A 113,585-nucleotide genomic window follows, 5' to 3' on the forward strand; every position below is an offset into this window, starting at 1 on the left:
CCAATGCCAATCTAAACTAATTACATCTGGCTGCACAATGTCCAGGTCCCTCATTTCCCTCATATTCATGAGTCTTCTAAATGCTTCTTAAATATCACTATTGTGTCTGCATTTACCACTTTACCTGGCAGTGTGTTCTGGGCACCAACCATACTCTGTGTAAAAATGTTGGATTAGCGTAAATGGATGGTTGACAGAGGATGCAGACTTGGGGAGAGAACCCGTTACCATGTTGTATTTCTCTATGACTCTGTGACCAGCTTTAAGGGGGTGTTGATGGAGAAGTTTTGATGAGCTGCTGCAGTGCATCTTGTAGATAGACACTGCGGGACGGGACGGGCAGCATCTGTGGATAGAAGGAATGGGTGACGTTTTGGGTCAAGACCCTTCTCCAGCATTTTGTGTCCATCTTCGGTTTAAAGCAGCATCTGCAGTTCCCTCCTACACATTGTACATGGTAGACACAGCCAGGGTGTCCAAGTGATCAAGAGATGGAGAGGAAAAGCTGGTAAATAGGATTAAAGTTAGATTTAGGGTTAAGGGTTTTCAAGTGGGATGAGTGTATATAGGTTTGTCCCTTACTTCATTGTGGGTGGCACAGTGGCGCAGCAGTAGAGTTGCTGCCTTACAGCGCCAGAGACCCGGGTTTGTTCCGTTTGTAGGGAGTTTGTACGTTCTCCCTGTGACCACGTGGGTTTTCTCTGGGTGCTCCGGTTTCCTTCCACACTCCAAAGATGTGCTGGTTTGTAGGTTAATTGGCTTCTGTTAATTGTCCCTTGTTCTAGGATAGAACTGGTGCATAGGTGATCACTGGTCAGTACAGACTCGATGGGCCAAAGGGCCTGTTTTCTTGTTGTATCCCTAAATTGAACTAACCTAAACTAAACTAAACTAAATAGTCTCCCAGGGCCCATAGCCTTTGTCCCACTGAGTCCACTCCAGACAACAACCCATATATTCTATCTCATTTTTCATTCTTCCCACTTCTCCAACAATTCCCGTTTTAATTTTGCTAAGTTGGCATTTACAGCAATTAGTTTTCCAATACGCATAGTAGGAAGAAACCGGAACAGGGGGAGCGTAAAACTCCGTACAGACAGCACCCGAGGTCAGGATTGAACCTGGGTCACTGCCGCTGTCAGGCAGTGGCTCTACCGGCTGTGCCACTGCACCACCCATGCAAGATCAATATAATTTCCCCACCTACATAGGCGGTGCACATAGGTTGAGATCCAGATCGAAGAAACGGATTGGCTTTGAATACTGACTGTCTCCTCACTGATGGCAAAAACAAATTAAAACTCACTAGGTATTGATTCTGATGACGAGGATCCTGGAATAACTGTAGAAACCTGTGCGGATAGTCTGAATCCCAAGGATTCAGCAGCAAGCCGAACCCATGACTGATGATCAGGCAGCATCTGTGGAGGAAATATTCAGAACCCTTCCGAAGCTCGCCGTCTGACTGAGAGCTGGCTCGATTGGGGCAATGTCCTTGGGGCAGTCAGAGATACAATCAATCCACAGGAGAGGTAGGATGGAGGCTAAGGAGAAGTTGGGAGACCACGTGCCAGTGATGGATCGGAAAAATATAACTTGGGTGTTAACATCTCGGGTGATGTCCTGGGACAGAGACACAGTAATCATGAAAAAGTCATCACTATTTTCTTGGAAGCTTAAAGAGATTTGATGAGTCACCATATACTTACCAAAGAGATGCATGGCAGAAAGTACCTTGGGCCATGATATAACCAGTCAGGATATTTTCTACAATAAGTTCATAAATTCATTCGTTCTAGGGGTAGAATGAAGCCATTTGGCACTTCAAGTCTACTCCTCCATTCAATCATGGCTGATATATATTTGCCTCTCAACCCCATTCACCTGCCTCCTCCTCTCTGCCTTAAAAATATCCATTGATGTCCTCCACAGCCTTGTGTGACAAAGAATTCCATAGATTCACCACTCTCTGACTAAAGAAATTCCTTCCATCTCCCCCCTGGTCCTAGACTCTCCAACTAGTGGAAACATCCTCTCCACATGCACTCTATCCAATGAAAATAGAGGTGATGCCATGCCTTCCTCGTGATGTGATTGGACCAGGTCTAGTGATGGAGAGATGACAACGCTGGCAGCCATCAAAACTGACTGGCGTGAGGTGGGCTTTACTGGGCCCTCCAAAACCCATTTATCAGTGCTCTTATTTCCTCATATCGAGACAGAAATTTCCAGTGGGCTTTTGCTTTAAGGAAGTTGTTATGTATAAGAGCTGTATGACTGATCTGAGCAAGGGAGCTGTGATTAGGGGCTTCCCGTCAGCTGGGGTAAAGCCCCTTCTCGCCAGTATTCAATGATGGAGCTTCATGTGGTGATTGAGTGTGAGCACACTGCACACTGACAGGGGAAGCTCTGTGGGATGTATCACTTCAATGTCCCACCGACCCATACAGGCTGCTGGGCCCTAGGATCGACGGGCAACTTAATAGCTAATTCCATTCCGCGCTGAGGTCATTAACAACACATGCCCGTTTCCTGCTCGTCTTTCTCTACGTAAAGTGAGCCATCCTTGCACACATCTCTGCCTTGGGGAGGGGCAGAATGCTTGATCTAAAGACAGACCCTTGATCTCATTCCAACTTCTTACCCCTACAGTAGACACAAGGGACTGCAAAGAGACGGTAAGATCTTGAGCAAAGAACAAACTGCTGGAGGAACTCAGCAGGTGAGATGCTGCACGACCTATTGAGTTCCTCCGGCAGTTATAATCATAGAGTGATACAGTGTGGAAACAGGCCCTTCAGCCCAACTTGCCCACACTAGCCAACATGTCCCAGCTGCACTAGTCCCACCTGCCTGCGTATGGTCCGTAACCCTCCAAACCTGTCCTATCCATAAGGTTGTTTTTTTTTGTCTCCTACAACCCTTCGACAGTGCAAGCACAAGGTTTGCTGTTGACAGTGGTTCAGTCAGTACCTTTACGGCTGGAAGGCAGCTACTCTACCACTGAGCCACTGTGTTGTCCCGACCCCTGGTTCCACTCGGGTACTTGCTTGGTCAGACAGCATAATAGGTTTCCATTCATCTGTTACATTGTGGAATAACTGTATTGCGGTCGCCACTGTTTGGGGGTACACATGGAACACCGTGCACAGTTCTGGTCACCACGCTAGAGGAAGGATGTGCTGGAGACAGTGCACAAGAGATGGTGCCTGGATCTGAGGACTTTAGTTATGGGGAGAGATTAGATAGGTCTGACTTGTGAAGAACTTTGAAGATTGACCTAATAGAAGTAGATGAGATTATGTAAGGCACAGATAGAGGAAATATCAACATCTTTTCCCCATGGTAAAGAAATCAAAAACTTGAGAGTATAGGTTTAAGGAAATTTTCATAGGATCTGAGGGGATAAGTTTTTTCACTCAGAGAGTGGTTGATATCTGGAACACACTGCCATTGGAGATGGTGGAATCCGATACAAGTGCAGGTACTGGTTTAAGAGGCATTTAGACAGGCACTAAAATAGGCAAAGCACAGAAGGATATGGTCCTCATTGGTCATGGATGCTTGATGAGGCAGGCAGGTGGGATTAGTGTAGAAGGGCATAAAGGTTGGCATGATCATATTGGTCAGCCATGATCATATTGAATGGCGGTGCAGGCTCGAAGGGCCGAATGGCCTACTCCTGCACCTAATTTCTATGTTTCTATGTTTCTATGAACATGGTGGGCCGAATGGACTGTACTGTACTGTACAGCTCTATAACTCAGTGACTCTCTGAGCAAGCAGCTGTATGTGGGAGCTTCGATAGAATTTGTGATGTTCAGGATTCCCAGAGAAGGACACATTGTGATCAATTTTACTAGATCTCAATTCAGTCTAGATCCCTCCCACGGCATAAACTGACAGAGATCCTTTCAAGTTGCTTTGCCCTATTGTTGAAAGTGAGCAGGAAGCTAAATGTAAGCCCATACTTGGTAATGATTAGCAGCAATTATAATGGAAAGACTTAGTTCTGACTCAGTGTTTCGCCAGTCAGGCCATTACGTAACAAAAGAGCAAAAATAAAGAATGACACACACATGCAACAAGTAGTGACGGAGGTACTGCTACTGGTGCTGCCTTGCTTGTGTAGGGTGTTACAGTAAGGTCTCACCTACCCTACGCTGTCAGGTGCTGGTACATACCAGCTGGAAGAGAACGGTGGTTTATCTCTCAAGTCATATCACTAAGCAATTTATCCAGCTGCTGTTTGTGAGGCTTTTCTGTGTATAAGTTGGCAATTTAATTTCCCATGTTATAGAAGAAACCATGTTTTGGTAATGGTATTGGCTTATTTGATTGATTGATTGTAAATACAGCATGGAAACAGCCCCTTCAGCCCACAGTCCATGCTGAACCTGGGGCAATTCACAGTGGCTAATTAACCTACCAAAGTCTTTCTTGATTAGTACAGCTATCAGAGGTTATGGAGAGAAGGCAGGAGAATGGGGTTGGGAGGGAGAGATAGATCAGCCATGATTGAATGGTGGAGTAGACTTGATGGGCCGAATGGCCTATTTGTACTCCTATCCCTTATGACATAACACGGCATCGGTAAGTGGGAGGAAACCGGAGCAAAACACACAGGGGCAGGGAGAACGCGCAAACTCCACACAGACAGCATCAGAGGGACGGAGCACAACTGGGTTTCTGGAACTCTGATGCAGCAGCTCTACCAGCTGCCTCTATAGAATGTTATAGTAGTCTTCAGGCCCTTATGTTCTAAAAGTATCTCCTCGTCTACACATTATCATCACTCACTCGGCAGGTAGGATCTGAGCTTCCGAACTGAAAAATTAGTCAAGGGTTAGTGAGTGGTGGGGAGAAGGAGAAGAAAGGGAAGAAGGTTTACACCAACAACATCCCTTGATTCAGGGAAGGCATCTGAAGACTGGAAAATTGTTCAAATGTGGGTTTGTAGTATCCTAGCCTGTTCAGTTGTGGTGATGGTGTATGTCCTAACCAGAACAAACCTAAATTGATTAGTATGGATTTCCTGGAGGTAAGTCATGTACTGTCTGAAGAAGGGTTTCGGCCCAATACGTTGCCTATTTCCTTCGCTCCATAGATGCTGCTGCACCCGCTGAGTTTCTCCAGCATTTTTGTGTACCTTCAATTTTCCAGCATCTTCAGTTCCTTCTTAAATACTGTATAACTAAATTGATTTTGAGTCTGAAAATACAGAGAATCAAAAGGGAAATGTAGCTGATATATACATGAACTTCCAAAGAGTATTTGATAGTCTCAATGAACAGGCTTGTCATCAAAAATCAAAATCAAAAACTGCAGATGGTGGAATATGCAAACGAAAGTACAAAATGCTGGAAACACTCAGCAGGTCAGGCAGCATCTGTGGGAGAGAGGATCAGTTAATGTTTTGGGTCTGGGACCCTCCTTCAGAATTTGATGGAGTAGCATGGATACAGAATTGGCAAAATGTCTGGAGACTGATTGATGAAAGATTGTGTATTGGATTGGGGGGAAACGGACAATGGCATTCCCAGGGTCAGTGTGAGGCCTGCAACTGCTCTCAGTTTGACTTGATGTGCAAATGGCACAGATCTTGAAGGTGTTGTGAACTGTGAGAAGGATTGTAATAGACCATAAGAACATAAAGCCTTCAAGGAGATATAAGCAGGTTGGCCGAATGGGCAAGTAGATGGGAGGTGAGCGTAAATGCTGAGACTATGAAGAATGAAAACAGGCAACAAGGACATAGTTCCAATTGAGGTACAAGGATAGAGAGATCTGGGGAGGAATGTGCATGGTTCATTGAAAGAGGCAGGGCTGGTTGAGAGCATGGTTGTTAAAGCGTACAGAGTCCAGAATTGTATAGAGGCATAGAACCTGCACATCTTTGCAGTGTGGGAGGAAACCGGAGCACACGGAGAAAAACCACACGGTCACAGGGAGAACGTACTGACAGCACCTGTAGTCAGGATCGAATCCGGCGAATCCGATTCCCCACATCCCTCACTGTGATGGAAGGTAATAAAGTCTAATCTTCTTCCCTCATTTTTCTCCCGCGGCCAGGGCGATCCAAGCTCCTGCGTTGGGGCGGTCGAAGTTCCTGTGGCTTGGAGTTCCCGAAGTCGTTCTCTGACTCACCTCAAAGCTCCGTGATGTTAAAGTCGGCAGGCTCCCGCAGTAGAGCTCAGAGGTCGATCCCCTGGCGAAGGGATTGCGAACTCCATGATGGTAAGTCCACAGGCTTCCTCGGTGGAGCTCTCGAAATCAGTCTCCAACAAAGGTCGTCAACTCCTCGATGTTAGGCCGCAGTGTGGAAAAAAATCGCATCCCCTAAACCCCTCCCCCACCTCCACATAAAACAAGCTAAAGAACACTAAAAGCGTACATTTAATACATACTAAAAAAACAACTAAAAAGAAAAGGACAGACAGACCGCTGGCGGGGCAGCCATTGCTGGTGTCACCCGGTGGTGAAAGTCCACCATGTGGCGATCCAAAATCATCTGAAATACCATATTGTTTCTGCCTCCACCACTATCTCTGGCAGCACGTTCCACACCCCACACATCTCTTTTATACTTCCCCTATCAGGTCTTATGGGGAAAGTTACACGCTCAAGTCTTTGACATTTCCATCCTGGGAGAGAGATTTTCACCATCTACCATATCCATATGTCTCATAATTTTTTATACCTCTAGCTGGTCTCAACCCGGCCTCCAACCCTCCAGAAGAAACAATACAAATCTGTCCAATCTATCCTTATATCTAAGACCTTCTAATTTAGGCAGCATTCTGTTTAATGAGAGAACAGCTGAAAGTGTGTAAAAGGTTTCTTGCCGGCAAACATCATAACACAAAACAGAACAGGAAGTACATCACTCTGAAAGCTGTGTACTATGCCTGACTTTCAAGTTCCCCTCGCCTTATGGGTTACTGTTTTTACGTTCAAAGAATTGTGCATGAAATGTTGATTTGAGGGAGATAGCTACTGGCAGTCTTCGCTGTTTAGTTTAATTTAGTTTAGTTTATTGTCATGTGTACCAAGGTACAGTGAAAAGCATTTTTATTGCGTGCTATCCAATCAGCGAAACACACTCTGTATATGATTACAACCAAGCCCTTCACAGTGTACAGATGCAGGATAAAAGGGAATAACGTTTAGTGTAAGAAAAAGTCCAGTAAAGTCCAATTAAAGATAGTAAGAGGGTCTCCAGTGAGGTGAGACGTCGTGTCAGGAACCGCTCTCTAGAGGGTGATACGATTGCTCAGTTGCCAGATAACAGTTGGGAAGAAACTGTCCCCAAAGACTGAGGTTTGTCCATCTTGAGTGTGGAGACATGACATCATGGAGCTGAAAGGTCACAAGTTGTGAAATTGAGAGGGTGAACTGGTGAATCATTCCCCTTCCCAGAACGGGTGTATGATTGTGTCTTGTTACTCATAAGTCCCAGAAAATGCTTTATAGAAAATCTGATTTCCACGTTGACACTTCACTCGTGATCGATCCTCCCTCTGACCTTGGATTGTAGAAGGTCCCCTACAGTCATCTCATGACATTTCATGTGCAAATGCTAGCTGTCCAGGGTGAGATAGTACTTCTATCCCTCTGCTTAGTGAATGTCCTCACAAGAGGACAGGTCAGTGTAGTCAATAACTTCCCCCTTCTCAGGATCTTCTCTCTCTCTCTCTCTCTCTCTCTCTCTCTCTCTCTATTTCTCTCTCTCTCTCTGTACTCTCCTTCTCTCATACACACATATACACATTTCATAATACATTCCTCTCTCTCTTTTACACTCTGACACAGACACAGACAGTACCTTATCTTGCACAGGTAGCCACACAAACATACCCACACACACAAACACACACACTAGTGTAGTCCCTTTAGAAGAAATATAGAAACATAGAAAATAGGTGCAGGTGGAGGCCATTCGACCCTTCGAGCCAGCACCGCCATTCATTGTGATCATGGCTGATCGTCCCCAATCAATAACCCGTGCCTGCCTTCTCCCCATTTCCCTTGATTCCACTAGCCCCTAGAGCTCTATCTAACTCTCTCTTAAATCCATCCAGTGACTTGGCCTCCCCTGCCCTCTGTGGCAGGGAATTCCACAAATTCACAACTCTCTGGGTGAAAACGTTTTTTCTAACCTCAGTCTTAAATGGCTTCCCCTCTATTCTAAGACTGTGGCCCCTGGTTCTGGACTCGCCCTTTCTCTCACACGCACACATTCTTTCACCATCACATGCGATTATTCCTTCTATCTCTCACATTCCTGCTATCTCTCAGGGACAGACACCTTCCCTCTTTCTCCCTTCCTTACACAAGCATGTCCTCTCTCTTTCACGCCCAATCATGCGTTCCTTGTTTCTCTCTCACTCAGACACACACATATTCTCTTTGAGACACTTACACTCATAATCACACATTTTATTTCTCACACCCACCCAAACGCACAAACACTTCCCTTTTCTCTCTCATGCGCACACGTTTTTTTCCCCTTTTACACTTTCACATTTCCTCTCTGTTTCTGTCAGCCTGCCACTCTCTTTCTCTCACCCACTCATATTCTCTCAGTTAGTCTGTCTGTCTAAACCACTCTCTCTCTCTCTCTCTCACACACACACATATATACACACATGTTCTCACTTTGTTTCTTTTTATCTATCTGTCCTTCTCTGTCTCTCTCACATGAACATACACATGCACATGCAGACAAAGACATACATGCACACACACACACACAATACACTTCCTCATTCTTTTGACCTTATTCCTTCTTCTGGCTTCACAATTTGTGCCTTTTCCGTCCATATCTCACAGCTTTTGACTTCATTTCTGGCTTTGTCCTAACATCTGCCACTCAAAAAAAAAACCTTGCCTGTATCCATCTACTGTATCACTTGCTAGACTGTGTCCTGCTCCCACCTCTCTTCCAGCTTTATTCTCCTTCCACAATCAGCCTGGGGAAGGGTCCCGACATAAAACAACACCCAGCTTTGCTTGCCAGAGATGCCGCCTGACCCGTTGGCTTCCTCCAGAACTTTGTGTCTTTTTTTTGTCAACCAGCATCTGCAGTTCCTGGTATCCACTGTAGAGGGACGGATCTTGAACAACAGCAAGACACAGTGCAGGAAGGAGATAGAAAGCTTAATACCAAGGTGCAAAGACACCAACCCATCTCGCAATGACAACTGATGCTTCTACTTCCTTGGAAGACTCAGGAAGTTTGGCATATCTCCAATTGTTCTTACCAACCTCTACAGATCCTCTGTAAAAAGCATCCTGTGGGGACGCTGCATCACAGCTTGGTTTGACAACAGCTCTGCCCAAGTCGGCAAGATATTGCTGAGAATTGTGCACTTTGCCCTATCCGTCACACTAACCAGCCTTTGCCCCTCATCAACTCCATCTACACTTCATGCAGTCAACATATTCAAGGACCAGTTACACCCCAGTCATTCCCTCCTCTTCCCTCTCCCATCAGACAGAAGATACAAAGAAGCTTGAAACCACATCCCACCAGATTCAGCATCAACTTCTTCCCTGCAAGTGTATGGTTCTCTCATAAGCTAAGGTGTAGTCCCGACATCCCAGCCTACTTCATTACAGTCCTTGCCCTTTTCTTATCTGCACTTTCTCTGTAATTCTAATGCTATAAAGCTATAACACTGTATTCTGCACTCTGGTTGTGCACACTGTCCACTACCTGTTGTACTTGTATATGGTTTGATTGTACTCATGTATAATGTGATTTGACTGGAGAGCATGAAAACAAGGTTTTTCACTGCATCTGGGTACATGTGACAATAATAAACCAATCCCAATACCTGGCGGCACAGTGGCGGAGTTGCTACCTTACAACATCAGTCACCTGCTTTTGATACTGACTACGGGTCCTGTTTTTACGAAGTTTGTATGTTCTCTCTACAACCGTGTGGGCTTTCTCAGTGTACATTTTCTTCCCACACTTCAAAGACGAACAGATTTGTAGATTGATTGGCTTCCGTAAAATTGTAAATTGTCCCTGGTGTGTGTAGGATAGTGCTAGTGCACAGGGTGAGTGCTGGTCGGCACGGACATGGTGGGCTGAAGGGCCTGTTTCTGTGCTGTATCTCTAAAGTCTAAAGTCATTGTGTGCACGAGCATAGAAATGATGACAAGCCTTATATAACAGAGTTTCTGCCTTGCTTCAAGAAAGGCATAAAGATTTGAGATATACAGACCAGGTTTACTAAATGATTCTGGGGTTGAGGGACACCAGTTGTGTGGATAGATCGAGCCAAAGAAGGTTGCAATCAAAGATCCTATAGCAGAACAAGATAGACCACTCCTGCTAAATGCAATGGGCTGATGTGTAGTACGCAATGGAACGGAATGTAGGCCTTTTTTTCATCCATTTCCGTAACCGGACCCGACCCGACTCGCAGTGTAATCAACGTTGCGGGGGAACAGTTTGTGTTAATAAATTAAAATTCTGAAAATGAGGAGAAGATTTTTCCCAAATAACTTTTATTTTTACGAGGATGTTTCCGTAATCGGCTTCCGTCTCCGTACTATTATCCTACGGGATCTTTGGTGCGGAGATGGAAACCGGTTACGGAAATGGGGCCTTAAATTACCCATGAATCTGCCCATGACCGTACTACGTCTTTTTCGCCAAGTGGACTATCTTGCTCGCTATAGGATCTTTGGTTGCAATTAGTTCATAAGAGCTTTGACAGTCTAGATAGCAAGAACCTGCTCCAAAATGTCCCAAACTCTGGGACTGGACATCCACCAACAACTGGAAGATCTTCACAGAAACATTGAAGCAATTCCCCATGTAGTTAACACCAGCAACAGCAGGCGGAAATATACTTTACAGCTGCTTCCGTTACACATGGCGTGTTTGTTTGTACTGAATGCCACCTTAGGTATCACTATTTGTACTGCAGTTGATGTTTCTTGTCTGAAACCTTCCTGGTGGTTATTTTCTGTAGAACAAATGTCTAGTTTTTGTTCTTACAAATAAAATTTAAATGGACATTTACATTTGTAGGGACTGGTTCGCTGGCTTCAGCACAGTCAATAAGTAAGAGTTGATATCCCTGGAAACCCTTGTGAATTCAATGTGTGGAACTCGTGTCTATAACAAAAAGTTGAAGAATAATATAATAGATGTATTTCAGATCAAGAAAAGGCTTACAATACAGAAAGAGAACATTTTGACCTATCAGGTGCTTGGTCTCCCAGAAGACCAATTCAATCAGCTCTATTTCCTTTTTTATTTCCCCGCCCACACCCTGTAATGTATTTTTACACATGAGTAAAAACCACCTTTTGAGTACTTGCCATGTACCTACACAAAAGGATAATTTAGCTTATTCAATTAACCCACCAACATATCTATGACATTTAAAGGTTCACTCTGATGGGCAGTAATATATCCATTTGAGATGTATGAAAACGTAGGAATAAATTGTGAACGAGTCCATTAGCAAAGTGTGAAACTTCTTCATGCAAAGAATGATGAAAAATCTCACTAACAGATGGAGAGGTGGAGGCGGTTACTATAAATGGATGTAAAGGGTGCATTTTAAAGACGGGACAAACACAACGGAGACACAATATGCTGAAACAATTCTGCAGGACAGGCAGCATCTCTGGAGAGAAGGAATGGGTGATGTTTTGGGTCGAGACCCTTCTTCAGGCTGATGTCAGGGAAGAGGGATGTACATAGATAAGGAAGTGTATAGATAAGGGAATGTAAGGTGTGAAAACAGGACAAAGGGAATGGAGATCAAGGAAACCCTTGCTTTCACTCTCTCCATCTCTCCCCTTCCCAGTTCTCAAACTTGTCTTATTGTCTCCAACGACATTTTATCTCTGTTTGCTTTGTTGTTACTTTCTCCCAACTAACAATGATATATTCTACATTTTCCTTGATTCCCTTTGTCCTGTTTTCACACCTTACACTTCCTTACCTATACACTCCCTTATCTGTGTATCTCCCTCTCCTCTGACATCAGTCTGAAGAAGGGTCTCGACCCAAAACGTCACCCATTCCTTCTCTCCAGAGATGCTGCCTCTCCCGCTGAGTTGCTCCAGCATGTTGTGTCTATCTTCGATCTGCTGTTCCTTCCTATACAAACTTAAGGGACTTAAGAATAAAAGGAGTATTCATGATGTGGGATAAGGAAGGGGGAAAGGATTCTGTAGCTCACAAATGCTGAGATAGACTGTGACTGGCCTAATATTTATGTATTTATGTAAATCTCTGCTTCTTCTTGCCTTTTTAAAATGTTCTGTAAAATCTTCCTCTATGGCCAGATTTTGGGATTTCTTCTAAAATCTACTTTTGAACTCAATTTTAATTTTGGTATCTGAGGGAGTTCCTATGTGGTCAATGGGATTTTGACGGATATGTTGAAAAATTTATCTAAATGTAAATTGGGTGAAAAAATACGCTATAACTGGCCTCCACTGGACAAACCGGTACCCACAACAAATCTTAAAACCAACCCCAGATCCATCAACATTCACTCCAACCAGTCAACATCCAATCACAACCAACACCCACCCCAATCCACCCTGGGTCTCCTACACCCACTCCTTATCCTTCAAAACCCACTTGGATCCATCAACACCCCACCCCAATCGTTCCACTTCCAACCCAACACATCAACACCTTCCCCCAATCCTTCAACACCCAATCCCCAATCCTTCAATACCTAACCCAAACCATGAACGCCCACCCCCAATCCTACAACGCCCACCCAAGCCCATTAACACCCACCCCAAATACATCAACACCTGCTCCAACCACTCAACACCCAGCCCAACCCATCAATGCCCACCTCAACCCATCAACAGCCAAACCCAGCCCATCAACACCCAAGTTCAGCCACACACAGGCCAATCCATCAAACCCAAACATTTAACACCCATATCCAAATCTTCAACATGCCTCCAATCCATTACATCCATTGCTCTACCCCTCAAACCATTCCTCTGCACACGAATATGCGCCCTAACCTATTAATTCACCTCCCCTTCCCACCAAAACCCACAAAAACCCACCATAACCCATCAACATCCACCGCAGATAGACACTAAATGCTGTAGTAGCTCAGAGAGCCAGGCAGCATCTCTGGAGAGATGAAATGGGTGACATTGTAGGTCACGACCCTTCTTCAGACATCCACTGCAACCCATCAACAGCCCCTCCAAACCATCAACACCTATCATCAATTTTTTCCACACCCATTCCAACCCATGAACATCCATCCTATTCCATCAATACCGCCCCAGCTCAATGATACCATCCCAACCATAAAACCCATTCCTCTACCCACTAAGACCATCCTCTCTTCCCTTCAACAATCACTCCTCTACACACAACCCCCCACCTGTAATCCATTCATCCATCCCAAATTTCACTGTGACTTGTCGCACGTGACAATAAAGTATTCATTCATTCATCCAAAAACCAAAGCAATTACCAAACGACAAGCAGGAAGGGTGGTCCTGAAGCAGTTTTCAGCTGACAGGCTCAGCATGTCCTTTTGCAAATGGCACCATCAATTATAACAACAAAGGAAACAATCTGTGAAGCAACACATAGCCGGCCCTGGCCCACAGCCGTTCGGAGATGGTCATCTTGGAATGGTATCTTGTTGACGGATTGGGCCGTGCGGCTCGCAGTCAGAACACTTCAGCATCCGACGACGAGGCTGCAGATGGACCAGCCACCCTTCTCCAGTTTGCACCAATGGTCGTAGAGCCATCCCTCGGCGCAGTTGTTGGAGCAGTAGCTGCCGGTGTAATCCACTTGTGAGATGGGAGAGCAGTAGTCCCAGTTCGATAGGTCCCCTCCATGCTTGTAGCACCAGTAGAACTCCAGCTCCTGCTTAGCACACCTGGTGGTGCAGACGCCCCCCGTGTACGTGAAGGTCAACACACCGCCCACTCCGTACACACGAATGGTCAGGCACGTGGTCAACAGCAGCAGCAACAGCCACGGAGCCATCTTGCATGCGATGGCACCGGCTTCGTATTGGCAATCACCTGTGTGGGGCAGGGATGGAGAGGTGGTGGTGGGGGGGGGGGGCGAGGTAGAGGAGAAGAAATAGCTATGAGAATAATGGATTCTTCCTGCACAGAAAGAGGTCATTCATCTTGTCAAGTTGGAAAGGCATGTTGTCAAGTTGGAAACGGTACAGAGAAGATTTACGAGGATGTTGCCAGGACTCGAGGGTCTGAGGTATAGGGAGAGGTTGAGCGAGCTGGGACTCTATTCCTTGGAGCGCAGGATGATGAGGGGTGATCTTATACACGTGTATAAAATCGTGAGAGGAATAGATTGGGTAAACTCACAGTCTCGTACCCAGAGTAGGGGAATTGAGAACCAGAGGACATAGGTTTAAGGTTAAACGGGAAAGATTTAATAGGAATCTGAGAGGTAACCTTTTCACACAAAGGGTGGTGAGTGTATGGAAGATGCCATTTGAGGCAGGGACTATTGGGACTTTTAAGAAACAATTACACAGGTACATGGATAGGACAGGTTTAGAGGTATATGAACTAAACACAGGAAAATGGGACTAGTGTAAATGGCTAGTGAAATATGTTGGTTGGTGTAGGCAAGTTGGGCTGAAGAACCTGTTTCCACGCTGGTTGACTATGATTCTTATTGTGTTTGCTCTTTGAAAATCGTTCTTCCACTTTTCTCGTTCCCTTTGGGTTTACATTTCTCTCTTCCTCGCTCTGTATCTGATACCCTTTTGTCGCCCTTCCATCTCTAACCTTTGTCACACACTCCACCCATTTGCAAATCGAACCCTCGCACCTGTATCCACCTATCACTTGCCAGTCTTTCTCTTAACCCAATCTCACTTTTCCAGCTTTCTCCCTCTACTAAAGTCAGCCTGAAGAAGGGTCCCGATCCAAAACGTTGCCTATCCATTCCCACCACAGATGCTGCATGACCCGTTGAGTTACACTGGCTGTATTTTGCTCAGGATTCCACCATCTGCAGTTCCTTGTGTGTCAATATGATCCCATTGCTTTGCAGTTTCTATTCCCCGGCAATACTTCTTGAATTCTATTTCTGAAAGTTATTTCTGAATCTCTGTCGAATACCCTTCCGGGTGAAGTAGCCATTTATTTATTGTTCTTCTAATGTAGTACAATGCATTCACTGCTCAGAAACTAATCGCCGACTTTGGAAAGGGGAAGTCGGGAAACCACTTGCAAATTTCCATTGAGCAAACTACAACATGCTGAAGGGAAACACACAGATAGACACAAAATGCTGGAGTAACTCAGCGGGACAGGCAGCATCTCTGGAGAGAAGGAATGGGTGACGTTTCGGGTCGAGATCCTTCTTCAGGCTGATGGGGTCGGGGTGAGGAGAGCTGGAAAAGAGAGGTGGGGGTGGGACATATCCTGGCAAATGATAGGTGGTTACAGATGAGGGGGGTGATTGTCAGATGGATGGAATAAGTGAAAAAGGCCAGAGATGAAAGGGAGACGCAGGCAGGTGGGACTAGTGTGATGGTCGGCATGGGCAAGTTTGGCTGAAAGGACTGTTTCCACGCTGTATGACTCTATGAATCTAAAGGGACAAAATGTTGTCAGATAAGTAAATAGGAAGAAGAGTGGAATGTAAAGCCGGTTGAAGGGGCATGGGTTGAAAGGGATAAGTAGGGGGATAAGGGAAGATACATGGTTAACTTATATGGTAAATGGGGAATTGGGGATGGGAGGAGTAGGAGATGACTGTACGAAGGAGGGGAATAGAGCTAATGTGGTCACCCCCACACACATAATGTGGTCAGCACACACATTTCTCCCACCATCTAGCGCCACCCCATATGGAAGTTGTGGCCTCAGCTCAATCCATCACAGGCACAGCCTTCCCCACCACTGCAAGCATTTACTTGCGCTCCAAGCTTTAAGATTACACCATTTGGATTATAATACTTCTCATCCTTACTCCTGAAAGATTATCACTTGCCAGCACTAACATTCACTTGCTGTTCACCAGCTTCCACCTCTTTCTCTGGGTAAAGAATTCCCGAGATTCACCATCTTCCGAGAGAAGAAATTTCTACGTGACCACAGCTATCTGCCAATGTCTCGATGTCTACCCTGTCATATTTCCTGAGGAGGCATTGTAATGGTCGAAGAAAGGAGAGAAGGAGATCAGAGAGGGCAGGATAGACTGGTGGAGAACAGAAACGACAGGAAACACCAGTGTGTTTCAAAAGAGCCATGGATATCCACCTGAGGTAGGTATAGAAGTGTGGTCTCTGTATGGAACACTACTGCAAGAGTTCAGTGTTTAAGATGGAACTGCACTGCTGCAATCGAAGGTTCAGCTGTTGAAATGGGGCAAGCTGTGATGCAAAGGTTCATCCTGGGCCGAAACCCTTCTTGACTCCTCCTGGTGGGGACTGAAAAAAGAGACAGAAGGCTGATGAAGCAGGGGGGCTGAGGAAGGGGAGGAGACAGCAGACTGCTGGAATTCGATGTTCATGCCCCCGGGGTGCAAGGTCCCCAAACGGAATAAATGCTGGAGATACTCAGCGGGTGCTGTCGCTGTGGCCATGGAGGAGACCCAGGACAGAGAGGTGACGGAGTTTGAAGTCTGAGCCACCGGGAGGTCAGCTTGGTTTGCGGACCTGCGGAGGTGTTCGGCGAAACGATCGCCCAACCTCCGCTTGGTCTCACCGATATAGATCTGCTGACATCTAGAGCAGCGGACGCAATAGATGAGGTTGGAAGAGATGCAGGTAAACCTCTGTCGCACCTGGAACGATTGCTTGGGTCCTTGAACGGAGTCGAGGGGGAGGTAAAGGGACTCACACCGACCAACACGTTCCCTTCCCTCTCGGTCCTAGTCCGGGCACTTTCCCTTGCAAACCGCAAGAGATGCAACCTTGTCCCTTTACCTCCCCCCTCGACTCCGTTCAATGGACCCAAGCAATCGTTCCAGGTGCGACAGAGGTTTACCTGCATCTCTTCCAACCTCATCTAGACAGGTCCACTGCTCTAGATGTCAGCAGATCTATATCGGTGAGACCAAGCGGAGGTTGGGCGATCGTTTCGCCGAACACCTCCGCTCGGTCCGCAATAACCAAGCTGACCTCCCGGTGGCTCAGCACTTCAACTCCCCCTCCCACTCCGTCTCCGACCTCTCTGTCCTGGGTCTCCTCCATGGCCACAGCGAGCAGCACCGGAAATTGGAGGAACAGCACCTCATATTCCGTTTGGGGAGTCTGCACCCTGGGGGCATGAACATCGAATTCTCCCAATTTTGTTAGTCCTTGCTGTCTCCTCCCCTTCCTCAGCCCCCCCTGCTGTCTCCTCCCATCCCCCAGCCTTCTGGCTACTCCTCCTTTTTCCTTGTCCCCGCCCCCGATCAGTCTGAAGCCCCCGATCAGTCTGAAGAAGCAAAGATCCTCTAGGATCTTTGTGAAGAAGGGTTTCGGCCCGAAACGTCGCCTATTTCCTTCGCTCCATAGATGCTGCTGCACCCGCTGATTTCTCCAGCTTTTTTTGTGTAACCTGCAAGAGTTCAGTGTTGAATGGGGAAGCTGTGATGCAGGTTCATCCTGTGCTCTCTGGCTCCTCCTGCTGGCTGAAAAGGACAAGCTGATGAAGCCTTTAAGAAAGAACTGCAGATGCTGGATAAATCGAAGGTAGACAAAAATGCTGGAGATACTCAGCGGGTGAGTCAGCATCAATGGAGCGAAGGAATAGGTGACGTTTCGGGTCGAGACCCTTCTTCAGCCTGCTAACTTTGAGCATGGCGCTTGGCTAATCTCTTTTATACAACAGTGAACAACAAACTGAGATCGTGTAAGTGAGCACGGAAACAGGCCCTTCAGCCCAATTTGCTCACACCGACCAACACGTCCCATCTACACTAGTCCCAACTGCCTGAATTTGGCCTATATCCCTCCAAACCTGTCCTATCCATGTACCTATCTCAATGTTTCTCAGCGAGACAGGCAGCATCTCTGGATAGAAGGAATGGGTGACGTTTCGGAACGAGACCCTGTTTCTTAAATGTCACAATAGTACCTGCCTCAACCACTCCTGCAGCAGCTTGTTCCATACACCCACCATCTTTTGAGTAAAAAAGTTATTCCTTAGGTTCATATTAAATCTTTCCCCCCTCACCTTAAACCTATGTCCTCTGGTTCTTGATTCCCCTACAGTGGGCTGGAGAGTCTGTGCATTAACCCGATCCATTCCTCTCATGATTTTGTACACCTCTATAAGATCACTCCTCATCCTCCTGCGCTCCAATGAATGAAACATCTCCCTATAGTTCAGGCCTTTGAGTCCTGGCAACATCATTGTAAACCTTCTCTGCACCCTTGGCAATATCTTTCCTGTAATATGGTGCAAAACTGAACACAATACTCTAGATGTGGGCTCACAAACGTCTTGTATAACTGCAACATTACCTCCCAATTTGTATACTCTGTACTTTGACTGATGACGGCCAATGTGCAGAAAGATGTGGCAGAGATCAACCAGTGGTGAATTGCGAAGTTCCGGAGGACGGTAGCTGAGAGCTATCCCAGACGCCAGTCCCTACAGCACTTTAAAGATGCCCACCCCCCCACACGCCCCCCCCCCCCCCCCCCCCCCCCCCCTCCCCCTCCCCAGACCCACTCACCCGGGCAAAGGGGCCACAGTGCTCAATCCCCCACCCTGAACCCTGACCTGACCCCAGCGTGAGGGGCACCTGCAGCCCCTTCGCCACCTGTTGGGCCGGAGGAGACAGGGCACCAGTGGCGTCTCTGGATCCCCATTCGCAGCTCGGCACATCCCACCTGCCTGAGATCAATGCAGATCCAGCCTCTCTGCATGACAGAGAACATTATCACCCTAACCTGCCCCTCCTGTTCCCCAGTACCTTAGACAATAGACAATAGGTGCAGGAGTAGGCCATTCGACCGTTCAAGCCAGCACCGCCATTCAATGTGAACATGGCTGATCATCCCAATACCCCATTCCTGCCTCCTCCCCATATCAACCTGGCTCCGCTATCTTCAAGGGCCCTATCTAGCTCTCTCTTAAAGGTATCCAGAGAACCGGCCTACACCGCCCTCTGAGACAGCGAATTCCACAGATTCATAACTCTCTGTGTGAAAATGTGTTTCTTCATCGCTGTTCTAAATGGCTTACCCCTTATTCTTAAACTGTGTCCCCCTGGTTCCGGACTCCCCCAAAATCGGGAACATGTTTCCTGCCTCTAGCGTGTCCAAACCCTTAATAATCTTATATGGTTCAATAAGATGACCTCTCATCCTTCTAAACTCCAGAGTATACAAGCCCAGCCGCTCCATTCTCTCAGCATATGACAGTCCCGCCATCCTGGGAATTTTCCTTGTAAACCAATGCTGCACTCCCTCAATAGCATGAATGTCCTTCCTCAAATTAGGGGAGCAAAACTGCACACAATACTTCCTCATCCCAACCCACCAAGCTCCATAAGTCCTTTCCCATTCCACTTATTCCCCCTGTGTTCTGCCCACCCCAATCCCACAAATAGGATCAACGTAGGATTAGTGTGTAAGTGGCTGATTAACTGGCCGAAGGGGCTGTTTTCATACCATATGAATCTGTGAACCTGTGAAGCCATTCAACTTATCGATTTACTTCAGCTCAGAGTTATCCCCTTCCCCACGAGGATGGCGCAGTAGCGTGGCACGGCATGGCACGGAGTTGCTGCCTTACAGCGCCAGAGACCCGGGTTCGATCCTGACTACTGGTGCTGTCCCACGTGTACAGAGTTTGTACATTCTCCCCGTGACCGCGTGGGTTTCCCCCAGGTGCTCCTGCATCCTCACACACTCCAAAGACGTACAGGTTTGTAGGTTAACTGGCTTCGGTAAAAATTATATATATTGTCCTGAGTGTGTAGGATGGTGCTAGTGTTCAGGGTGATCGCTGGTTGGCACAAACTCAGTGGCCTTGTTTCCGGGCTGCATCTCTAAACTAAACTAAACTCCCGCAAAATGATTCTCCCCACGCGCTCAACAACTCTTCCCAGATTTTACCACTGCACCTCCAAGCTAGGGAATAATTGACAGTGGCCACCAACCCACACGTCCTTGGGATGTGGGAGTAAACTGGAGCACTCGGAGGAAACACACGAGGTCACAGGGAGAACATGTGAAGTCCATCATCCATGGTGAGAATCAAACCCAGGTCTGAGGAGCTGTGTGGTAGCGGCTCTGCCAGCTGTGCCACCGTGCTACCAACATGTTGCTGGGATACAAAGCTAAATATCGAACTTGTGGACCCAAAGTCTCAAGCTGTCTTTTAATCAGAGTTCCTATGTCTCTACAATATGCTCCCTGCACCTGCAAGACCACATGGCTGGGAATTTTGAGTGGTGTCTCTGCTTCCCTCCAAACATCTGGCAAAGTTTGTATGTCAGAAAAATCCTCGAACAGATTGCCGCGGGACTCTTTCCCTGGACTGCATTGAGAGGACACATATGAATTGACAGCCCGCTCCGAGAAGCAACAATACGGTGAACAGTTCAAAGGCACTTTTATTTCCATAAAATATTTTCAGCAATATTACCAAAGGTGCATAAGGGAGAGTGTGACACACAACAAATAGAAGGCCGAGAGAGTGTCAAACCAGGAGTCACAGGTACACATATAATGTGTATGTGTTAGGCCCGAAGCCTGTTTCCAAGCTGTGTTACTCTAATTCATAACAAATAAGTCACTCTGGATTATTATTTAATAAAAATCAGTATTAAATGTAATAATTGTACAAAAGCTAGACCTATAATGGGTTTGGTGCCATCACTGTTTTTTGTGCTGTATGGTCCAGTTTCATGTATTTGAACAGGAAGGAGATGAAAGATACAGACTATGGGCGGATGGATGGATGGATGGGATTAGTATAAATTGGCATCATGGCCGGCGCAGATATTATGGGCTGAAGGGCCTATTCCTGTGCTGGATGTCTCATGATAAAACAAACCTAACTGAGCATTGGGTTGCACAATGTTTGTAACCATGGTCCCACTGGGGACCCGGGTCATGCCTAGTGGTCACCAACGGTGTATAACACACATTGATGGCCTCTTCCAAGACTATCAATGTCACCTGGTGTCCCACACTGTATATGGGCCAGAGCCAAACCCTGCACAAGGGACCCGTCAGGGCAGATGTCAGGCAAGTTGTGATAAATGATTTGGTGGGTTGTCTATGAGGACATCTTCCATTCACCATCCGCCAGTCCCCAGGAACCCAAACTCACAACCTTCATCTGCCCCACCCTCCCTCTCCCACCGATGTGCTGACCCCTCATCCTTCCCCCTGCATCCGCCAATGCACGAAACGCGCACAAGACCTCACCATGACACAGATGGCCAGTCCTGCCCTGCTGATCCTTCACTATCCCCATGATCCCGCCAGTCGCCTACTATCTCTATCCCTCTCCTGATCTATCAACCCTTAATCTCAGCTCCCTCTTCCCATCCTTGGGATTCTTACCCGGGTGGCTCCCAGACCTGAGCTTGTTTCCTTCTCATCATCATCATCATCGTTGAAAACATCAACGGGCACGGTGCCTTACAATGCCGTGTACGACAGTGATCGCAACTTCTACTGAAGTGTAGATGGCCGTTGGCACGCTAGAAGCTCATCCGCCCTTTGGCAGGTCTTGTTTTTGGTCCTGCTGGGGGTCCACAGCCCTCTCCTCACCTGGCAAACCGGGTGTGGGAGACGGTTTAGTTGCCGACCATGGAGGAAGTAGCACGGGATTACATGGTACCCGTGGCGGGGGGAACTCCCCCCGACCTTTCCTTCTGCACTGGCGCATACCCCAATGGAAAGGCTGTTCCTCGTGCAATACCATTTTAGTTGCCTGAAGCACCTTGGGGCACGAGCACTAGCGATCCTCCAAGAGGCAGTCCCTCCAATGACCCTTGGTGAGCCATCGAGGGGCTTGCTTCATGTGCAAGTGGCCAATACTACTGACCAATATTTAATACACACCCTTAATTACCCTCAACAAGGTGCTGGTGAACAAGTGAAGCCTTTATGCCCCTGTCCCACTTAGGAAACCTGAACGGAAATCTCTGGAGACTTTGTGTCCCGCCCAAGGTTTCCGTGCGGTTCCCGGAGGTTGCAGGTGGTTGCTGGAGGTTGCAGGTAGTGGAAGCAGGTAGGGAGACTGACAAAAACCTCCGGGAACCACACGGAAACCTTGGGTGGGGCGTAAAGTCTCCAGAGGTATCTGTTCAGGTTTCCTAAGTGGGACAGGGGCATTACTGTGTTGCTGCGCTCCAGGCACCTGTATTGAAGGTGCTCCAACTATTGTTTGTGGCAATATTGTGATCTGGAATTAGTGCTGATAAAGAGCCAGTTTATCAGTTTTGAACTGATAAAAGTTGGTGGGGAATTGGTAGTGTCTGCCCGATGAGTCATTCAGCACATGGAGGCAGCGGAGGAGAGGTGGTGCAGCAAGTAAGAGTGCAGTCATGGTCAGGAACTCTGATCAAGAGGCCTACAATGAACATACCCTGTCCCAATGTTAAGCCAGGCTTGTTCAATAGTCCAACTTCAGCACATAGGATCAAAGCAGTTTGTGTCCCCCAGCTCTTCTGTATTACCCTGAGAAAACCGTGAATATATGCGCCGCCTTACTGTGCCTGGATATTCATTCACTGCCACTTATCCCAGTGGAAAATTCTGCTCTGGATCTGGATAATCCACAGTCCCAACACTGACAGCACCCAGACTGATGTCCCCCATGTCTCAGCTCTGGTGGGATGTGACACAGCAACTGGACTTCTGACATAAGAGAATAATCAGTCAGTATAACATGAGGTTGTCGCATTGTAGGGAGGATGGTTTGGTGGTGGGGGGGGGGGGGGGTTGTGGTAGCGCACTGAAATGAGACATTCAAATGGTCAGAGTGGGATGGGACAGTGGGGCAAAGATTGAGTCAGCCGTGTGGTGGAAAAGTCATTCATTCATTTATCATCGTTGAAAACATTAGCGACGCAGTCGTGCTGGTTTCCAACGGGAACGGTGACGGACGCACCACACGTCTCTGTCCTCCAGTTCCTGTGGACCTCCGCCGCTGGAAGTACGGGATTTTGGTGTGTGTGAGTGCTTTATCATCATTCCTTACGATGCTATGTTCGACAGCGATCGCAACTTCTACTGAAGTGTGGATGGCCGTTGGCTTGCAAGAAGCTCATGCTCCCTTTGACAGGTCTTGTTTTTGGGTCCCGCTGGGGGTCCACAGCCCCCTCCTCACCTGGCAAAGCAGGTGTGTGGAAAAGTGAGGTGGAACAATGTTGTGAGACGGGGTGGCCAGACAGAGTTCCAGTACAGAATGACAGGACAGGGTGGTGGGATGCAGTTACAGGGCGGAGTGATTGGGCAGGATAGTGAGATGGACTTACAGGACAAGTGCCGGGACAGGGTGGTAGGGCAGAGTGCAGCGTTGGAGTGATGGGATAGTGTGAAGGGATTTACTGAATAGTGAAAGGCCTGGATAGAGTGGGTGTGGAGAGGATGTTTCCACTAGTTGGAGAGTCCAGGACCAGAGGCCATAGCCTCAGAATAAAAAGACGTACCTTTAGAAAGGAGATGAGGAGGAATTTCTTTAGTCAGACGGTGATCAATCTGTGGATTTCCAGACTGTGGAGGCCAAGCCAATGGATATTTTAAAGGCGGTGATTTACAGATTCTTGATCAGTACGGGTGTCCGGGGTTATGAGGTAAAAGTAGGAGAATGGGGTTGGGAGGGAAAGATAGATCAGCCATGATTGAATGGTGGAGTAGACTTGATGGACTAAATGGCCTAATTCTGCTCCTATAACATGAACTTATGAACGTATGGTGGGACAGATTGAAGAGATGGTATGAAGGGAGAAAGTGATGGGTCAGATCTGGCAGGAAAGTGCCATAAGTCACAGTAGAGGAAGGGTGAGGTGTGGGGGCATCTCAGGACTGCAGCCCATACCACTGCTAAGTGGTTGTGACTAGACTATGAGCAACATATGATGAGCGGGACTGACATATGATGAAGGAATGTGTCGACTGGGCTTGTACTCGCTGGAATTTAGAAGGATGAGAGGGTATCTTATAGAAACATATAAAATTCTTAGAGGATTGGACAGGATAGATGCAGGAAAAAAGTTCTCGATGTTGGGGGAGTCCAGAACCCGGGGTCACAGTTTAAGAATAAGGGGAAGGCCACTTGGGACTGTGATGAGGAAAAACTTTTTCACCCAGAGAGTTCGTGAATCTGTGGATGTTTTTGCCACAGAAGGCAGTGGAGGCCAATTCACTGGATGTTTTCAAGAGAGAGTTAGATTTAGCTCTTAGGGCAAAAGGAATCAAGGGATACGGGAAAAAGCGGGAACAGGGTACTGATTTTGGATCAGCCATGATCATATTGAATGGCGATGCTGGCTCGAAGGGCCGAATGGCCTACTCCTGCACCTATTTTCCATGTTTTCTAACAACACCGCTTCTCTGCCGGCTTCTTCACCAATTCCACCGTCTTCCCTTGAATCCTCTCTTCCTGCTGCTTCAGCGATCTGTGAAGACATCCATAGAGCCTTAGAGAGATACAGTATGGAGACAGGTCCTTTGGCCCATCACGTCCGTGCTAACCATCACCCACCATCTTACACTTAGATTCCCATCAACACTCCCGCATCCTATCACTGGCCAGCACGCTGGGCGGCCAAGCAACTTATCAATCCTGCGCATCTTTGGGACATGGGAGGCACCCAATGAAAACCGACACAGTCAAAAGGAGAACATGTAACCTCCACAATGGTAATAGTGGAGGTCAGGATTAAACTCTGGCGTTGTGAGGCAGTGGCTCTACCAGCTGTGCCACTGTGCCATCCAGAGATAAGTGACTGGTGCATCGTACAGAAAGCCCTGGACCCCATCCACCTTCACTTACTTTGAGAGATGCACTATGCAGTCAATGATGTTCTGACCAGTGTGGGCACTGCATTCGTAGAACAAGATGTTGTAGTTCTGAAGCAAGAAAGGGTGAGCATATCACACAAGGCAAGGTTTTAGTTTTTACTAGCTTTAGAGATACAGCACGGGAACAGGTCCTTTGGTCCACGCCGACCAGCGATCCCCACACATTAACACTATTCTACCCACACTTGGAACAATTTTACAGTTATACCAAGCCAATTAACCTACAAACCTGTACGTCTTTGGAGCGTGGGAGGAAACCGAACATCCTGGCGAAAACCCATGCAGGTCACGTACAAACTCCGTACAGACAAGCACCCATAGTCAGGATTGAACCAGGGTCCCTCGCGCTGTAAGGCAGCAATTCTACCGCTGTGCCACCGTTCCACCCCAATTGGTCCTTTGGTTTTTGGGTGGCAGTGGAGATACAAATTTCAACCAACCTGAGCAAGTTGTTCTGCCTCAGCTTTGGAGACTTGACGGTGGGCAGTGTCATCCATTTTGTTTCCCAGCAGAAGAATGCAGACATCATCAGATGTTGTTTCCTGAAGAGTGAGAAAGACAGATCTGCATAAGAGACAGAGAAAAATGGAAGTCGAGAACAACAGAAGGGAAGAGAGAGAGAACAGGGGCAGAGCGGACAGATATGCAAAGGAGGAGAGAGAGAGAGAGAGAGAGGAGAAGAGAGGGCAGGGAGAGAGGGGGAGAGGGGAGGATAGAGGGAGAGAGGGAGAGCAGGGAAGAGAGGAGAGGAGAGAGAGAGAGAGAGGGGAGAGAGAGAGAGAGAGAGAGAGAGAGAGAGAGAGAGAGAGAGAGAGAGGGAGAGAGAGAGAGAGAGAGAGAGGGAGAGAGAGAGAGAGAGAGAGAGAGAGAGAGAGGGAGAGAGAGAGAGAGAGAGAGAGAGAGAGGAGAGAGGGAGATAGGGAGAGAGAGAGAAATTGAATGAGAGACAGGGAGAGAGAGAGGAGAGATCTGAGTAGATGTTTTTGAGAGAGAGAGAGAGAATCCTCGAGAGAGAGATTCTTTATGGAGAAGAGAAATTGAATAACATTTCCCCAACATCTGAGTAATGTTTTTGGATGTCACTCGTGAAGATTCTTTGTGGACTTCCACACCTACAACATCACTAAATAGTTTCCATGTCACAAGGAATATCATGGAACCCACTCCTTGAGCAGGTGATGGAGGCAGATGTTCTCACAACATTTAAGAAGATCTACACAAGCACGTGAATCCAAGGCAGTGGACAAATGGGATTAGCATTGATGGTTCCTTGATGGTCATGATGATTTGAAGGACCTGGCACTGTACTGCACACGTCTATGACTCCATCCTATGTGGTTTTTATGAACATAAGGAGAACCTATCCCTCCTCCTTCTTCTCAGTCTATCTGCTATCTTCGTAAGTGTTGACCACACTAACCTCTTTCAACACCTTGCGGCATTAAGTTGCATGGGCCAACACTCTCATAGAGGCATACAACATGGAAACAGGCCCTGTGGCCTAACTTGCCCAGGCCGACCAACATGCCTCTACAGAAGAGGTTGGACTGGTATAGAAGTCCCACCTGCCTGCATTTGGCCCATATCCCTCTAAACCTATCCTATTCATGTACCTGGCTAATTGCTTAAATGTTGCAATAGTACCTGCCTCAACTACCTCTTCAGGCTGTTCGTTCCATACACTCACCACCCTTTGTGTATAAAAGTTACCCCCCCGGTTCCTATAAAATCTCCCGATTACTTTGACAAAACGTTTAGCATCCTGCCCTCACATCATCTCATGTGATCTTGCATTAAACTTTGCTTGATATTCAATATTCCATATAAATAGAGGTTGCAGAACTACTCATGGCTTTGAATGCTTAAAATCTCCCTCAGCCATAGCTGCAATAACATTCTGACTTACCGCAGTTAGCAGAGGAGGACAGCAGGTATATGTCCCATCCTACTTCAGGAACCTGTCCTCAGCTCCGCTATCTAATCCAAAATATTTCCAAGACCAGAGAAAGGTTAAAGCCAACGTTTCTTACCTTGATACAGGCCAACCAATAGTGCACCTTACTGAACGAGGTGGAGGAAGCAATGTCGTACATCACAATCACTGCGTCTGCCTTCCTAAAGTACTGTTTGGTCACACAGTGGTACCTGTGAGGTGACAGGAAAATGGCATCAAAAACTGGAGACTGCCCAAAGACTAACAGGGAAGATCACATTAAGTGAATTGCCCTATACATCATGGATACCTCTATACCCCTTGCACAATCACCAACATGCCAAGAAACACTTAAAGAGTCGGAACAACTTCATGGAACTAGAGCCAACCATGCCAGGCACCAACACTAAACAACAGATGACACCAGGAAACCACCTGCCTTATACTAGGAATGTTACAACATTTTGAGATTTTAGAAATCAAGCCTGTAATTTATCCCATCAGGTAAAACTTAAAAGAACTTTAATTTGATACCTAATTCACTTTCATATCTTCAGTATTAAAAAAGTTATGGTCATTTTCATACTTGGAAATGACCCTATTGCTTTAGAAATTAAGAGAATCAAATGAAATTTTCAGTTATTATAGATTTAAGCATTCTGAAACAAATATGATACATCTTACTTGGATGGCCTGAAATTAAAGTATATAATTAGTTAATTACCTATTTAAGTAGCTAAATACAAAATTAACCGTTGTGACGGAAATAGTGATACAACTGTTGTGACGGAAACACCCAGACTGCCTTGAAAATTCAAAAATGTGATATTCTCAAGATCAGAACTTTATTATTATTGTAACGTTAAAACGAATAGTAAATACTCAACAAAACATCATATTCATCAGTGTCATCAAATCAATTAAATTAATCTAAATTCAATTACTAGATCTAAACATCTATCCCATTCTTAAGAAAAGGCTAAAAATAATGTTTTAAATAGCTAAAGTATCCAATTAACAAACTGATCCCATTCACACAAGTATTCACAATATCACATAATTTTTAAATCTCACTTTGTCATGAATTTCTATGCCAAATGAAATGAATTGAATGTTTAATTCCCATAAATGTTGTTCTTTCTCACTGCAGCAGACAAGGGCCGTTTAACATATGCATTTGTTCAAAATCCAGAAATATCCACTCAAGATAATCAAAATCATTATTTTTTGCAGAATCATGTCATCAGAACATCTAAATTATCTATATTTTGTGTTATTGTCTACCGCGATCAATATTTTTATACTAAACATCTCACTAAAACTTTACTGTGGAAGTTTTCAGATATTTAGTATGAAAATATTGATCATTGCTGAACACCTCCGATCAGTCCGTCTTAACCTACCAGATCTCCCAGTGGCTCAGCCATTGAACTGGTTAGGTTATATCACTTCAAGTATTCATCCCGATGGCTTTAACGTGACAAGGTTTCTGCCTTTCGACATACACAACCATGCTGTCCATTGAGTCCACGCCAGCTCACCTCCCATTAATTTTCCTTGTAAACATTTCTCCCCACACTATCATCAGTCCTACCATCCAATATATCGGGGGAAGTTTACAGTGGTCAATTGACCCACCAACTTGCATATTATTGGGATGTGGGAGGAAACCGGAGCACCTGAGGGAAACCCACACAGTCACAGGGAGAACGTGCAAACACCACATGTTCAGCACGCGAGATCAGGAATGAACTCTTGAGCTGTGAGGCAGCGGCACTACTGACTGCATCTCTGTGTTGGCCTTTCAGGAGGTTCATCTAGACACCGCGACCTTTTCGACAAAAAATAATTCCATAATCCTCCTCCACACCTTCCATCAAATAAATCAAATTTACATCCACTGCCGTTTGATCGCTCTGCTAAGGGGAATAGGAACTTTCTCCTCATTCCTCCAAGGATCAGTGAATTGCCCTCATTCCTTAGGAATCAACCCCACCTTCTTCAGAAAAAGACACAATGAGCTGGAATAACTCAGCCATCAAGCAGCATCTCTGGAGAACATGGACAAGTGTCGTTTTGGTTCAGTCTGAAGAAGGGTCCCGATCCAAAACATCACATCTCCAGAGATGCTGCCTGACCTGCTGTTTGTGTCTTTTCCAGCTTTTGTCTCTTTTTTTTGGTATAACTCGGCATCTACTGTTCCTTGTATCTCCCATCTTCTTCGGTCTCTCTTCAGAATTATATTCTCCAGTTTTGATAACACCTTCATAAATCTCCTCTGCACCCTTTCCAGTGCAGTCCATCTGTAGCCTCACCAGTGTTGCATACGTTCCAGGGTGACCTCTCCTTGCAGAGGTACCACACTCTTTGTGCAGTGCTCAGACTGGAACTGTACCGTCACTTCTGTTGTATGTAGATCTGACCTGCCCTGGCTGGACTCAATGACCAATAACGGCCTCTAAACCATCTTCTTTCTTAACCTGTCCTGATACCTTCATGTTTCTGTGAAGATATACCAACAGCTGTACGTCCTCCCTCCACACTTTTCAATATCCTGCCATTCACCGTGTATTCTCGTGCCTTGTTTTCCCATCTTAAATATATTACCGACATGAATTCATTGATAACATTCTGCAGGCTACAACCTTCTTTCTCACTACTCACCCTTTCACTAAATACTGGGCCCTTTATTGATGTATCCCATGACTCTAGTCAATGGTCGCCAGTCTTTCTGGGCCCATCCTTGCAGTTATTTCTACCAGCATCCAAAATCTACAATTCATCTCTCCCTCCCTCCTTCCCTCCCTCCATTCAAATCTCTCTGAGGCATTGATGTGCAACGACTGCGCACACACACACGCACACGCACGTACACGCACCACTCTCTCTGTCACACACAGATGCATACATTTTATCTCTCTCTCTCTCAAACACACACATTATTTCTCTCTCTCTCTCTCTTCCTCTCTCTCACTCAGCTTCAACCTTCCCTGATGTAAAAATGATGAATCTTTAGCTCTGTGCCATGACTTAGTAACTAGACAGCCAGAGGCATCTGCCACCACTTACCGCTCCTGACCTGCAGTGTCCCACAGTTGGAGGGCAACGTGCCTGTCCCCCACCATCAGGGTCTTCACTCGATAATCGATCCCTGCAGTAAAGACAGAGTGGATTAACACCACCTAGACTGAAGAAACATTTCTTCAACAGCTGGATCTTGGAGTTGCTCTCAGATTCCATTGCCATGGATTCATTGTAGCTCAGTGGTCCACTCTTACCTCCGGGTCAGAAGATATTGGATTTGGTTATGGTTATCTGCTTAAAACTATGGACAAAATCTTGACTCATTAAAGAGCTCTTGACCCCCAATGTAAACATTCACAAGAACGTCCATGCTGTGTTTGGGCTGTCAATGCCACTCTGGTGTGTGCAGCGGTTGGTGTGAATTACAACCCTGGTGTGTGCACGGATAGGTGTGAGCACCCTGGTGTGTGCAGGAACTGGTGTTAACTTCACCCTGGGGACTGGTATACACCCCAGTGTGTACAGGTACTAGTGTGAATACACTGGTTTGTGCAGGGGCTAGTGTGAACACCATGGTGTGTGCAAGGATTAGTGTGAGCACACTGGTGTGTGCAGGGACTGGTGTGAACTCAGGTTGGGGAGAAGTGACAATGTAACTGTAACTCACTGTGCTCTAGATTATGATTACTTTCTCTCCTCACTCTTTGCTTTAGTGTGTGGTTCTCTTTGTGTGACTTCAAAGAGTTTCAGAGGAGAAATGAATGCTCAATATTCACTTTTCCTTTGAAACTCTTTGAGTTAATAGTACCGAGACTGCACGTCTGTCCCTTTAACCAGAAAAGTCTTGTTTTGCTGAAAAGCCTAAAAAAGAATTGAAATTAGATTCCCAACCAAGATGATTACTATACAGGGCATGAGTAACCTCTGCACACGTTGAGTTATAAAATACTGCAATCTACTTCCTTGGCTGTTAGTTCATGCAGTGAGAATGAAAAGGAACTGCAGATGCTGGTTTATACCGAAGATACACACAAAATGCTGGAGTATCTCAGTGGGTCAGGCAGCATCTCTGGAGAAAAAGAAGAGGTGGTGTTTCAGTTCAGAACCCTTCTTCATTCTATGCAGTTAGTCTGCCAACAATTGGGATATGATAGAATGGATGAATGAGGATAAAGTGGAGAACAAGCAAGGTAAATATGTTTAAAACAATGTTCACTTAATATGAACAGGCTATCGGTATAACTGGGGTTCTAGTACTTGAACCTGATTAAGTAGATGTGGAACTATTCAGGGCTATCCGACAGAGGTTCTCTCCAGAAACTGTGGCTAGACCACATAAACCTCCCTTTAAATCATCCACTTTGAGCGACATTACCGTACCTACGGTGGAAGCTGTTTCCGGCTGGATATTACCATCACAGAAATGCTGGATGAAGGATGTTTTCCCACAATTGGAATTCCCCACGAACATGATGTTGTAGACTTGGTCGGGATCCTTGGAGCCCGCCATCTGTGGGAGGGAGGGGGAAAGCATTGGTCGATGGGGAACATGCATCCAATTCATTCAAAGTCACTGCAACATCAGGGGAGCTGTGGGGGTGAAAGGTGACAGCTACAACACTTCCACAGCTGGGACTTGACTTGACACTCAATGATATCTGGAGACGAGTCGGCTCTCTCTCACTCATGTGCCAGGGAACATTAACGCTGATGCCATTGAGAGGCAATGTAGTCTATCAAACCAAGAGATTGAACCAAGCAGAGTGGCATGTTAGAGTCACAGATCCACACAGCAATGGAAACTGGCCGCTCGGCCCATCACATCTACACTGGCCGGCGGATGCCCATTCACAATTAATCCCATTTTACAGCATTTGGCCTGTAGCCTTAGTGACTGAAGTGCGTAACTAGACACCACCTAAATGCTGTCAGCAACTTTGTTGCACCATTCTCCTCGGGTAGTGCGTTGATGATAGTTACCACTTTCTGGGTGAAAACGGTCTCCCTAACCTAACTTCTAACTTTGGACCTGTTTTCTATTGAAAGGGAAAAAAAACAATTTGCTGTTTGGCAAAGGATTTGTATATTTGTTTAGGGGCGGCATGGTGGAGTAGCGGTAGAGTTGCTGCCTGCCTTGCAGTGCCACAGACCCGGGTTCGATCCTGACTACGGGTGTTATATGTACAGAGTTTATACATTCTCCCCGTGACCAGCGTGGGTTTTCTCCAGGATCCCTGGTTTCCTCCCACACTTCAATAACTTACAGGTTTGTAGGTTCATTGGCTTGGTATAATTGTAAATTGCCACTAGTGTGTGTAGGATAGCGTTAGTGTGTAGAGATCGCTGGTCAGCGCTGAATCGGTGGGCCGAAGGGTCTGTTTCCACGCTGTATCTTTAATCTAGAAATAATCTAATCTAAACCCTAAACCTCAGCCTTTACCCTAAACCTGTCCCCCAGTTTTGCCCTCCTCTGATACGAGGAGCAGTTTCCTGCAATCGACACTATCTATACCCTTCGTAATTTTATATTCCTCTATCATGTTCGCTCTTGACTCCTCATCTCCAATAAAAACTGATGAAAGTCTCCGATAACTAAAGTGCTCATCCCAGCGGACATCCTGGTGATGCCAGGCCTGTCGCTGGAACTCAATGGCATTCTGTCGCTAGAGTTCATAAGTTCTAGGAGCAGAATTAGGCCATTCGTCCCGTCAAGTCTACTCCGCCATTCAATCATGGCTGATCTATCGTTCCCTCTTATCCCCATTCTCCTGCCTTCTCCCCATAACCCTTAACACCCTTCCTAATCAAGAATCTGATACTCTGCCTTAAAATATCCATTGACTTGGCCTCCACAGCCGTCTGTGGCAATGACTTCCACAGATTTACCACCCTCTGACTAAAGAAATTGCTCCGCGCCATTTTTAAACAGTCTCAAATCCTTTCAACTGGATTCCAGTTTGTCAAAGAATTGATTTCAAAATATTACTGTTGGTTTATAAAGCACTGAATGGTCTCGGGGCCAAAATACATTTCTGATCTCCTGCTACTTTATGAACCATCCAGACATCTGAGGTCATCTAGGACAGGTCTGCTTTCTGTCCCCAGAGTCAGAACTAAACATGGAGAAGCAGCGTTTAGTTTTTATGCAACACAGATATAGAACAAACTTCCAGTAACATGCAGGTCTGCTCCAACTCTCAGTTGTTTTAAATCAGGGCTGAAAACTTTTCTGTTTGACGCTGCTTTTAATTACTTTTCATTTTAATTAAATTAAATAATTATTCATTTCTAACACTGCACTGTAATTTATATTCGTGTATTTTATACTTGTCTTATTCTAATTTAGCATGTTTCTATTTTCTATTCTTTTTAATGACTGTCTTTGATTGCTTTTGATTGCTGTTTAATGCTTTGTGTACAGTACTTTGAATTGCCTTGTTGCTGGAATGTGCTATATAAATAAACTTGCTTGCTTGCTTACTCAACCACAGACCAACACGGCCCATGTTCGCTGGATGAGGCTGGTCTAACTGTGGAAGGATCTGATCCTCAGCCCCAGCTACCTTTTTGGTTCTCTCTTCTGCTCCATCTCCTGCTGAAGCTGCTGCTGTTTCCTCATCGTCTCCGATTCCCAGGGTCACTTCCATGACCTTTGACCTGCAGGTGGGGGTCGTGGGTGACACGGCGTCGGATGGAGTGAGTTCTCTGGAGTCTGTGGAGCGGACATTACAGAGAGAAAGGACATCATTAGCCTGAGAACAACAGCGAAGGAAACAACAGAATACATTGAGAAGTACAATGCTTTCCCCACTAACAGTGACCACAATGTTGGTGAAAAGAACCCACCCTATACATTTATATCCTTCAGGAAAACAACCTTGACATCCTTGACTATTTTAATGGAAAAGTGACTCCACACACTTGCTGGGCATATTGTTGAAAGAGGCTTTTGGTGTTATGTACATGGAATGTATTGGTTTCACAGCATAATGAATGATAACACGATGAATGTAAATAAACTCATGCACTGATAATACAGGCAATCCCCCTGAATCAGTTTGAAGAAGAGTTTCGCCCCGAAATGTCAGCTATTCCTTTTCTCCAGAGATGTAGCCTGACCTGCTGAGTTACTCCAACCTTTCGTGTCTATCCCCTGGATAACAATGTGTTTGTCAATTTGTGTATCATAAAGAATAAAATAATATAGCATAGGCACAGGCTCTGTGGAAGCTGTAGTAGTATGACAATGGTTAAGATACTGTTCAGCACAAAGACCTTTCAGTTTTCTTTGACATGCAGCACAAGAGACATCCTAACCTGTAACCGTACAGCACAAGGTCCTTGAGAGCTATCTTTACTAAGATTAAATGTGAAGATTAAGAGGATTGAATAGAATGTAGTTTTTATTATACAGTATATTAGTGCTTTTAAGAATGTATGGTTTTTGATGATAAGGAATTAGAGAGTACGCAAGATTTAAATTTATCAAAATCAGTATAAAAGTTGATACATCCGGGGCATAATTTCACAGTTCAGTAACTGTGACTGTGCTGCTTTCCTTGTGCACAAATAAATAAAGTGTGTCTGGAAAACAAAAGCAAATTGTCTGAGCCCAATTGATCAGCGCCGACAACCCTTGGGTCCACAATGTCTGTACCGAACATGATGCCAAGTTAAACTAATTCCTCTGCCTGTGCGTGATCCATAACCCTCCATTCCCTTTAAATCCATGTGCTCTAAAAGCCTCTTAAATGCCACTAGTCAAGAGGATTTAATTATCATATGCGCCAAAAATGGAACAGTTAAATTCTTACTTGCAGCAGCATAACAGGCCTGCAAACACGCAATGAACCAAAAAAGTTCAATAAATTAAAAAAAATCTCAATACTAGTACAAAATAGCCCATAGTCCTTAATGCAACCAATATAGTTTGAAGGTCAAGGTTTCAAGGTCAGTTTATTGTCACATGTACCGATTAAGGTACAGTGAAATGTGAGTTACCTTACAGCCATAATAAGTGAAAAGCAACAAGTCACACAGCGATATGAAATAAAAGTTAACATAAACATCCTCCACAGCGGCTCCCCACATTCCTCACTGTGATGGGAGGTGTTACTTGCTGTTTATGATGTTCAAGAGCCTGATAGTTATTGGGAAAAAGCTGTTCCTGAAATTAGAGCTTCTTCCCGATTGCAGGAGTGTAATGAGAGCGTGGCTATGGTGCCGCGATGATGCCAGCTGCCCTTTTCCAGCCAGTGTCTCCTATAGATCCCTTCGATGGTGGGGAAGTCAGTACCCGTGATGGACTGGGCGGCTTCACATTACTTTTTGTATTCTCCTTCATTCATGGGAGCTCGGGACATATGACAATGAAACACACTCGACCCTTGACTCTTGAATCAAAAGCATTTGGGAGAACCTTCAGCAGAAGAACTATGGTGGTTCAAGACGATGGCTGGCATGATCCTGTCTGATTAGAGATAGTGCTGACTATAAATGTTGGCCTGGCCATGACATGCACTTCCAGCATAAAAATAACAAGCTACACAGCGTGCACACAGCATGATATATCTCTGTAGTCCACAGGATGCCTGTGCCTTGAGTGGGATTTGTATGCGGTGCCATGGTGTGTGGAGTATGGAGAGTGTGAAGGATATCGGGTTTGCTTTAGAGACACAGCATAGAAATAAGTCCATCTGCCCACCAAGTCCAGGCCGGCCACCGATCACCATTCACAATAAATCTACGTTATTCCACGTTCTCATTCAGTCCCTGTACACTAGGGGCAATTTACTGGGGTCAAGTTGCCAAGTCCCCACCAACCAGCGATCCCATACACTAACACTATCCTACACACTAGGGACAATTTACATTCGTATTGAAGCCAATTAACTTACAAACCTGTACGTCTTTGGGATGTGAGAGGAAATAGGAGCACCCGGAGGAAACCCACATGGTCACAGTGAGAACATGTAAACTCCACACAGACAGCTCCCGAGGTCAGGATCTAGCTCAGCCTGCAGTGAGGAATGGAGTTTCCAATGCATAAGACATGGCTTCAGCATGGGGTCTGGACTTTAGAACCAGGTGAGTGTCCAGTATGTGGGATAGGAATGAGGACAGGAACACTCTCACTCACCCTTCTCCTGCCTCTCGGTGAGTTACTTCCTCCTGGAGGATCACCAGCTGATTCCGAGCCTCCTGCAGCTCCTTGTCGATCCCCACCAGCCGTGCTTCCAGCTCCTGGTTGATCAAAGTGAGCGCCTGGTTCTCAGTGCTGGTCTCGTCCTGTTTACTGCGCAGGGACTCGAGCTCCGCCTGCAACTGGAAGGGGGGAACACACAGAGGGACTGTGTCATTGGAGAAATCACCATGAAAATGGATTTCTCTCTGTATCTCCCACCTCTCCCAGTCCTCAATGGTTCAATGGTTCTTTATTGTAACGTATGCACTTCACAGTAAAATTATTTTTGCATATCTCATACATGCACAGTCGCCATATCTCGAAACTAAACTAAACCATATTTTGACACCGAAAAAAAGTCCAAAGTCCAGTCGATGTACTGGATGTATGGAGCGTCCCCGATCCAGACAAGCCCAGGTAAGTGAGCCCCAGGCTGCTGCATGGCCTCCTCCATCACCTATACTGGCTCGGCCCACAACCCAACATCCCTCTCCGCGCCCGACCGCCTGAACTGGTGGGGGCACCTCCTGCAGCTGACCAAGGGGCTGCAGACAATAACCCGGTCCCTCTCCCATCAGCCCACTCCTCTCATCCGCCATCGACAGCCTCATTCTGTCTAACTCCCTCCTTTACTCATCCTCTCACTCCATCTATCTATCTCACCATCCCACAATCGTCAGACTTCAATCATAGCAGCCACGTGGAGTTCTGGAATTCCCGCATCTCCTTATATCCCTCAATAATTCCCAACCATTGCTCTGGGAATGCCCAGAGACATTTGACAGCCAGGTTTCTAGCCATTCTCTCAGTCACTTCCACCGTGACCCTTCAGTCAAGATGTAACCTAAACCAACCAAAGGCATGAACCAGGTAACAGCCGGACTCTGGTTCCGAGTGGCTCCGAGCGTATCTGGGAACTGACTGGAGTCTCCCTGTGGGGACAATGCGGGAGGAGGGAGGGCATTTGCTGCAGGATGTGACCATGGACGGATCTGAACCCCGGCCACAGCTACCTCTTTCATCGTCTCCGCTGTGCCGTCGCTTGACGAGACCACTGCTGTTTCCTCGCGTGCTCCGTCCCCACCTTCTCCCGGGGCCACTTCCTGACCTCCGTCTCCAAGAGCGTCCGGTTTGTTTGAAGTGGCGTGGGTGCCCCGGCGTCGGATGGAGCGTGTTCTCTGGAGTCTGCGGAGCAGAGGTCACAGAGGGAGGACATCGTTATCCTGTGTTCGCCGATAGCGCGGGAGCTACTGGCTGGGGAGGGTGATCGCATGAATAAAGGGAGCTCAGTCCTACAGAGGGCGGTATGAAGACAAGAGAGAGGGTAGAGAGCAGATTCATGGGGAGGCTGCTTGCTGTGGCGAAATATTAATGCACAGAAAGTCTTGGAAATGGATTAGAACATTTCCAGAGATTAATGTCCAAGGAAGAAGCAGTTGTAGAGAGGACAACGAGGCAGCTGGAGGCAACAAAGCCTATTCTTGCGCTTCACTGAGGAGGTTGCAACTGAGATCCACTGCAGTGCCTTGCCACAGTCCCAGCTCAAGGCCACTTTGCTTGAGGCTCTGAAGCTTGTGGTTCTTATTTGGGTGGCATTTCTAGGCTGGAACTGGTAACACTTGCAGCCCGTCACACTACACTTGAGGAAGGTGCACGAGTTTCTCGGGCTGAGGAGAGGAAATTCCTTCCCTCATTCTGAGGCACAACGCCAACTAACATGCAGTTCTGGTCGCCCTATTGCAGGAAAGATGTGGATGCTTTGGAGTGGCTTCATCTATAGTTGAGTTGAGTTTAGTTTAGTTTATTGTCATGTGTACCGAGGCACAGTGAAAAGCTTATGTTACGTGCTACCCAGACAGTGGAGAGACAATACATGATTACAATCGAGCCATCCACAGCGTACAGATATATGATAAATGGGATAATCTTCAATGCAAGTTAATGTCCAGTAAAGTCTGATTAAAAAGAGTCTGAGGGTCTCCAATGAGGTAGATTGTAGCTCAGGACTGCTCTCTAGTTCTTGGTAGGATGTTTCAATTCAGAGGAGGTTTACCAGAATGCTGCCCTGCCTGGATTAGAGGGTTTCAGCTGCCGCAAAAGGTTGGATAGAATTGGATAGTTTTCTCTGGAACATTGAAGGTTGAGGGAAGGCTTGATTCAAGTATATTAGGCTGTGGGCCGAGGAGCTTTATTCCAGTGTTTCGTGACCCAAGTCACAGAACTACATTAAATTTTCACATAATGTGTAAAAGAAATTATATAAATCACCCCTGAAACTCGTCATGAACAAGACTTGCACATTTTTATTAAATTAGAGAAAAACCGGAAAAAAGTTCGGGTATTTTTAGTCCTATCAAAACACGTTTAACATTGAGTTGTCTGCCAGTTGGCCAATCACGCGCTTTGTTTCAAGCTAGCACACATCATAGCTGAGAGGGCTTCACTGATGCCTGTTTTACTGGAGATTCAGATGAAGGTTCTTTGTCGTGGAAACTTGCAGCAGGGTAATTGAATTTAGTGAGAAAAGCATTAAGAAGTCTGAAAAATGTGCAGCTAAGTGGATAGAAGTGGAAGAAAGTCTTGAAAGCCAAGTCTCTGCTGAGATGCTGCAACACAAAGTTGTGAAACTTTGTGAATCAACTCAAACTGAAAGGTAAGATCTAAAGTCTGAATTTATGAAAATTAATCTGTATGGACTTTAATTAAATTAATTGCACCCTTTATAATGTGAAAAAATTAGATTTGGAGGCTGTACATTCACTCATTCATTCATTCACTCATACATTCACTCATTAATTCACAAACTCATTCATGCATTGACTTATTCACTTAGTCATTCATTCATGAAGTTGAGGGCCTAAACTACATGTATCAATAACAAGGTAAATTAAACATTTTCACTAATGCCAGCTTGTTGTAGAGTAATAAGTCTTAATCATCTAATCTCGGAGCTGCCTGCGATAATTTACCGGGAAAAGGTGCCCCGATCGCGGTGCCTATGTATTTAACATAGTGAAGCCGCAGTCTCAATTAAAAAGCGGCCGATTCGATTCGCGAAGGTGGAGCCGCGGATCTTCCCCGCGGGGGGGGGGGGGGGGGGGGGGGGGGTGCATAGCGCCGTCCGTAGTGGCCGTTTCCAGGAAAAGGGAGGAATATATCTATCTGGTATATATATAGGTATAATAATATATTTTATTTTTGTATTATTATATTATTATACCTATATTACTATCTGGAATATATATAGGTATAATAATATATAATATAATATACTCTCCCGATATCATTTTCTAATTAGTTTAATTAATTAATGTGCAACTTTCGGCAATGAATAGTTATGACTTCCTTCTCAATTATATTTCATCTAAATCTGTGGAAAAGTTCATGTAGTTTGGTGACTTGCGTCACGAAAACTGATTTCTAGACACATTTTTGATGCTCGGCCCACAGCCTATATACAATGATGAGAAGCATAGTTCGGGTAGAGAGTCAGAAACTATTTCCCGGAGTGGAGATGTCGAACACTCGAGAGCACAGCTACAAGGGCTACAATGAGAGGGGAAAGGGTTTAATGGAGATGTGCGAGGCAAGTGTTTTACACAGGGGATGGTGGGGTCCTGGAACGCATTGCCAGGGGTGGGTGGTGGAGGTAGGTATGGTGGTGGCGTTTAAGGGGTGTTTAGATTGGAAGCGCTGGGAACAGAAGGATATGGATCATCCACACGCAGATGACATCAGTTTAACTAGACAACATGTTCGGCACAAACAGCGTGGGCTGAAGGGCCTGTTCTTGTGCTGTACTGTTCTATGTTCTTTGCGGCATGGAAAGACGTTCTGCAACTCTGCAGGAAGTGCAGGGAAGGGGTGATCATGTCCATGGAGTCATTGTGGCTCCAGCACTTCATTCCTGCAACTGGCCAGCGATCTTCTGGAGCAGACATTAATGAGAAATGGTAGTTAGGAGTTGAGATCAGGAAATGCCTGCCTTTGGTGCGGGACAACTGTTACCATCCATCTACCAACAACTTTGTTCCAACGGAAATAATGCTTAGGGGTCAGGGTTAAGCTTCTACTTCCAAAATATTGTTGGATTAACCCAGGAATTCAATAAAGGCAGAAGAGCTAGAAGGCTCACAAGAAATGATGGAGAAACTCAGCGGGTGCAGCAGCATCTATGGATCGAAGGAAATAGGCAACGTTTCGTGCCGAAACCCTTCTTCAGACTGATTGGGGGTGGGGGGGGGGGCGGGGAGAAGAAAGGAAAAAGGAGGAGGAGGAGCCCGAGGGCTGAGCGAGAGATAGGAAGGGGAGGAGACAGCAAGGGCTAACAAAATTGGGAGAATTCAATGTTCATGCCTATTTCCTTCGCTCCATAGATGCTGCTGCACCTGCTGAGTTTCTCCAGCATTTTTGTGTACCTTCGATTTTCCAGCATCTGCAGTTCCTTCTTAAACATTAAGAGCTAGAAGGCTATCAGGTTTGGGTTTATGTTTATTACTGTCGCATGTACAGTGAAAAGTTTTTTTGTTGCATGTTATCCAAACAGATCAGGTATACCATACAAGCAAGTCAAACTCAAGAGCAAAGAGGGGGATACAGAGTGCAGAAATAGGTCTCAGCATTGTAGTGCATCAGTTCCACACACAGAGTCCAATGTCCTCACTGAGAAAGATGTGAATTGGACAGTACCCTAGCTTATGGTGGGACCATTCAGAAGCCTCTGTTTTTCCGAGACATCGTGAGTTGTAGATTTTAGTCAAAGGTGGGAAGTCTATTCTGTGTGATGGACTGGGACACATCTACAACTCTGCAATTTCTTGTGTAAAACTGAAGGGAGAAGATTAAGGACTTTCATCATTAGTTCTGAATGTGGAACAGTGAACAGCATGTCCACGGGTGTTTGGAGGACACTGGGAAGGGCAAAGATGGTCAGATGCTCCGTGTTGTACGACACATGCTGGGAATCACTCACCCTTCTCCCTCCTCTCGGTGAGTTGCTTCCTCCTGGAGGATCATCGGCCGATCTCGAGCCTCCTGCAGCTCCTGTTGGATCTGTTCTAATTGTGTCTTCAGTTCCTGGTTGGTGAGATGCAGCTCCTGGTTCTGAGTGCTGGTCTCATCCAGTTTACTGCGCAGGGACGCGAGCTCCGCCTGTAACTGGAGGGGGAAACACACAGAGGGAACCCGTCAAAGGCAAGTCAGCGCAAAAACAGATCCAGATTCATTATTCTGTACCTCGCTCCTTCCCTAATCCTACCTCTTTTCACCTCTCTTTCCGCATCGACCATTGTACCTACTTATATAACGTCATTCGCTTTGATAGGGTCCCAGGCCTTCTATGTCTTAACTGTGCAAGTGCTTATCCAGAAACATCTTAAATGCTCTAATTGGATCTACCTCCACCACCTTTCTTGCAGCACTTTTCAGATATCAACCATTCTCGTTGTAAAAAAAATTCCCTCTGATTCTCCCTAAGCCTCCTCCCTCTCATTTTAGACACCCCAACCATGGGGAAAATAACCTTCCTGCATCTAGCCTGTCCAACCCCTTAAGAATTTTGTAAGTTTCTATAAGATCCCCCCTCAATCTCCTAAATTCTAGCGAGGACAAGCCGAGTCAGGATATTGCCTGAACCACTGAATTCCTCCAGCAATTGTTATTAGTCATAATCATACAGCATGGAAACAGGCCATTCGGCCCAACTTGCCCGCGACAACCAACAGGCCCCATCTACACGTCCCACCTGCCTGTGTTTGGCCCATATCCCTCTAAACCTGTCTTATCCATGTATGTTTCTAAATGCTTCTTAAACACTATTTTACCACTATAGACAGTACCTATTATAATCCAAAAGGTTTGCCACTTGACCAATCAACATCTGTTTGCAGCCTCCTCCTCACAACTCACCTCCCTCTCTATCTTTACCACCAGTGCAGGAGGGGCTGAGAAGCCCCACCTCAACTGTGATTCATTGTGATTCAAGCACCAGCCATCAATCGCTGCCCACAGGCTGAGCTCTGTGATTCTGTGTGAGTCCCCACTGTGTATGTGGAGATATTTATTGGACATTTCCCAAGACACCGCAGAAGACGTACATGAGCTGTGACTGAAATCCCTCTCTTTTCCTGCCTCATTACCTGCAGGACAACTTCATCAGAATCTGCTCTTCCACTGCCAGACAGTTGATCCTCGCCTCTGTAATAAAAGGAAGATATCGATTAGGCACAGGGAGAATGTGTAAGAAGGAACTGCAGATGCGGGTTTACACTGAAGATAGACACAAAATGCTGGAGTAACTCAGCGGGTCAGGCAGCGTCTCTGGAGAAAAGGAATAGGAGACGTTTCGGGTCGAGACCCTTAGGCAGAGATGCTGCCTGACCCACTGAGTTACTCCAGCTTTTTGTGTCTGTCTTAGGCAAAGGGAAAACATTGGCAATAGTGTGAGAGGGGAGAGGGAGAGGGAGAGGGAGAGGGAGAGAGAGAGAGAGAGAGAGGGAGAGAAAGAAAGAGAGAGAAAGAGAAAAGAGAAAGAGAAAGAGAGAGAGAGAGAGAAAGAGAAAGAGAAGAGAGAGAGAGAGAGAGAGAGCGAGAGAGACAGATTCAGAGAGATGTAATAGTGATTATTGGATTTCCTCATCTGCCAGGTTCTGAATCCTCCCTGAATCTGCAACTCCCATGACTTTGAAACTGTGTCTACTCCCTGCATAACACCGATACTGAATGTGCCGGTGAACATTGTGCTTGTACAGTCAGCCAGATTTATGAGAATTGTGCAAAGTTTGCATAGTGTACACAACGTGCGGAGCACATGTTGTATGTGTGTTTGTGAGTATGCAGTAGAGATGTGCGATCTGTACAGAACAGCTGTGCACCAGTTGTCCGGTTTGCGGTGCTTGTACTTAATATTCGGAGTGCGTGCAGTCTGTGTGACATGTCTAAGTTGAGCTAACACAGTGTATATTATGCGTGGGGTATGTGTGCAGAATGCATAGGGTGTGTTTGCACTGTGGTTATGCATTGTGTAGTGTGTAGACTGCGATGTTTACTGGATAGATTTGGGACATGTGCAATGCGCTCTCAATGTGCAAGCAGGGAATACATTTCACGGTGTCTGTACCAGGATACACACTGTGGAGGTTACGTATAAAGTGTTCACTTTGTGTGCAAATGGGTATAGGATAGAAGGTAGCGTGTGTACATGGAATGTGTAGGATGCAGAGAGAGTGTGTAGTAGAGGTTGTGAATGTAAAGGGTAGCACGTTTAACAGTGGGGGGGAGGGGTGCATAGCGCTATCCGTAGTGGCCGTTTCCAGGAAAAGGGAGGAATATATCTATCTGGTATATATATAGGTATAATAATATATTTTATTATTGTATTATTATATTATTATACCTATATTACTATCTGGAATAGATATAGTTATAATAATATATAATATAATATACTCTCCCGATCTCATTTTCTAATTAGTTTAATTAATTAATGTGCAACTTTCGGCAATGACGAGTTATGACTTCCTTCTCAATTATATTTCATCCAAATCTGTGGAAACTTTCATGTAGTTTGGTGACTTGGGTCACGAAAACTGATTTCTAGACACATTTTTGATGCTCGGCCCACAGCCTATATACAATGATGAGAAGCATAGTTCGGGTAGAGAGTCAGAAACTTTTTCCCGGAGTGGAGATGTCCAACACTCGAGAGCACAGCTACAAGGGCTACAATGAGAGGGGAAAGGGTTTAATGGAGATGTGCAAGGCAAGTGTTTTACACAGGGGATGGTGGGGTCCTGGAACGCATTGCCAGGGGTGGGTGGTGGAGGTAGATACGGTGGTGGCGTTTAAGGGGTGTTTAGATTGGAAGCGCTGGGAACAGAGGGATATGGATCATCCACACGCAGATGACATCAGTTTAACTAGACAACATGTTCGGCACAAACAGCGTGGGCTGAAGGGCCTGTTCTTGTGATGTACTGTTCTATGTTCTTTGCAGCATGGAAAGACGTTCTGCGACTCTGCAGGAAGTGCAGGGAAGGGGTGACCATGTCCATGGAGTCATTGTGGCTCCAGCACTTCATTCCTGCAACTGGCCAGTGATCTTCTGGAGCAGACATTAATGAGAAATGGTAGTTAGGAGTTGAGATCAGGAAATGCCTGCCTTTGGTGCGGGACAACTGTTACCATCCATCTACCAACAACTTTGTTCCAACGGAAATAATGCTTAGGGGTCAGGGTTAAGCTTCTACTTCCAAAATATTGTTAGATTAAGCCAGGAATTCAATAAAGGCAGAAGAGCTAGAAGGCTCACAAAAATGCTGGAGAAGCTCAGCGGGTGCAGCAGCATCTACGGAGCGAAGGAAATAGGCAACGTTTCGGGCCAAAACCATTCTTCAGACTGATGGTGGGGGGTGGGGGCGGGGAGAAGAAAGGAAAAAGGAGGAGGAGGAGCCCGAGGGCTGAGCGAGAGATAGGAAGGGGAGGAGACAGCAAGAGCTAACAAAATTGGGAGATTTCAATGTTCATGCCTATTTCCTTCGCTCCATAGATGCTGCTGCACCTGCTGAGTTTCTCCAGCATTTTTGTGTACCTTCGATTTTCCAGCATCTGCAGTTCCTTCTTAAACATTAAGAGCTAGAAGGCTATCAGGTTTGGGTTTATGTTTATTATTGTCGCATGTACAGTGAAAAGTTTTTTTGTTGCATGTTATCCAAACAGATCAGGTATACCATACAAGCAAGTCAAACTCTAGTGCAATAGATAGAGCAAAGAGGGAGATACAGAGTGCAGAAATAGGTCTCAGCATTGTAGTGCATCAGTTCCACACACAGAGTCCAATGTCCTCACTGAGAAAGATGTGAATTGGACAGTACCCTAGCTTATGGTGGGACCATTCAGAAGCCTCTGTTTTTCCGAGACATCGTGAGTTGTAGATTTTAGTCAAAGGTGGGAAGTCTATTCTGTGTGATGGACTGGGACACATCTACAACTCTGCAATTTCTTGTGTAAAACTGAAGGGAGAAGATTAAGGACTTTCATCATTAGTTCTGAATGTGGAACAGTGAACAGCATGTCCACGGGTGTTTGGAGGACACTGGGAAGGGCAAAGATGGTCAGATGCTCCGTGTTGTACGACACATGCTGGGAATCACTCACCCTTCTCCCTCCTCTCGGTGAGTTGCTTCCTCCTGGAGGATCATCGGCCGATCTCGAGCCTCCTGCAGCTCCTGTTGGATCTGCTCTAATTGTGTCTTCAGTTCCTGGTTGGTGAGATGCAGCTCCTGGTTCTCAGTGCTGGTCTCATCCAGTTTACTGAGCAGGGACACGAGCTCCGCCTGTAACTGGAGGGGGAAACACACAGAGGGAACCCGTCAAAGGCAAGTCAGCACAAAAATAGATCCAGATTCATTATTCTGTACCTCGCTCCTTCCCTAATCCTACCTCTTTTCACCTCTCTTTCCGCATCGACCATTGTACCTACTTATATAACGTCATTCGCTTTGATAGGGTCCCAGGCCTTCTATGTCTTAACTGTGCAAGTGCTTATCCAGAAGCATCTTAAATGCTCTAATTGTATCTACCTCCACCACCTTTCTTGCAGCACTTTCCAGATATCAACCATTCTCGTAAAAATAATTCCCTCTGATTCTCCCTAAGCCTCCTCCCTCTCATTTTAGACACCTCAACCATGGGGAAAATAACCTTCTTGTTTGATGCCCTTAATGACTTTCTAAACCACTGTCAGGTTTCCTGCCTCAGCCTCCTTCACTCCAGGGAAAATCAGCCCAGTCTAACCTTTCCCTGCAACTATAGTCCTCCTAATCCAAGTAACATCTTAGTGAGTCTCCACAGAACCCACACCATCTGAATCACATCCTTCCTGCAGTGTAGTGGCCAGAACTGCATGCAGTCCCAGTGTGGCCGAATGTTTGTAAAGTTGCAACACGCTGTCCTAACTCTTATGTTCAATATGAAGGTAAACATATGTCTATTGTCTATTGTCATACCATATACTTCCTTCATCACCATCTCCACCTCTGTTGCCACTTTCAGAGAACTATGGACTTATGCCCCAAGATCCCTCTGTACTTTGGACCCTACAATTTACTGTCTATGTCCTAACTGTATTGAAAGCTTCCAGGATGCATCACCACAATATGACAAGATTAAACTCCATCTGCCAATCCTTTGCCCAATCCTTCTGCTCATCGATATCACGGCCAAGCTTCGGACAACCTTCTTTGCCACCTCCAACCATAGCAACGTCCGTCATCTGCAGGTTTCCTCATCTGACCATTACCTTCAGGTCCAAATCCCTGTGTTACATCACTGGCTGCAAACTTCCAACCAGTAAAGAATCCTTGTACCACCACCTTTTACCTCCTGTTTTTGCCCTGTTTTGTCCTCGGATTCCTCTGACTTTTGGCCACTTTTTCAGTTAGTCCTCCTGCATTAGTCTTTCACTTGAAGGTAGAGCCCTAATCAACCGTAGACATGAATCAGGTGACAGCCTGAATGGTTCCAAGCATTCCTGGGGCTCCATAATATAGTCTATTATCTATTGTCTATTGTCCCACTCTCTGGTCTGTTAATTGAATTGAGTCTGTCTGTGGGGAGATTACTGGGAGAGCCAGTTCCTGCAGCACAAGGACTTCTTGCTGCTCGAACCATGGAGGGGGTCTAACCCCCTGGGCCCAGATACCTCTTTAGTTGTCTCTGTCGTTCCATCTCCTGCCGAGGCCGCTGCTGTTTCCTCGTGATCTCCGTCTCCATCTACTCTCAGGGTCGCTTCCTGACCTTCGACCCTCAGGTGGGGGTCCTCTCCAGGGGTGTCCGGTTTGCCCGACGTATCGCGGGCAACACGGCGTCGGATGGAGCGGGTTCTCTGGAGCCTGTGGAGGTTACAGAGTAGGTACAGGATCGCTCAGAGTTCACAGGCAGTGAGGGAGCTATAGGGTGAGAGGGTGTTCGCTATGGAGATAGGGAGCTCTCTCCTTCACAGGGGATATGAAGTCAACAGAGAAGATAGCTCAAAGGTCCACTAAGAAGTGGAAATTAAAACAGAAAATGTGGAAAGTCAGTCAGTACCCATGGAGTGGGAAATGGTGTTAATATTTCACAGTGAAGACCCTTCGCAAGATTGTGGATTAAATTTGTTTTCAATTAACCCTAGCAGAATATTTTATTTTAATTCACTGGGATGTGGACTCCCGTGGAAATCGTTTACTGTCTCTGTTCCTTTCACACCCAGCCCATTCTGAATGCCAGCATTAAATAAGCTCCTTTTCTATTCTCCCTCCCTCAACTTTTCTCACATCATCCTCCATTTAATGTCACGTTGGCCGCTCACTTCATCTTTCTCTTTAGGTTAAATAGTCAAAGAACATAGAGAAGTACTGCAAAGAAAAAGGCCCTGTCAGCCCACAGTCTGTACTAAATGATGCCAAGTTAAACTAATCTCCTTTCTTCAGCCCCATTATATGTCTGAAGAAGGATCTCGAGCCGAAATGCCGCCTATTCCTTTTCTCCAGAGATGCTGCCTGACATTTTGAATTATTCCGGCATTTTGTGTCAATCCTAAGTGAAACAGTGCTGAGCTCAAGTACTTATCGAGTTCTCTCTATAGTGCTCTCCCTGCAGACTAGAAAAGCTGGAAAGGGTTGGGATGAAGATAAAGAAAAATAAAGTAGAAGGTAGATCAATCAAATCATAAAATGATAATAAATTATAATGGGAGGAATGTGGGCCCATTAGAGACGGGTACAGTGTAGTGAAAGTGACAGGAAGGAAACAGAAATGAAAAAAGATGATTAGATAAATGTGGACGTGGCTTTCCCTATAAATGGAGCAGCAGTGGGACAAGGGAAGCTAAGAATAAGTCAAGTCTCAGAGCTTTTTGGATGAAGCCATGAATCTAATAAATGGATGATTAAGTTCCAGGTGCTGCATCACTGACCTCAGTCACTACATGGATCTATTGGGAGAAGGTACAGGACCACTAACTTCCCATCAGGTGAAACCTCTGCCCCATGCTGTTGGGCATCAGAAAGAGTGAAGGGCAATGGCGTGAATAACGTGTCTGGTAATCCTGGAAGGAAGAGCTGGGAACACCGGGATTGGGGAACGTGGGATTAAATGCGTCATGTATCACAGCTCTTCCTGAAAATCACTCACCCTTCTCCCTCGTCTCGGTGAGCTGCTTCCTCCTTGAGGCCCACCAGCCGATCCCGAGCCTCCTGTAGCTCCTGTCGGATCCCCTCCAGCCGAGCTTCCAGCTCCTGGTTGGTGAGATGCAGCTCCTGGTTCTCAGTGCTGATTTTGTCCTGTTTACTGCGCAGGGACTCGAGCTCCGCCTGCAACTGGAGGGGGGGGAACGACACATCGAGGGGCAGTGTCTAGTCAGTAGTCAGGTGCAAATCCTCTCAGAATGCATTCATATCCAGTTCCCTTTCCCAAACTCTGCAGAGAGCACAAGACCACATGTGGCAGCTTGCTGCTGTGTAAATGCCCCTGTCCCACTTAGGAAACCTGAACGGAAACCTCTGGAGACTTTGCGCCCCACCCAAGGTTTCCATGTGGTTCCCGGAGGTTGCAGGTGGTTGCCGGAGGTTGCAGGCAGTGGAAGCAGGTAGGGAGACTGACAAAAACCTCCGGGAACCGCACGGAAACCTTGGGTGGGGCGCAAAGTCTCCAGAGGTTACCGTTCAGATTTCCTAAGTGGGACAGGGGCATTAGGGTAACAATTAAAGAGGGGATCGTGTTCTCACTGGTTGGAGACACAAAAAACTGCAAATGCTGAAATCCTGAGAAAAGAGCAAACTGCTGGAGGGACGAAATGGATCAGCCAGCATCTCTTTCAAGTCGAGTTTAGTTTAGCTTAGTTTATTATTTTCATTCATATTCCTGAGACACGGCAGAAGCTTGTTCTACGTGCTACATGCAAATCGCACTATACTCGAGTACAATTGATCCTTTTCTGGGATAGCACGCAGAATGCCACCATGTTCCGGCGTTATCTTGCAACTTCCAAGTCTCTGAAAAGTCCGGCCTTGCCAGAAGTACGAAGCAAACCATGGAGTCATGGAGTGAATTTCTCTGCGGGAAGCAGAAATGGGGGGGGAGGGGAAGATGTGACTGGTGGTGGGATCACATTGAAGCTGGCGAAAATACAAGAGCATGAGTGTTGGATACGGAGGCTGGTGGGGTGAAAGATGAGGACCAGGATAACTCTATCCTTACTCTGTCTGGGGCGAGGGCCATGAGAACAGATTGCCCACACTTACGTAACATTTCATATGTCAACGACCATGGAATTGTCTTGGACAGAACCAGCTCATTGTGGATGATTAATGCACTCTAATTTTGGAGGCACGGGATCGGCTGGTGATTCCCGCAGGAGGTGATCCCCCCAGGAGGAAACAGGCCCTTCAGCTCACCGAGTCCATGACGACTAGCAAACCCCGTACACTAGCACTACACACACACACTAGGGACAATTTACAATTTTTACCGAAGACATTTAACCTACAAATCTGGACACCTTTGGAGAGTGGGAGGAAACCGCAGCACCCGGAGAAAACCCGTGTGAAAAATGTCCTATTTATTAGTTGTCCTGCCAAAATAGACAATTTAGCATTATTCCAAATTTACAAGCATTAGAGGCACAAGAGACAGTAGAAGCTGGAATATGAAGCAAAATAACAAACCACTGGGGGAACTCGGCAGGTCGAACAGCATCCGTGGAGACTGAAGAATGGTCAGTGTTTTGGGTCGCGATGTAGAGTCTCACCCCATAATGCCTCCACGGATAGAATCATAGAATCATAGCAAATAGGTGCAGGAGTAGGCCATTCGGCCCTTCGAGCCTGCACCGCCATTCAATATGACCATGGCTGAGCATCCAACTCAGTATCCTGTACTTGCCTTCTCTCCATACCCCCTGATCCCTTTAGCCACAAGGGCCACATCTAACCGTCTTAAATATAGCCAATGAACTGGCCTCAACTACCTTCTGTGGCAGAGAATTCCGTGAGATTCACCACTCTATGTGTGAAAAATGCTTTTCTCATCTCGGTCCCAAAGGATTTCCCTTTTATCCTTAAACTGCGACCCCTTGTCCTGGACTTCCCTAACATCGGGAACAATCTTCCTGCATCTAGCCTGTCCAACCCCTTAAGAATTTTGTAAGTTTCTATAAGATCCCCCCTCAATCTCCTAAATTCTAGCGAGTACGAGCCGAGTCAGGATATTGCCTGAACCACTGAATTCCTCCAGCAATTGTTATTAGTGTCATAATCATACAGCATGGAAACAGGCCATTCGGCCCAACTAGCCCGCGACAACCAACAGGCCCCATCTACACGTCCCACCTGCCTGTGTTTGGCCCATATCCCTCTAAACCTGTCTTATCCATGTATGTTTCTAAATGCTTCTTAAACACTATTTTACCACTATAGACAGTACCTATTATAATCCAAAAGGCTTGCCACTTGACCAATCAACATCTGTTTGCAGCCTCCTCCTCACAACTCACCTCCCTCTCTATCTTTACCACCAGTGCAGGAGGGGCTGAGAAGCCCCACCTCAACTGTGATTCATTGTGATTCAAGCACCAGCCTTCAATCACTGCCCACAGGCTGAGCTCTGTGATACTGTGTGAGTCCCCACTGTGTATGTGGAGGTATTTATTGGACATTTACCAAGACACCGCAGAAGACGTACATGAGCTGTGACTGAAATCCCTCTCTTTTCCTGCCTCATTACCTGCAGGACAACTTCATCAGAATCTGCTCTTCCACTGCCAGACAGTTGACCCTCGACTCTGTAATAAAAGGAAGATATCAATTAGGCACAAGGAGAATGTGTAAGAAGGAACTGCAGATGCGGGTTTACACTGAAGATAAGACACAAAATGCTGGAGTAACTCAGCGGGTCAGGCAGCGTCTCTGGGGAAAAAGAATAGGAGACGTTTCGGGTCGAGACCCTTAGGCAGAGATGCTGCCTGACCCACTGAGTTACTCCAGCATGTTGTGTCTGTCTTAGGCAAAGGGAAAACATTGGCAATAGTGTGAGAGAGGGAGAGGGAGAGGGAGAGAAAGAGAAAGAGAAAGAGAGAAAGAGAGAAAGAGAGAGAAAGAGAAAGAGAAAGAAAGAGAGAGAGAGAGAGAGAGAGAGAAGAGAGAGAGAAGAGAGAGAAAGAGAAAGAGAGAGAGAAAGAGAAAGAGAAAGAGAGAAAGAGAAAGAAGAGAAAGAGAGAGAGAGAGAGAGAGAGAGAGAGAGCGAGAGAGACAGATGCAGAGAGATGTAATACAGTAGTGATTGTTGGATTTCCTCATCTGCCAGGTTCTGAATCCTCCCTGAATCTGCAACTCCCATGACTTTGAAACTGTGTCTACTCCCTGCATAACACCGATAGTGAATGTGCCGGTGAACGTTGTGCTTGTACAGTCAGCCAGATTTATGAGAATTGTGCAAAGTTTGCATCGTGTACACAGTGTGCGGAGAACATGTTGTATGTGTGTTTATGAGTATGCAGTGGAGATGTGCGATCTGTACAGAACAGCTGTGCACCAGTTGTCCGGTTTGCGGTGCTTGTGCTTAATATTCCGAGTGCGTGCAGTCTGTGTGACATGTGTAAGTTGAGCTAACACAGTGTATATTATGCGTGGGGTATGTGTGCAGAATGCATAGGGTGTGTTTGCACTGTGGTTATGCATTGTGTAGTGTGTAGCCTGCGGTGTTTACTGGATAGATGTGGGACATGTGCAATGCGCTCTAGTGTGCAAGCAGGGAATACATTTCACGGTGTCTGTACTAGGATACACACTGTGGAGGTTACGTATAAAGTGTTCACTTTGTGTGCAAATGGGTATTGGATAGAAGGTAGCGTGTGTACATGGAATATGTAGGATGCAGGGAGTGTGTAGTAGAGGTTGTGAATGTAAAGGGTAGCACGTTTAACAGTGTGCAGTGGGTTTTGAGTGTGAGGGTAGATGGGGAACCACTATTGCTTACTTTTCTTTCTCCTCCTGGAGGACCACCAGCTGATCCTGAGCCTCCTGCAGATTTTGTTGGATCCCCTCCAATTGTGCCTTCATCTCCTGGTTGGTCAGCTTGAGCTCCTGGTTCTCAGTGCTGGTCTCGTCCTGTTTACTGCACAGGGACACGAGCTCCGCCTGTAGCTGGAGGAGGGGAACATACAAGGACCAACCAACAATTCATGGCAGCACGGTAGACATTTATGGATCCAACACACTGATGCCATCATAAAGAAAGCCTATCAATGCCTCTACTTCTTTACAAGATTGAGATTTGGTATGTGGACAAATTCTCTCTTGCACTTCTTCAGGTATACAGTAGAGAGAATATTGATTGGTTGCATCACAGCCTGCGTTGGAAAATCAATTGCCCAGGAATCAAGGAGATTACAAAAAGTGGTGAACACTGCCCGGTCCATCACAAGCACTGACCTCCCCACCATTGAAGAGAGCTATAGTCAGCACTGCCTCAAAAAGGCACTAATATATATATTTTTTACTTTATTGAACTTCTTTTGTTTGTTTTGTGTTCATAAGTCATAGGAGCAGAATTAGGCCATTTGGCCCATCGATTCTACTCTGCATGCAATCATGGCTGATCAGCCTTTCCCTCTCAACCTTTCTGCCTTCACCCCATAACCCCTGACCCCCGTACTAATCAACAATATTGATGTTCTATTATGTTTTTTCTTGAAACAGTGTTTACAGACCAGTTTTGCTGCTGTAAGTATGAAATGTATTGTTATGTTTGATTGTCACAATATGACAATTAAAAACTCTTAACCTCTGGTACACGAGGAGGCCATTCAGCCCATCATATCCAAGCTAGTCAAAATGTCAGTGACTTCAACTTCCCAGCTCTTACTTCATTACCTGTTAAATCTAATCGATCTAATACCATGGAACCTGGTACTGACAACCCCAATACACTTAGTTTGGCAGTCACTCATATCCCCATTGACAATTATTCTTTACCTTCCACCCCTGAGCCAGCTTTTGATCTGATGTGCCACTTTCCCCAGGAAACTGTATGGGTGGCACAGTGGTAGAGTTGCTGCCTTACAGCTCCAGACACCCGGGTTCGATCCTGACTGCAGGTGCTGTCTGTACGGAGTTTGTGTGTTCTCCCAGTGACCTCGTGGGTTGTCTCCAGGAGCTCTGGTTTCCTCCCACATTCCAAAAGACGTGCAGGTGTGTAGGTCAATTGGCTTCAGTAGGAATTGTAAATTGTCCCTAGTTGTAGGATAGTGCTCATGTACGGGGATCACTGGTTGGTGTGGACTTGGTGGGCCAAAGGGCCTGTTTCTGCCCTGTATCTCCAAACTAAACTAACACTGTAGGCTTTTACATTTGTTACAAATCTAATGTGGTTCTTTGTCAATGGCCTTGTTAAAATCCATGCCGACCACATCCACTGCTCTACCTTCATCGATGCTCCTTGTTGCATTCTCCAAAACTCAATCCAGTTGATCAGGCAGGACCGTTCCTTCATAAATCCATCCTGACTGCCCTTGACTCACATGCACATGTCCAATGCAGATTCATCCTGTCCCATAGAAATTTAGAAAGATGTTCCCATTACCTGCTGAATAGCTTCTTCAGAGCACTGTCCCTCAGTGCCAGGTGTCCGATCCAGCTCTCTGTAGCGAGACCAAAGAATCAGAAAGAGGGTAAGTGTCAGTTTCAGTGAGGTGGGACATTAGTAACATTAGATATTTATGTATCCACACCCATTAATAGCACAGTTCCAAATTCCAGAGCAGATTCCTGCATTTTATGTGGATGTACCCCAATCATTCAAGGTTTCAGTGATAGGCTGAAAGGGCTGTCCCACTTGGGCGACCTAATTAGCATGTTTAGAAGAGTTTGAAAAAATGTTGAAGACCTCCTTCGACTATGTTGAAGACCAGCTTCGACCAGCTACGACTAACTTCGGGAAAATTGGGACCGAATAGTGGAGAGTGAAGATGACCTCCTTCGATCTCCTTCGACCTCCCTTCGACTATGATGATTATCTACGACTACCTTCGACTACCCTCGATTACCTACGACTAACATGACGACCCACTACGACCTACTACGACTAAACCTACGAGTAAAAAAAGTATCGATTTGTTCCATAGCAACCTTTTTTACTCACGGGCATTTTTTAGCATATTGAAAAAAATGGCGGGGCCTAGCTGAGGCCTCGAGTGCGCGGAGATCACTCTCGAGCATGAAGGAGAGTTACAAAGACCTCCTACGACCTCGTGTCGACCATGCTGCGAGTATGTATCGAGGGCAAACTCGCCAGAACTCGCGGATTAGGTCGTCAAAATGGGACAGGCCCTTGAGTCTCTGCACTAAAACTGTCGTTGACTACAGCTTCCAGATGCTTGCCGAGTGAGCAAGGTGTACTTAGAGTCCATCATTCATGTGCAGAGTGTTTTGAAGAGTGTGCATGATGTGTAGACCATGTGCAGAGTGTGGGCCTGTCTGCGTAGAGTGGGAACAATGTGCTGCACGTACACGCTATGAACAAGGAGTGTACAAGCGTTCTCCACAAGGTATCTCGTGTGTATGCATGCACAAATGTCAGGGTGGCAGTCAGGTGGAGCAGCAGTAGAGTTGCTGCCTTACAGTGCCAGAGACCCAATTTCAATCCTGACAACGGGTGCTGTCTGTACGGAGTTTGTACGTTCTCCCCGTGACTGAGTGGGTTTCCTCGGGTGCTCTGGTTTCCTCCCACACTCCAAGGATGTGTAGGTTTGGAGGTTAATTGGTTTCAGCAAAGATTGTAAATAGTCGCTAATGTGTAGGATAGTGCCAGTGTATGGGATCACTGGTTGGCAGGAACCCGGTGAGCCGAAGGGACTGTTTCCCTGCTGTATCTCTATCTCTACACTAAAATAACCTGAGGAATGTGAGTAAAATGGACATGATGAGCACGCGATGTGCAATGGATATACACACAGTGGAGGAAGCATACAAAGTATTGTAGGTATACATGCTGTTCAGCAAGTGAAAAGTGTGGGCATTGTGTGCATAAGATGGTCCTGCTCCTGGAGGTACCGAGGTCAAAGCGGAAGCTCAGAGGGGATAGAGCCTTCTCTGTTGCTGCTCCGACAATATGGAACACTCTACCTTTGCACATTAGACAGGCCCCATCACTGTCCATTTTCAAAACTAGTCTTAAAACCCTTTTCTATTCCTTGGCTTTCGACCCTGCATGAGGTTTTGCTCCTGTTTTAGTGTTTCTATTGTTTTTTATTGTTTTTACTGTCTTTTAATGTTTTTATTGTTTTGTTTTATGTTTATGATTAGCAATATGTTGCAACAGTGGTTGTTTTTAAAGTGCTCTATAAATAAAGTTCAGTTCAGTTCACACCACGATGCATGTTGTACATGTTGTCAGAGTGGCATGTATGTTGATTGTAAAGTGTACAAGAAGGTGGGGTGGAGACTGGGGTATTTGCAAAGTGTGTAGTGTGTGTGGGTGCCTCACCCTTCTCCCTTCTCCCGGTGAGCTGCTTCCTCCTGGAGGATCACCAGCCGATCCCGAGCCTCCTGCAGCTCCTGTCGTATCCCCTCCAGCCGTACTTCCAGCTCATGGTTGGTGAGATGCAGCTCCTGGTTCTCAGTGCTGGTCTCGTCCTCTTTACTCCGCAGGGACACGAGCTCCGCATGTAACTGGAGGGGAAGGAGACACAGAGGGACAGTGTCCACACGTAATTCCTCATAGAATTATGGTCGAGTGGGAGGCATTTAGCCCAACACTGCCGTAGTGACCAGAATGGAGTAATTGGAAATAATTAGAACTCATTACATCAGAGCTCATTTTCTTATGAATAGTCATTGATCTGAAACATTGACTAATTCTCTCTCCACAGATGCAGCCTGACCTGCTGAGTGTATCCCACACGTAAATAAAAATCAGATCTCCATCATCTGCGGTTATTTTGCTTTTCCGCAATACTCCAGGTCAGTTAATTCCTCATTTATCTCCTGCTCACACACTCTGTTCTCTCCTGTCCTGTCTGTAGTGTGGCAACCAAGGTGTACAAGAATTCTAGCCATAGCCTAACAGGTGTGTTACAAAGTCTAGCACAACCTCCCTGCTCCATGCCTCAGCCAATAAAGACAAGTGTCTTGTGCACTTTCTAAACCACTTCTGAGATGCTTGTTTTCCTCAGGAATCTATGGTTTGCAGTTCCATATCTCTCCGTCCCCCTCCACCATCTAGTATCTAACCTTTTTCTCACCTCATTCCCTCAAAGCATCCCACCACATTCCCGTGTGGGATACCGTTTGCCTACGGGATTGGGTTCTACGGGACCCAATTAATCCATCCCATTTTACTGCTAACCAGAGCAACTAACTCAGCAACAGTGTCAACAGCAAAACATTTAACAGAACCACAATGTATCTCCAAATCAATGATAAACACCGCGGGAAGCAAGAGGCCAAGTATAGATTTCATTGACCACACTACACACTGCCAAACGAGTCATTGCATTTCACACCGACTGCTAGGTTTTATATTCTGCCACCGACCCAGATCTCAATTGCCATGAAATTTTACATTCTCATGAATCTACCATTTGGGACTTAGTCAAACTAATCGTACGGCACGGTGGCGCAGCAGTAAAGTTGCCACCTTACAGCATCAGAGACACGGGTTTGACACTGAGTACGGGTGCTGCCTGTACGGAGTTTGTATGCTCTCCCTGTGACCACGTGGGTTTTCTCTGGATGCTCAGGATTCCTCCCACATTCCAAAGCCGAACAAGTTTGTAGGTTAATTGGCTTCGGTAAAAATTATAAATTGTCCCTAGTGTGTAGGATAGTGCTAGTGTACGGGGATCGCTGGTCGGCGTGGACTTGGTGGGCTGAAGGGCCTGTTTCTGGGTTGTATCTCTAAACTAATTGATAAAATCCATGTAGTTTGCATGGGTTATGGAACATTTGTCGATGTCTGATGAATGGGATCCATTTTTTTTGTGGATGCCAGATAGAGCCTAGATGTGGGGGGAATAGTTGGTCAGCTATTCACCCCATAAACAAGGCTATTGCCTATATCCACAAGAAAATTAATCCTATTAATCGGACATCGACAACATTCACAAATTCATGCAAATTTCCTCAGCATTCCCAACCCCAATGGCTCATTTGTTCTGTTCCCTAAAATATTACCAATACAGTTGCCTGACCCAGCTTTACCTTTTGAATAGTTTCTTCGGAACCCGGGCCAACACTGCCTGAAGAAGGATCGAACTCTCTGCAATGAGACCAGAGAATAAGACAGACAGAGTAAGAGGGTCAGTGACAGTGAAGTGGAACACGAGTGGCATTCGCTTTTAATTGCATTGTGACTGTGTGGGGAGCACAAAATGTGCTGTGAGTGTTTACATTGAGCAGGATACATGTGTTCTTGCTTCAGACAATGCACTTACACAGATTTTCGCAAAATGTGCCTACTCTGTACATGGTCTGTGGTGTGTATACACAGTATACAGTTGTTAGCGTGCTGTGTGTGCATTGGGTGCGTGCGGGGTGTGTGCACATCTACAAATGTTGCATATTTCATGCAGAGCACGAGCAAAATGTACCTAGTCTGTTCATGGTGTGTGGTGTGTATGTACAGTATGCAGTGTGTCTGCAATATATCGTACGGTGAACATCACATAGAAAGAACGAGTAAAGTAAGTGTACAGTGTATATACCGTGTGCACATTGTGCAGAGTAGTGTATTTGAACAGAGCGAGTACAAGGCACGAGGGATGATGTAGCAGTGTGTGAAGTATATGGGGTGTGGACAGGGAACTTGCACAGTGTGTAGTGTGTGTGGGACCCTCACCCTCCTCTCTCCTCTCGGTGAGCTGCTTCCTCCTGGAGGCTCACCAGCCGATCCCGAGCCTCCTGCAGCTCCTGTTGGATCCCCTCCATCCGTGCTTCCAGCTCCTGGTTGGTGAGATGCAGCTCCTGGTTCTCAGTGCCGGTCTCGTCCTGTTTACTGCGCAGGGACACGAGCTCTGTCTGTAACTAGAGGAGGGGGAACACACAGCGGCAATCATCACTTGTTCCACATAGTAAGTTAAAGATATTGGTAGGGAGGGAGGCTATTCGGCCCACCACCAACATTCTAGTAAAACATTCTATGGATCGCTCCCACTGCCCAGCTCTTAGCCCGTGGCCTTGTAGGTTGTGATTCTTAAAATCTTATCTATGTTCTGCTGAAATGAGCTCATGTTCTTCCCCCACTCACCTCCCCCCATTCCTGCAGGCAGTGAGCCCCAGACACACATTGTTCTGTAACTTAAATATTTTCCCCACCTCCGCCCCCTCCCACCAATTCACTGACGGAGATGTTTCTGGGATATTAACCTCCACCATGAGAAAATAGTTCTTCATGTTCACAGTGTCCAGGCCTCTCACGACAGTTAAATACCTACACGACCTACATGTTTGCAGGCCATGCACAATGACCAGATGTAGCCGCATTTGGAGTATTGTGTTCAGTTTTGGTCACCTTGCTATAGAAAGGATGTCACTAAGTTGGAAAGAGTGCAGAAAAGACTTACGAGAAAGTTGCCAGTACTCGAAAGCCTGAGCTATAGGGAGAGATTGGAGATGCGTTGGACTTCATTTCTTGCAGCACACGAGGCTGAGGGATAATCTTAAGGTGGTGCATAAAATCATGAGGAGAATTGACAAGTTAAATGCACAAAGTCTTTTACGCAGTATAGGTGATCAAGAACCAGTGGACATGGGTTTAAGGTGATTGGCGAAAGATTTAATAGGAACCTGAGGTGTAACCTGAGGTATGTAGGCCAATAGCAGGCAAATGGGACAATGTTAGATGGGGCATCTTGGTCAGCAGGGACGAGTTGGGCTGAATGGCCTGTTTCTGTGTTGAATGGGCTTTTTCACACAGTCTGGAATTCTCCGCCTCAGAGGGCCGTGGAGGCAGGTTGTCTGGATACTTTCAAGAGAGAGCTAGATAGGGCTCTTAAAGATAGTGGTCAGGGGATATGGGGAGAAGGCAGGAACGGGGTACTGATTGGGGATGATCAGCCATGATCGCATTGAATGACGGTGCTGAATCAAAGGGCCAAATGGCCTGGTCCTGCACCTATTGTCTATTGTCTATTGACTCTGTGACTACAAAAAAAGACACAAAGTGCTGATGTAACTGAGCAGATCAAGCAGCATCTCTGGAGCTTCGGGATAAATGATGTTTAGGGTCAGGACCCTTCTTACATAGAAACATAGAAATTAGGTGCAGGAGTAGGCCATTCGGCCCTTCGAGCCTGCACCGCCATTCAATATGATCATGGCTGATCATCCAACCCAGTATCCCGTACCTGCCTTCTCTCCATACCCTCTGATCCCCTTAGCCACAAGGGCCACATCTAACTCCCTCTTAAATATAGCCAATGAAATGGCCTCAACTACCCTCTGTGGCAGAGAGTTCCAGAGATTCACCACTCTCTGTGTGAAAAAAGTTCTTCTCATCTCGGTTTTAAAGGATTTCCCCCTTATCCTTAAGCTGTGACCCCTTGTCCTGGACTTCCCCAACATCGGGAACAATCTTCCTGCATCTAGCCTGTCCAACCCCTTAAGAATTTTGTAAGTTTCTATAAGATCCCCTCTCAATCTCCTAAATTCTAGAGAGTATAAACCAAGTCTATCCAGTCTTTCTTCATAAGACAGTCCTGACATCCCAGGAATCAGTCTGGTGAACCTTCTCTGCACTCCCTCTATGGCAATAATGTCCTTCCTCAGATTTGGAGACCAAAACTGTACGCAATGCTCCAGGTGTGGTCTCACCAAGACCCTGTACAACTGCAGTAGAACCTCCCTGCTCCTATACTCAAATCCTTTTGCTATGAAAGCCAACATGCCATTCACTTTCTTTACTGCCTGCTGCACCTGCATGCCTACCTTCAATGACTGGTGTACCATGACACCCAGGTCTCGCTGCATCTCCCCCTTTCCCAATCGGCCACCATTTAGATAATAGTCTGCTTTCCCGTTTTTGCCACCAAAATGGATAACCTCACATTTATCCACATTATACTGCATCTGCCAAACATTTGCCCACTCACCCAGCCTATCCAAGTCACCTTGCAGTCTCCTAGCATCCTCCTCACAGCTAACACTGCCCCCCAGCTTAGTGTCATCCGCAAACTTGGAGATATCGCCTTCAATTCCCTCATCCTGATCATTAATATATATTGTAAATAGCTGGGGTCCCAGCACTGAGCCTTGCGGTACCCCACTAGTCACTGCCTGCCATTGTGAAAAGGAACCGTTTACTCCTACTCTTTGCTTCCTGTTTGCCAGCCAGTTCTCTATCCACATCAATACTGAACCCCCAATGCCGTGTGCTTTAAGTTTGTATACTAATCTCTTATGTGGGACCTTGTCGAAAGCCTTCTGGAAGTCCAGATACACCACATCCACTGGTTCTCCCCTATCCACGCTACTAGTTACATCCTTGAAAAATTCTATAAGATTTGTCAGACATGATTTACCTTTCGTAAATCCATGCTGACTTTGTCCAATGATTTCACCACTTTCCAAATGTGTTGCTATCCCATCTTTAATAACTGACTCTAGCAGTTTCCCCGTTACCGATGTTAGACTAACTGGTCTGTAATTCCCCGTTTTCTCTCTCCCTCCCTTCTTAAAAAGTGGGGTTACGTTTGCTACCCGCCAATCCTCTGGAACTACTCCAGAATCTAAAGAGTTTTGAAAGTTTATTACTAATGCATCCACTATTTCTGGAACTACTTCCTTAAGTACTCTGGGATGCAGCCCCTACACGTCTGCTCCAACTTTACCTCTTGAAAAGCTTCTTCTGTACACGGACCTGCACTGCCTGGACATGGATCCAACTCTCTGCAATGAGATCAAAGAATCAGACAGACAGAAGGAGAGGGTTACACAGAAGAGCTGGAGAAACTCAGCGGGTGCAGCAGCATCTATGGAGCGAAGGAAATAGGCAACGTTTCGGGCCGAAACCCTTCTTCAGACTGATCAGGGGTGGGGGTGGGTGGGGACAAGAAAGGGAAAAGGAGGAGTAGCCGGAAGGCTGGAGGGTGGGAGGAGACAGCAAGGGAGCTGAGGAAGGGGAGGAGACAGCAAGGACTAAAAGACAGAAGGAGAGGGTCAGTGACAGTGAGATGGGTCAACAGTGGCGTTTGCTGTGAATTATGTTGTGACGGTGTAGGCAGTGTGCTGTGTGTGCATTGGGTGCGTGCGGGGTGTGTGCACATCTACAAATGTTGCATCTTTCATACAGAGCACGAGCAAAATGTACCTAGTCTGTACATGGTGCGTGGTGTGTACGCATAGTATGCAGTGTGTGTGCAATATATCGTACGGTGAACGTCACATAGAAAGAAAAACGAGAAAGAGTGGACATGTGCAGAGTGAGTACACGGCATGCGGGATGATGTAGCAGTGTGTGGAGTATATGGGGTGTGGACGGGGAACTTGCACAGTGTGTAGTGTGTACGGATCCCTCACCCTCCTCTCTCCTCTCGGTGAGCTGCTTCCTCCTGGAGGCTCACCAGCCGATCCCGAGCCTCCTGCAGCTCCTGTTGGATCCCCTCCAGCCGCACTTCCAGCTCCCGGTTGGTGAGATGCAGCTCCTGGTTCTCAGTGCCTGTCTCGTCCTGTTTACTGCGCAGGGTCACGAGCTCCGCCTGCAACTGGAGGAGGGGGGAACACACAGAGACAATAATTATCAGTACCTCCTATAATGTGATCATACAGAGGGGGGGCATTTGGCCCACCATCACCACACTAGTCAAGCAGAGCTCTATGGATCACTCCCATTGCCCAGCTCTCCGTCCGTGACCTTGTGCAGGTCATAACGCTTCAAATCGTATCTTTAAAGACACAAAGAGCTGGAGTAACTCAGCGGGTCCGACAGCATCTCTGGAGAACATGGATTGGTAACGTTTTGGGTCAAAACCCATCTTCAGACTTCAGAGTCTGAAGTAGGGTTTTGATCCGATACATTACCTATCCATGTCCTCCAAAGATGCTGCCTGATCTGCTGAGATACTCCAGCATTTTGTGTCCTTTTGTGTATTATCAAGCATCTACAGTTCTTTGGTTCTAAATTGTAGATCTACATAAATCTTATCTGAGTCCTGTTGAGATGGAGGCTCTCGGTCACCCTGACGCAGCGGTAGAGTTGCTGCCTTACAATGCCAGAGATCCCAGTTCGATCCTGACTACAGGTGCCTGTCAGTACAGAGTTTATACGTTCTCCCTGTGACCTGCATGGGTTTCCTCCAGCATCTCCAGTTTCCTCCCATGCTCCAGAGACATACAGGTTTATAGATTAATTGGCTTGGTATAATTGGAAATTGTCCCTAGTCTGTGGAGGATAGTGTTAGTGTGCGGGGTCGCTGGTCGGCGCTGACTCGGTGTGTCGAAGGGCCTCTTTCTGCACTGCATCTCTAAACTAAACTAAACTAAAGCATCCAAGTTTATCTTCTTAAGGGGTTGGACAGGCTAGATGCAGGAAGATTGTTCCCGATGTTAGGGAAGTCCAAGACAAGGGGTCACAGCTTAAGGATAAGGGGGAAATCCTTTAAAACCGAGATGAGAAGAACTTTTTTCACACAGAGAGTGGTGAATCTCTGGAACTCTCTGCCACAGAGTGTAGTTGAGGCCAGTTCATTGGCTATATTTAAGAGGGAGTTAGATGTGGCCCTTGTGGCTAAGGGGATCAGGGGGTATGGAGAAAAGGCAGGTACGGGATACTGAGTTGGATGATCAGCCATGATCATATTGAATGGCGGTGCAGGCTCGAAGGGCCGAATGGCCTACTCCTGCTCCTAATTTCTATGTTTCTATCTAACTTCCCCTTAAAATTTATGCTTTTAATCCAGGCACCATTCTTCTGCACCCTCTCCATTACCCCCACATCCTTCCTGAAATCGGGCGACCAGAACTGCACTGAATACTCCAAACGCAGCCTTAAAACCAATGTGCTCACCAAAGCCCTCACATTTCCTTCCTCATTTACTCACCGCAAACCTCACCATCTCTGCATGGAATTCCAGTTGGCACTTTCATACCCATCCAATCTATCCATTCTCAACTTCCAGCAGGTACACAAAAATGCTGGAGAAACTGAGCGGGTGCAGCAGCATCTATGGAGCGAAGGAAATAGGCAACGTTTCGTCCTGCTGAGTTTCCCCAGCGTTTTTGTGTACCTTCGATTTTCCAGCATCTGCAGTTCCTTCTTAAACACTCAACTTCCAGCAAATGAGAACATTCTTCCTCACAGTCATCCACTCTGCCCACTCTCATGTCAACGGGATATCATTTCACTGTGGATCTAAATTTATCTCCAAGTCACTGTAAGACCAGGCAACAGAGTGTAAAACCACCTGACCCCTCTAACACACAGCCATGCAGTTACTGACTTGCCCATTCACTGCCATCTATTCCTTAACTGTGACTGTCACTGATTAAACTTTTAATTGGACCACCCATTCCATCAGCTTTTCCGTTCCTTATCATTCCACTATTCAGGACATTGTCAAACCATATTGGTAAAAGCCATGCAGTCTACATCAATGACTCCCTCTTCATCCAGACTTCCTTACATCTACACACAAAAAAATGCAATCCTTTTGGTCAGACATCAACAAACATTCACAGTGCCATGCTGACTGCTTTTGATAAATATGTCCTTCCTTCAGGGCCTGTCCCACTGTACGAGGTAATTCAAGAGTTCTCCCGAGTTCTCCCCTGATTCGAGCTTGTGTAATGTACATAGCGGGTACGTAGGAGTTTGTCGATGTCATGTAACGGCTCGTACGAGTAACGCTAGGTACTCGGGAAATCCAGTAAACTCGTGACATTTTTTCAACTGTGAGAAATGTCCACGAGTAAAAAAATACATGAAAAAAATCGTTACTTTTTACTCGTACGAGCCCCTACGTACACATTACACGAGCTCGACTTCAGAGGAGAACACGAGAGAACTCTTGAATCACCTCGTACAGTGGGACAGGCCCTTTATAGCTACCTGTTCCCAATAGCATGCTCTGTATTAACCTTACCTGCTGAAAAGCTTCTTTGGAGCACGGTCCTGGAGATGGATCCAACTCACTGCAATGAGATCAAAGAATCAGACGGACAGGGGGAGAGGGTCAGTGACAGTGAGGTGGGTCACCAGTGGAATTTTGTCTGTGTAGGGTACGTGCAGTGTGTGCAGACAGTGTGCGCCGTGTGTTTGGGCTGTTTTCAGACAAATGTGTGTACACATTTACAAATGTTGCACATATCTTAGAGTGTGAACAAAATGTACCTGATCTGTACATGGAATGTGGAGTGTATACAGAGCACACAGTGTGTAAGCAATGTATTGTATGGTGAACGTCACGTGGAAAGAATAAGACAAGTGTACATACAGTGCATATACAATGTACGCATTGCGCAGTGTCAGACTGGTGTAAATGTACAGAGTGAGTACACGGCATGTAACAGCGTGGGGAGTATATGGGGTGTGGACAGGGAACTTGCACAGTGTGTGGTGTGTGTGGGACCCTCACCCTTCTCTCTCCTCTCGGTGAGCTGCTTCCTCCTGGAGGATCACCAGCCGATCCCGAGCCTCCTGCAGCTCTTGTTTAATCCCCTCCAGCCGAGCTTCCAGCTCCTGGTTGGTGAGATGCAGCTCCTGGTTCTCAGTGCTGGTCTCGTCCTGTTTACTGCGCAGGGACTCGAGCTCCGCCTGTAACTGGAGGGGAGGGACACACGGAGGGACTGTTGCACTTGTGTTGTTCTAACGATAATAATTATCCCCTTAATACTCCAGCCCTTTAAATATTCTTTCATCAAACTGACTGCTTTTGTTTTTGGACAGTATGTCTTTGCAGCAAAGGAAGTAACTGAGGATTTTGGTGGGCTCTCCAAACTGTTGGTTTGTTGATAGATTCATTTATAGATAATACAGAAACCAAATAACCTACAAACCCGCATGTCTTTGGGATGTGGGAGGAAATTGGAGCACCCAGAGGAAACCGCCATGGTCACAGGGAGAGCATGCAAACTCCACACAGACAGCACCCAAGGTCAGGATCAAACAGCGATCTCTGATGCCGTGAGGCAGCAGCTCCACTAGCTTCATTGATTTAGAACCAATCTATTTTCTATTGATGGTGAATTCATGCCTCTTTTTTATAGCTTAATTGCAACAAGGGACTTCATTGCTAACCAGGACTCTGCCCATGTACCAGAGTTCACTTTTAGTAACATACTGTGGGAAGGTCACGCTTTAGCCCAGCTCTACACCCCTTTAATCCGCTGCCTCACAGCGTCAGAGACCCAGGTGCAATCCTGACCTTGGGTGTTGTCTGTTTGGAGTTTGCACGTTCTCTCTGTGACCACGGGGGTTTCCTCCAGGTATTCCGGTTTCCTCCCACATCCCAGAGACGTGCCGGTTTGTGGATTAATTACCCCTAGTGTGCAGGGAATCGAGGCAAATGAGGGATAACATAGAACTGGTGTGAATAGTCGGCATGAACTCGATGGGTCGAACGGCCTGTTTCCATGCTGTATCTCTAAACTGAAAAAACGAAAACCTTCGTTACCTGCTGATCAGCCTCTTCAGAGCACGGCCTCGCATTGTCAGGAGTTCGATTACACTCTCTGTAATGAAACCAAAAGAATCAGGCAAGATGTGGAGGCAGACAATGAGAGTGAGGTGGTCACTGGATGTTTCATTGTTAGATCTCTTCATTCACTTGCAATTAAATCTCAGGCCCTGACCAGTGTACAAGGTGTAGAGGCCATCTGAGGAATACCATATCGTCCCAGAAGGTGGTGAGAAGGCAGAATGCAGTATGGTGAAGGTACCTACACTCACAACATTTAATTGTCCAGACAAGTACTTGAATCACTGGGATATTGAAGGCTATGGACCAAGTGCTGGCAAGTGGGATTTCAATGTATGGGTATTTGATGGCCAGCATGGATGTGGTGGGCTGAAGGGTCTGTTTCTGGGCAATATAATTCTATAAGATCGCTGTTCCTACTCTCATTAGGAAATGCACTGTATTGTCACCAGTGTGTTACACAGTATATGGGATAGGTCACAGACTGTGTTTACACAGAGATGGAGGCTGACAAAGAACTTGAGGGGTGTGTGCACCTGTGTGTGTGGTTCACGCACAAAGTGTGAGCTACGCATAGAATGTGTGGTCTACATGCACGCAGGCGGGACGATATGTGTGCGGCGTACAAGGGGCATGGAACGCCCATACCCATCCTTCCCCTCCAGTCGATCCCGAGCCTCCTGCAGCTCCGCTTGGATCCCCTCCATCCCCGTCGCCAGCTTCTGGTTGAGGCATTTGAGCTCCTGGTTCTCAGTGCTGATCTCGTCATGTTTACTGCGCATGGACACAAGCTCAGCCTGTAACTGGAGGGGAGTGGGGGTGGGGAGGGGGGGTGGGGGGGGGAGTGAGGGGGAAGCAGTGAATGTGATGTCAACCCTCAGGCCAACTACACTTCTCCTTAGATCTCAAACTAGTACTCATGGGAGGAAGCCTCTTTGTTCCAGGAATGACCCAACCATTGCCTTTGCTATATCCAAGGTTCTGGGGAGAAGGCAGGAGAATGGGGTTGAACGGCAAAGATAGATCAGCTATGATTGAATGGCAGAGTGGACTTGATGGGCCGAATGACCTATCAAACCCGGGCCTCTGGTGCTGTACGGCAGCAGCTCCACCACTGCACCATTGTGCAGCCCTGTAAACCAGTGGCGATCAGGATGGAACGCAGGTCTCTGACTCTGTGAGGTAGCAGCTCTACCAGCTGCCTACTGATGCACTCTTGATAAGAGAATTTCCCAGGCACCTATGTTGTGGTACTGTCCACAGTCGCAACTATGTCCTGTACATTTGAAGGTAACATTTAGATAATACACCTGCATCCTAAACCATTGCTCCTTCATTCCACTCACTGGATGCATCGGGATCAGCCTCTCGCAAAAATATTTATCAATCTCTGTGCAGAGCGGCTTCCTCCGGCATACGTTACAAGGCCATCTACGCCCGAACCTCCAGACTCAGGAACAGCTTCATTCCCAGAGCTATAGCGGCTCTGAACCGGCCCTGCTGAGTGCCCCCCACCCCCCCTGGACTGTCTCCCTCGGATGGTCACGTCGCACAGACACATCTGCACACAGTCTGTTTGAACTATTTCGACTATTTTACTGTTCTTTTTTACAATCCATGTTCTCGGGGTATCTAAATCTAAATCTAAATCTTATTAGTTATTTATGTTATGACATCGGATGGAAGCTGCATACCAAATCTCATTGCACTTATGTGCAATGGCAATAAAATATATTATTATTATTATTATTCATGCAGGGAGTAATGAGCCCTCTCCGCTTGCCCCACTATGTGTTGTCTATGCACCAGAGTCCATCCTGAGGCAGTCAGTGAGTGAGCTGCCCCTTTCCCTACTGCGACCTTCCCTCATTACCTGCTGAACAGCTTCCCCCGAGCGTGGACCCTCCAGCCCAAGAGACTGCCTCCACTCCCTGCAACAGGATGAAAACATCAGTGACAGTGACAGGTAAAGATTAATGACAACAATGCCTAGACTACAGGTGCCTCCCTCACCTACGCTCCAAGCCCACGTCCCCTGTTCCACCGCAGCTCATTGTATAACTGCGTCTGATCTGTCTCTTCAACCTGTCTGTGTGTACGGCGTGCGGGATATGTCAGTGTGTTCACAGATTTACACATAGTGCATGGCCTGGGTGTGCACGGTGTGTAGGGTATGTGCACAATATAGGGTGTGAGTTCACCAACCGTGCAAGGAGTGTGTAAACAAATTGAGGGATATGTCTATTACACAGGGTGAACACTAGCCTATTCTCTCCATTTCGCTTGGATTTTCTTACGACATAGAAGGAGGCCAAAGGTAGACACAAAATGCTGGAGTAACTCAGCGGGTCAGGCAGCATCCCTGGAGAAAAGGAACAGGTGCTGTTTCGAATAGAGACCCTTCTTCAGACTCTTCAGACTTCAGTCTGAAGAAGGGTCTCAACTCGGAACGTCACCTATTCCTTTTCTCTAGAGATGCTGCCTGACCCTCAGCATTTTGTGTTATTTTGGTGTAAAGCAGCATCTGCAGTTCCTTTCCACAAATATTAAGAGGCCATTCAGCCCATCGTATTCATATCAGCACCAAGAGCATCCCCAGCAGTCTGTTCATCCATTTAGTTTCCTTTTATCTTCCTCACCCTTCTCTCTCCTCCCGGTGAGTTGTTTCCTCCTTGAGAATCACCAGCCGATCCCGTGCCTCCTGCAGCTCCTGTTGGATTCCCTCCACCTGCAACGCCATCTCCTGGTTGCTCATCTTGAGCTCCTGGTTGCTCATCTTGAGCTCCTGGTTCTCAGTGTTGGCCTCGTCCTGTTTGCAGCCCAGTAACATGAGCTCTGCCTGTAACTGGAGGTGGGGGACACACACAGACACAGTGACCTTCGACCAGGAACTCATTTCATCAGAGCTCAGGGGGAGAGGAGAACGTGTGATGACAAGCCTGGAGCTGACCTTCAATCTCAGGATAGGTTCACACTTGTACCTCCTCCAACCTCATCTACTGTATAAATTGTTCTCGGTGTAGACACCTGGGTGTATGGGCGTGACCAAGAATGGACTTGGCAATCGTTTCGCTGAACACCTACGTCCAGTCTGCCTTGGCCCACGCGACCTCCCGATTGCCAAAGACTATAAACCACCGACCCATTCCCATACTGACCATTCTGTCCTGGGCCTCCTCCGCTGTCGGAGTGTGGCCACATGCAAATTGGAGGTACAGCTTGAGCAGCTTACAACCCATCGGTATGAACATTGAATTCCCTAATTTCAAATATCCCCTGCATTCCCTCTCTCTACATCTCTCCCCCACCCACGTCATCCCCTGTTCCTGGCTGGCTCCACTGTTTGCATCCAGATATACCTTCATGATCACCTCTTCCACAGTCAACAATGGACCAGAGAGAGCAAACCTAATGCCCCTGTCCCACTTAGGAAACCTGAACGGAAACCTCTGGAGACTTTGCGCCCCACCCAAGGTTTCCGTGCGGTTCCCGGAGTTTGCAGGTGGTTGCCGGAGGTTGCAGGTAGTGGAAGCAGGTAGGGAGACTGACAAAAACCTCCCGGAAATGCACGAAAACCTTGGATGGGGCGCAAAGTCTCCAGAGGTTTCCGTTCAGGTTTCCTAAGTGGGACAGGGGCATTAAATGTCACAGTTACCTTGACATTATGGTGCTCCATTGCATTGGGCAATGCCATCGAGTAGATATTTTCAAGACAAATGAGTGAAAAGTGGGCGGCACTTTGGCGCAGCAGTAGAGTGGCTGCCTTACAGTGCCAGAGACCTGGGTTCAATCCTGACTATGAGTGCTATGTGTACGGAGTTTGTACGTTCTTCCTGTGACTGCGTGGGTTTTCCTCGGGTGCTCCAGTTTCCTCCCACACTCCAAACAGGTTTGTAGGTTAATTGGCTTCGGTAAAAAGTGTAAATAGCCCTAGCGTGCAGTACGTGCTAGTATAATGGGGATCGCTGATCGGCGCGGACTCGATGGGCTGAAGGGCATATTTCCGCACTGTACCTTTAAACTAAACTAAACTAAATCCAGATCTTACCGCAGATCCCAGTTTATCAACCTCATCACAAGCCCCATCTTGAGGTGGAGATGAGGTGCGGGAACACGTTGCAAGTTAAAACATGTGAAGTGGCATCTAAGATACACATCTGGTTTACCTGTGCCTGCACCTGGACCAGATTTTGCACTTCTTCCTGTTTGCTGTCTAATTCCTTTTGTAGGTCGTGACTCTGGGCTTGGAACCTCACAACAATCTGAACAGAGGAAGGAAAATGAGCCATCAGTGAATGTATAAATATACATAATACACAATATACTCACACTTTTAAAGTAATTATCCAGAGAGCATGAGATCAAAATCTGCTTTGTTAGCACCAGATACTTTGTCAGCACCAGATACTTTGTTAGACCAGAACTTTGTTTGCACCAATGGCGACACTTTGCGTACGTTGTGTATTGTAGGCAACATCAAAGAATTTCACTGAACCTAGGAACATGTGACAATAAAGTATCATTGAATCAACTTCACCTTTGGCCAACTGGAGTGGCATGGGGTCTGCCATGATTGAGTGCATTCCCATAGTACATGCACTCATAGACTGCATGTAATATTCTGCCTCCGGAATCTCCTGCCAGGACTATCTGCCCATGGTTCCCCCCCCCCCTTGCTACAGATCCTCTTGATCTACTCTCCACAAGCATGTTCTCGTCCCTCTGAGACCATGGAAGAATTTCCTTCCTTCTTTCATTCAAAGCAACCCCATTCTTTAAGCGGCAGCACTCCCCGGTAGCTGGAAGAGCGGTGCTTGTGTTGGCTTACGTCCCATAAAGCACTGGTTGCCAAGGTTGCAAATAAATGCATGTAGATGTTGCCAGGATGTTGCCAGCACTTCGTAGGTTTGATCTATAGGCAGAGGTTGAGTAGGCTGGGTATTCCTTGGAGCGCAGGAGGATGAGGGGTGATCTTATAGAGATGTATAAGATCTTGAGAGGAATGGATCGGGTAGATGCACAGAGTCTCTTGCCCTGAGTAGGTGAATTGAGGACCAGAAGACATAGGTTTAAAGTGAAGGGGAAACTATTTAATACGAATCTGAGGGGTAACCTTTTCACACAAAGGGTGGTGGATGTATGGATCAAGCTGCCAGAGGAGGTAGTTGAGGCAACGTTTAAGAAGCAGTTAGACAGGCACATGGATAGGGCAGGTTTGGAGGGATATGGATCAAATGCTGGCAGGTGGGACCAGTGTAGCTGGGCAAGTTGGGCCAAAGGGCCTGCTTTCACATTGTATCACTCCATGATTCTATGACTATATGAGATGTGATCTCTTGTGATAGGTCAACAGAATAGCCCATTCACAAACTGGTGAACGACACCATGCCACAGATTCTGGGACCTTCACATTTGACAATCAGGATCTTCACAGAACTTTGACCAACGACATAAGAATGACACACAATGTCATTTAAATGCCTTTTAAATGCATAAATGCATAAATGCATAAATGCTTAAATGCTGCCGGTCGGAACGGCTGTTGAATGTTATTGAATGTTATAGAGGGTTAAATTGTTCATGACATGTATTTTAATTTTTAATTGCTATTTATTTTGTAACGAAAACTGAATGGACACTGGTTGAGAAACGTTTTTTTGTTTCCTCTGAGTATGCGAATACTCAGGAAATGACAATAAAGATTTACAATTTACAATTTACAAAAGATTTGAAAGTCATCCTCTGACCTGCAGCCCCTTATTGGACAAGGAAATTATTTCTCAAAATGCCAGCAAGGAATTGATATTTGGTTCTTGCAACCTTTTTTGCTACTTTACATTTTTGGTAATGTAAATATAATGCAAATTAAAAGAAAATTACCATTTAATCTTTAGAAACGTCAATGAGCCGTCTTTAAGAAATTTCCCTTTAACTGAAATAATTTAAGGCATCAGTTCTGTCTTCTTGATTTGTCCAAGTCAATGGACCAATTAGATCCCAGATCCAAAGTCCATTGTTGGCTCAGCTACACAGTCTAACTGGATGTCAGTGAAGTCTTAACTCAGTAAATGTGGTGATCCTCATACAGGCATTCCCCGGCTTACGTGATAAACTCGCACTTACGTAAGAAATTCTTTAGAAACATAGAAACATAGAAAATAGGTGCAGGAGTAGGCCATTCAGCCCTTCGAGCCTGCACCGTCATTCAATATGATCATGGCTGATCATCCAACTCAGTATCCTGTACCTGCCTTCTCTCCATACCCCCTGATCCCTTTGAGCCACAAGGGCCACATCTAACTCCCTCTTAAATATAGCCAATGAACTGGCCTCAACTACCTTCTGCGGCAGGGAATTCCAGTGATTCACCACTCTCTGTGTGAAAAATGTTTTTCTCATCTCGGTCCTAAAAGACTTCCCTCTTATCCTTAAACTGTGACCCCTAGTTCTGGACTTCCCCAACATCGGGAACAATCTTCCTGCACCTAGCCTGTCCAACCCTTTAAGAATTTTGTAAGTTTCTATAAGTTCTTTAAGCCCATCGATGCCCGCATGGTCTCCATGTTGGAGCTCCCTGTGGTGTCCAGGTCGGAGCTCCTACACGGTGTCTGCTTCATAGCTCCCGTGTGCTCTACACGTCAAATAGTAAATCTGCGCGTGTGCAGTGGCTCTTCCATTTCTGACTTACGTAACATCTGGCACAGTATTCAGTATTCAGTATTTATTTTAATATCATTTTAACTGAGTACTTGCATACACAGATGAAACGAAAAAACGTTTCTCGATCAGTTTCCATTCAGTGTAGTTAAAAAAAAAACAGAATAAATACATAGAGAATTAAAAAATTATAATTAATTTTTAGAGAGATAATAATTAATTTTTGAGAGAGATAATAAAAATAGGCCTAAAAATTACAATAAAATAAAAACAGACATTCCGACCGACAGTGGCTTTGCTTTGACAGATGCCTAGCTGTCAAAGTATCGGTGAGGTTGAATGTGTTGGTGAACGATACATGGGGAGGGGACACAGTCCGTTAACCAGTCTTATTGCCTGTGGGAAGAAGCTTTGGAGCATCCTGCTGGTTTTGCAGCTGATGCTCCTGTACCTCTTCCCAGATGGCAGAATGGAGAAGATGTGGTGTGATGGATGATACACAAGGGTCCGCAAAAACGTAAACTTGATGTAAGTCGGGGGGGGGGGGGCATCTGTATATACATATATACTGATCCACATAAAGCGCTGAGGCTGTAGGTGTGACTGGTTTAAGTATTAGCCTATTTAAAGTACAGACAGTTGGCAATACTTACCTCATCCTCTATCCTTTCCTTCTCATTGTTGATTTGAAGCTCCATCTCCTCATAGAGTCTCTGCGTGTCTGCATTGTGTTCCACCATCTTCCTGCGGAAAAGGTAGGGAGGTCAGTGTTGGGCAGAGGTCCTGGCATCTGGCCACCTCACCTCAGCTGTGACCTCTGGGATATTAATAGATTTTCAAGCAGCCTGTAGCAGATGGTAACAGGAATGAAAAAAAAGCAAAGTGCTGGAAAGACTCAGCAGGTCAGGCAGCATCTATGGAGCGAGAGAGAGAAACAGAGGTGACATTTCAGGTCCATGATTGTTCGTCAGAACTTCTGATGAAAGGTTATTGATCTGAAATGTTGAATCTGTTTCTCTCTCCACTGGTGCTGCCTAACCTACTGAGTATTTCCAGCTACTTTTCTTCAGATTTCCATCAGGGAATTATTTTGTTTTCCAGTACTGCTCCAGCCTCAGCAAGTTCCTTCCATAAGCCATGGTACTGTCTGATTTCCTTCAACAAAAGCAAGGATGCTGTCTGATTTCCTTCCTTAAGTCACACCCCAACCATTCCCTCTTCTCCCCTCTCCCATCAGTCAAGAGGTATAGAAGTGTGAAAACGCACACATCCAGAGTCAGAAACAGTTTCTTCCCAGCTGTTATCAGGCAACTGAACCGTCTAACAACAACTAGAGAGCAGTCCTGAGCTCCAATCTACCTCATTCGAGACTGTCGGACTATCTTAGATTGGACTTTACTGGACTTTATCTTGCACTAAACGTTATTCACTCAGTACACATTCCAGGCACACATCACCCCTGTGTAAAAAAAAATCCTTTAAACTTTGCCCCTCTCACCTTAAAGCTGTGCCCTCTGGAATTTGATTTTTTTCATCCTGGCAGAAAGATTCTGACTGTCTACACCCCTCCTGATTTTATATTTTTCTAACAGATCTCCCCGCAACCTCCGGTATGTGAGGTACAAGTGCGGTGTATTTGCTGCCTCTTTAACGTGACTCAAGCTGGTCTGGGTGCTTCTCTGCTTGGTCTGCTGAGGGAGGGGAGCCAGACTGCAGGAGGGGAGGATATTTCCCTTGCCTTAGGCTCTAGAACAAGGGGCAGAGCCTCAGGTGACAGAAGAAATGAGGCCGCGACTAGTTCCCAGAATGCGGAAACTCCTCTCGATCATGACGGAGACGCACCAGAGACCACCAGCAAACATGTGACGACCATGTGGCGATCATGAGGGGAGCGCAGAGCCTCCTGCACTAGCCTAAAAAGTCGCGTAAGTGGTTCAGGCCCTTGAAGAGGTATGCGGAGGGCGGATATGCTATTGAGACCAAGAATCAGCTATGATGATACAGAATAAGACCATTCCCTTCCCCTTCCATCTACAGTATATCCCTCTCTCTGGCTTTCTATTTCACTCTTCTCTCCTTATCTGACACCCTTCTGCCTCATTTCCATCCATTTTCATCCAGATTTAAAAGGCCGCATGTCCATTCCCTCCACAGATGCTGCCTGACTCGCTGAGTTACTCCAGCACTTTGTGTTTCACAGAAGGCAGTGGATGGGTGTTTCTGTGTTAAATCAGTGGTGGGCCACAGAAAGCTGCAGACATACCTCCAGTGGAAGGTCGGACTGGACAACCTTCGTGAGAGTGAGGAAGGAATAGGTTTGAATCCATTGGGCAAACAATTTTTTTAATGTTAAACTACAGACACTGGAAATGTAAACTGTGATTATTTTTATTCTGTTCCAGCTACTTAAGCAGTTAGATCAATGATCTCATCCTTCCAGTTACAAACCTCAAGAAATTAAAAACGATTTGAGGCACAGTTTAACGCTTTAATTCCTTGCGTAATCCTCATAGGTTCATAAGTTATAGGAGCAGAATTAGGCCATTTGGCCCATCAAGTCTATTCTGCTATTCCATCATGGCTGATCTATCTTTCCCTCTAACCCCATTCTCCTGGAGAATCTGAACAGCATCTCCTGCCAGGTTGGTAGATACACTCTGAGGTACGTTCTCCACTTCACATGTGGAAGCAGCGAACACTTAAGAAGACAAACATTTATAAATATAAAAGTGAAGAGAAAGGCTGAGATGGGACCAGAAATAAACGGTTGTGAAAGAAACGCAGGAAGTGCTGGAAATACTTAACAGGTTGGACAACTCTGCAGGGAGAGAAATGGTGAACATTTCAGATTGATGAAAGGTCATTGATGGGAAACATTAACTCTGCTTCTCTCTCCACAGTCGCTGCCTGACCTGCTGGGAGTTCCCTGCATTTTCTGTTTTTTTATTTCAGATTTCCAGCATCTGCAGCTTGTTTTGCTTTTGGATTGCAGTTGGTGGGACATTACTCACTTTTTTAGGGTGCGTTCCAAATCCTCCTTCTCATGCAGAGTGTCCTGGATTTGGCCAGTCACTTTGGATAGGAAGTCCTCCAGGTGCCCCAACAAGTTTGGCTCGTTGCGTCTGAGCTGGATCCACAGCTTCCAAATCTCTGACTTACTGATACAGAGAGAGAGAGAGACAGAGAGAGAGAGAGGGGGAGGGGGAAGGGAGAGAGGGAGAGGGAGATAGAGCAGGTGAGGGGGAGAGGGAGGGGGGAAGGAGATAGAGCGGGAAGGGGAGAATGGGAGGGATGGAGGTGGAGATGCAGAGGGAGAGGAAGAGGGAAGAGAGAGACACAGACAGAGACAGAATGAAAGAGAAACAGAGGCAGACAGAAAGAGAGTGAGAGATCAAGAGAGACAGAGATAGAGAGAGAGAGAGAGAGAGAGAGAGAGGGTCCAAGAGAGAGGGAAGAGAGAGAGAGAGAGGGAGAGAGAGAGAGACAGAGAGAGAGGGAGAGAGAGGGAGAGGAGAGAGCAAGAGCCAAGAGATAGGGAGAGAGAGACCGAGAGAGAGAGAGAGAGAGAGAGAGAGAGAGAGAGAGAGAGAGAGACAGACAGAAAGAAAGACAGGCAGAGTCTATTAGTTCTATTAGTTCTACAAGCAGAGTTAGGCCATTCAAGTCTATTCCACCATTCCACTATTCCACCATTCAATCCCGGCTGATCTATCCTTCCCTCTCAACCCCATTCTCCTGCCCGCCCTATAACCTCTGACACCCATACTTATCAAAAATCTGTCAATCTCCGCCTTAAAATATCCATTGATTTGGCCTCAACAGCCGTCTGTGGTAATGGATTCCACAGATTCACGACCCTCTGACTAAATATATCCCTTCTCATCCTCTTTCTAAAAGTACGTCCTTTTATTCTGAGGCTATGTCCTCTGGTTCCATGCTTTCCCACTAGTGGAAACATCCTCTCCACATCCACTCTATCCAGGACTTCCACCATTCGGTAAGTTTCAATGAGGTCACCCTCCCCCCCCCGCTCCTTCTAAACTCCAACGAGAGTACAGGCCCAGTGCCGTCAAATGCACATCATCATACATTAACCCAATCATTCCTGGGATCATTCTTGTAAACCTCTTTTGGACCCTCTCCAGTGCAAGCACATCCTTCCTCTGATATGGTACCCAAAACTGCTCACAATACTCCAAATGCAGTCTGACTAGTGCCTTACAAAGCCTCAACACTCCTTCCACCTTTGGGAATTATTCTTCCCTTGGAGAGGAACGGAGGCGCTCCCTGGCAAAGCCGTAACCTTCAGGAGTAACTTTTGGGTTTTCACACTTACTCTTCAAAGATGACAGTGGCTCCCAGTTTCCCCATCAGTGTGGCAAACTGATGCTTCTCCTCATCTTCAACGTCAACCTGGTCCTGGAGGCTGTGGGAGTGGGAGTCGCAGTACTGGGGTTCGGTAGCAAGCTTCAGACATGAAACATCCTTGTCCTCCCCCTGGTCGCTCAGGAAGTGGCCTGGAGGTTAGAGGAGAATCGGGACATGACTGACGTAAGGGACAACATCATCGTAGCCATCCCGATGCACCAAGCCAAGCCTTAATCAGCCTTAGAACTTGTGGATCTAATCAATCCAATTCAATCAATTGTTAATCAGGGGTAACATCGCAGACTGATTAGCTCACCATTACTCCCAGATCCAAAAATGGGCCAATGTGGACCAGGGATCAGGGACAGTCAGGATTGGTGGTTCCCAGTAGATCAACCGAGCTCTGGGTTCATCATTCTCCAGTGTCACACACTCTCCCTGTGTCCACACGCTCCCCCCACCCTCCACACTCTCCTCATTGTCCACACTCAGTACGGACTCGGTGGGCCAAAGGGCCTGTTTCCAACTGTATCTCCAAACTAAACTAAAGAGAGTTTACAGAGTTTTATTCTGAACTTACTCAGCCCCTCAGTAAGCTGTTCAGGGGTCAGAATGCCTTTGGTGTCCACATCCAGCTTATCAAACACCATCTCCAACTCCTCTGAACTGAAGGGAAACTTCTGCTGCAGCTTCTGTTGATAGATCGAGACAGCGGTAAAATCATGCAGACACACGCATACACTGGGGCATGCATGCTTGCAACAATGTTAGCATGCATGCATTGATGCTCTCACAGATACACAGACGCATGCAAAATCATGCAGGCACGTGCATTTGTGTGGGCATGCATGCTTGTAAAAATGTTTGCCTGCATGCATCGATGCTCTGACACATACACGCATGCATGCACACACAAGTGCAAGCACAGATGCTACATTCACAGAAACATGCCGTCACACACACATGCAAACAATAAAGCTCCTGGTGCAGGAGGCAACATGTTGATCTGGGGATAGAAGATTGATCGAATAACGGGTGATAGAGGGGAAGCATACTTTGATCTTTCTCGGGTTGGTGGGATGCTACAAATGTTATGTCCTCGGGATCACAGCTGAGAACTCAACTCTGTACAATACTTAACACTATTTGCTGAAGGCAATAAAGGTACGATCGTTAAATTCGCTGACGACACCAAGGTAAGCGAGAAAGTGAGTTGTGAGGAAGACAAAAGGAGGCCACAAGAGGACATGGAGAGGTTAACAGAGTGGCAAATTGAGTTTACTGCAGGGGAAAAGTGAAATTGGTGCAATTCCATTTTAATATAAAGCATATTACCTAAATGACGGTAAATGGCAGAGAATAAATTGCAGAGAATTGAGGTCACTCAAGGCCACCAACATAATCAAGGCCGAGTCTCACCTCGTCACTCCCTCTTCTCCCCTCTCCCATCAGACAAGAGGGACAGAATTGTGAAAACGCACAACTGAAGGTAAATAGATCTGTGGTGCTACTTCTGTACTCTGGGTGAGATGGGTTGTTCCCATGAAGGGTTTTCATCCTGAACATTAACTCTGTTTTTCTTCGCACGTATCTGGCCTGACCTGTTCAAACAGTTTCAATCTTTATTTCAGAGTTCTGGTGTCTGGAATGTTTTTGTATTTTTTTCTATTAGCTTATGGTGTTAACTAATGTAATTCTCCACACTTATTATTTGCTGCAGTGTAAATCAGTCTTACCTAGATAATGAAAGGGTTGTGTTTTTACAGAACTTTGTAAATCAACTTTGTCCATCAGTTTAGAAACCACAGAAAGATCAATCGATCGGGTAGCCGTACCCGAATAAAGAATACTTTATACTCTATTGTCACATGTACCTAGATACAGTGAAACCCCTAAAATCATATAGCAGTCCTCACCTAGGCAGTGTTGTATACCTCTCCACGGAATTGTAATGAGTGGCTTCAGAACCATAATAATACTGATAAGAACAATCTCTAAAGGTGGAGTGCAGGAAGAAGCTAGTTCTGCTGATCACAAGAACAAACATTTGTACCTAAATTGGACTTTTGAATGTAATAAGATTATGGGAGCGTGTTCATACGCAGGGGTGTCCATAGGTTGGGCATCTGTAACCCAGAGAGGGTCTGTATTTAGTTTAATTTAATTATTTATGATGGAGCACTCCATGTCTTGGTGACTCAGTGGTGTGGGGTTTAGACAGAAGAGAGGACAGTAGAGATATCTTACCTGCATGTCTTCCCGTGTGATGAAGCCCCTCTCACCCACGCCGCACTCCTGGAAGAACTCGTGGACCTTCTCCATGACGAACTTCTCCCCGAAGTTCTGCTTCTCCCCTTTGTCCTCCTCCACCTTGGGTTCCTGGGATTCAGGTAAATTCCTCCTGCGCCTCGCTGTCCTCCGGCTTTCCCGGAATAACTTTTGGGACTTGGGATTCGGGTTATCTCGCTCAGCCATCTCAACGCAACGATCCTTCTCTTCCGGCCTTTCTGGGAGACGGAGAAACGGAGCTGAGCTAACTGGTCTGGTTCAATGCAAATTATTCATCGAATTATGTCAAGGAAATGAGAATTAAAAAAGGACTTTCCATAAATATGCCGAGGAGCGATTAGTTAATGCCCCTGTCCCACTTAGGAAACCTGAACGGAAACCTCTGGAGACTTTGCGCCCCACCCAAGGAGTCCGTGCGGTTCCCGGAGGTTCACAGAGGTTTTTGTCAGTCTCCCTACCTGCTTCCACCACCTGCAATCTCCGGGAACCGCACGGAAACCTTGGGTGGGGCGCAAAGTCTCCAGAGTTTTCTGTTCAGGTTTCCTAAGAGGGACAGGGGCATAAGGAACAATGTCGGTGTAGAAATGCTGGTTTACACAAAAGGACACAAAGTGCTGGAGTAACTCAGTGGGTCAGGCAAGCATCTCTGGAGAATATGGATAGGTGACGTTTCAGGTCGGAATCCTTCTTCGGACTCAACAATGTCAGCGTGTTCGACCAAGAACCACGTGATGAAAATGACAGGGGTTGAACAGGCTAGTTGCAGGAAGATTGTTCCCGATGTTGGGGAAGTCCAGAACAAGGGGTCACAGTTTAAGGAGAAGGGGGAAATCTTTTAGGACCGAGATGAGAAAAACATTTTTCACACAGAGCGTGATAAATCTCTGGAATTCTCTGCCACAGAAGGTAGTTGAGGCCAGTTCATTGGCTATATTTAAGAGGGAGTTAGATGTGGCTAAAGGGATCAGGAGATATGGAGAGAAGGCAGGTACAGGATACTGAGTTGGATGATCAGCCATGATCATATTGAATGGCGGTGCAGGCTCGAAGGGCCGATTGGCCTACTTCTGCACCTATTTTCTATGTTTCTATGTTTCTATGTAAGTGATAGGTGGATACAGGTGGATACAGGATACAGGGAGTTTGGATTGGCAAGTGGTTGGATAAAGAGATAAAATTGAGAGTGTAGTGAGTAGTATTCTGTAATAACTTCTCAGAGTCAAATGGGGTCAATTTCTCTCAAGCCAAATTTGCCGGGTGGCACGGTGGTGCAGCTGGTGGAGCTGCTGCCTATCAGTGCCAGAGACCTGGGTTAGATCCTGATCTCGGGTGTTATCCATGCTTGGAGTTTCCATGCTCTCCATATGACTATGTGGGTTTGCTCCAGTTCTCCCTATAGCCCAAAGCCAAGGGGGTCGGTAGGTTGATTGGTCACTGTTGTGTATGGGCGAGGGGTGGAATTTGGAAAGAGTGGTTGGCTTGTGAGGTAGGATAGGTTACAGGAAGGAAGTGGGACTGATGGGACTGTTGTGGTGAGCTCGCTCGCATGCGATGTCAACCAACATCACTCAGCCTCGAATGTCCTGACAGTTCAACAGCGGAAGAAGGACTGAGAAACATTGACTGGAGATAAAATTGAGAACACTCCTCATAGCATGGCGGGAGAGGCATGTAATGATGGTGAGACGAGGCAGAATGCGTTCTTGGATTTGGTGAAGCCAGGTTGTGCGCTCTGAATGAGACCAGATCTGCAGGCTGCCATTTTGTTCTCCTCTCCTCCTGATGGGGCCGTTGTGGTGAAGGCCAACATGGCTCATGCCTGCCACCTACTGGTGGTATTCCAGTTCAAATTGAACGATGTTACACCAAGCTCGAAAACACCGGCCCAAACTTATAAATAGGGAAGTTTTGTATGTTTTTATTATTGGACATTTTTGACCATCATTTTTATATATTTTTATTCTTTATTCTGAAAATGGAAAAAAAAGATGGCCCCATTTGCAGAGTTTTAACAGTTGAATCATGTAATGTTGTTACTCAATGTATGAATATTTTGAACAATGTCATTAAGATTCAACCATAGGCCAAAAACAGGAAACAATGCCAGTTGTGTAGGAAGGAACTGCAGAGGCTGGTTTAAAAGATAGACACAAAATGCTGGAATAACTCAGTGAGACAGGCAGCATTTTCTGGAGAGAAGGAATCAGTAACGTTTTGGAGCGAGACCCTTCTTCAGAACATTTTTATTCCCCTTGACTTGGCCTAACTGTACAGTTGGTCTAATTCAAGGGGGATGAAAATGTTCCAACACTTGTTCCAGGTCCCTACAACTGGAAATACCAGGAATAACCAACCAGGAGTCATCAAAGCGACACAAAGTACTGGAGCAACTGAGCTGGTTAGGCAGCATTTCTGGAGAATATGGACAGGCAATATTTCCGTTTGAGACTCTTCTTCACTCTGGCACTGTTTCCTTTACTGCTCCAGAGAGGCTGCCTGACCTGTTGCATTATTCCAGCACTTTGTGTCCTTTTGTGTGTTAACCGGCATCTGCAGTTCCTTGTTTCTAGAACAGAATCAGTAATAGGAATCCCTAATAGGTCCCAACAATAGGAATCATTAACAAGGCCCAACAATAGACCTCATTAATAGGATTCATTTGCAAGGCCTACTGACAGGTCTCAATACAAAATATTGCCAATTGACCCAAATAGCCACCATCAACAGGATGTGCCGTGCGCGAACTTTGTGGGCCAAAGGGCCCCCTAAATTAAACACACACCCCCACACACAGAAACACACACACACACACCATCAGCTCCCCACATAAACACCACATGCATGAGCCCACACTCTCTCTCTCACAAACACATAATACATATACACAAGCATCCCTATATGGACACAAAAGTGCACATACACAGACGTACATGCACGACTCGCACAGTAGAAGCCAACATACATGCACACCTACACACATGACCCGGGACACTCTCTACAACAAGACCCCCAAATAGCAAGCTGCCAAAGATCCCCGGAACAACCCTGTACTCACAATCAGTGTGCACGTGGATGCGTATAGCTTCACACACTCAGCATGCACCATCTCACGACCCACCACAGGTCATTATACTCACACACAGAACGACTCCCTCAGTGCAGACGCATGCTCCTGGAAACGCAGTTGTGTGCTCCTCCGTTAGTCAGGGGATGTAGTCTCTACTTTCCTAGGGCTGGCAACAGCCCGTCCCAGTAACTGCGTGGATGTGTGTGTGATAAACCCCCCGATCTAGAGAAACTCTGGCCCAGCTCCGCACCCCACGTCCTCCGTGCACATTCTGTGCTGTGAAGAAATGCCAGAGTCATGACTTGCATCAGTCTTTCCGTTGATTTTATCGGGTTGAGTTTAAGCAATAACCACGGCAGCAAGTGAAACTTCCTGTGAAGGGGGCGGGGGAGGCAGGATTCGCTGTGGTCATGGTTTGTTGTCATTAGTTCTTTGTGTTCAGTGGGAAAGGACAGGTATGTGGAGAACCTGGGCCTATGCACTTGGTGAATGGACAGACTTCTAAAGTACATTTAGAGATACATCACAGAAACTGGCCCTTCAGCCAACCAAGTCCGTGGCCACTAGCAATCACCCTGTACACTAGCATCATCCTACATACTAGGGACAATCTACAATTTTTACCTAAACCAATTACCCTACAGACCAACATATGTATTGGAAATGTGAGAGGGAGCCAAAGAACCCAGAGCAATCCCGTGCAGGTCAGGTGGGGGGGGGGGGAGGGGAGGGGGGGAGGGGGGGGGTGGGGAATGTGAGAGAGAGTAGATTACAGATAAATAAGTGGGGGAATGGGATTGATGGGATTGCACAGAGCTGACACAGCCTCGACGGCCCAAATGGCCATTTTCTGCCACATAATCAAATATAATTTCTTTATCACTGGAAAAACATCCCTATCTCAACGTTTAAGAAACATTTGGACAGGTTCATTGATAGGACAGGTTGAGAGAGGTATAGGCCAAACTCACTCAGGCGAATGGGGCTAGTGTAGATGGGGCATGTTGTCCGTCTGGGCAAGTTGGGCTGAAGGGCATGTTTCCACAATGTATGACTCTATGACTATAACTCTATCAGGGTAAATGAGAAAAATATAGCAGCTGATTTAAACTAATGGATGGCTATGAAGCAGTGCTAGCTCTTACAGCCCCTTGTCTTGTTAATGAGGAAACATCACACTTTCAAGATCTTGTTCAGTTCCCATTACTCATAACATGAATGTTCAGGCTGGAGATTAGTCAGAGCTGGGCATATTTCCCAGTTTGTCTTTCCTTCGTGCCTTTGTCACGTCACAGATCATAGAACAGTGTCTTTGACCCATAACATGATACCAAGGTAATCTCATCTAATCTGCCAGGAGGCGATCCATATCCCTCCACCCCTGCATATCCATGTGCTGAAGAAGGGTCCCGACCCGAAATGTCACCCATCCTTTTTCTCCAGAGATGCTGCCTGACCCATTAACTTATTGCAGCATTTTGTGCCCATCTAAAAACTTCTGAATTGCCTCCATCACCACCCTGGCAGCATGCTCCAGGCACCCACCACGCGTTTGTATATAACCTGCCTGGCAAAGCTTCTTTAAACTTAGCCCTTCTCCCCTCTGAGATAGCTGTGGGTAAGGCAGATATGAGGGAAAGATATGAGAGAGGCAGGCAGCTGTGTTGGAAGCAGCCATGAGGAACACAGCTGTATTAGAGGCAGCTGTGCTTGAGGCAGCGGAGGGAGACGGATACGGGAGAGACAGCTGTGGGGGAAACAGCTGTGAGGAAAACAGCGGGAAGAGAGGCTACTGTGAGGGACACGGCTGTGAGGAAAACCAGAGCACCCGGAGGAAACTCACGCAGTCACAGGGAGAACATGCAAACTTTGCACAGACAGCACCCGAGGTCAGGATCCCTCCCAAGTCTCTGGCGCAGTTCCACCAGCTGGACCACCGTGCCGACTCTTTGGATGTTTCTGCCACTGTTGAATCATTAACTTCCACTTGAGAAGTCTTTGGTTCTGCATGTCCTATGAAGGATGGCATCAGTAATTGCACACTACATCTTCAGATCTGCTTCATTGTGGAAAGTGAGCTATGTTTCTGGAGAATGAACCAAACCCAGATCTCCAGGAACTCTATCACAGAGTATGAACCACATTATGGCAGATGCCATCAGTGGTGCCACGAGGGAAGCCATACCAGATCCAGTGCCCTGGTCCTACCAGACCTGCAGCATTGGCCCCACCAGTCCAGAGCCAAGGCCTCGTCTTTGAGCCATGTATCTGACATTGGACAGTGAGTAAATCCCCATCCCAGTATCCAGCTGCACCAACACGTGGAGCCAATAGGTCTCTTTGGACATTTGAACATTTGATTCCTGACTGGAGCCTTCATGATTGTTCCTCTTTTGTGCAGAATGGATGGGAATGGGGATAGAAAAGGTTGCAGGGATGGGGTGGGGAAAGGGATTTCTCTGGCATAAACGATGGCTTGAATGCCATCCTATGTCAAAGGAAATATGGATCTAGGGCAAGGACCAGGCAACATGTAGAATGGAAAAAGGCATCGAAAGTTTGTAGTTCTCAGACTTATTAAACCAAAATAATCTGACCAGGGATGATTAGACATTTGTGTTTTGCAGAGGAAGTTGAGCAAGAAACTCGCCCTGATCTATCAGAGCATTGATATCTGCACTTCTGCTTTTCTCTACTTTCTGCTCTGAGGTCCTTCCCTGACCCAGTAACACTACACAGGCAAGGATATTCCTGTCTGTTGAGAGAGAAAGAAAGACCATAAGCAACCCTCCCAATACAAAGACCATTGAAGATTGCTGGCCCAGAATGTAATTCAATTCAATAGAACATCAGGAGGTTGTTTTTTTTTTCTTCTCTATTTCGAACAGAATAAAAGAATAAAAAGCAAATGTGAAACAGCATACAAAAGTCAAAACAAGAATATTTATAAAGTGTCATAAACAATTTCTATAAATAAATGAAATTGTATGTGTCCAAAAAGGAGCAGGAAGAAGCCAAAGCTTATTAATTCCCACCCCTTATTCAACTGCTTATACAAATTTAGCAGCTATATGTACACCATATGTACACCAGCAGCTATGTGTACACCATATGTACACCAGCAGCTATATGTACACCATATGTACACTGGCAGCTATATGTACACCAAATTATTTACATTTATACACTAATCAAATATTTATACACTAATATTATACACAAAATATTATACACTAATCAAATATCGAGCAGCTAGGATGCACTGATAACCTGTCGTCCTCAGCGCTGCTAGTTTCAAATGCTCATTAAAGATGTGTTTAAATCGTACACTGTCTCTGGCTCTTGTTTACAAAAGCCATACAAAAAAAGAGAGAAAAAAAGAAAAAAGAAAAGAAAAAACCCTCATATGCTATACAGTATCTCTTAGTCATATATACAACCCATCACCCTATAATCACCCTTCCGAATACGATCAGTATAACAAATATCCCACTCACAATCACCTATCCTCATCCCAATATTGTTTTAAAAAGTGTTTTTGTACATTTTTTTCAACGGAATTATGTTTGTGCTAAGTTTTAATCTCCTGGTCCAGGCCATTCCACAAATTCACCCCACAGATTGCTATGCACATACTTTTAAGAGTTGTTCTGACATTTGAGTTTTTTTTAATTATGTTCCCCTCTCAAATTATTGGAAATGTATTGACCCTCCTACCACACTTGAACCACCACCTTCAAAAGCTCAGGGTTGTGATCTCACAGAGTCTTTGCATGGAAGATGGATTGCAATTTCTTTAGTCAGAGGGTGGTGAATCTGTGGAATGCTTTGGAGGCCAAGTCAATGGATATTTTTAAAGCTAGATAGATTCTTGATTAGTACGGGTGTCAGGGATAATGGGAAGAAGGCATGAGAATGAGGTAAGGAGGGAGAGATGGATCAGTCATGAATGAATGGCGGAATAGACTTTGATCTGTATACATTGTGTGACGTACAATGCCAGAGCTGTTCTCGGGCGCTGTCAGTTAACACCTCATAATTACAGGCTCCATCACAACTAGGCAAAGTGCACACTGACTGTGAAATGTCAGCGGGGAGAGAGGACGTGTGTGCAGAACTAAAGAGGGTTTCCATTGTCGAGTTAGGATGACATCAGTAGAAAAAAAGCAGGAAGGTTGCTCATGGTGTGAAACAGGCCAGTGTTGGCCACAGATCAAATACGACTTTATGGGAAGGGCTGGGTTACTAACATAAGCCCAGGGGACACAGAGCCCAGGCACCTGAGATCCAAGGCAGAAAGTAACGCTGGACTCACTGACTCACAGTCACACCAGACTCATGTGTTATCTAGAAGGACACATCACGCACTGACCCAGACCATGTAGGACCCAGACCCACACCCAGTCACAACTACCACATTCCCAGAATCACACTGGACATCTTAGTTTCAGCATTAGTTTTAGAGGTACAATGTGGAAACAGGCCCTTTGGCCCATCAAGTCCGTGCCGACCAGCGACCACTAGTTCTATTCTACACACTATGGACAATTTACAGAAGCCAATTAACCTACAAAACTGCACAGCTTTGGGATATGGGAGGAAACCGGAGCACCTGGAAGAAACTCACGCGGTCACAGGGGGAGCGTGCAAACTCTGTACAGACAGCACCTGCAGTCAGGATCGCCACCCATAAGACATCTCCTGGACATTGGAAGGCATTTCTTCCAAATGACCATCAACATAGGTCATTTCAAGGCTGCTTGCTCAGCCCCCTGCTCTACTCTGTGTGGCTAAGCACGGCTCCAACGTCATCTAAAAATTCGCCGACGACTTCACTGTTGCCAGCAATAAGTCAGCATACAGGAAAGAGTTAGAACAGCTAGTTGGGTCGTGCCACAACAGCAACCTCTCCCACAACGTTAACAAAAACCAAGGAGCTGCGTGTTAAAGAAGGAACTGCAGATGCTGGAAGATCGAAAGTACACAAAAATGCTGGAGAAACTCAGCGGGTGCAGCAGCATCTATGGAGCGAAAGAAATAGGTGACGTTTCGGGCCGAAACCCTTCTTCAGACTGATGGTGGTGGGGGGGGAGAAAGAAGGAAAAAGGGAGGAGGAGGAGCCAGCGGGCGGGGGGGACGGGAGGAGACAGCTCGAGGGTTAAGGAAGGGGAGGACACAGCAAGGGCTAGCAAAATTGGGAGAATTCAATGTTCATGCCAACCGGACGCAAGCAACCCAGGCGGAATATGAGGTGCTGTTCCTCCAATTTCCGGTGTTGCTCACTCTGGTAATGGAGGAGACCCAGGACAGAGAAGTCGGATTGGGAATGGGACGGGGAATTGAAGTGCTGAGCCACCGGGAGTTCAGGTAGGTTATTGCGGACTGAGCGGAGGTGTTCGGCGAAACGATTGCCCAACCTCCGCTTAGTCTCACCGGTCTGTTGTTCCGCGAGCATTGCCACTTTCATTTCACTGCACATCTCGTATGTGTATGTGACAAATAAACTGACTTGACTTGACTTGACTTGACTTGACTTGACCGATGTAAATCAGTTGACATCTAGAGCAGCGGATGCAGTAGATGAGGTTGGAGGAGATACAGGTGAACCATTGTCGCACCTGGAACAACTGTTTGGGGCCTTGAATGGAGTCGAGGGGGGAGGTGAAGGGATAGGTGTTGCATTTCTTGCGATTGCAACGGAAAGTGCCCGGGGAGGGGGTGGTACGGGAGGGAAGTGAAGAATTGACAAGGGAGTTGCAGAGGGAGCGGTCTTTGCGGAAGGCAGACATGGGGGGAGATGGGAAGATGTGGCGAGTGGTGGGGTCACGTTGGAGGTGGCGGAAATGGCGGAGGATTATTTGTTATATTTGCCGGCTGGCGGGGTGAAAGGTGAGGACTAGGGGGATTCTGCCCTTGTTGCGAGTGCGGGGATGGGGAGAGAGAGCAGTGTTGCGGGATATGGACGAGACCCTGGTGCGAGCCTCATCTATGGTGGAGGAGGGGAATCCTCGTTCCCTGAAGAGCGAGGACATTTCCGATTTTCAGAAAGAAAAAGGTCAAGAGACCATGTGTCAGTTTCCATGCCCAATTCTCACCGCTACCATTGGGCAGGAGGTACAGAAGCCTGGAGTCCCACACCATGAATTTCAGTACCAACTATTTTCCTACAACCATCGGATTCATGAACCAACCTACACAGCCCAAATCCCCTCTAAGTAATACAACATGATGGACCACGTCTTCCACTACCAGGGGCTGGTTTTCTAATTGTCCTTGACAGTAATCTTGTTTTTTGCAGTTATTTTCTTTGTCTTGCCAAATTTGTATAATCTATGTGCAATTGGTGTTCTTGTGCATTATCTGATTCCACGTGCCTCGGATGCTGCTGCAAGCAAGATTTTTATCGTGTACCTCATGATATCTTGTGCATACAGAGTCATAGAGTCATGGGTCATACAGCATGTTAACAGGCACTTCAGCCCAACTTGTCCACACCGACCAACATGCCCCATCTACCCTAGTCCCACCTGACAGTGTTTGGCCCATATCTGTCTAAACCTGTCCTATCCATGTACCTGTCCAAAGGTTTCTAAAACATTACGATCGTACCTGCCTCTGTATGACGATAAACTCGACTTAACTTGACTCAGAGTCACATCAGCCTCCCACTTGTCATGCCACATGTCCACTGACCCACAGTCCTGAGACAAACCAAGACTATTGAGGTATATTCAGGTCTATTCAGTCTGGAGAAGGGTTTCGATCCGAAATGTTGCCTATTTCCATCGCTCCATAGATGCTGCCTCACCCGCTGAGTTTCTCCAGCATTTTTGTCTACCTTCAATTTTTCCAGCATCTGAGGTTCCTTCTTAAACATCTATTGAGGTAAATGATGAGTGTGGATTTGCAGAGTCTGGAGAATGATGCAAGGGTCCTAGTTGAGTTGAGTTGAGTTGCGTTTAGTTTAATTTAGTTTAGAGACACAATACAGAAACAGGCCCTACAGCCCACCAATTCTGTGCCGACCAGCGATCCCCGTACACTAGCACTGTCCTACACACAAGGGACAAATTACAGTTTTTACCAAAGCCAATCAACCTACAAACCTCTACATCTTGAGAATGTGGGAGGAATCTAGAGCTCCCGTAGAAAACCCACGTGGTCACGGGTATAACGTACTCACTCCGCACAGACAGCACCCGTAGTCAGGATCGAACCGGGGTATCTGGTGCTGCAAGGAAACAACTCTACCCCTGTGCCACCCTCCTGCCCCTTCTCACAGTTTATCCCAAACAGCTCCGTAACAGAGGACTCTCTGATTTACGGACTGTTCCCAGGGACACATTCGGAGACGGCCATCTAGTGCTGCTGGAAGGTCATCAACACGGTGAAAGACGCTCTTTGGACTTCCAGAAGCATGTTGATCTCCCAGCAGGGTGAGATGTCCGTCAGGGAATGTTGCCGACTGGACTGCAGGAGTGCGTGCTGATGGACAGTCTGAAGCTTGGTGCAGCCAACACCAAGGCTCTGTGGGGAGGACCACAGTCTAGGGCCTTTCCGCTGTTACACATTGAAGACAGATATGGTAGAGGTGGCCCTCGAATGAGGGAAGGCATATAAGCCCCAGGGGGTCACATGAGGGGCAAGAGTGCTGGGTATGTTGATAATTTTGTGAACGCTACCAAATATAATGCTAATGAATATGTATGTACAGCTGCTGAGAATGTCCGAAGAGTTTTTGCACTGTTCTTGTCTGGTGTATAATTATTGTGAATAAGCTTTATTGTGGGGGAAAAAAGTGATCCACACTGGCCATGCACTGATATAATGTGGCATGCCATATTTTTAAAATACTTTCTCACCACTCCCACACAACACAGCACTCATATTCAAATCACACACATCGGAGTTTGTACCTCTCCCCGTGACCTGCGTGGGTTTTCCCCGGGTGCTCTGGTTTCCTCCCACACTCCAAAGACGTGCAGGTTTGTAGGTTAGTTTGGCTTCAGTAAAAATTGTAAATTGTCTCTCGTGTGCAGGATAGTGCTAGTATACGGGGTGATCACTGGTCAGCGCGGACACGGTGGGCCGAATGGCCTGTTTCCGTGCTGTATCTCTAAACTAACCTAAGCACACCAAAGGGGGTGGGGGGGGGGGGGCAGAGTCAGCTGTGTTACGCTACCCTGACCAGATGAGAGGAGAGGGATGTGGAGGTCCACAGCTATGAACAGGAGGTGATGTTTTCTGGTGGTGAATTTGAAGATATTGGATCAAATGCATAATACAGCAGATGCTGATAACTTGGGTCGAAAATTAAAAATACCATCAAAACTGAAGAGGCCAAGCAACAGATGCCTGAAACTTCAGAAAATGAATTTTCAGAGCTTATAAAAAAAGAACACACTATTGAATCCCTCCCCAGACAGCCTGCCTGACCTGCTGAAGGATGTTTCACATCTTCTGCACTTATTATAAATGGCACGGTGTGTTATTCTCCAAATCTCTTCACCATCTCCCCCCCCCCCCCTATGTTTTGCAAAGGGCAGTGTTATCAAAACCAGTGACCATATGCAGCATCAGCAAAAGGCTGACATTTGGCCCGAATAAACTGTTTATTTAACATTTCGCTGAAGTATTTCAGAAAGGTCCTGGCCGACAAGCTGGGCTACTGACACAGGACATAAATACACCCGGCTGCAGAGGCAAAGCTGCCTGAAACCTGAGGGAGAATGGTGACCATCTCGAAGCTGAGCTCCACGTACCATCTCAATATGTGCCTGTGGCTGGCAACACTCACCCTAGGTAAGGAAACAGTCACCAGCTTCTTCTTTAACTTCCATCCCTTTCTCCGTCCCTCATCCATCTCTCTGTCTCTAAAACTTAAGCCGTCTGAAACTCAGGTCAAATTGGGTTTACTGCCATCTGCACAAGAACAGGTGAGGTACGGGGACAATGAGAATCCTGCCAGCAGCGGCATCACAGGTGTGTTGACTCAGGCAGCGCACACAAAAAATCACACCTAAATTACACATACATTCAGTAAGACGGTGTAAAGAACACAGCGATAAAGTTGTTGCCTTACAGTGCCAGAGACCTGGGTTCGATCCTGACTACGGGTGTTGTCTATACAGAGTTTGTACGTTCTCCCTGTGACCACGCGGATCTTCTCGGCTGCTCTGATTTCCTCCCACATTCCGAAGACCTACAGGTTTGTAGGTTAAATGTGTAAGAAATGCTGGTTTAAATCAAAGGTAGATACAAAATGCTACAGTAACCCAGTGGGACAGGCAGAGATGCTGAGTTTCGCTAGCATTTTGTGTCTAACTTCAAGTTTGTAGGTTAATTGGCTTAAGTAAATTGTCCCTAGTGTGTGGGATAGTACTGGTTAGATCACTGGTCAGCGTGGACTCGGTGGGCTGAAGGGCCTGTTTCCGTGCTGTTTCTCTAAACTAAACTAAAACCAAACACTTAAACACTGGGACCCATTCACTATTCCATCCTGGGACCATTCACTACTCCATCCTGGGACCATTCACTGCTCCATCCTGGGACCCATTCACTACTCCATCCTGGGACCATTCACTGCTCCATCCTGGGACCAATTCACTACTCCATCCTGGAACCATTCACTGCTCCATCCTGGGACCCATTCACTATTCCATCCTGGGACCATTCACTGCTCCATCCTGGGACCCATTCACTACTCCATCCTGGGACCATTCACTGCTCCATCCTGGGACCATTCACTGCTCCATCCTGGGACCCATTCTATTGTGTTCCATTGTGTTTCATTCACTGCCCCTGGTCTCGGTGTGCCAAAGTGCCTGTTCGCGTGCAGTCTCTGTATGACTTGTCTGAAGAAGTAACTTGAGCTGTGGTTATACTACATTTTCCAGAAGGCATCTGATAAAGTACCATATAGAAGGGTGAAACAGGAGGTAAGAGATTGGAGACACAGGAAACTGCAGATGCTGACATCTTGAACAAAACACAAAGTGCTGGAGGATCTCAGCGGGTCATGCCGCATCTGTGACAAGAATGGACAGATGTTGTTTTGTCCCATTCACTACCCCCTGCCCCATTCACTGATCTTGTGTCCCATTCACTATCTCATGTACCTCATTCACTATCCCCTATGTCTCATTTACTATCACCTCTACCCCATTCATTACCCATACCCCAGTATCCATGCACTTCTGAACACATTGTCCCAGTTCCCCTGCGACCCTTTCACCATTCGCATCTCTGCGTTACCCTCTTCCCATTCGTCTACCGATGCCTCTATCTTCTTATCTAATTTTCCTGTCTGCTACAGAGGCTGTAAACATTTGACCTCGAAAGCCTGCGAGGAAAACCAAACAAGTGTTCTCTGTCTGGGTGTGAAATGTGCAGCGTTCAGATGCCATCTGTAACCCTCTGATGTGTTTCACAGGCGTGACTCGCAGTCAGTGTGACAATGGGGGCTTTGGTAGCGACCAGGTTGATCAAGATGTCCAGAACTGTACAGGTAGGAACACACAACTCAACCTTTTAAATCGGAGAACAGTGGTCTCACTTGCTCCTTCAATACAAAGTCATGGAGTCACTGACTCGTAGAGAGGTACAACGCAGCACGGGGATCGCTGGTTGGCACAGACTCGATGGGCCGAAGGGCCTGTTTCCATGCCGTATCTCTAAACTAAACTAAAATCAAGCTGCTAAATTAATGGCAGGTTCTGTTGCTTATTCTGTTAACTGGCTGTGTTCTCTCTCTTAGCCCCCTTGTGCCTGCCTGACAGCCAGTGCTCCTTGCACTCAGCATTCATCCAGAGCCCCAACTACCCAAAGCCCTACCCTGCCAAACAGGACGTCTACTGGTTCCTCAAGCTGACCAAGAACACCAGTGTGGATGGTGAGTACGCAACAGGAAACTGCACCAGGCAAACCACTTCTTCTTAGCGTCCGCCTCAATCTCACGGCAACATCATTACCAATATCTGTTGTTCAAGTTGCTCATATCAATATGAGTTACACAAGCAATGAAGTTATATTAAAACTTTGTAAATCCATCCATTTGTCTTAGTTGGAGTATTGGGTGGCACAGTGGTGCAGCAGGTGGAGCTGATGCTTCACATCGCCTGTGACCCAGGTACAATCCTGAGCTTGGGTGCTGTCTATGTGGTGTTCACATGTTCTCCTGTGATCACGTGGGTTTCCACCACATCTTCTAGTTTCCATCGATCCTGACTGCAGGTGTTGTCTGGATGGAGTTTATACGTCCTCCCTGTTGCCGCGTTGGTTTTCTCTGGGTGCTCCGGTTTCCTCCCACAATCCACAGGTTTGTAGGTTAATTGACTTTGGTAAAAATTGTAAATTGTACCTAAAGTGTCGGCTCGTGCTAGTGTGTATGGGGTGATCGCTGATCGGCGCAGACTCGGTGAGCTTAACGGCCTGTTTCCGCACTATATCTCTAAAGTCTAGTTCTAGTGTGTACTAGGCTGATTAGCGCGGACTCAGTGGGCTGAAGGGCCTGATTCTCTAGTCTAAAGGTGTTTTCAATACCATGTACCCTCTGCTGAGGTGACAAAAAATGACCCTTACAGAATTCATAAATCACCACCAAAAGGTTTTAGATGTGGAATAAAAATGTACTCTTGTAAAATTTGTGTGAAAACAAGTAAAGAAATAAACGCAAAGTGCATACAGGGAACTGAACTAATTTACGATAATGATACGATGCAATAGAACTTTCCCAGGAGGGAAGTTGGTTCTGCGCTGTATTTACCAAGAACAATGGCCACAACAGGTCATTCATTGAAGGGGCTTGCTTTAGAAACTAAAAAAGCATTCTTTGGATTCAAACTTATCCAAAGATATTTAATTAAATGATGTAACATTTACTTCTCATTAATTAAAACAGCATCCCCTTCTCTTCCGCCCACAATACAATCAGAATTCCCTTGCCGAAAGATCGTGCATCAGTGGAGGCATTGCGATTGGGTGAAAATCCTCCTTCAATATGCAACTTGTGAGAATGGGTTCCCATTATGGAAAGCCGGATACAGAGAACATGGAAAAGTACAGCATCATCAGCAGAAACCAGCATCTGTGGTTCTTTCCTACGCATGGAAAAGTACAGTACAGGAACAGGCCCTCTGGCCCCACAATGTATGTGCTGCACATGATGCCAAGATAAATTAGTCTCATCTGCCTGCACGTGTTCCATATCCCTCCATTCCCTGTGTATCCATGTGCCTATCTAAGTCCACTTAGTCCACATCTCCTTGGGGTTGATGTTCCTCAACCCAGCTGTGGTGTCAATCTCAGTCTCACACCCTTTATATTCTCCCCACATCCCCATCAACCGCCCCAGATTCCACACTAACCTGCCCACCAGAGACCAGTTATAGCAACCCCTTTATTCCTCCATGTCTCATGCCTTTGAGAGGTGCAGGGAAACCAGGTCTCTGGCTGGAAAACCACAGGGAGAACATATATACTCCATACAGGTCAGGATTGAACCCAGCTCTCTGGAGCTGTGAGGCATTGGCTCTGCCTGCTGCACCACTGTGCCACCCTCAATAATCATCTCTATCAATGACCAGGAACGCCAGCGGCTGCCTGAGTGGGGAGAAAGCTGATGCTTCTCTCCAGCAGAGTGGGGTCTGTACAATGCGTCACTGGTTGACTGAACTCATGCCTGTGATCCCAAGCTGTAGTGATCCGAGTGGAGGATTTCCACCTGGAGAAGGACCATGACTGGGTCAACATCGGGATCAGGAATCACATGGACAGCAGCACAGTACAAGAGTCCCTCACCGGCATCCTGAGGCGAGGGAAGACAGTCCGAGTTCCCTTCTCCTTTGGCTTCCAGGTCTATGTACATTTCCACTCGGACAACACTATCCAATTGAAAGGATTCCGCTTCAGATACACTGTGGGTAAGTGTGTGCATCCGCCAGATCTCAGTGATAGGACTTCCTCAAAGGATCTGATCAAGAAGTCAGCAAAGGGATAGGGCAATGCCATTGGGAATAATGCATGGATTATGGAACCATTTTGCAGGTTATAGGTCCCCAAGAATATATTTATTTTATATATTCCTGTAGTTCACTGGTATACACCCAGAGAGTATGATATAGACCCAACACGCCGAGAGATTCAGATAGACGCAACACCCAGAGAGTATACATAATGTGTAGGAAGGAACTGCAGATGCTGCTTTACACCGAAGATAGGCACAAAATGCTGGAGTGACTCAGCGGGTTAGGCAGCATTTCTGGAGAATAGGAAAAGCTGACGTTTCGGGTCGAGACCCTTCTTCAGACTGAGAGTCAGGGGAGAGGGAAAAGGTACAGAACAAATCAGAGCGGGCACCTATCACCTCTTCCACGGCCAACAATGGACCATTGTGGGCTCCACCTTTCCTAGGTCATCGGTGCCGGCTCTGATATGTTGAGGGTGGACTTTTCAACGTTAAATCTAATTGGCCTGGATGTGATGTTTTAGACTCAAGACTGTTTCTGTGGCACAGAGACGTATCCAGTCATGTTTTTCCTCCCATTTGCAACCAGTTCCCAAGGATCCTCGCCGCGTGCAGGTTGTGAAGCTGACTCCCACCGCAGTGTGGTTGAGGTGGGACCCGTTAGTGACCAAAGCCCAGGGCAACGTCACCTACAAGGTGTACCATGGGCCGTACGGTGAGCAGACAACACTGGCAGGAGCTCGACTGGTCATCGGCAAGGCTGAATACAACTTGACCGGTGGGTTCAATGATTCAATACGTTAACGTCACATATACCCAACACAATACTTTGACATCACATGTTTATTTTGTATATTCTTGCAGCTCACTGATATACCCAGTAATGCACACCCAGAGAGTATGATATAGACCCAACACCCAGTAAGTTAAATGCTTTGTTTTGCACACAACCTGGTAGAATCATACATCAGACCTCACCTCGGCACTACACAAAGAGTCGCCACGATTCTGGCTCCAACAAAGTTACAAACAGTTTTTATCATCTGCTCGCAGCGTCGAGCCAGGCCTGCCGCCCACATGGGCACAAGCAGCACCCACCCCCATCGGCATGTGGTCCCCCCCCCCCCCCCCCCCCCCCCCCCCCCGGGTCCCCCTTTGTTCTCAATGGCCCGGGTCCCCCTATCATTCTCACCAGCCCCTATGGGACCCAGGCCACTGAACACTGGTGGTTGTGCCTTGGGCCTGAGGGGTTTGTGAGGGGCTGTGGTGAAGTGAGCCAGGAGCCAGTCCAGTGAATCAGCGAGAGTAACCAAGGTCCTTCCATCACAGTCAGTGAGCTAATGTGAATAACCGAGTCAATTCAACCACAGTAGGTGAGTTAGTGCAGGCGACCCAGTTATTCTGATCATAGTCGGCGAATCCGTGCGAGTAACCAAGTCTCCTCCATCACAGTTGATGAGTTAATGCAAGTACCCGAGCAACTGAATCTGTGTCAGTAACCAAGTCACTTTGACCACAGTCAGTGAGTTAGTGCAAGTAACCACGCCAATTCAATCACAGTCAGTGAGTCAGCATCAGTAACCAAGTCAATTCATTCACAATCGGTGAGTTAGTGGGAGTAACGGAGGACCATCGATCAGTCCATGAGCTAATGGAAGTACCTGAGGTCTCGGAGTGACAGACGGCAGTGCTGCCGTTACCAGTGGCAGCTGGGCTGTCCGTTGCATGTCGAATGTTTATTTTCAAGCACGATTATATTCCAGTAAAACATCTCCGTCACCTGTTGACAGGGCTGATGCCTTCCACCTCGTACTTTGCTTATGTTGTTGCTCTGATGAACTGTGGGCAAGAGGACATTGGTTGCTTCATCAACTTCACCACCACAAGCTGTAAGTACTGACTGGGGGTAACCCAACTGGGGCAGGCTGGAGGAGGGTGACGGGACTCTGAGAGAATATACTTCAACAAAGACAATTAAAATACTTTTGGACAGGTACTTGGATAGGAAAGGTTTATATGGATATGGGCCAAGCATGGGCAGGTGGGACTTGTGTAGACGGGGCACCTTGGTCAGCATGAGCAAGCTGGGCCAATGGGCCTGTTTCCATGCTGTGTGATTCTATGACTCTAACATTTACTACAAATCCAGGCCTTTACTCCTATCGGTATGAAGAAATGATCACCTATCCCTGCTCCAAGTTATGGATATTTTTCATTTCATCTCTTGGGATCGAGGCTAGAATTCACTGCCATCCCTAATTGCTCTTCAGAAGATGGTGGTGAGACTCCTCCTTATTTTGCTGCAGACCTTCGGGAGAATGAGTTTCCACAGAGGGTGGGATCTGGACCCACCAGATCTGGACCCACCAGTGTTGAAGTGCTGGACAATATATTTCCAGTTGTGGAGGATGTGTGGGACCTGGAGGGGGGACCTGCAGGTGGTGGTGTCTCCACGCACTTGCTGCCCTTGAGCTTGCTGGCAGAGGCCGCAACTTAGCGAAATGTTGTCACCATAACCTGGGGAAGTGGCAGAGGTCCATTTTGTAGATGCTACACGCCAATCAGTGTGTCGTTGATGGAGGGATTGAGTCTTTCAGGTGGTGGATGGGATGTTAATTAGATGGGTTGTATTGTCATAGAGCCACCCAGCAGGGAAGCAGGCCCTTCGGCCCAACTTGCCCGTGCCGACCAAGATGCCCCATTTACGCCAGCCCCACCTGCCCGTGTTTGGCCCATGTCCCTCTAACCCTGGATGGTACTGAACTTCTTGAGTGAATTGGAGTCCCACTCAACCAGGCAGGTAGAAAATATTCCATCATGTGTCTGATTTGTGTCTTGTCAATGGTGGAAAGACTTTGTGGTGTTGGGTGTTGAGTCACTCACCACAGGATACCCTGCCCCTGACCAGCCCTTGCAGCACGGTCTTGACATGGCTAATCCACTTGAGCCAGCATGATCAGCACTGCTGTGCTGCTGCCTTACAGCTCCAGAGACCCGGGTTCGATCCTGGCTATGGGTGCTATCTGTATGGAGTTTGTATGTTCTCACCGTGACCATATCTCCGGGAGCTCTGGTTTCCTCCCACCCACATTCCAAAGACATACAGGCTTGTAGGCTGATTTGGTAACAATTGTAAATTGGCCCTGGTGTGTCGGGTGGTTAGTGTATGGGGTGATTTCTGATGGGCGCGGACTGAGTGGGCCGAAGGGCCATTTTCCACGCTGTATCTCTAAACTATACTAAGCTGAATTAAAATGTAGTCTTTAGTGAACCCCCATTACATTGTTGTTGGGAGACTCCAAGACAGAAAAAGCTGCGATCAGTGCTCATAATAAAATCTAGACGCAAGGAACAGCAGATGTTGGATTCTTGCGTAGAAGACAAAGTGCCGGAGTAACTCAATGGGCCGGGCGGCATCTCTGTCTGAGGAAGGAGCCTGACGCAAAACATCACCTATCCATGTCCTTCAGAGTTGCTACTGGACCCGCTGAGTTACCCCAGCACTTTGTTTTCTCCTCATCATAGAATATCACATTGGTCTGGTATTTGTTGAATGAAGTGTGCAGCGGAGGTTTTGTCCTTTCCCTAACCTGTGTTGAACCACACAGGAGTGCTCGACATGTCTCCCCTCTGTGTCCCCATGCAGATTCTCCGGGTGAGACTCTGCTCCCGAGGGTGGAGCTGAGCACTCTAGAAGTAGAGTGCGACACTGTCTTTGTGAGCTGGAACTCCCCAAAGGCAGCCGGCAGCAGTGTTATTGGATATCGGGTAAGCCTGGCTCACGTATCATATCTCTAACCTTGAAGTGGGCGGCATAGGGGTAGAGTTGTTGCCTTACAGTGCCAGAGACCCAGGTTCAATCCTGACCACGGGTGGAGTCTGTGCGGAGTTTAGACGTTCTCCCGGGTTTTCTCCGAGAGCTCCGGTTTCTTCCCACACTCCAAAGACGTACAGGTTTGTGGGTTAATTGACTTGGTAAAATTGTAAACTTGCTCCTAGTGTGTGTAGGATAATGTTAGTGTCACTATATCTCAGCACATGTGATGATAATAAACTAAACTAAACATAGAACAGTACAGGAAGTCATGATGCAGCTTGATTGGACTTTGGTTGGGCTGCATTTGGAGTAGTGCTTGCTGTTCTGTTCACCTCCATTGCAAGGAGGATGTGGAGGCGATGGAAGTGATGCAGAGGGGGTTTACCAGAATGATGCATGGGTTAGGTTGTATCAGCTACAGGGAGAGGTTGATCAGACTTCAATTGTTTTCTCTGAAACGCTGAAGATTGCAGTGAGTCCTGATAGAGGAATATAACATTATGTGAGGAATAGATAGGGTAGACAGTCAGAACCTTTTTCGCAGGATTGAAAAATCAAATACCAGAGGACATAGCTTTAACGTGAGAGAGGTAAAATGTAAAGGAGATGTGTGGGGCAAGTGTGTTTTACAGGGAGGGTGGTGAGTGCCTGGAACGCGCTACCGGGAGTGGTTAGTGGTCAATGGTCAATGGTTCTCTATTATCACATGTACCGAGGTACAGTGGAATTTTTTTTTTTGCATACAGTTTAGTAAATTATTATTACACATAAACACAATCCTAGATTAAGTACAAAGTGTATAGAAATAGCCCACTGAGACCGTATATAAGAGTCGCCAGGTTTGGTCGTCATTTTCAGACCTCCATTGTCAGCTGCATCCATACGCCAAAATGAACAAAGATAGCTCAAGATAGCTCACGGCCTCCCCTCTTCAAAGGGGCTTGGTGGTACACTTTGGCTGCATCTTATGAAGAAAGGGGAGAAGTCTCTCCGGTCAGTCCTTAAACTGATCAGCTTATCACTATAGGTCCGTATCGTGACTGATGCAGGAATGCAGGTCAAAGCAACCCAGGTGAGATATGTTACTCTGAGGAACCTGAGGGCTGACCAGGACTACAACATCACCGTCACTGTGGTCAACAGTCAAGGAGAAGGCCCGCCAAGCAACCAGGTGAAAATTCGACTGCCAAGGTGTAGACCAGGAGAAGGAGGTACAATCTTTGTGGACTACCACCACACAATTATCCACACCTTGTGCTTGAGATGGGGATGAGATCTGTGTTGCAGAATCCATTGCACATCCAGCAATGCTTTAAGGATATCCTCATCCCTGCCGTGTTGCATTGGAGCCAGGCTAGATAGAGGGGTTAGCATGTGCTGCTCTCTTGGAGCGGCACAGTGGCGCAGCGGTAGAGTTCCTGCCTTACAGCACCAGAGGTCCGAGTTCGATCCTGACCATGTACGTTCTCCCCGTGACCTGCGTGGGTTTTCTCCGGAGGCTGTAAAGACGTACAGGTTTGTATGTTAATTGGCTCCTTAAAGTTGTAGATTGTCCCTAGTGTGTATAAGATAGTGTTAGCGTGCGGGGACCACTGGTAGGCACAGACTCAGTGGGCAGAAGGGCCTGTTTCCGCACTGCATCTCTAAACTAGAAACTAAACTCTCAGGAAGACCATGTGTTATTGCACCACCCCGGCATCATCACTCATCAATGGAATACAATTTCTTTATCCATAGAGACAAAGAGTCATACAGTACATAAACAGGCCCTTCGGCCCTCCACATCCATACCAACCTTTTTTCTCATCTACACTAATCCAGTTTGCCTGCATTAAGACTCTGCCTTGCCTATTCAAGAGTTTGTTGAAATGTCTCTTAAACATAGTAATTGTGTCTGATTCCTCCATCGCCTCTCACAGGGCATTCTAGGCATCAACCACTCTCTGTGAAAAAAATTACCCCTCAAGTCCCTTTTAAACCTCCTTCCTCTCACCTTAACCAATGCACTTTGTTTAAGACACCACAAACCATGGGGAAAATATTCCGCCCCATTTACCCCATCTGTGCCTCTAATAATTTTATACATCCCTGTCAGGTCACCATCTCAGCCTCCATCACTCCAGAAAATGCAAGCACAACCTAACCAGATTTTCCCCTGAACTAAAATCCACCAATCCAGGTAACCTCCTGGTGAAGGTACACAAAAATGCTGGAGAAACTCAGCAGGTGCAGCAGCATCTATGGAGCGAAGGAGATAGGTAACGTTTCGGGCCAAAACCATTCTTCAGACCTCCTGATGAATCTCCTCTCCACATCTATCCTGTAGATGATGCATTCAGATTCAGATTCAGATTCAGATACAACTTTAATTGTCATTGTCAGTGTACAGTACAGAGACAACCATATAATAACCATATAACATATAACCCTCAGATGCAGTTTGCATCTCCCTGGAAGAGCGACATAGAATATGACAATAATACATCTATTTACATGCAGACAGTCATAGTGTTTTCCTGGTGGGAGGAGTGACCGGGGGGGGGGTGATTGGCAGTCACCAAGGTACGTTGTTGAGTAGTGTGACAGCCGCAGGGAAGAAGCTGTTCCTGGACCTGCTGGTCTGGCAACGGAGAGACCTGTAGCACCTCCTGGATGGTAGGAGGGTAAACAGTCTATGGTTGGGGTGAGAGCAGTCCTTGGCGATGCTGAGCGCCCCTCGCAGTAACAATAGTTCACAATAGTGGGGAGATAGAGGGTTGCTTTGTGGTTTAGGTTTATGTGTATTCTAGTCACGTGTATCGAGGTACAGTGAAAAGCTTCCTTTTGCATGCTATTCAATCAAATCTGATATCAGCGTACATAAATACAACCCAGCCAAACTCAACCGCAATGGGTGGAGCAAAGGGGAAGATACAGAGTGCAGAATATAGTTCTCAGCATACCGATTGCTGAGAGTTCTATGGGGTAAACGGGCAGTGGGTTTTCCCACGATGGTCCCGCTGTTAACCATTTACTCTCTGTCTTTCAGCACCAACCATGACTCCAGTCCTGGCCCGGGAGCTGAGGTACAGGGTCCGATCCAGCTCCCTCCTGATCCAACTGCCCTCCTGCACCCTGTTGGACCGCATCGCTGGGCAGCTCAGGCAGAACCTCTCGGTGTGGGTGCTGCTGGCTGAGGATACAGGTAGATGGGTCTGGAGAAGACCATCGATCCACCGAGGGAGAGGTTGTAGTGGGCAACACCTTCCACCCCCCTAAAGTCTTTTAGACTCTAGACTTTAGTTGTTTCCACTAGTGGGAGAGTCTAGGACCAGAGACCATAGCCTCAGAATAAAAGGACGTACCTTTAGAACGATGAGGTGGAATTTTGTTAGTCAGAGCATGGTGAATCTGTGGAATTCATTGCCACTGAAGGCTGTGGAGGCCAAGTCAATGGATATTTTTAAGGTGGAGATCGATAGATTTAGAGGTTAGTTGAGAGCGCAAAATAGATCAGCCATGATTGAATGGTGGAGTAGACTTAAACATTGAAACATAGAAAATAGGTACAGGAGTAGGCCATTCGGCCCTTCGAGCCTGCACTGCCATTCAATATGATCATGGCTGATCATCCAACTCAGTATCCTGTACCTGCCTTCTCTCCATACCCCCTGATCCCTTTAGCCACAAGGGCCACATCTAACTCCCTCTTAAATATAGCCAATGAACTAGCCTCAACTACCTTCTGTGGCAGGGAGTTCCAGAGATTTACCCCTCTCTGTGTGAAAAATGTTTTTCTCATCTCAGTCCTAAAGGATTTCCCCTTTATCCTTAAACTGGGACCCCTTGTCCTGGACTTCCCCAACATCGGGAACAATCTTCCTGCATCTAGCCTGCCCAACCCCTTAAGAATTTTGTAAGTTTCTATAAGATCCCCCCTCAATCTTCTAAGTTCTAGCGAGTACAAGTCTACTGCAATGGTGGAGTGGAGTAGACTTGATGGGCTAACTAGCCTAATTCTGCTCGTATAACTTATGAACTGATAAACCTGACTTTTGAGATACAGCACGGAAACAGACCCTTCTGCCGACTGAGTCGATCAGCGATCACCCCGTACTCCAGCACTATCCTACAGGCTAGGTAGGAGGCACAGAAGCCTGAAATCCCACATCAGCAGGTTCAGGAACGCCTACTTTCCTACAACTATCAGGTTATTGAACCGACCCACACAACCATAACGCTGGGCCAGAGCTAAGCCACATGCAATTTGGAGGAACAGAGCCCAATATTTTGCTTGGGCAGCTTCCAAACCAGCGCTATGAACATTGAAATCACAAATGTTAAGTCCCCTCTACTTACACTCTGCTCCTCCTTCCTCCACCCTAGTTGTTTTACCACCCTGCCTGAAGGCTTTTGTAGCCAGACTCGATCGGTTCTGGACTTTTCTCGTCTCCAGTTCTTCACCTCACGTCCTCCACTTTCGGTTTGGGGAAGGATCCCGACCCCAAACATCACCCATCCTTTTTTCTCCAAAGATGTTGCCTGACCCGCTGAGTTACTCCAGTTCTTTGTTTATACATCCAATCAGGGCACTTTTTACAGAGCATCACGTTCCTGCCGTAAAACTCCACACCGTGGTAGGATTGCGGCATCAACCTCACCAATATTCTCTGACTGTATTTGACTCTTGACTGGCTTGCTGAAAGCAGTCCTCAGCTCAGCTGTGACTTAGTCACCTATTCCTTTTCAGCAGAGATGCTGCCTGACCCACAGTTACTCCAGCTTTTTATGCACCCCCGCCCCACCCCAGTCGTCGTACTAGTTCCACTGCCCTCCTGTTGAGTTTCACTGTCTGTATAACTCGTTATCACCCTCCACAGCCTTCAATGGACCATTGTGGGCTCCACCTTTCCTTGACTATCATTGCTTTTGCATATTTTTCATTCATTTGTTCTATGTACCTTCTATATCTCTTTGTTTCCCTCTCCCCTGACTCTCACGCTGAAGAAAGGTCTCGGCCCAAAACTTCACCTATTACTTTTCTCCAGAGATGCTGCCTGACCCACTGAATTACCACAGGTTTTTGTGACTTAGCGCATTGCTTCTGAGCCCAATGTCCTCCAGCTTGAGCAGCAGGTCCACGCTGGCTGTGAGCATGGTCCTGAGATAGGCCCAGAGGCCTACACTTGATCAGTAGGTTGGGCAACAGAGCAGCCAGCCTGCAATCCTGCTCCCCACCCTGAGACTGTTCGCTAACCCCCTCCCCCCAACCCCTATACTGTTCACTTACTCTGCCACACAATACCAAGGGGCATGGTGGCGCAGTGGTAGAGTTGCTGCTTTACAGCACCAGAGATCCACGTTCAATCCTGACTATCTGTAAGGAGTGTATACATTCTCCCGGTGACTGCATGGGTTTCCTCCCACATTCCAAAGATATGTGGGTTTGTAGTTTAATCGGCCTCTGTAAATTACCCCTAGTGTGTAGGATGCAAAACTGGGATAACATAGAACTAGTGAACAGGTGATCATTGGGCAGTGCGGACTCGGTGAGCCGAAGGGCCTGTTTCCACGCCGTATCTCTAAACTAACTCAAGACTGTTCACCAACTACCCCTCCCTCTCCAAGACTGTTCTTTGACTCGCCCCCTAGTATGAGGCCGTTCATCCCCTCCCCTCCCCCACAGCAACCCACCAAAACGTTCCTGCCCTGTCACCCATTGCCAGCCCCTGTTGCCCTACCCACCACCAGGTCCACCCCTGACCATCAAACCACCAACCCGTCCACCACATCCCTAACAATGCCCTTCACTGTTCAATTCCACCCTAACCTGTAACCTCTACTTCTTCCAGCTGGAGTGGTTTTGGCCTCTGAGATGGTCCCTGGCGACTGGAACGCCACGTACTGGCACACGGACATCGGTCGTAGGGGTGTCTACCTGGTCCATCGTCACCTCCCATGCTACCCCTCCACGGCCAAGTCTGATCCCCTCACTGACTTTGGAATATTCCAGGTCGGTGGTGAGGAGACGTGCTCCCCCACCTGGACATGTAATGGGCCGCTCCGCAGCAACACAACCTATAGGTAGGCTGAACGGTCGCTTGGGATCTCCAGGCCCTGCCACACAATGGGGGTGATGGGGGGGGGGGGGGGGGGGGGCATGCGGAGGGACCCCTCCCCCCCCACCTGGGCCTTGACCAGATGATGTGGTGATTGATTAACTGATTGAAAGATGCAGCATGGAAACAGGCCACTTCAGCCCACCGAGTCCACTCGGATCATGCCATCTACCCACCCACTCGTTCTACATTAGCCCACTTCCTCGTCCATTCCCTACACACATTAGGGGCAATTTTACAGAGACCAATTAACCTATAAACCCACATGTCTTTATTGATGTGGGAGGAACCAGAGCACGCAGAGGAAATCCACTCGGTCATGGGGCGAACGTGCAAACTCCACACAGACAGCACCCGAGGTCAGGATTGATCCCAGGTCCCTGGCACTGTAAGACAGCAATGCTACCAGCTGTGCCACGGTGCCACACTGTGTTGCTAGCTCTTGCACGGGTCACCGAGTAGCACCAGCTCTTAAAGGGGCTAAACACTCTTCCAGCCACTGGGGTGTTCTGCCACTGAATCTATGGATGCTGCTCTGCTGGGAATAAGGGTTGGGGAATGATGACATGCGTCAGACAGAGCGGGAACAGCGCAAAGTGAAGAACGGTACTTAGAGCTACGGAGACCCTCAGGATTTGCAGATAAGTCTCCTGATTATCAAGCAGATGTCTATAAGGGCATGAGAGGGTGTCTGAATGTCTGTACTTTTGACCTGAAATATTCAGTTTCTCTCGCCACAGATGCTACCCGACCTTTTGAGTGTTTCCAGCATTTTCTGTTTTTATTTTAAGTAGCTGAGCCGAATATTGGTGGTGAGTGGTCATTTTCCCAATCAGACTAAGATCCACAGTGCAATCCTCAAGAAATAGTACCAGCACCATTGCTTTAAAAAGGCTGTCCCACTTGGGCAACCTAATTGGCAAGTTTAGAAGTGTTTGAAAAAATGACATGTTGAAAACCTCCTTCGACTATGTAGAAGACCTCCTTCGACCTCCTTCGACTATGTTGAAGACCAGCTTTGACTAGCTACGACTAGCTACGACAAACTTCGGGAAGATTGGACACCGAATAGTGGAGAGTGAAGACGACCTCCTTCGACCACCCTTCGACTATGATGAAGACTATCTACGACTACCTTCAACTACCCTCGATTACCTACAACTAACATGCCGACCTACTACGACTGAACCTACGAGTAAAAAAAGTATCGTTTTTTTCCATGGGTACCTTTTTTTACTCGCTTGCATTTTTTAACATGTTGAAAAATACGCCGCGACCTAGCCGAGGCCTTGAGTATGCGGAGACTACTCTCGAGCATGAAGGAGAGTTAAGAAGACCTCCTACGACCTTGTGACGACCATGCTGCGAGTATGAGTCGAGGGCAAACTCGCCAGAACTCGCGGATTAGGTCGCCCAAGTGGGACAGGCCGTAAAGGTAGATTAGTGGCCTCAAGCAGAATTTCTAATTGGACAGATGACATAAAAATGGAAATTGCAGCCAACATTGTGGGGATAGTGGTAGTCTTTGAAAGGGCAGAAGGTTGATGGATGAGGATTACACTGGGGCTTAAACTTTAAAAAGCCAAGTGATACATTTTGGCAGCTTCCAGGGATACCTTCTGGCAGGGATACTTTAGACAATAGACAGTAGACAATACGTGCAGGAGTAGGCCATTTGGCCCTACATGCCAGCACCGCCATTCAATGTGATCATGGCTGATCATCCCCAATCAGTACCCAGTTCCTGCCTTCTCCCCATATCCCCTGACTCCGCTATCTTTAAGAGCCCTATGCAGCCCTCTCTTGAGTATCCAGAGAACATTGTGAGCTCACACTTTCGATGGAACACCCTGAGACTTTCCACAGTATGAATGTAGCGTCTCAGCGTTCTTTCAAAGAGTGTACCGTACTTAAATGCAGATCTTTCTTTTGAGTTCATACAAGCTGCAGTCTCCTTGCTCCTTAATTTACCTCAGAGTCTGCAAATTTCCAGCCTGAGGTTGCCAATCCTGTAGCCGGAAAATGCATCCGGATTGGTAACCATTCAACAACATGTAAGAGCATCCGGGCTGAAATCCGGCCCATGTTTTACAATGAAAGCCGCCAGAACTGTACAACATAATGTAGATGATTGGTTGAGGGGGAAGTGTACTTTCAGGGTGTGAGAGTTCTGCATTCTCCTCTGCTTCGGGGAGGTTTGTGACCTTGATGTACAAACTGCCTGCCTTGTGTCTATGAGAGTCTAGTGCAGGGCACTGAAGGGGAGGCTGTTGCATCCAGGGTGTTGCTCTTTCACTCATAGCCACAGTGTTAAGTACTGGTGCAGGCGGGCGGAGAGGCAGAAGTGAGATTTGGGGCAAAGTGTAAGAGTGCTTTGCCTGCAGAGAGAGGCGGTGCGGAACGCACCCTGCAATTAACCACAAAGTGAAACTTAGATTGATCTTTAAACAAAACTAAATATATTATTTACTGGAAAAGAAAATCCACAGAAACAAATGCACATCGTTCCATCGATACAGGCAATTACAGTCAAGACGGGCCGTGGAATGGAAACTCTGACGGCTTCTTTTTCCACAGACGCTGCCTGACCTGCTGAGCGTTAACGGCACTTTCATAGGTTCATAAGTTCTCAGAGCAGAATAAGGCCATTCGGTCCATCAAGTCTACTCCGTGGCTGATCTATCTTTCCCTCTCAACACCATTCTCCTGCCTTCTCCACATAAAAATCAGAGATTGAGAAATATCTCCAGCATTCAATAACCCTTTCTGGCTTAAGTCCTCCCTCCATCACCTCCAGTTCAAATTCCATTTGGAATATTTTGGAGGACCAAGAAACCAAGAACCAAGATTCTCGTTTTTTATTATAAAAGAACAGCCGCGAGTTTACTGGACAGCGAAGAAAGCTGTTCTGATACGGTGCACTGGGTTTATTCATTCGAACACAGGGAAAATTCACATACCCAAAAACATCGCCATTCCAATACGGCCCAGAGACTTGATTTGCAAGGCGGTATGTTCATCTTTTAAGGGCTCACAGTGTGTTCCTTATTTCAGGACATAATCCGAGTCCAGTTCTTTGCAGAGTTTGTCAGGTGACAACACTTGATCGTGCCTGTTGGGATCTGGGGTCAGTGCTGGTGAACGAGCCATCACTGACTGTCCACATGGGCTGCAACACAATTGAGGGGTCAAATGAGTGGTTGTGGCTAGTCTTATTTCTCTGAGGACCCTTCCTGGTGTAATTAGTCTAAGGGCCCACAATTACAGAAGTCCTCCTATTGAATAGCATCAGCAATTCTTGGCAAGACTACCTCTGGTTCGTTCCATCCAGTGGCAGGTGAGTGTGTTCACCAAAGTTTAGTTTAGTATAGTTTAGAGACACAGCAGGGAAACAGGCCATTCGGCCCACCTAGTCCGCGCCGACCAGCGATCCCCACACACTAATGCTGTCCTACACACACCAGGGAAAATTTACAATTATTCCAAGCCAATTAACCTACAACCCTGGACTTCTTTGGAGTGTGGGAAGAAACCGGAGATCCCGGAGAAAACCCTGACAGGTCACGGGGAGAACATACAATCTCCCCTACAGACAGCACCCGTGGTCAGGATCGAACCCGGGGCCTGGCGCTGTTAGGCAACAACTCTAACGCTGTGCTGCCCACAGTAGAGTTTCCTGAAAACACAAGGAATCTTGCGTAGAAAATAAAATGCTGGAGTAAGTGAACGGGTCAGGCAACATTTCTGGAGGACATGGATTGGCGATGGCTTGTGGCGGGACCCTTCTTTGTATTCCAGTCTGAAACTTAGAGTAGACCATTTTGGCCCTTGGAGCCAGCACCACCATTCAATATGACCATGGCTGATCATCCAAATTTAGCACCCCATTCCTGCTTTCTCCCCATACCCCTTGATTCCGTTGATAGCCCATGAAGATGGATCCTGACTCAAAGTCGCCTATCCAGGACCTCCAGAGATGCTGCCTGGCCTGCTGAGTTTGTGTTTCTACATAGGGTTTCCTGCCCATTCGGCCTGTGGTTGAGGAGTAACGCTGGATTCTTCTTTTGTGCATCTCAGGCTATGTTACGTGCTTGTGAGTGACGGGTCACCAATACTCTCCAGCCAATGGTCGGAGCAATTCACCACCAGAACAGGTAATGACTTTATATTATCCACCCAAGCCTGCCCTGAGCTCTCAATATTTCAAAGACGTTTCCTTAATTAGGGCCTGATAACGGCAAAAAAAACGAATACTTAAATTTTGGAAAAATACATCTGCCCCTACTCTTAAAATGTGGATTACAAACATGTCTGAGACGCTACATCTTGAAAATATGAAAATTTTCGAAGACATGGACTTCATTAATTGATTCATTACAAGGATAGGATGGCGCAGCACAACTTTGGAATTAAATCGACTTACGGGTGGGGAGAGATATGAAGCACTTTTTGTTTTTCTTTCTGTTTTTGTCTTTTTATTTCTTTACGTTTTTCTCATTTAGTTTACTTACTCACTCTTCGACTGCACCAGTTTGTTAGTCTAGGGGTTCTATTCTTTAACATTCACTTTCTCTTTCACTTTCTCTCTTTCTTGCTTTTTCTCTCTTTTTCTTTTTCATCTTAGCTAAAAATTAAAATTGAATCTGTCCAATAAATGTGTTATGTCATATGCCGCGGTTTATACTTTTGTACACTGCTTCTAATAAATAAAATTAATAAATAATAGATATTGTCCACCCAGGTTCATGTCGACAGGCAAATCTTGGGTAATCTAAGTACGTGCAGGTTTGTAGGTTAATTGGCTTTGGTATAAGTGTAATTTGTCCCTCGTGTGTGTAGGATAGTATTAGTGTGCGGGGATCAATGGTCGGAGCGGATTCGGTGGGCTGAATGGCCAGTTTCTGCGCTGTATCTCTAAACTAAACTAAAAAAAAAAAAAATTCATCAGGTCAGGCTGCATCTCTGGAGCGAAGGAATGCGTGACGTTTCAGGACGAGACGCTTCTTCAGATTGAGAGTCGGGGAAAGAGGAACAAGAGACATGGGTGGTACACAGGACAAGTGAAATTGTTCCTGGCCACCCCATCTGCCCCTTTACATCCGGTCCCCACCCTCGCTGCCCAGTGCAGGTGGAGAGGGGGAAGGGTTTGGCTCAGGATTACAGGGCTGACTAAGAGAGGGGTATAGAGGGAAGCTTAGCGGGAGAGGGAGACTAGGGGAGATGAGAAAGAGAGATGGAGACTGGGTGATACGGGAGAGAGTGATGGAGGGGCTTCAGACGGTGGGCTTTCGGGGAGTGCAGCGACTGAGTCGGATGAGCTGGAGGTCGGGCGACGATGTACCGTGTGGGGTGCCCAGAACAAAGTGGGATCTGGCATGTGGAGGGGCCACCGTGAGATCAAAGAGGGACCCGGTGTGGGAGAGCTGCCGAGAATGAAGACGGACCGTTGGGATTGCACTGAGCTCTTTGTAACCTGGAGAAACTCAGCGGGTGGGCATCTATGGAGCAAATATTTCCTTCGCTCCAGCATCTATGGAGCGAATGAAATAGGCAACGTTTCGGGCCGAAACCCTTTGGGTTTCGGCCCGAAACGTTGCCTATTTGCTCCATAGATGCTGCTGCACCCGCTGAGTTTCTCCAGCTTTTTTTTGTGTACCTTCGATTTTCCAGCATCTGCAGTTCCTTCTTGAACACTTTGTAACCGTGTCGGCGCCCTATACGTGGCGACTCTTTGCGTACTCTGTGTATGGTGTACAAAACAAAGACTTGTGTTGTGACATGTCACATGTGATAATGAAGTATCATTCATGCATTCATATCCGACGCCGTCCCTCTCCTTCCAGTTGTCCGGTACCAGGATCTCGGGGACGGAGAGCACTCGCTCTCACCTGCGGCAGTGACCGCCAGCCTCTTGCTCACCACCTTCTGCCTGTTGCTGCTGCTCGGCTTGCTGGGTGTTGCTTACCGGCAGCAGAGACGGTGAGTGAAGTGTACCGGCTGCCGGCACGGGCGGGGGTATTAAACCCTCTGATGGGCAGCCCAAACGGGGCCTCCCACGAGACAGTGATGGCCCCAGGATATGCCACAAGAAGGCAACAGATCGCAAAGTCAACTGAACAAACACACTAGCTCCCAATGCCAATCTCGTGCATCTGTGCCCAGGGACTTTATCTAAGATATGTCCATTCTTTGTGTCAGTCAACAGCCCCCCTATTTCTGCACTTCCTACAGCAGTCTCCAACTCTCGCTCCCACTCAGCCCCCCATAGACTCTCTCATCTCCCATATCTCCATCTTCCTCACACCCCTTCCCACAATCTCCATCTTCCTCTCCCCTCCCCCAGTCTCTCTCTCGCCCATATCCACAGTCTCCATCACTCTCTCCCGTATCACCCAGAGTCTCCTTCTCTTTCTCATCTTCCCTAGTCTCCCTCAGTTTGCATCTCTCTCTCTCTCTCCTCCTCCTCTCCCAGTCTCCTTCATTCTCCCCTTACCCCAGTCTCCATCTCTTCTCCCACACATTCTCATCTCCACCCCTCCCACAGGATGTGAACCGAAGCAATGGAAGTTGTACTTTGCCGTTCTTGAACCTGGAGGTTACAGTTTTCAGTTTGGAGAACAGCATGGTCATGCTCAGTGCAAACAGGCCCTTCGGCCTATCAAGGCCACCCCGACCATCGATCACCCATCACCCACATGCTAGTGACAATTTACAGAAGCCAATTAATCTACAAACCTCCACATCTGTGGAATGTGGGAGGAAACCGGAGCCACGTGCTAACTCCATACCAGGGTCCTACTCCATCAGGGCCAGGAGCTGTAACAGCTGTGCCACTGTGCCACCCACACAGTGTACTGAAGGGAAGTTTCAGTCTACTGAAACATACCTGAAATAGTTGTCTGCTTGTGAAGTCCACTTTCCATAAACCATATTCCAGCACAAATCCTGTCTTCAAGAGAATAAGGGAGGGAATATTTTGGGACAAAGTGTATAAAATCGTGAGAGGAATAGATCGGGTAGACATACAGAGTCTCTCGCCCAGAGTAGGGCAATCAAAAACTAAAGGACATTGGTTTAAGGTGGGGGGGGAAAGATTTTATAGGAATTTAAGGGATTACTTTTTCACACAAAGGGTGGGGGGGTATATGGAACAACCTGTCAGAGGAGGTAGTTGAGGCAGGGACTATCGCAACATTTAAGAAGCAATTAGACAGGTATATGGGTAGGACAGGTTTAGAGGGGTATGGGGCAAACACAGACATGTGGGACTAGTGTAGATGGGACATGTTGGTAGGTGTGAGCAGGTCTTTCTGTGACTCCATGACTTTAAACATTGACCCACATGTAAGGAGCTTGATTGCAATGAACTCTGCTGCTCTGAGAGATTGTTTTCTCTTAAGGACTGACGGAAGATCGCTGGTGTGAAGGTCATTCGCCCTCAGACACCTGAACCCAGTCCAGCTGTCAGGGCTCGGAACCAGACGGGAGGAGGTTACCGCTGACTCCACTTCGCCAGGCAGCGCAGGAGTGACTCCTCAGCACTGACACGGTCGTGACTATCGTCAGCTGCCAAATATCTCACATCATGTCCGTACCATGGTCAATGACTACGGGGTTAGATGCAGCCATCACTGAGGAAATATTACTGTATGAGAGAACCTTTCTTCCTCAGACTGGCCATGGCAACAGATGCTCCGTACACTGAGGCCTCACACACTCCACGAAAAGCCCCCAACTAAGTTCCTTCGGAATTACCTTCATTTTTCCTTCTCCACCCCTTTCCGCTTTCCGCAGAGACCACAACTCCTTGGTTCACTCATCCCTTCCCATCCAAACCACCCCCTCCCCAGGTACTCTCCCCTACAACTGCAAGAGATGCAATACTTGGCCCTACACCTCCTCTCTCACATACACCCATGGATCTCAGCAAACCTTCCAGAGGAGACAGGTTCACACGCACCTCCTCTAAACCCGTCTACTGCCTTCGGTCTACCCAATCTGACCTCCTGTACATGAACGAGACCAAAGCCTAGACTCGACGAGTGTTTCGCTGGACACCTGTGCTCAGTCTATCAAGGCCCACTGGATCTCACAGTCGCTAACAATTTTCACTCCCCTTCCCATTCCTATACTAACTTTGGTACACACAAATCCATTGATGCTGCTGCACCCGCTAAGTTTCTCCAGCATTTTTGTGTACCTTCGATTGTCCAGCATCTGCAGTTCCTTCTTAAATACCTATACTAACCTTTCTGTTTTGGGCCTCCTCCATTGTCATGAAGAGGCTATACACAAACTAGAGGAACAGCACCTCTTATTTTGTTTGGATAGTTTGCAACCCATTGATTTGAACAATTAATTCTCCAATTTTACTAACTAACCAACCCCCCCGCCCCCACTTTTTCGCCCCCCTCTTCCCTATGCCCAACCAGCATGTGCATCCATTTCTCCAATATCTTGTCCCCTTTCTCTGTCCCTTTCCACATTTATCCCTTCCTCTGGCCTCACATTGCAGTCCTTA

General features: G+C 46.7%; 1 protein-coding gene across 1 annotated transcript; it reads right to left on the minus strand.

The window, feature by feature from the left end:
* Positions 1–19,730: 19,730 nt before the first annotated feature.
* On the minus strand, positions 19,731–82,521 carry LOC129708792 (EF-hand calcium-binding domain-containing protein 4B-like). Its single transcript, XM_055654763.1, is given in 32 exon segments — positions 19,731–24,595; positions 24,973–25,049; positions 25,442–25,543; positions 27,032–27,146; positions 30,004–30,085; positions 31,339–31,468; positions 33,522–33,605; positions 33,607–33,670; positions 36,098–36,282; positions 42,280–42,337; positions 45,296–45,480; positions 46,842–47,031; positions 48,314–48,498; positions 53,759–53,816; positions 55,661–55,845; positions 57,376–57,433; positions 58,013–58,197; positions 61,002–61,059; positions 61,690–61,874; positions 64,251–64,299; positions 64,743–64,927; positions 65,781–65,838; positions 66,453–66,607; positions 67,678–67,735; positions 68,444–68,649; positions 69,971–70,066; positions 73,115–73,205; positions 75,473–75,619; positions 76,798–76,978; positions 77,410–77,521; positions 79,077–79,336; positions 82,256–82,521. Coding segments are annotated over 31 exon segments (3,834 nt in total). The 5' UTR covers positions 79,305–79,336; positions 82,256–82,521; the 3' UTR covers positions 19,731–24,513.
* Positions 82,522–113,585: the final 31,064 nt, after the last annotated feature.

The sequence above is a fragment of the Leucoraja erinacea genome, chromosome 24 (genome assembly GCF_028641065.1).
Source record: "Leucoraja erinacea ecotype New England chromosome 24, Leri_hhj_1, whole genome shotgun sequence".
Lineage (NCBI taxonomy): Eukaryota > Metazoa > Chordata > Chondrichthyes > Rajiformes > Rajidae > Leucoraja > Leucoraja erinaceus.